Source organism: Argopecten irradians, chromosome 11 (genome assembly GCF_041381155.1).
Source record: "Argopecten irradians isolate NY chromosome 11, Ai_NY, whole genome shotgun sequence".
Classification (NCBI taxonomy): Eukaryota; Metazoa; Mollusca; class Bivalvia; order Pectinida; family Pectinidae; genus Argopecten; species Argopecten irradians.
The window spans coordinates 33,609,592-33,723,931 of NC_091144.1; the positions used below are offsets into that span (position 1 = coordinate 33,609,592).

A 114,340-nucleotide genomic window follows, 5' to 3' on the forward strand; every position below is an offset into this window, starting at 1 on the left:
CAAGTACATTCTATTTTCTCAAAAAGAAGTTTGATTTAACAGAATATGAGATATTTCGTGTGATCACAATATGATAAATTAATTATATAAGTTACCATACAATTATAAAATTATCTCACTGTAATATGTATACCTGGATTGAAAAATGTTGTAATTTATTTTGTGGAAATATATTACAAAAAAGTTTGCAACCACTTTATAACACATTATATTTAGTAATCTTCATAATTTGTAATAAAGATATTTTAATTGCAGATGTTTCCGACACCAAGCTAAGCAGATGAGGATCAGCGGACTTGTCAAAGCTGTCCTTGTCAACCTCGAGCTCCATTCATGCTTCATTAGTGGCATTCTTTGTGATACATATACAGAGTTACTGGATAATCATGGCTAAATATGTGTATACATGTATATACATTTGACAGTGAAAGTTCTTTAGTGTACTGTGATTAATGATAAAACACTCACCCGTCTATGGAATTTCTCTTTAGATCTGTTTGTGAGCATTAGCAAAAAAGTACCACAGGAGCTTGGCACATTCCTTTCTATATATATAATTGCCAAAATGAAAAAAAAAATACTCACAGGGAATTGACAAGTTTTATATGAGGCAGAAAAAAGATTGATATTAAATAAAGTCCCATCTTAGATCATGAACATATAGTGTATGTGATTGACAGCCATCTGGGCTTAAATCGGAAATTTTTGGATCACAAAATCAGGTCAAATCCCTGTGATTTAAGCTAAGTTTTGATCAGTTTATCCTTCATGAAGGTTAAGATATTTTGATTGTATCAATCCCTGTGGAATCTAGGTGTTATTTTATATTGTTCATTTGATATAATTCAATGCTATATAATATTCCGTCTTTGCATATAACAGAGTTAGCTCCCTTAAGCTAGCTAGCTTGTGGATAGGTATCAATTATGACGTCATTATATTGTGAGTGAAATCCATGTTGTTTTCTCCGAAAAGTATGATGTTTTGCTTGCAAACGTCACAATCAAAACCTACCTGCAAGGGCAGATAACTCTGTAATATGAAAATTTAGAATATACGAGGTTAGATATTAAAATAATGTGGGTAAACATTGATTATAATTATCCCCATCTTCAGGTGATTGACTTTTTTTGGTGAGTCTGTATAATGTCACATATTTAAGGTGACACTTTTCGGACTCATTATACTGAACCGAAGTCATTTATTTATACCTAATCTCCAAATTGCCATGATTAGTATTAAATATTCCTAATTATTTTTCTTTGTGTGTGGGTAAAGCTTCAGTATATACTGTTCTTTCACTATTACAATACATGTGTAAAGTAGTTGTTGGCCAGTAGATTATGATTTAGAAGTTTCTGTTGCCCTGTTGAATATTGCAGATTTGATTTAAGTCATGCAGGGAATCTCAATGTAAAGTTTTGAGGTCTCGTTATCATATTGTCATTCAAATTCACATGTGTATCTACAGCATGCACTTCATCATCAATTTAAATTAGTTTGTAGGAATTGTTTATCATTTATAATGAAATCAATTGAAAATCCCTATAAATGTGAGTTGACTCTGTCCAGTTACTTTTTTAAGATTTCTTGGTTTTACACTATTTGAATTACATATAGTGCATGCTTCATAGATAGCAAATGGAAATTTTATCAATTATTGAAATCTACAAAATTTGAATGGTAATTTTTATGAAGCTAAATTAAATGAATATCTTAATAAATAAAGCTGAATCATTGCTTATGTTTCCTTAGGCTGCACTTTGAACATTAATCATCCTCAATACTCCAGTGGTTACTATCACTGACGTTCTCTTTAGTGATAGTAAGCCCTAAAATATGGAGGATGCACATTAACCAATGAGACAAACCTAACAAGATATTTGCCTGTTTATCTACTAGCTTAATAATGGTTTTATCAGATATACAAAACGTGAATATTGAAATGAAAGATGATTAACACTATGACTTCGTGATATGTTGAATTACATGAAAGCCTTGAAAGGAACAGAGAGCTGTTGGCACGAATTAAAAAAGAATATGATATTTAAACACACGTGTACAGATAGAGCCCTTCAAGTCATTTAAATTTTATATGTGAACAGTGATTTCCACCTCCCATCTCCAAAATTACTTCAATGGGCATGCAATTATTCTGGTTCATAACCATTATTTAGTAGTTGACTTAAATTGTATGTAGACTCAAATTTCATGTTACAAATCTATTTAATTTTGAACATTTTAAATTAGAATTGTTCTGATTTTAACTAAATTTTAAAATTTTATAGTCGATCACCTCTGTATAAAAATGCCAGCATATTAAGGCCACATTGTTTATAAGGTTCCAAGTGGTCCATATCAACACAATTTGACCTGTGTATAAAGACCACTTGGTTATAAAAAAAACATCTGTTCTTGGTCCACTGGGCATGGATGTGGTCTTTATAGACCAGTTTGACTGTATATTGGATTAGAACACCATGTATCTACTTTGTCAGCTTTTTCCTCCTCATCTTAACATAAACTATGTTCCTCCTTCAGACTTAAAAGGTTCTATGATGAATTTATACGTTGTATTAAATTGGGTTTAGATTTACTTTGTGTTTTTAAGAGTAATGGATTTATAGGTTTGAATGATTTGTTTGTTTGTTTATGTAGATCAAGGTGCCAGCATTTAAAGTGCTGTTGAAAAATCATCAAGATTTGTCACAATACAGAATTAATATAGGCCTATTTTGATATCATGTTTCAAGTGCTCAAATATATTTGCCTGTAATGAATCTTTTAGAGGAATTATATATCCTTAAATAATGGCTGATGTGATATGTTTGATATATATTCAAAATGTACCTCTCTTTACATCTAGTTGAATACTGGCATGAAAATTTACAAAGAAATGAGTTTGATGTTATTGTAGTAATTACAATGCTACACAGACCACATCCTCTATACTCGAGGGGTTACTATCACTGACGTTATGTCCACCCCTGGATTATTTCCTAGTAAAACTGTAGGCAGTTCAGGAGAGAAAAAAACTGACCAATCACAGGACAGTAGAAACTTCCTTTGAAGATTACAGAGAGAGAGAGAGTGGGATACCCAACTTAAGTTTTCAACCATGATTCCTTTGATGTACAAAATTACCTGTGTCGACTTCGTTGCCTCAAGTTTAACAAAATAGTCCAGGGCCCGGCACCATAAAACTATTCTCAGACAGAATTTTTACTCAAGTATATGATTTATTTAGGCTTGAGTAAAAAATTTGTCTGAGAAAGTTTTATGGTGCCGCACCATGGGGTGGATATAACGTCAGTGATACTAACCCATTGAGTAACGAAGATGCACAGACCAGACTATTCACATGTCCTCAAGTACTAGTAGTCTAAATTAACTGTCACTTATAATTATCTGTCTTCTGTAATGTTTTTTTTTTTTAAATTTTCTTTGCATTTCTCTCGGAGTGTATGCATATTATTTGAAAAGAATTAAGTATAAGGACGTTTTACTGTTATGAGGACCATATAGTCATTATATCCTTTTGCTTATTGATCATAAAATTTTAATTAGATTGATATTACATGTTTCCGTGTTCAGATTGATCTAGTCATGTGGGAATGTAACAAAACAATACATTTTGATTGATTTGTTTCTATACCTTGTTCACTTTTTTGTTTGCTGAACACGGAATGATAGCCATTGTGTTGTAAATCTTTTAGTATCTTTCAAGGGACTATGCCTAGTTAGGGCTCTTTTTAGCCCCCAAATCAATCAAATTTTCAAACCTGTTAATAGTCATTAAATTGTTGAATATCAAATATCGAGTTCATCTGTGATAGTATAGGATGATAGTTATGTATCAGTGTGGCTGTAGTTGCTATGGTGACCATCTTAATGTGCTAAAATTATAAAAATCTAGAAATTTATTCAATTTATTCAAATTCAGTTAATTTATGCATATTTTGGATGGTCAGCATAGCAACTTATAATTAAAGCTGCAAAATTAGAAAACACTTTTATTACAATTAAATCAGGGGTGTAAATCAAATTCAATAATTTTATTTCTTAATATTTTGTTTAAAAATATGATGGATTTTGGAGCCAAAAAGTTCTCAAACCATACATAGTCCTTTCCATCACATATCCTGTAAAACCACGCTTATATCCTTTTAATTGAATAGGTTTCTTGTGATCAGCTCAATTTAAACTTTTAAGCAAAAAAAGTCATAAAATGTGATGTTTAATATCCTGGTAGATATCTGGTCATGTGTTTAGTGAGTTGTGGCAATTCCATGAATGAAATGAGCTGAGTCTATCCGAGTTGTGACAATTCTGTGGATTAATTTAGCAGAGTCTATCTGAATTATGACAATTCCGCGGTTGAATCGAGCTGAGTCTATCCGAGTTATGACAATTCCGTGGATGAATCGAGCTGAGTCTATCCAAGTTGTGACAATTCCCTGGATGAATCAAGTCTGTCGTACCATTCTCCTTGCCCTCTGTGTTCAGGTCCATTTGATGGCCAGCTGTGGTTTTGATACAGTCTTTGTTTGAAATCATAAATTGTATACATTTGAAGATAGGGCATAGTGATGTTTTTTTCATGATGTATGTGAATTTGTTGCCAAACTATTAATGGTAGATTTTCTGTACCAATTATGTTACTTTCACTCCAATACAAGGTTATAACACTCTTTCAAGCCTCGGGTTTTACAACATTTTTTGACCCTTTGGTAGAATATCCCTATCCTTCATATCCACATATGAAAGAGTATTTTTCTCTCATACCTCGACGTATTATTGCAATTTTAATACATACTATGACAATTGTGTTATATTTGCAATTTTAATACATACTATGACAATTGTGTTATATTTTCTACTCAAATCCAGTTGTTTGTATCTTTTAAAGTACAAGCCTAGTTTCTGAAAAAAAATGTCAAAATTGTACGAAAAAAATAGTAATTTTATTACGCTGTGAAGTCATAATGCTTTATAGCCATGCAATACAGCCTCAGGTGACATGAGTGTATTGCCCTAGACCAGCGAGTATTACATGTGTAGGCATGAGAGAAATATATATATATAAAGGGTTTGTTCAATTTCAATTTTCAATATGAAACTAGTTTGGTGCCTATTTTCACTTTTCTTGATCGTAATGTAGGATTAATTTCAACAAAATGTTGGAAGTGAAACAACATGTATATTGTATCAGATTGGTTATCCATCAGATTTCAAGGATGTATTCAACATGTACATATACCTACATATTTATTTTCTTGTCCTAACACATGAAATTAACATATTCATGGTTTTAAGTTATCATGATTTGATGAAACTTAGCATAAAGTAAACTAAATTTTTGTTTTCTGAACAACCTTGTTTAACATGACATCTTTTAAATAGTCTGAAAGGCATATGTCTTTATGTAAATTATTTATATACAACAGTTTTTTTATAATGCACAGAAAACAGGTAGTGATTCACCTGAACTACACATTTAGACTCTTCTAAATCAAAGACTAGAGCAGTCCATTATGATGTTTCAGGGGTGAATAAGTTAAAATAAATGTAAATCTTACTTGTTTACATGTGGTTAGGAATTCATGAATATTGACCTTTCTATGTTAAGGTCATACATTCTTAAAATTCAAAACATTTAACAAGTGTTATATTGTTTGAATGTTCATTTCCTTCATAAATATCCATTCATTTTCTTCTACATATCCTAAGTAGATAAGTTTTTAAAAGAATTGATTGAAAGCTATCTGTGTGTTATTGTTGTATGTAGAAGTGTTTGCTGGTACGATACAATTAATAATTAATTTGATACTAGGTTATAGCTAACGAAGGAAGAAGAGTTGCTGTGATACAGAGGGATTGACATCAGCTTGGTTACAATATATTGTTGTTACATTTCTGAAATCATTGTACTCGGCTTATTACAGATTGATGTCTATACATAATTGTATAAGAAATGTATATATCAGTTGAAATTAAAACCGCCTTAAGGCAGATTTGAAATTGTATTCAAGTTTTTGTTCTTGTGTAGTTATACCTGAACAAAAGGACTGCAAACCTCTTTGAGATGCTGATCTCCAACCAATATTAAATGTTAAAAGGTAAATTAATTATAGAGCCAATCAACGCAGAGAAAACAGAAGGATATTTACACCCATATGGATTGAGATATACACTTTAGTTTTCAAACAGCAATATCAAAGGACTGTGTTGAACAATTGGATGATATCTAGATATAGACTACCATACATGTATAAGTTTGTTTTCTACAAAACTTTCATTCTTATGAAGCTGAAGTGCTAGCATGCAGCAGTTTTTGACCTTTGCATTAGGACCGCAGCGTGTTTATTGAAGGATGCAGCGTGTTTATTCGTCCATGGTCCGTTGTCCGTCCGTCCTTCCGTCCGTCCGTCCGTCCGTCTGTCCGTTAACAATTCTTGTTACCGCTATTTCTCAGAAAGTGCTGAAGGGATCTTTATCAAATTTCATATGTAGGTTCCCCTAGGACCTTAGTTGTGCATATTGCATTTTGGGACTAATCGCTCAACAAGATGGCCGACCGGCGGCCATCTTGGATTTTGATAGTTAAAGATTGTTACCGCTATTTCTCAGAAGTACTGAATGGATCTTTCTCAATTTTCATATGTATGTTCCCCTAGGACCCAAGTTGTGCATATTACATTTTGGGACCGATCGCTCAACAAGATGGCCGACCGGCGGCCATCTTGGATTTTGATAGTTAAAGATTGTTACCGCTATTTCTCAGAAGTATTGAATAGATCTTTCTCAATTTTCATATGTAGGTTCCCCTAGGATCGAAGTTGTGCATAGTACATTTTGAGACCGATCAGTCAACAAGATGGCTGACCGGCGGCCATCTTGGGTTTCGATAGTTAAAGCTTGTTACCACTATTACTCAGAAAGTACTGAAGGGATCTTTCTCAAATTTCATATGTAGATTCCCCTGGGACCCTTGTTGTGCATATGTCATTTTGGGACTGATCAGTCAACAAGATGGCCGACCAGCGGCCATCTTGGATTTTGATAGTTAAAGTTTGTTACCACTATTTCTCAGAAAGTGCTAAAGGAATGTTTCTCAAATTTCATATGTAGATTCCCCTAGGACCCTAGTTGTGCATAAAACATTTTGGGACTGATTGGACAACAAGATGGCCGACTGGCGGCCATCTTGGATTTTGATAGTTAAAGTGCTGAAGGGATGTTTCTCAAATGTCATATGTAGATTCCCCTGAGGACCCTAGTTGTGCATATTGCATTTTGGGACCGATCGGTGAACAAGATGGTCAACCTGTGGCCATCTTGGAATTCATCGCTGATTCTCAGAAAGGAATAAAGTGATCTGTCTTAAATGTCATATGTTGTATATTTGAAAAAGTTTGAAAAGCAGGGAAAAGATCCTTCTTTCCATTGTCAGGCATAGATCATTCTATGGTGGGCGCCAAGATCCCTCTGGGATCTCTTGTTGACCTTTGCATTAGGACCGCAGCATGTTTATTGAAGGACGTCACAGTGTCCGAGGTGTTGAAATCTGGCAATTTTCCAATGTTTCTAGATACCTAGACTAATGAATTTTATGCAGCATTATATAAGATACATTATAAGTCTGGATTGAGAGTATTCCCATTGTCACATACAATGTATTATACGGTTGGTTGATTATCATACTTTTTTCTGAAATTAAGCAGAGTCGCATAGCCAGCAAAGTTGATGTGTCCATCGTCCTTGGTTACTCACATTATCAGCCTACACTAAGTTGTGATAGAAATGGAGCATAGTGGAGTTTAGACAGTTGTTTCCAAGGATGGGTGTCCATATATATCTAGAGTGAATACAATGTACCAGTATATCATAAGAAGAGATCCATCATCTTTTTTCAGAGTTATGGCCCTTTAAAAAGATTAAACTGCTACTCGTCCTAAACTGCTAGATTGATTTCAATGGAACTTGGTAATTGCTATTACCTTTATACAGTCACAAGCATTTGGCTCTGTAGACACTTTTCTCTTCATATATGTATCACCGACACAGTTTTACATATATATATAGACTATAGAGAGAAAAATGTCCAAAGAGCCAAAAGCCTGTGATACAGTGAAGATATGTGTAATCAATATCAGAATTATGCCCCAGTGTTTCAAAATGACTAACTGCCATTTTTTTAAAAATTGATTATTTTGAATAATTGGCATGTTTACGGCGTTGGAGACATCAGTTGCCTTCTGTACAACAGTTCTAGATATCAGGTCATAACAGTGTCATGGTAGTGAATTTGTGTTTATCACACAACAGGTGCGTCCAGCCATGTCATAGATATCATTTGACACATGTGTAATAACACTATTTTGACGTCACATATCTGTATTTGATGTCATAATCTATATATGAAGTCACATAATTTACTCAGAAGACAGAACTGTCACATCCAAACCGGATTTCTAACGTTTTATAAAAAGACAACATAAAAAGTTACACTTATACATGTATTTCAATAAAAGATGCTCCACCGCCGTCAGAGCAAAAATGATATTCATCATTTGAACATTAATTGGTGTTTAATCGTGTATGTATGTCTAATTAACACAAAAACAAGGACATAGTCATTCAGATCCCCTGCCAATGGAGATATCAAAGCTGAAGTAAGTTTGATTGTGGAGACTTATGTGTATGAAAAAAACAGGAAAAAGGAAGTTGAGCTAAAGAAAGATGGAGTATAATTCAAGTAGAGCGGGGCTGCAATTGTTGAATCAGGTATACAGCCTTGACATTTAGACTATATACACAAAGATGGGTGGAGTTTTGCAAAGTAACGTTTACCATTTACCATGATATTTTCAGCAATGTTTCCATGGTAACAGAAAAAAGCACAAAAAGTGAAAACCTAAAAATAGCAAAAGGCACTACTAGACCATAAGAACAATGTGTCTATGAAGTTTCGTGGAAATATCTCTGCTGGTTTTAGAGTTGTGCTCCGGAAACGATTCTTACACAAAAATCTGCCATTTTCAGCAATGTTTCCATGGTTACAGAAAAAAAATCAAAAAGTGAAAACCTTAAAATAGCAAAAGGCACTACTAGACCATAAGATCAATGTGTCTATGAAGTTTCGTGGAAATATCTCTTCTGGTTTTAGAGTTATGCTCCGGAAACAATTCATACGGACGGACGGACGGACGGAACCCATTTGTATATCCCCCGCCAACTTCGTTGGGCGGGGGATAAATATATAAAATAATTTATTTGCTTTTGGTGCATGCGCAATCAGTATTTCATTGCATATTAGATATGGTGACACAGAAGTTTTTCGGGACGCAATTAATTATTTTTTATATTTTTAACTAAAAGTAAAATTAGAATCTCAAACTTTTCAATGGTGGTAATAGTGTAAAGTAAATAACGTGTGTAACTGAAGAAAACTACTAAATCGTTTGCTCCAGTTTTTAAAGTGTAATAGTGAAAAAAGTACTATTTGTCAGCGGTGGAGCATCTTTAAATTAAAAATAAAGTAATGTGATGAATAGAATCTTACACTAGTGATTATGTAATATGAAATTTATCAAACTCGTGAAATAATTGATATGCCATGATCGCAAGCTTTATAAAGGCTCGTGGCATATCCATATTATTGAAATTGTTTGATACATTTCATATTACTAAGCCTATCATGTAAGATCCTCTATTTTAGCAATAAATTATACCCAAAAATAAATAACAAATCAATGAGGGCCTGTATCGCTCACCTGGTTTTTTGTTAGTAATTATCACAAGACTCTGACAATTAGAAAAATAAGCAAAATTGACTCCCAAAGTTTAATTTTGAATCACAACCATACAATGATGCTATTGATACCATACAAATATGCTATCCAATACATAGGTTCAGAGACAAAGTAATTTATATGAAAATAGTAGCCTAATTGACCTTTTGACCTCGCATCTATTGCCGTCTAAGGCCCCGGGGGGTCAGCCCTATCATTTGTACAATTTCAAATCCCAACCCTATAAGGATGCTACCATTGCACTATAAGTGCTCTTCCATTCTTAGTTGCAGAGAAGAAGTCGTTTATATGGAAATAGCTAAATTGACCCCTTTTGACCCCACCCTTCAGGCCCCCGGGGGGTCAGCCCCATCATTTGCAAAATTTTGAATCCAAACCCTATAAGGATGTAACCATTGCATTATGAGCGTAATCCCATGTTAAGTTGCAGAGAAAAAGTCATATATATATATGGAAATTGACCACTTTTGACCCCGCCCCTCAGGCCCCCGGGGGGTCAGCCCTATCATTTGCACAATTTTGAATCCCCACACTATAAGGATACTACCATTGTATTATGGGTGCTATACCGTGCTTAGTTTCAGAGAAGAAGTCGTTTAAATGGAAATAGCCAAATTGGCCACTTTCGACCCCGCCCCTCAGGCCCCCTGGGGGTCAGCCCCATCATTTGCACAATTTTGAATCCCCACCCTATAAAGATGCCACCATTGCATTATGGGTGCTATACCATGCTTAGTTTCAGAGAAGAAGTCGTTTATATGGAAATAGCCAAATTGGCCCCTTTTGACCCCGCCCCTCAGGCCCCCGGGGGTCAGCCCCATCATTTGTACAATTTTGAATCCCCAACCTATAAGATACTACCATTGCATTATGAGTGCTATCTCATGCTTAGTTTCAGAGAAGAAGTCGTTTATATGGAAATAGCCAAATTGACCCCATTTGACCCCGCCCCTCAGGCCCCCGGGGGGTCAGCCCCATCATTTGTACAATTTTGAATCCCCACCCTATAAGGATGCTACCATTGCATTATGGGTGCTATCTCATGCTTAGTTTCAGAGAAGAAGTCGTTTATATGGAAATAGCCAAATTGACCCCATTTGACCCCGCCCCTCAGGCCCCCGGGGGGTCAGCCCCATCATTTGCAAAATTTTGAATCCAAACCCTATAAGGATGTAACCATTGCATTATGATGCGTTTCAGAGAAGAAGTCGTTTATATGGAAATAGCCAAATTGACCCCTTTGCCCCCCCTCAGCCCCGGGGGTTGCAGAGAAAAAGTACCATATCCATATTTAGTCGTTATATGGAGAATTGACCACTTTTGACCCCGCCCCTCAGGCCCCCGGGGGGTCAGCCCTATCATTTGCACAATTTTGAATCCCCACACTATAAGGATACTACCATTGTATTATGGGTGCTATACCGTGCTTAGTTTCAGAGAAGAAGTCGTTTAAATGGAAATAGCCAAATTGGCCACTTTCGACCCCGCCCCTCAGGCCCCCTGGGGGTCAGCCCCATCATTTGCACAATTTTGAATCCCCACCCTATAAAGATGCCACCATTGCATTATGGGTGCTATACCATGCTTAGTTTCAGAGAAGAAGTCGTTTATATGGAAATAGCCAAATTGACCCCTTTTGACCCCGCCCCTCAGGCCCCCCGGGGGTCAGCCCCATCATTTGTACAATTTTGAATCCCCACCCTATAACGATGCTACCATTGCATTATGGGTGCTATCTCATGCTTAGTTTCAGAGAAGAAGTCGTTTATATGGAAATAGCCAAATTGACCCCATTTGACCCCGCCCCTCAGGCCCCCGGGGGGTCAGCCCCATCATTTGTACAATTTTGAATCCCCACCCTATAACGATGCTACCATTGCATTATGAGTGCTATCTCATGCTTAGTTTCAGAGAAGAAGTCGTTTATATGGAAATAGCCAAATTGACCCCATTTGACCCCGCCCCTCAGGCCCCCGGGGGGTCAGCCCCATCATTTGTACAATTTTGAATCCCCACCCTATAAGGATGCTACCATTGCATTATGGATGCTATCCCATGCTTGGTTTCAGAGAAGAAGTCGTTTATATGGAAATAGCCAAATTGACCCCTTTTGGCCCCGCCCCTCAGGCCCCCGGGGGGTCAGCCCCATCATTTGTACAATTTTGAATCCCCACCCTATAAGGATGCTACCATTGCATTATGGATGCTATCCCATGCTTGGTTTCAGAGAAGAAGTCGTTTATATGGAAATAGCCAAATTGACCCCTTTTGGCCCCGCCCCTCAGGCCCCTGGGGGGTCAGCCCCATCATTTGTACAATTTTGAATCCCCACCCTATAAGGATGCTACCATTGCATTATGGGTGCTATCCCATGCTTGGTTTCAGAGAAGAAGTCGTTTATATGGAAATAGCCAAATTGACCCCTTTTGGCCCCGCCCCTCAGGCCCCTGGGGGGTCAGCCCCATCATTTGTACAATTTTCAGTTAGTAGCCCATAAGGATGCTACCAGTCAAATTTTGTTGAAATCCGACCAGCGGTTATGGAGAAGAAGTCGATTGTTGACGGACGGACGGACGGACGACGGACGACGACGGACGACGGACGACGGACGACGGACGCCGGACGCCACGGTATGGCATAAGCTCACCTTGGTCCTTCGGACCAGGTGAGCTAATAACAAATCAATGTAATCATGTCCTCTGTGATATAATTTATTGGAAAAGACAAAATACAGCAATGCAAATGCACTCATTTTGGTGCACTTGAATTTTTGCACATAATTAAATTACTTAATGTAATGTAATACCGTATTTGACCCAATAAGTGCCAGAAGCACCCCTCCTCCTTTTTGAGACCTCAATTACAATTGCCTGGGCATAAATAAAGACCAAAACTACACAAAACTGTATAGGTTTGAAAGAATTTCGGCTCAATAAGCATCTTTTCATTTTTTCAATGCCCTGGGCGCTTATTGGGTCGAATACAGTAGCTTATTATTACAATGACCAACCATCCTTAGATATTAATTAAATACTTTGCTAATTAAAGTATTATTTAAGGAAGCATCCTGAGTTTTACTCACGCAATACATGAACCCCACAAGCTACACTGCATGACCTTAAACTTGACTAAACAAAACTCCCGACTAGTCAAAGTCCTTTGTTGGTACTAGCTGTGCAGTGAAAATCAATGAAGAAAGGAAGCAACATAAGCCCAGACAATGATTTTCTAAATTTAGAAATGGTGACCTTGACCTTTATCCTCCTCGATATTCCAGGGGTTATTATCCTCTCATTTTATCCATCTCTGGAATATTCCATATTATTATATGACTGGTGTTTTTGCTTTATTTTGATTGGCTGACACGTTTCTCAGAAGTAATCATCAACTGCCATATCAACCCGGAAATCGGCAACGAAAAGCACGCTAGGTTACTGGACTCAGTCCAGATACCTCTCGCAAGTCCAGTAACCTGTGTCAAAAACAGTTCGAGGGAAACTCCCTTTAGATGTCGTCATAATAACTTTTGATGTCGACTGGTACCCAAATATCGCGTAAAGGGAGTTTCCTTATTCAGTGACGTCGAATTAATCTATTGTGACGTCATTATTATAGTCGGCAGCATATATGGCGGAAGGCAGCAAGTTTACTGCAATCAACGGTTATCAACTGCAAACTTCAATTTACGGAAATTATATAAAACGTTCAAGAATGCCAGACGAGAAGTTGATGCAGTGATAATATATTCTGATTCTACCAGTCGTAAACATTAGCAAGAAGCATTTGGATATTTACCATATACTACATGTAATGGATAAACTACTTTTGTAAAAGGAACATTTGAAAATATCCTGTGTATTGTAGTAAAGTCTTTTTGAAGAACCAGTTTAATATCCTGTAAATGTCATATAATAAAACAGTTTTCTACCTATTTTCAGGTGGATACGTTAGTTATCAACCCTCGAAAACGATATAAACCTCGGCCTCCGGCCTCAGGATATATCACTTACTCGGGTTGATAACTCATTGTATCCACCTGGAAATAGGTCGATAATTGTATAGTAAAACTGAAGGCAATTCAGGAGAAAAATCTGACTAATTACATTCCTACCGAAATTTCCTTTGAATATTAGAGAGTGACACCTAATTTCAAAGCTGTGCAGTGTACCATTATCTAATTATTTTGTGATACATCAAAGGCCAAAACTAACTGTCTCATCTGTTGTGCACACAGAGCCTTCAGTTTTGCTATAATATATTCCAGGAGTAGATATAACAATCTACGGTAACAGTAACCCCTGGAGTATCAAGGATGGTGACAATCATCAAAACTCAAATGCAACCTAGATATTTTGATACATTTGTATATTAAAAAAAAAGAAGAACTGAAGCTGTTGAATTTGTGATCGAAAGGTCAACTACATTAAATTTATCACTTCAATATGAACATTCACACTTTACAGATAATACAGACATGTACATAGATGCATATTAAGATAAAATAAAGGGCGATATGATATTGATTTCCTAATCATAATAAAGTTGTCATTTGTTTGCATTCTGAGAGAAGTTCACGGAGTATCCACCGCTGTTTGGATCCTGGTTAAGCTGGAAGTTATCTGTTGACAAGCCAAAGAGTTTAAGTATCATGTTTCCAAGGTCCTTTAATTTACCTGTAAGTAAACAAATAAGTTTTAAGATTTTTTTCCCATCAGTGTCCATATAAGATATATCTAAAAATACAATATTTAATAATAGATGCTAATTCTGTTTAGGTTATGAGGGTATAATGATAATGGAGCACGTGTAAATTATGTAACCCCGGCGAAGTCATTCATATGTTCCCACCAAAAGTGGGGTCATGATCCCACGTTGCTACGCCATCGACTATTCACGTAACAATAGAATCTCCGCGCGTGTTGTGCTAACATTATACACTGATAATGATAATACTAGAAAGCATGGTTATTGAGTCCATGTCAGTGCAAACTGTTAATATATACATGTACTTTATGTACTTAAAGGGACAATTCATTGAGGGCTCAGGCTAATTCTATAACATAACCACAAAGCAAAATATGGCATAGATGTATTATTCTACATTCCCTATGAAACATATATATAACAAAAAATATTGAAAAATTCCACAAAATTGTTATTGGTATTTTGATTGATATCGTTTAAATTTCATCTTGTATAACATTACGATAAAGCATGGACAATATGTATGCTGTACCCATACCCGAGCCAATGTCATGTGATTACAGTCAAACCTGTCTATAAAAATCACCCAAGGGACAAGGGCAAAGTAGTCTGTATAGCCAAGTGTTCTTTATACACAGGTCAAATTGTGTTACAAATGGCCATTTTGGACCCTAAAAAGTGGTCTTATTAAGCAGGTGGTCTTTATATAGAGGTGGTCTGTAAGACAGGTTTCAGTGTAAACAAATACTCCAAAACAGCAACTTTTCGAGTGAGATTCAATTTTGCCTATTTAGATAATTGGAATTATTTTTTCGACTAATATATCCCAAAGGACACATCTGGGCACTTCTAATGTTAAGTCTAAAACAGTTTAGGACATGAATTTTGTGAAATGGTTCACTGTGAACACTTATGTTACCAGGGAATTTTACGGTAAGTGAGAGTGGAGTTTCTACGATTTATGAGGTAAGATTATAACTGGTAATCGGAGGGGTCTTTATTTTTTTACATATCTTGTGACAAAGTAAGGGAAATAACTCCGTCATGATTAAATGGAATTTGGTGCCAAAGTTGCTGACGATGCAGGTTACTGCATGTGTGGTACAGTTCTATGGAATAAATCGAGCATTTCATGAAAAACTCAGAGTCTCCGTCTTTCCCCTGTAGGTACCAAACTCTGGAGTAACACTTACCTAACATTTCTGCTTTCATTTTTTCATTTCTTTCCTTGATTTGGTCAGGTAACCTCTGAAATTAAAAAAAAAGAACTGTATTATCACCTGGTATGAAAGGATATCAAATATTCAGTTGGCTTTTATTTCATTAGGTTATACATCATGAACGGAGTGCTTACTTAAGTTATCAAGTTGTGAGCTAAGACAGGTAGATCAGGACTACTATAGTACTGTGTCCTAACATCCTATTAGTGTTTACTTGACCTTGACCTATCGGCTATTTTGAAAGATGTTGTTTTTAATAATTTTTAAAACACATGAACTTTCTGCTGTGTGTCTTTTAACGGGGGTGTAACAGTATACATTGCACTATATTTACACTTGTTAGGCTTGGTCACTATACGCTAATACTAGCCGATTTTGTTTACCATAACTGCATGGTAACATTGAACTTTGAACTTGCGTATGAAAATGTTCTATGCAACGTAAAAGGACTACTTTTTTTTTAAAGAAACACATGGCTTTGTTTACATTTTGACGCAACATTACGTGTATATTGTTGTTTTTCATAGAATTTTGGGAAAATGTAAACAATATATACATGTTTTATATTTATATATGATTCAAACAATTTTTAGATTAACAATTGTATAAAGAAACGGAAAAATATCCCGACCGGGGCAACTTGCTTTCATTTTTGTTAAAATGATGGGTGTCAAATGTAAACATTACCTCTGTGCCTATGTTCGTCCTACGATCGAGTCTTTGGAATGGACGGGCGTGAGACCCTCTGATAGAGGTCAATTAAAAACATATCCTCTTGTCTTTGTTCTTTGAGAATTTAATCATGTGTATTATAAAACATGCACCGCTAGTAATCCACGTGTTGACAGTTATGCGTCACCACAAATACATTGTATCCGTCGAACACAAGTGAATTTGTTTCATCTATCGATGGCGATGGATCTAAGCGTAGATTATATAATCACATGGCTCCCAAGGATGATATCGTCAAGTCAGACGACATCTCAAACACATTGAGCTGCTTGAAAATCGGTGTTTTGACAACTTCGGCAAACTCAAGTGTGTAAGCGTGCGTCAGCTTCGCCTCGCTGCACAATAACGGTCACCGAGTTCACACATGTGGCCGTGTACAAATTCTTTATGTTATTACGCTATATATTAACTTTTAGCAAAATTGAATATATATTTAAAGTTCTGATCTGATGAAATAAAATTTTCTCTGAAATTTACTGTGTTTGTCATGTTTATTTTACAATAAATTATTGAACTTTTTTGTCGTCGCGGATGAATAATTCTACCTTACGTGAAGAGTCATCATTCGCTGTTCAATTGAGTAAGCTCCTCCCACTTTTGACCGACTTTTATTGAATAATTACGTCACATTCAAATGACGATTTTATTGCATAAAATATAAATAAAAATGTCGTTTGAGTGTAAATATAGGGATTGGATTTCGCTTTTATGTTAACCATGCTTGTATGGAGCAATTCCTCTAAGAATATATTCAATATGGATAACGCGCCCCATAGAATATATTCTTAGAGGAATTGCTCCATACAAGCATGGTTAACATAAAAGTGCAATCCAATCCCTATATGTTGCTGGTGTATGCCTCTAAATTTGATCAATTGATAGCAAATGCAACAAGTTGATAACAATCGCTGATAGTACACCAATCTATTGATAGTTTCAATAATCAGATTTTTTCTGTAGCAGATGCATATATAAAATAGTAAGAGGTAAAGTGTTATGTAGATAGCAGATATGATCATGAGTGAATTAGATTGTGCGTCAGTGATTTTTTTTCCTTTCCCATACCATACAGGCAGCTCTCGCTGAATGTTGACCAGGATCAATTTCTAGAACTTTCTGGTAGTCTACCAAAGCCTCGTCTAGTTTATCCTCTCCTTCGTAGAGCTCGGCTCTCCGTAGTAGTGCCTTCAGGTAATGTGGGTGGAGGTTTAGGGCACGAGTACAGTCCTTGATGGCCTCGTCTTTGTGGTTCTTCAAAAAATATCAGTTTGTCTATGTTTAAGTTATATGTGCTGTACTTGTCATACTCATGAATCAAGATAAGCTTTTATGTTATTTACCACCAAAAGTTACCAACATTTTGAGAATTACTGTACTTTCAACATGGATATGGTTTTCAGTTTCAAACAACGGGGAGATAATCTACTATTTTTAAATCGAAGGGTTTTGGTCTTGCTTGTAGACAGAAGTGAGCACCGAGGGGCAGGAAACCAGGCATTTGAACTATATGGAAGATGATGCAGCATTAGATCAGCTGTAAGTGTTATATTGTATGGGTGTATATACCGGTATATTAATGAAATGAATAGAGTGTATTTTAATGATGACTCTATCTGGTAGCTTTAATTTAGAATAGTGTTATTGAAGTTATAGGAAATATTTAAGGAATAGATTTTTATTTTGTTGAGGTTATGAGGGCATAATGATAATGGAGCATGTGTAAATTATGTAACCCCGGCTAAATAAAAATATATTCCTTATATTCCCAGTTTTTCACGTAAATGAATACTATTTATTCTCGCGACAGTTGCATAATTTTTATTAAAATACCCATATTTTTTACTCTCCCGTCATCGTCAACGAATTTGATTGAACAGCTGATTGGAATCGAGTCATTCATTGTTCGCACCAAAAGTGGCTGTCATGACACCACATTGCTACGCCAGCGACTGTTCCCGTAACAATGGAATCCCCACACGTGTTGTACTATCAGTAAATACACTGATAATAATAATATTAGAAAGCATGGTTATTGAGTCCATGTCAGCGCAAACTGTAAATATATTACCAGATATCACTTATGATTGCAGCGTACAATAGGATCATTGATGATATTATTCCTCGGATTGGTTACCATATGCCAGTAAAGTTTATCAATAGTTATATATGATGCTCCACTCTGATTGTAGTGATGTTGGTTGTTTTTGTTTCTAGCACATACATGTACCAGTATATGTAATTCATATATTTTTACACTCCATGGGGTACAGAAAATGAATCTTGGGTAGGCTGCTGGGAACAAATAAACAAGAGGCCCATTAGGGTGACCTAATGATCATCTGACAATTTAACCTTGGCAACGTTATTGTAACACCTTGAATATTCATTGTTTGACATGGAACAATTAAAGCATGTACAACTTCTTACCAGTTTCATCTTACAGACGGCTCTATTGGAGAACATTATAGATCTATCTTTAGGAAAGCTGAGTGGACATATATGTAAGGCTCGAGTGTAACAGCGCATAGCATCCTTGAAGCTTTGATCCTTAAACAGTTTGTTCCCTTCATCTTTACAGCATTGTGCTTCTTTCCGTTTCTCCTATAACAGATGACAAAATGATTAAATATCAACATTTAAAACTGTAAGTGCAGTCTTCAAATATTCCATATTATTATTAATATACTGTAATGAAGTACAGAAGAAGTGTTACTTCAATCTTTCGTATGGTAGTCATCAGTTTTGAACATATTCTACATTATATGTTCAAAAATGCTATCATTAAAAACAAGCCAAGCGCATTATTGTGGAATCATCTAAAATGTATGTCTAAATGTCAGAATCATAACAATATTCATTAACAACTGAAGTGTGATAATGGTGTGATTATTTTGGATCAACAAGGGTTTCTAAACAAAATAAATGCACAATTTGTAAACGTTTCAAATCTAGTTGAATACAAAGAAGTAGATTATGATCATATGCAAATGGAAGAACATGCATCAAGGCTGATATCCTCTCAGAATCCTTTCTGCATTCCTTACATAAAATTAGAGGAATTAAGTTGAATCAAACATTAAAAAGCTGGATGAAACAAAACCAACTGGTATTGATGGAATAAGCCCAAGGGTTATAAAATTGTGTAACGTTATTATTTCTCCCTATTTGACTTACATTATAAATTTAAGTTTATCAAAGTCTCGTTTTTCATCGTCTCTTAAGGAGGCAAGAGTGACAACATTACATAAGGGTGGCGAAAAAGATTATCTTGATAATTACAGACCTATATCTATATTAGCCTATTTCATTGATAGATGGATTGATTGCATTGATAAAAACGAAATGGTAGGAGCAATATGAATAGATTTTAGGAAGGCTTTTGACTTAGTAGATCATAATATACTTCTTCACAAGTTAAAATGTTTAAATATTTCAATGTGAGGTATTAGTTGGTTTGCTTCATACTTATGTGTCAGAGTTCAAAAAGTTCAGTATAGAAATAGCTCCTCATCATCTGAATTCATAAAATCGGGAGTTCCACAAGGATCAATACTGGGTCTTTTAATGTTTATATCTTATGTAAATGATATGCCGGCCGCTATATGTGAAAAATTGTCAAATATATATATATAGATATGTATGCAGATGACAGTACTAGTACTATGCATGTAAAGGGTATTGACTATACTATTGTTACATGTCAACTCCAAGAAAATATGAATCAAATTGTAAAATGGTGTACAAATAATAACATGAAACTAAATCAACAGAAAAACAAATCTGTGTTAATTTCCAGTAAACAAAAGTCGGGTGAACATATGCCCATGGTATTGTATGCATATAATGAGGAAATACATTCTACATCATGTCAAAAGCTTTTCGATGTACACATCAATAAAAACCTCACTTGGGTAGAACAAGTAAAACAAGTTTTATCAAAACTAGCCACGGCAGTTGCTTTACTACGTAGAATGTCTAGATATTTGAATGTCAATGCCAAAAAAGTTTATAACAATGCATATATTACCCCAATAATGGACTATGCTGCTGTTGTATGGGGGAATGGCCTGACCCAGGAACAAATCAACTTTGACTCCAAGCAAAGAGCTGTTTAAAGATACTGATGCTCTTCCTTTCGAATATAGAATTATGTATCATACATGTGTACTACTGTAGTTTATAGGTCATTAAATGATCTGCCACCTGAATATATAAAAACTTGTTTTATTTCTTGCAATGAAATGTATCAATATGGGTTAAGATCAACAACACAAAATAAATTAATCCTACCTAGAGCACACTCTGAATTGTTCAAAAAACCCCGCAATTACAATCAATGGAGTTAAGCTCTGGAATAACTTACCAGCGAGTTTAAAAACTATGCCATCACTATTTGCCTTCAAAAAGAATGTTAAAACTTATTTTTTTAACAATGTATTTATCAAACTGAAATTTCTTCGCATTCTTATGTTACATGTAATTTTTATCTATATACATGTATATTATTAACACCACATAGGCTGCTGTCTCCCTATATATATATAGCTGCAGGTAGATACAATATCGTGTTTTTGTTTTTTTAAATGATTGATAGATCATTTTCATATTTCAATGCAATGGAAATACTGGGTATGTTTGGTATTAATCAACATAAGTTTATTTGTTTAAAAACAAAATCTGTGTTTGAATATGAAATTGACTGAAAAATCACAATATATTTTTTTTATTCCTGTCAATATGAATGTATTACATGTTTGTTCTTGTTTTGGTTGTATTGTTGTGAGGGCCATATGTAAGATTAGTACTGTACTAAATATGTAACCCTCGTGAAATAAAGTTTTTATTATTATTATTATTATGTGAATTTATATCATACCTAAAAACAGGATTAGATTTATAGATATTCTTGTTCTGCATGTCCATTTATAGTATGTACTATGTTATACATGTATACACGTTTCTCAAAAATTATATATATATGAGTACCCATGTACAAAAATATGCATGCCTACACTAATAATTTATGAATAAGTGAGGGTATAAAGCAACTACAACCCTAGAAATACAAGCTGATCATAATCACTTCCTTAAAGACATACACTATGCTGAAAGCTTTTATGACGAAAATATGAAAAACACAATAAGAGCATATCTCCTAATGTAATAGGATTTACAATAAATTTAATACCTGCCTCTGCCAGGGATCGAACTATGGATTACTAGTCTGACGCTCAATCGATCAAGCTAAAGAGAAGTTCTCTCTAGCTGAGTGATATATTGTGGCTAGTATTAACCAGGGTTACATAATAATTATACCTCCTTTTCTTCATCGGTCATTTTTTCTTCTAACTGCTTCAATTCCTCTTCATTTGCTTCTCCTTCTTCTGCTGATTCGTAGTCTTCCTCTTCTTCACTTTCAGAATCTTCATTTTCAAGAAGTTCATCCACATTGTTTATTTCCTTGGATGTTTTTTCATTGTCTTTTGAATATTCTTCACAAAAATCAAATTCATTATCCGTGCATTTTGGCACATTGGAGTCATTCTTAGTTTCAGAATCTGATGTTTGACTAGTTATACCATTTGAATCTTTCGCATTGATATTTGAAAAATTAGCAGCAATATCATCCATGTCGTTGTTATCTGTGACTTGAATACCACGTTTTTCGATATCGTCATTATCTTCTACCTGAACACATTTCCTATCTGTCCGAGAGTGTCTCAAGTCAACATACCTTCCCTCTGCTTCCTTCACGTCCGTGTTCTGTGATAAAGCGTGATTCTGTGATATGTTACAATCTGTTTCTTGAACACCAGATGTCACCACAGTGTCAAAAGAGTCATGGAACTGTTCCACTGTTTTTACGGTGTCAGAAAACGATTCGTCATCATCACTGCTATTTGACTCCATTTCCACTTGCCGAACCACCGTACCGACTTCTTCGACGGGATTTGACATTTCAATACACTGTAAGTTGGTAATCAATATTCACACGAACTTATTTTCAACAGCATGACACAAAAATCAGCTCATAAGAACAAATAAATAGTCGGGATTTTCATTCGACAACTTTCTGTTTTATGTGTCTGTGTCAAATAGCTGCTTGAAAATAAAAGCAATATATCTCCTTTTCTATCATGCCTCTCCACGACCATGATCAAAACGAGAAACGTGTTCTTGGTCCGTTTCCCGGTTTTGCTTGTTACGGAATTTTTATGGAAAAAATAATTTTTTAGTCATATCAATATTTTGAATTATTTGTCTAATATATTTTTCGTAAATATATTCCTATATATTTAATCAAATATTTTAGACAGCAACGTTATGCCTCTGTATTTTTTCACAATATATTATTTTGAGTTGGTTTCTTTTATTATATTCTCCGGATCCAGTATGGCTAGGACTTTGAGCAGCATCAGGAAGGCATTTATCTCAAAGCACACAAGCATTGTCAGCAGTGTTCTTAAGTGTCATTTTCATTCTTCTGGAGTAATGAGTTCCAAGGTTGCCGTGGTAATGTCTACAGCTTACTTAGTATTGTTTAGATCGTGTTGTCCTCGCGTGTCCTTGCAGATATTTTGTACTAACTCAGTAACTGTACCAGAAGCATGTAATTGTTTATGACTGTACATGTACACAGTACTTCATCGTCAGTTACCCACGTATTCAGCATACACTAGTTAGGTTGCGATGGTTTCCTAGGGTGACATATTGAAAATGTTGTGGTCCCATTTACTACACTGTGCATAGATAGAGATTTTTTATGAATATCTTGAGATGTGACAATAATTTTGAAAAGAAAGAAACATCAATAGTATTTTTCAAAGAGCATCTGAAAATGTCTAGTGCATGTACTCAAGTATATATGTATAAACTTCCTAAAATAATTTTTAGATATAAAATACATACTGTGCATGTACAAATTGTATATATAAATGGGAAAGAGTTCCTTTTTGATCCCTCTCCATAAATTATTTATTCTCGCTTTAGTCAAGTGTTTGAAAAAGTTTCTTCTGAAGGGGTACCAAGAAAATTTGGGGCATGATCTTTTTGGGGTTAAAAAGAATTTTAGAAAATTATTAAATCTAGAAGAAATATATAAAACTATTTTTTTAGCTACTTTCCTACTTGTGGCATCCATAGAACACTCTTATATATTGCTCACTATATAATGATGATAATACAAGTTATAACAAACGGAAATACTCCTTTTAGTTTTTGTTACTTTTCTCTTGGTAAGATTTGAACTCACATACTTGACACTTACGATTGTTCTAATTTTTATACAAAACTATGGCTTCAAAATTAATCCTGATTAATTGATACCATAATAGTTATGGATGTTTTTTGTGTTTGTACATTTGAGAATGAATGAAGTGGACAATTAATTTATCTTCTCACCAAAAATTTGTTTTCTCATAAAAATCTAGCGGCGGTTCAAAGGGAACTCTTTCTCAATTTATGTTATGATTTAACTTGTGTATTATCAGCTATATAGTACACACAATTGTATGCATGCCCACATCTCTCTGTGAAATGTAGCTTCTGTCGTACCGGAAATGATATCACTGTGTGATCTTTTCCACTACAACAAATACTACCAAATCTAGCAATACTTTTTTTGGTAGATTATCTCCCCTGTTGAGTTTTCTCCCCTATATGATTTTTCAGGAACATTTATCTTTAAAAAAATTGTTGTATTCTCTAACTTTATAATGTCTTTTGTATTTAGCATTTTAGCTAATATCTTGACATATTCCACTTTTGCAATTAAAAGTTTAATAACTTAGTATAGTCTGTACATATTATTGTATATTGTATATTTTATATTTGTCTTGACCATATGTAAGATGAACTGCTTATCCGAACATGTAATCAAGTTTAAATAAGTATAATTATGATTAAATTCTATTGTAGATTTTGTCTGGTTGTGGAGTGTATGATGGAACGGAAGTCCATGAAGCATCAGCGTATGTACAGTTCTTGTCATTTCAGAAATTTAATATGTACTTATATATCTATAAAGAAAAAAAAATGAAAAATAAAATAAATACAAAAAATAAATATAATATGTACTGCTTAAACACGTCAATCATAAACTTATATATTTAAGCAGGTAACAAATAGTTTAGTGTATGTTCTTAAAATATCAGGTAATGTATGATGGATTTTTCAGTATTATTGATTATTTTAGAGTAATATAATTCTTTTCTCCTTCTTCTAATGTTAACAATTAGGAACTTTGATGAGTGAATTTTGAGACATTGGAATAATTTTGTGTAGGCAAATAAATAATGTCTTTAAGAAAATAAATCAGGACATATTGCTATGTATATGAAACTGAAGATGAAATATATGATTTTTATAATATATGTATGGGATTATATTTAGGACTTTAGTCCATTTGAGTCGTGGGGGAGCTGAAGTGTCCATGTTTGCTCCAAATGTAGAACAGATGCATGTGGTGAACCATACGAAGGGGGAGCCAATGGAACCAAATAGGTAAATACACACATCAAAATACCAAGGGGGAGCCGATGGAACCAAATAGGTAAATACACACATCAAAATACCAAGGGGGAGCCAATGGAACCAAATAGGTAAATACACACATCAAAATACCAAGGGGGAGTCCATGGAACCAAATAGGTAAATACACACATCAAAATACCAAGAGGGAGTCCATGGAACCAAATAGGTAAATACAAACATCAAAATACCAAAGGGGAACCCAATTATTGGAACAAAATAGGTAAATACATACATCAAAATACCTAGGGAGGAGCTCATGGAACCAAATAGGTAAATACAGACATCAAAATACCAAGGGGGAACCGATGGAAGCAAATAGGTAAAAACACACATTAAAATACCAAGGGGGAGCCGATGGAACCAAATAGGTAAATACACACATCAAAATTCCAAGGGGGAGCCGATGGAACCAAATAGGTAAATACACACATCAAAATACCAAGGGGGAGCCAATGGAACCAAATAGGTAAATACACATATCGAAATTAAAAACACAGATCAATGAAAAATACAAATTCAAATACTGGATAACAAACATTGCAAAATACACATCAAAATACAATACACATGAATGTGTGATTTTCAATTATTTTTGTTCTTTCTCAAAGAATGATAGAACATTTTAAATCATTATTTGGATATTTGGGGAGTTAGTTATTGGTTTGGTTACCATTATTCATTTCCTGTGTTTTGTTTCTCCTGCTATTTATGGAGATAGAATGCTGGTATTAGAGATATCAGAGAAAAAGAAGGTACTTCCCTGAGTAGAATTTGTTTTCACATTTTTATCAAGCTAATATTCACTTTTTTATCAAGCTAATATTGATTTGACTTTAGCACCTTAATTAAAAAAATGTGCTGTTTTCTCCCCACAGAAATGTGCTTGTTGAATCTGCCAGGATAGCAAGAGGAAAGATTGATGCTCTTTCAAATTTAGACTCTTCCAAATTTGATGCCATCATCTTCCCGGGTGGATTTGGAGCTGCTAAAAACTTGTAAGTTTAAGTTAAGCCAGAATTTTAAGATAGGAATTATTACTGTATTTTTTAAAATTGTAAGTTGCACCTGAGTATAGGCCTCAAAGGTCTTTTATTTTTACCAATTTTTTTCAGTTTTAGTACACGGCTATAAGCTGTATTATAGTGAAAGCCGCAGCCAGTACTAATTCAAGTGTAATCTGTCAGTAATATGAAGATACCGAACAACTCGACGAATTATTAATTTCCTGTAATGCATACCTGGTATATGTAGATATTTAACTTCCTGACCCTTAACATTTAAGTCTCTGAATAAAAAATATCTGATTACTGATGGATTTATTCACCTTGAATAATTGAATGTTGGTCAATGTGTAAGAACAATAAATTGAACCTGGAAATATAGCAGAATAAATACACTTATTCATGAAATATAAAGCCCCGTGCCACTAACTGCTTTGCTAAAACTCTGTAACTGGAAGGTTTCTGACCGTTGTAAACAAATTCTGAAATGTGGTAATTGACACATAGATATTTCTGCCTGATCAATGTTGACAGTGGATGTTGTAGGTGTACATTTGCTTTAGATGGAGGTTTCTGACCGTTGTAAACAAATTCTTAAATGTGGTAATTTTCATATAGAGATATCAGCCTTATCATTGATGGATTTTGTAGGTGTACATTTGCTTTAGATGGAGGTTTCTGACCGTTGTAAACAAATTCTTAAATGTGGTAATTTTCATATAGAGATATCAGCCTTATCATTGATGGATTTTGTAGGTGTACATTTGCTGTGGATGGAGCTGAGAATATGAAAGTTGATACGGATGTGAAAAGAGTAATTGGTGACTTCCATAAAGAAAACAAACCTATCGGGTAAGATTCTCAATATGATGGAGTAACATATCAAACCATAATTAGTGAAAGGCTTGTTTTAAGTTCAAGGGCTACTAGATTTTTGTCCTAAATCTTTTTACTTTCATCCATTTGTTCATTCTTTAATTGTGAGTAATATGTAAATTGCTGTTGGTTGTAAATAAACGCGTCCAGATGTTAAAGATGCTCCATCGCCGACAGAGCATAAATGATATTCATTATTTGAACAAAAATTGGTGTTTAATCGTGTAAATATGTGTTTAATTAACGCAAAAAAAACCCTATAAGATAATTCGTTTTGCCTTTGGTGCAAGCGCAATCAGTACTTCATTCCATATAGGATATAGTGCCAAGGAATTTTTTCGGGATGCAATTAATTATTTTTCATATTTTTAACTTGAAGTAAAATTAGAAGCTCAAACTTTCCATTGGTGGTAATGGTGTAAAGTAAGTAACTTTTGTGACTGAATAAAACTACTAAATCATCTGCTCCTGTTTTTGATAGTGAAAAAATACCATTTGTCAGTGGTGGAGCATCTTTAAGACTGTATTACCAGGTTTGTACTGGCATTCAGTACTTAAGTACAACTATATGTGTTACATGTAGTTTTTGTGGAATTTTGTAGCCTACGTTACACTGTATAGTTTATATAATGATGCTTTAACAAATCTAGCATAAAATATCTAACATTGCATTTTTTAATGTCATTATTCATAAAGGTTTTTGTACAATTCACTGAATGTTTCAATATTTCTTTTCTCTTTAAATATACATTTGTACATATAACATAATTGTTTATCTCCCTTTGAACATAAATTTGGATTTGATGTTTTTGATAAAAGATTACCAAAATAGGACAAAAATGATCAAATTTTCAAATTTGCTTAATTAATTACACATATTTCAGAAGGGCAGAATGCAATGTAAGATGCAAAACTATCATTCTAATTATATCAGTAATGTACTGTACATTTATCACTAAATAACGGATTTGTGGGGGCCAAAAAGTGCCAAAACGTTAATCACATTTTTAGCCCACCATCATCAGATGGTGGGCTATTCAAATCGCCTTTCGTCCGTGGTCCGTCGTCCGTCCGTCCGTCCGTTCCGTCCGTCCGTCCGTCCGTCCGTCCGTCCGTCCGTCCGTCCGTTAACAATTCTTGTTACCGCTATTTCTCTAAAAGTACTGAAGGGATCTTTCTCAAATTTCATATGTAGGTTCCCCTAGGACCCTAGTTGTGCATATTGTATTTTGGGACTGATCGGTCAACAAGATGGCCGCCAGGCAGCCATCTTGGATTTTGATAGTTAAAGTTTGTTACCGCTATTTCTCAGAAAGTACTGAAGGGATCTTTCTCAAATTTCATATGTAGGTTCCCCTAGGACCCTAGTTGTGCATATTGAATTTTGGGACTGATCGGTCAACAAGATGGCCGACCAGCCGCCATCTTGGATTTTGATAGTTAAAGTTTGTTACGGCTAATTCTCAGAAAGTACTGAAGGGATCTTTCTCAAATTTCATATGTAGGTTCCCCTAGGACCCTAGTTGTGCATATTGTATTTTGGGACTGATCGGTCAACAAGATGGCCGCCAGGCAGCCATCTTGGATTTTGATAGTTAAAGTTTGTTACCGCTATTTCTCATAAAGTATTGAAGTGATCTTTCTCAAATTTCATATGTAGGTTCCCGTAGGACCCTAGTTGTGCATATTGCATTTTGGGACTGATCGGTCAACAAGATGGCCGACCAGCCGCCATCTTGGATTTTGATAGTTAAAGTTTGTTACCGCTAATTCTCAGAAAGTACTGAAGGGATCTTTCTCAAATTTCATATGTAGGTTCCCCTAGGACCCCAGTTGTGCATATTGCATTTTGGGACTGATCGGTCAACAAGATGGCCGACCGGTGGCCATCTTGGATTTTGATAGTTAAAGTTTGTTACCGCTATTTCTCAGAAAGTATTGAAGGGATTGTTCTCAAATTTCATATGTAGGTTCCCCTAGGACCCTAGTAGTGCATATTGCATTTTGGGACTGATCAGTCAACAAGATGGCCGCCAGGTAGCCATCTTGGATTTTGATAGTTAAAGTTTGTTACCGCTATTTCTCAGAAAGCACTGAAGGGATCTTTCTCAAATTTCATATGTAGGTTTCCCTAGGACCCCAGTTGTGCATATTGCATTTTGGGACTGATCAGTCAACAAGATGGCCGCCAGGTAGCCATCTTGGATTTTGATAGTTAAAGTTTGTTACCGCTATTTCTCAGAAAGCACTGAAGGGATCTTTCTCAAATTTCATATGTAGGTTCCCCTAGGACCCCAGTTGTGCATATTGCATTTTGGGACTGATCGGTCAACAAAATGGCCGACCGGTAGCCATCTTGGATTTTGATAGTTAAAGTTTGTTACCGCTATTTCTCAGAAAGTATTGAAGGGATTGTTCTCAAATATCATATGTAGGTTCCTCTAGGACCCTAGTTCTGCCTATTGCATTTTGCGACCACCATCTTGGATTTTGATAGTTTAAAGTTTGAAAAGCAGAAAAAAGAAGTGTAAGTTTGAAAAGCAGAGAAAAGATCCCTCTTTCATTTGTCAGACATAGATTAATCTTTGGTGGGCGCCAAGATCCCTCTGGGATCTCTTGTTTTTAAGTAAAATTAATAACATTAACAGAACTAGACAGTCATTTAGGTAAATTATATTTGAATCAATAAATAAACATGTTGTTGGGGTTGTGGAAGTGATTGAGTGGATATTTGACTTTTCAAAGATAGGTTTTGTATTAAGAGTAATAGAGAAAACAAATGTGGTGCCGAGACTTTAACTTGAATAAATACAGTAACTAGACTTAGATATCTTTTCAATCTGTTGACTTGTCACGGTGTAATGATCTGTGTTACAGTCTGTGCTGTATTGTTGATCTGTTGACTCTTCTCAGTGTAATGATCTGTATTACAGTCTGCTGTATTGTTAATCTGTTGACTCGTCTCAGTGTAATGATCTGTGTTACAGTCTGTGCTGTATTGTTGATCTGTTCACTTGTCTCAGTGTAATGATCTGTTTTACAGTCTGTGCTGTGTTGTTGATCTGTTGACTCGTCTCAGTGTAATGATCTGTATTACAGTCTGTGTTGTATTGTTGATCTGTCGACTCGTCTCAGTGTAATGATCTGTATTACAGTCTGTGCTGTATTGTTGATCTGTCGACTCGTCTCAGTGTAATGATCTGTATTACAGTCTGTGCTGTGTTGTTGATCTGTTGACTCGTCTCAGTGTAATGATCTGCTGTATTGTTGATCTGTTGACTCGTCTCAGTGTAATGATCTGTATTACAGTCTGCTGTATTGTTGATCTGTTGACTCGTCTCAGTGTAATGATCTGTATTACAGTCTGTGCTGTATTGTTGATCTGTCGACTCGTCTCAGTGTAATGATCTGTATTACAGTCTGTGCTGTATTGTTGATCTGTTGACTCGTCTCAGTGTAATGATCTGTATTACAGTCTGTGCTGTATTGTTGATCTGTTGACTCGTCTCAGTGTAATGATCTGTATTACAGTCTGTGCTGTATTGTTGATCTGTTGACTTGTCTCAGTGTAATGATCTGTATTACAGTCTGTGCTGTATTGTTGATCTGTCGACTCGTCTCAGTGTAATGATCTGTATTACAGTCTGTGCTGTATTGTTGATCTGTTGACTCGTCTCAGTGTAATGATCTGTATTACAGTCTGCTGTATTGTTGATCTGTCGACTCGTCTCAGTGTAATGATCTGTATTACAGTCTGTGCTGTATTGTTGATCTGTTGACTCGTCTCAGTGTAATGATCTGTATTACAGTCTGTGCTGTATTGTTGATCTGTTGACTTGTCTCAGTGTAATGATCTGTATTACAGTCTGTGCTGTATTGTTGATCTGTTGACTCGTCTCAGTGTAATGATCTGTATTACAGTCTGTGCTGTATTGTTAATCTGTTGACTTGTCTCAGTGTAATGATCTGTATTACAGTCTGTGCTGTATTGTTGATCTGTCGACTCGTCTCAGTGTAATGATCTGTATTACAGTCTGTGCTGTATTGTTGATCTGTTGACTTGTCTCAGTGTAATGATCTGTATTACAGTCTGTGCTGTATTGTTGATCTGTTGACTTGTCTCAGTGTAATGATCTGTATTACAGTCTGTGCTGTATTGTTGATCTGTTGACTTGTCTCAGTGTAATGATCTGTATTACAGTCTGTGCTGTATTGTTGATCTGTTGACTCGTCTCAGTGTAATGATCTGTATTACAGTCTGTGCTGTATTGTTGATCTGTTGACTCTTCTCAGTGTAATGATCTGTATTACAGTCTGTGCTGTATTGTTGATCTGTCGACTCGTCTCAGTGTAATGATCTGTATTACAGTCTGTGCTGTATTGTTGATCTGTTGACTCGTCTCAGTGTAATGATCTGTATTACAGTCTGTGCTGTATTGTTGATCTGTTGACTCGTCTCGGTGTAATGATCTGTATTACAGTCTGTGCTGTATTGTTAATCTGTTGACTCGTCTCAGTGTAATGATCTGTATTACAGTCTGCTGTATTGTTGATCTGTTGACTTGTCTCAGTGTAATGATCTGTATTACAGTCTGTGCTGTATTGTTAATCTGTTGACTTGTCTCGGTGTAATGATCTGTATTACAGTCTGTGCTGTATTGCCCCTGTTCTGGCCGCCAAGCTAGTGCCTGGTTGTGAGGTGACTGTTGGATCGGACGAGGAAGAAGGCGGTCGATGGCCGTATGCGGGCACGGCTGGTGCCATAGATTCCATGGGATCCAAGCACATCAAAAGAAATGTCACTGTATCCTTTACCTGGTACTGTAACTTCCAGCTTTATTAGCTGTTGCATGCTTTAATGAATCAAAACATTATCAGATGACTATACCTGGTACTTTGTTTTCAAGTCACCTTTTGCCTATTGCCCATTTGCATCCTTTTCTGCACTGGCTATGATAAATGACTGCCCTACTTATGTATATCAAGTAAGAAATTTTCCTTAAAATCTGTAATGCTTTCCTATGGAGTATTTTAAGTTAAGGAATCTCTTTAAGTTAAAGGAATGTTTGAAACTGAACCCCTGTTAAAAATAGAATTGACTCTTAAAATTTATATAAGCATATACATGATATTAAGGTTAACAATAGTGTCTAGATGGACAGCAGAGTGAGGATTGGAGTTTTATGATTGCTGAAGATATTATGTATAATACTCCTGGTTATTAATTGTGCATACTGCATTTTTTTTATCAAAAACATTATCTTAACTAGTGGTAGTTGCTATCTTGAACTTGACCATTAATTGAAGAGATTAAGATAGATTATAATTAATTAATAAAATCCTCTTTGGTAACTTTTAATCACAATATCTCTTTGCATGAATCTGTTGGCTCTGTTTCTCATACTCCATTTCCGTATAATTGTGAAAAAGAAAATAGCAGTATAGGAAGCGTGCTTGAATTTGGAGTTATTGATAGTTCTTATAATGTACTGAATGGATTGAAGGACAATTCACTGGCACAGGTTCTGTATACTTAATAACTTTGGTGAAAAAGCAATGTTGAACAGGTAAGATCAATGATGATTTTTTTTCAGTTACCACTTTTACTCTGTATAATGACCACTAAGTTCATTTTGACCTTGACACACTGACCAGGACATACATGTAGATGAGAAGAATAAGATCGTCACAACACCAGCTTTTATGTGTGAAACAGCTCTTCATGAAATTTTCGATGGAATTGGCAAAATGGTGGAAAATGTTTTGTCTCTGGCGAAGAAGTAGACAGTGATGTTGGGAAAAACTAACTGAACTTGTGATACGACAAGAACTCACTGATGTTGTATTGGATTGTGCTTGGTACAGAAGACAATAAAATCATGCTTACTTTACCAAATACTAATGATATTTATATGGAGAGTATACATATATATAAGATCATGAATAAGGCTTCCATGTAGATATTCCGTCTTTGCATATTACAGAGTTAGCTCCCTTGCGGGAAGGTATCGATTGTTACGTCATTATTTTGTGAGCCAATTCTCATCGTTTTCTCAGAAAAGTACATGTATGATGTTACGCACACAAACGCATGATGTCACAATCAATCCCTACCAACAAGGGCAGATAACTCTGCAATATGCAAATACAAAAATAACATCATGGTGATAAGTGTGTGGTTCTTCTCACAGGGACCTGGCACAAAATTCTAACCAACAGCAATATGTATTAAAGTAGAATCAACTGTTGGTTAGAAAATTGTGCCAGGTTCCTGTTGTCCTTCTGTCTCCTGTTCCAAACAATGAAATATTAAAAACCATGAACTGTGTGTGGATCACTATCACTATGGCTTTAGCTCCAGTTATGCGTGGTACCACATGGCAACATATGATAACACCTGATGGACAGTTTGACAGCAGGACTGCTCCCAGTATATTGGTTGTACTGTTAACATATTTCGCTCACCATTTGATATTGTCAGTTTATTAAAGAGTTTTATACCCTGGTATGGTGATCTGTATCAATTGTGACATAATTATTTTCTGAGCGAAACTCACGGTGTTTTCTGAAAATAATGACATGCTTGTAAACTTATGTCGCAATCAATATCTATATATACCCACAAGGGCAGATAACTCTGAAATAGAAAAATACAGAATATCAGGTATTCAAATTTAATTATGCAAAATGATTTATGCAAATTAGCTTCAGAACCCATTTCTAGTTTGTTCTTAATTCTTCTTATCACCCTTTGCATTGTGTATGAACGCTTTGATGTACCAGGTATCTCAAGATGTAGATCAACTGGAAAAACAAAATGATGTATGATGTAAATGGAAAATATATTTGTTTGTGGAGTAAACTCAGACTAATGCTTTGTATCAATATAAATAAACAAAAACTTTCCTCTTAATCGTACAATTGTTTATTTCATACAATAAATACATTTTAATAATGTCAATATCTTCATTTAATATTTATAAAAAAACATGCAACATTGTTAATATTAAGTAAATGTGACGTTGAAACATAAAACTGAGGGACTTTGTATCGATCACTATTTCAGTGAAATTTTCACATATCATCAATCGATCGATACAGTGGCCAAGAAATAAATTACATTGGCATGTTCACATATTATCAGTTTATCGCCATATAGGCCAACAGATAAATTCTCTGTATTTCACGTTTAGAACCAGACTCCACATACATTACCCTCGGAAATGTTTATTGTTTATTTAATGAATGGCTCAAATCTGGTTCTCAAACCTCCTCCTGCTCAGAGAGCTGAATATCCATATACAGATGAAATGTCATTTGTCTGCTGAAATATTTCATTTTACGGCGAACCTTCATCTGCTACTTTATGGACTTTGTTGATTCTGCCGATAAGAATGTTTTCTTTTTCTCGAAGTTTTGCTGCAATTTCACTCTGTAACACAAATCATTGATTTTGCACAAGAAATAGTTTTAACTGATTTAGCACAAGAAATATATAGTTTTAACTGATTTAGCACTTTTAATTTTAGCATAAGAAATAGTTTTAAATGATTTAGCACAAGAGATGGTTTTAATTGATTTAGCATAAGGAATTGTTTTAATTGAAAGTCTTTTCATAGAGTTAGAGTTGAAAGTAACATACATAGCTCAAGTAGAACCAGTTGTGTCAATGTTTTCACTAAAATGTTGTTTCTGTTTCCCAACATTATTAAAGGGCCACTACCTTTCCGAAACGGCTTTTAATTTTTAAAATAGAAATGTAAAACGAGATCAATATTTTTTTAGAGTCGCTAAAGTTATTAATTATACGTTTACTAGCACACTTATCAGCACCTTCAGAACTGTTTAATTAGAATAAATAAAATGTTAATTTTCATAACGCGGGTCGTTTTATGTTTCCCGCCGTCGTCCTAAATGCGGCGCGGTAGTTGACTATCACTGCGCCAGACGGCAAAACAGCGAAATGAATCTCCACTGTTATCGTACATTAGACAGGAAATCTTGCATATGTTTGGTGTTGTAACCTCATCTTAAGCCATCGATATATATTTTCTTTTGTTATTAATGTTTTTAAGAAACCTTTAAATTTTGCTCCGGAAAGGTAGTGGGCCTTTAAGGCATGGACATATAATCAGCAATCATTCCAATCTACCAGAGTTACTTCCCTTCTAGCTTCACTCGTTCAATACTAATTGTCATAAATTAGACTCGTCACATGAAGGAGTCTGTGATCACAGTCTCGATCATCTCCAAGACCCTGTACTGTACTAGTTACCTGTAATGGGTTGAGTAACTCCTTTGCTACACTCTCGATCACTTCTCTCACATCCTCTACGGTAAGCTCAGAGAAAATGTCCGTGTCTAACTTCGCATCCAGTTCCTCCATCCCTTTGTCTTCCTCTTCCACCTAAAATTAATAAATAAGTATGAAACCTTTAAAGATGTAGACCCTACAAAATTGTCAATCCTATTTTACATTCCCATTTAAGTTTCTATGTGCCATATTTTTTATACTCACGAATCAAGAAGTGCTTTAATTCAACATGTTATTCACTACCATATGTTACCAACATTTTAAGAATTACAATACTTACAATGGACATAAATTTAATTATACACATACAAATAAGTGCTTAAAATGATTATAATTACATTGTTAATTGAGTATTTAAGGTCAGACCATATAATTTCATTTCATATTTTTACAGTCACTGTGTTATTATTGTAATTGTAAAGTGATTTCTCCAGGAATGTTCTCATTTAAACATAAAAAAAATATACATGAAGTGTTTAAATTCTGTGTTGTAACTATAATGTTTATAAGGCATCTTACATGATTGTCCATTTGAATGATTTTCACAACTTAGTTTATCAAACATTATGGTTTTCAATAAATTACTGAAGAAAAAAAACCATGTAAAAATGTTCACCCAGTTATGGTACATACCACTTTAAACATTTTTGAGAAAGACTAGCTACCAATTAACGTCTGGGTTTTATGAATTAATATACAGGTCCTTTCATATGATGTAAACTTTATTTGTTTAACATTGATTGAGAAACAAGTACTAAAATGCAAAACCAACTTTCTTTCGCGTGATTTATTTTTGCCAATTTTATGATGAAGGTAAATTCGCAAGTAATTAACTCTGAAAAATAAATATCTTCTTGCATAATCAGGTTCAAAGGTATTTCAATTGAATTTGAAATCCACAAAACTTAATTTCCTTGAAAATGCTTTGAAAATGAAATCGTGAAGTTTAGTAGCGAAAGAAAGACTCAATGTAAGCATGCAAGAGATCTTCAATTGCCCAGAGAAAACCCACAGGATCGGGCAGGTGACCCCTGACCTTTTCCTTTTATTACAGTAGACTGTATTTGATTTATCATTCAAATTTATATTCAATTTTTAGTACTGATTGGCTAAAATTAAACTTTTCACATGATTGGCTAAAATTAAACTTTTCACATGACAGAGCCACTCTTCAGAAAAAGTTGCCACAGAATCAAAGGTAATGATAGAGTAAAATCAAGGGAAGTAACTCAGGATGTGATTTATCAGCTACAGCATCCAATCTGATATGATTACCATTCTTTGATAAACACAGATGTCACTAAAAGTGCCCACAACCCTCTCATCAAACAATGCCCAAGTTGAAATCAAGTAGGGGAGATCCAGTTCGAAATATTGATTTGTAACAAACATAATAGATCTGAAGACAGCGATCATGCATTCATTCCTTGTTGATAAAACAGTGTTAGTAAAATTAAATGATAAAAAGGGTTAAAGTTCTTATAGATTTGTAAGTATGAGAATTATTAATATAACTTAAAATTCAGTAAAAGGGAGATAACTTATAAAAAAGATAACAAAGTTGCTTTCCAATTGACAGATTGCCAGGCAGTATAGCCACGCATTAATATCGTAGCATTGGCAGCTGGAGATCCGTCGATTGTAATGCCAATAAAATGTATTTTATTTGACTACAAAGGCAGCCAGAGAGAAACTGACAGCCCATCCATATTTCATTTCAAAATGACATTATAAGGTCAACATTGTAATATTTCACGTTCTGTACTTTGAAACTTAGAAGTTTCAAAATACAGAGTAAATAAAATATTCCTAATCACAACAATATTTCATTTACATTTTCGTTTGGCTGGCTTCAATTTTTTTTTTTACAATTTTCAAAAACTAAAATGTTAATTATTAAAGATGCTCCACCTCCGACAGAGCATAAATGATATTCCTCAGTTGAACAATAATTGGTGTTTGATCGTGTATATATATGTCTAATTAACACAAAAAATAATATAAAATAATTTATTTCGCCTTTGGTGCATGCGCAATCAGTACTTCCTTCCATATAGGATATAGTGACACGGAATTTTTTCGGGATGCAATTAATTATTTGTCATATTTTTAACTTGAAGTAAAATTAGAAGCTCAAACTTTTCAATGGTGGTAATGGTGTAAAGTAAGTAACTTTTGTAACTGAAGAAAAATACTAAATCGTCTGCTCCTGTTTTTGATAGTGAAAAAATACCATTTGTCAAAAACTAAAATGTTAATTGATAGTGTTTGGAGGCAATGCAAAACGTTTTGAACGAAGTAACAAAATTGAGATTTTTTTTGTAAAAATAAAACCCAAAAATGTACCTGCACACTATACGCGGGTATGCACTATATGCACAAAAATATGGTACATAAAACCTAAATGTGACCTCGGGTGACATTACAAAAAAAAATTTGTTTTGACTGCATTTCAAGGTTTTTTTTGTTTTTTTTTAAATTATTTCATACTGTCCTTTGAATAAAAGACAATCATCTTTAAGAAATATTTAAGCAGAGATTGGCACAAAGACAGCTAAATCAATTAACATATCATAAGTGCATTTACTCCACAAATATCTAGTTCATCCAAATAACTACATGTATTTGAAAGCAGACCATTACTAAGTGTCCCAACAGAGACAACACATGTCGTGATTGACCCAATAAGTGCCCAGAGCACTTAAAATTTTTTAAAAAGTATGAATGCATACTAGAAATTCTCCAGTAGTGGTAGGCTTAGGCTATATTTGACAGCTGTGACCTTGAATGAAGGTCAAGGTCATTTGTTTGAACAAACTTGGTAGCTCTTCATCCCAGCATGTCACAGACCCGATATCAGGTCTCTAGTTATTCAAACGTCAAATTTTTTTAGCCATTTTGACCTGTGTGACCTTGAAAGTCATAAAGGTCATTCATTTGAACAAACTTGGTAGCCCTTCATGCTACAGGTCTTATATGAGTACCATGGGCCTCTTGGTTATTGAGGAGAAGTCGTTTGAATGAAAAGTTTGCGCACGGTGACTGACAATGCATGATGACAACCATATACACAGTTTTCATTTTTTTTTTTTTTTATCAAATAAACGTTTACAATCTGTGTTTTAGTCCTTACTTGCCTTTTCTTACCCTGATCTTTTATCCTGATATTAATGCATGACTTGTAGTTTTGCCCTAAATGACCTCAGTTGTCGATGGGCCGTAAAACTCAAACAAACAAACAAACAAAATCATAGTTGTAATCTGTAATAAATCAAGGTAAGAGAAATTGAGGCCTCAAAAAGAGGAAGGGGCGCTCAATACCTCAGTAGATGGAGGTGTCCTTTACAATGAAATATGGACAGGCTGATATTGTACTTCAACTGAAACAGTCTGTGTGGAGAAACATCTTACCTCTCCCACCAAACCATCTTCATTTTTATCTGCCTGCTAAGGGAACAATTACATAGAATACAACAAAAAGGTGGGGGATGGGTGACTGTTAACACATACAGTATATATCTATTTTTTGGAAATCTAATTTTCAATACTATGTTAATTGATAAAGTTCCCTTGAATTTTAAATTCTAAACAACACTTGCCCCTTCTTAAACATAACTATGCAGTTATTTTGTTAGTTAATTTGGGTGCAGTACAAGTCATTCAAAACCGTGCTGAGCTAAATAAAAATAGATTTTCATATATTTATTGTATTATAGGGACGCAGACCTTCTTGCCCAAAGGATACAAAGTGCAAAGCACTTCTAAGGTAACACACATGAAAATTCAAGAAAAAACATTCAGGCTTACACTTTGACAATTTAAGTTTTTGGGGGCCATCAGAACTCATATGGGAATATTTTGGGTAAAAAAATATATCTATATTACCAAGCGAATAAAACTCTCTTGTGATTCTGATGAAAATATAATCTTTGTCCTGCAGAGGTCTAATTTGCAAACGTTCAAGTGATTTGAAGGAGACACTGTCATTCTGTTAAGCAGCTAGTGGTGAATAAAATCAGGTTAAAACTCACGCCATTATACTGTATTACACACATGATAAATACATATAAATATAAGCTACCTCTGGTTCGGGTGTAGGGGGCGGTGTGGCGATGTATGAGGCAAACGTTTCCTGTGTTACGCCCTCGTCTAGGGGTGGCGGGAATGGTACACTGGCAGGCTTAGCCGTCTCTATCTCCAACTGTAAGCAATATATTGGTATCAAAATTAAATCTTTGTCAACAATTACATTCAATATTATTTTAAATTACAATCATTAAGGTGAATATTTTTACCTGATGACTAGTCGATAACCTAGGTATCCAAAAGGGAAGGCAAGTAGAACAGTGCAACATTTAAGGCATACATTTAAGCATTGAACATCTTCATGGAATTTTCCTCTGTCCAGTTGGCATTCACTTTGGCTATGAATGCCAACTGAAAGACGTTCAATGCTACATTTGATAACAGTTTTATGGTGAAATCTCATGAGGAAGGAACAGCCATTTGAACAGCCATATTCCGTGATCACTGGCATGACAATTGTGACATCACAATGATAATGACGTCATAACAAGCGGATGGCAGTTCATAGCTAGGCTGCTAATTGCCAACTACGCTTGGTAAGGTCACATAGTTGGATTGTAATGGAAATGTAAATAGTGTAAGAACAATGGGTGTATGATTACAAGTTAAAATATTATTTTTAAAAACACTCACATCCGTGCCGATAATTTCCTCAGCTTGCGTTTGAGTAAACATTAACTCGTACAGCTTATAATGTTGAAATAGACTGAAAAATCAAGAGGAATTTGATCATTATTTAAATTGTAACGGCAGAGGAGAAAATGTAGCGTCCAAATCGGATTCAAATCCGTGATGTTCGAACACTAGCCGATGGTCTACCTACTGAGGGACCGATGGTCTACCTACTGAGGGACCAAGTCCAATTGCGCTACAGAATAAAATACTGTAATCACTTGTATTTGCTATCTGTGATTTATTAATTTTGTCAAAATAAATTGTGGTTTACATCACTGTTGGTAAGTAACATATTACATAGTTGCCATCTTTTCAGAATTCTCTTGGGGATAATTTTATATTTTCAATCTTAGAACCTAAATATATTAGCTACTTATGTACCCCTCTATCACAAAAAAAAGTTCATTTTGGCCTCGCTTGAGTTGATCTTTCTCATGGAGGAATCATAAATCAAGAAAGGATTTAGATATTTTGAAAAGACCTAAATTGGGGGTTCAAAATCGAGAGTCTCCCTCTAAAATCGTGTATGTTGGCAAGCATGACATTAAAATATAGATATATATTTTATGCAAATTGTAATTTAAATAGCATGGTTTCAATGAAAAATAGCTAAAAATTTACAGAGAAATTACAAATATGGTAATCTTTTCTACCTACAATGTAGTTAGCATAGGAGAAGCCGTGGTAACGTATGAGACAATTTTATAAGCAAGTAACTTCTGTTTATATAGAATATTCAAAATAATTGGATGATGATCATAGAAACAAAGCCCATGTTGAATCTTACCATGAAGTTATATAGTTGGTTAAAGCCTTTGCTTGCTGTGTGTTGAAGAAATCCAGACCGGCTGACTTTATTTCTTGATATTCTGGATCTATGCCGATTAACATTTTCTTAAACTCCTTTAGATTGTCTACCATCGCCATGTGTTGTTCTGTAAAACAGATAAATCACACACATTTTAGTTACCTATATCTGACTGAAATGTAGTTAAAAGAAATTTGTAGTATAATCAATACATAAATATTGATTTTCTTGAAAATTCAATCATTTGGACAAATCTTATTTTAAGTAACACTTTAAAGTTGTATGGTCTGTGACTTGCTGTATTTTTGGCATAGAAAAAGTATTTTAAGTGTTCTACATATTTTTCACTGCCTTTTCCTATTTAACGACTTTTGTAAAGTTTGTATTTGTTAAGTTAATAAACAAGTAAGTTTAAATATTGATATTTACATGTACATGTTTAAAATAGCTCAGAAGTCTCCGAACTGTTCCTATCTATAGGGGTACCGCTGATGTTCAAGGTCATGTGATGCAACTCTGTTTTCCGATATTACTCGAAAGTTTGAAACATGACGTTGACTGTGGCGGTTCTTCCAAAACGTGTGATATTTCATGCAACATTTACCACTATGTCAAAAGTATATTGGTGCTTTTATGGATATGAACCATTATGTATAAGCATCCATAATCACACATTGTATGTTTTATGACAGTTTGTGATGGTGAAAATTACAAAAAATACAACTTTAAGGTATATATCCCCTAAGTAAACTAAATATTCTACACGCCTACATGTATATACATATTAAAGAAAAATTGTAGCATGTCTATATAACAAATATTAAAAGACTAGTAAAACAATTCAGCATTTTCCCTAGCACACAGCTAACCTGCTCTTCAGGGGAATGAAAATACAGCAATTCATAAATGTATACATGACCTCCAACCCCACCCCAATCTTAAACTCACCCCTATCCCCATGCCCAACACACACAATTTTATCATGCCCCCCTTCCCACCCCATCTTTGTTCTCACTCCCCCTAACACAACTGATCAGACCTCCCCCCCTCTGTTTTTCCTCTCTACCCCAAACACATTTTATCATATGTCCTCAACCCAACCCCATCCCCTACCTCTAACACAACTGATCAGACCTCCCCCCTCTTTTTTCTCTCTACCCCCAAACACATTTTATCATATGCCCTCTCAACCATTACCTCTAACACAACTGATCATATCCCCCCCCTCTTTTTTCTCTATCCCCAAACCTTATCAATGTCCTACCATCCCATCCCCTACCTCTAAACAACTGATCAGACCTCCCCCCCCCCCTCTTTTTCCTCTCTATCCCCAAACACATTTTATCATATGCCCCACCCCCACCCCACCTCTACACAGATCACTCCCCCCTCTTTTTTCTCTTACCCAACACATTATCATGTCCTCAACCAACCCCATCCCACTAACTCCCCCTCTCTAACACAACTATCAACCTCCCCCCCCTTTTTTCCTCTCTTCCCCAACACTTTTATCATATGCCTCAACCCCCCCCCTACCTATGCTCTCTCCCAAACACCATATGCCCTCAACCCCCATCCCCTACCTCTAACACAACTGATCAGACCTCCCCCCCCCTCTTTTTTCCTCTCTACCCCCAAACACATTTTATCATATGTCCTCAACCCAACCCCATCCCCTACCCCTAACACAACTGATCAGACCTCCCCCCCTCTTTTTTCCTCTCTACCCCCAAACACATTTTATCATATGCCCTCAACCCCACCCCATCCCCTACCTCTAACACAACTGATCAGACCTCCCCCCCCCCCTCTTTTTTCCTCTCTACCCCCAAACACATTTTATCATATGCCCTCAACCCAACCCCATCCCCTACCTCTAACACAACTGATCAGACCTCCCCCCCCTCTTTTTTCCTCTCTACCCCCAAACACATTTTATCATATGCCCTCAACCCAACCCCATCCCCTTCCCCTAACACAATTGATCAGTCCCCACCTCTTTTTCCCACTCTACCCCCAAACACATGTTTTCAATCTGATTAAAAACCATATCAACACTGAAATAAGCATGTATTTAAGATTTCATATAATAGCATATTATCATATTAGTATGAAAAGGATTGATTAAATAGTCTTAAGATGTTTCACATGAATCTTGCAAATTGTTTAAGAAAATACTCTTAATTATTTTAATTCATTGAAGTTCATATATTGTAATTTGATATTGTGTAGGTGGAAATGTTATTTGATATTATAATTTAACTAATACTAATTAGTTGACATTTAGCGGTTACTTAATCTGGACTAATGCAAATTAAACTTTGAATTGAAAATGACCCACAGTCAAAAGTAAAACCATGCTATGGTCCCCTAGTGAGATGGAAATAGATTTAGAGTAGTTATACCATTAATTATAGATATGTTTAAATGTTTCTAATTACTGCCACACAGGTATTGAATTAAACCGCTGCGACAATCCGATTGTAGATACCTGGTATCTATTACACCTGCCTATAATGAGATTATCTTGTACGGGTTCATATTGGTTCTATAATCTCAGAGTTTTAACAAATACTTGTCCTTTTTTTTTTTAAATGTTCCAAATATTATATCCACTAAATTGGAACTTGTCTTTCTATATACTTAAAAATAGAATACTAATTAAATCCTAAACTGACTAGAAAATAATATTTAAAAAGGACATTTTGAAAAAAAGAACAACAGCGCAGCACTAGATTATACAATGCAAATATTGTGGGATTATTGTTATAAATATTAATATTTTAATCATATGTCAAAAACTTCAAAGTTTGGGACAGCATCACCATCTACTCAACTATATCTATAGATAAGTACCTGAAGCCTGAGTTAAAATTTTAATTGTAAATAATAGAAATATAATTATATGCTTGTGTAACTGTATTTTGTTTAAGATCTTTCAGTGAAGTAGGCTATAATTATACAGTTAAACATCAAAAGGAACCAAAATGAAGGATGTTTAATATTTAAGTTATTAAAATTTGAATAAAATATTGAACAAAGTATAGATCTATATAGTTATACCAGTAAATGTACACTTTACTTAATAAATACTTCACTTAGATTTGATGGTGTTATTGTGCTAGAACGCAAGTACGGTACATCTAGGTCTTAGAGTGGGTGGATCTGAGTTCCCTGTGGCCTGAGGGGTAGGGCTTAAAGGGATCAATTTGGCTATTTCCATAAAAACTATGTAATTCTTCTCTGAAATTAAAGATGCTCCCCTACAGACATAACATAAACGATACTCATCATTTTTGTGTATACATGTCTAATTAACACATTTCGCTTCGGGTGCAACACATTTCGCTTCAGGTGCAAGCACAATCAGTACTTCATTCCATATAGGACACATATATATATAGTGCCAGGGAAATTTTTTTGAGATGCAATAAATTATTTTTAATATTTTTATCTTAAAGTAAAATTAGAAGCTCAAACTTTTCAATGGTGGTAATGGTGTAAAGTAAGTAACTTTTGTAACTGAAGAAAAATACTTATTTCTCTGTTCATGTTTTTGATAGAGAAAAAACCCCAATACGTCAGCGGTGGAGTTTCTTTAAATTTACATAAATCAAAGTCAAAGCAACTGTACTTCATTGTAAAAATTTAAGTAAAAAATTTACGCAAGAGAAAACTCTTGAGATCAAACCTCAATGACTCTCACCTTTTACATTATCCAACAATGTATGTACAACTGTGAAGAAGCCCGAGAGTTGCTGAGGCGTAAAACCTTGTTCTTTTCCCCACCAACAGGCCCCTGTGTAGTAGTCAAGTACTCCCGCATCCCGCAGGTCTGTCGGGTAGTTGTGTAGTTTAAATATATCACATAATGTACTAGAAAAAAATAATGAATTCTTCATTATATTTTCTCTCAAGCAAAAATCACAAAACGTTGAAGTAAATAATTAATTAATGTTTTCTCAAGCAAAAATCACAACAAAATCTATTTTCATATGAAAAATTAAAGAAAATATGAACTCTTATAGACTAGTACTCGGTTTCCACCTATCAAATCAAGCCTTAGAGTTAACGGAAAATTTGTGCAGGGTCTTATTTAATTTGTAGACAACCTTCAGAATTCTGGAAATTTGTGAAAATAAACGGGCATTATAAGGGTGTCTTAATTGTGGGAGGGGTCTAATTTGAGGAAAATATATATATAAATGATACAAATGAAATATAAGGTCATTATTTAAAATGTCATTTCACATCGAAATCCAGTCTACCAATAATGGTTGCTAAGAAATTTGTACATTATGTTGTATGTCCTGCAGATGACCAGGAATTCATTGAATATTTTTGTCACATATGAAAATAAATGAATCACTTACGATTGCATTTCAACAACATCTTGACCAAGAAGTGTTTTACACTGATCCTCAGATAGAACTTTGTATGCTAAGCTTCCTTCTTTCTCATCAGTTTCATCATCCTAAAAATAGAAAATGTCTTTATTAACAGCTTGCATGTTTTCCACATTTTAACAACATTTCTATCGGGGACGATTTATTTAGTTGCAGATATTTACTAGTTTTGACCTAATTAAACATTCAAGTTAATTAGCTTCATCAGTATACTATCTATAATATATGTTGACCTTGAAGCAGAGGCTGTTTGACCTTACAGTTATTAGTAATTTGAACTATTGGACCATCCTCGATACTTCAGGGGTTACAATCACTGACATTTTATCCACCCATTCACTATCTTATAGTAAAAGATTTCAGAGAGAGAGAGAGAGAGAGAGAGAGAGAGACGCCCAACTTCAAAGCAACACAGTCATTCACAGTGTACCGTTATACAATTCCTTTGGCATCAAAGGATGAAATTATCTTCTGTTGCCTCCACTTTTACTATGAGATAGTTCAGGGGTGGATATGATGTCAGTGATAGTAACCCATGGAGCATCGAGGATAGGCTATTGGACATGAAGCTCATACATTTTGAGTCAATCTTGTGTAGGAATTTGTTGTATCCTCTAAATTCATCAAGTTGTCAAAAATGACATGGTCAGTACTGCAGATGTAGTTCAAAAGTGTAAGTGACATAATCCTATATATTTACAAATACAACCAAACACCAAGCACATGACACAGTGAGTAGCAAACTACCCAAGTCTGTAGCTAGCCAGGGATAATAAGTGTACAACATTATCTTGACCATATTTGACCCAATAAATACCCTGGCCACAAATACAACAGAAAGCTGATGCTCAGTTTAAACAACATGTCTTTCCTTCAATACTTTTAATACACTTTTTAGTTAACAGGCTTTTTCTTTTACATTATAATTCTTCATTGCTGTTAAGTACTGATAATTTTTGTAACTTTCTTTCTAGTGCTCTCTTTTAGAGCTCTGGACATTCAAAGCATTAAGTACGGTAGGCAGTCGTGAGAAGTCATTTGTTGTATCTTTTCTTTATTTCACCAACTTTGAGATGATACTTAGCTACCAGTATTGATTAAACATCAAAACACAATATCCATTCTTCAAAAGCAAAATGAACCCTTAAATATTCATAACGTGTAAATAAGACATTACCAAGGATACACACAATAGATCAAAAGTCTTTTCAAATAGAAACAAAGCAATAGGTTCACTGATGTAAAAGAATGAAAAGCAAGGAAGAAAATACTAACAATGAGTATCGGTGAATTATTAATTTCTGAAATATTATGGCTATAGTGTATTTACTACTGTCCATGTACTGGGGAAAATAGAAAAAAAGATTAACAATGAGATTGTATAGGACCTGAAATATTTATGTGAATTTGAAGCAGTAGTCTGGACTTACTCCAACAATGTTAGAGGTATAGCACGACGAGACACTTTTGGAACATTACGTCGACAGTCAGCAAAATAACGTCCGATAAAAAAACGGCTGACCAGTCGACTCTCATGTTATGGGAGTATACTGGACTGTGCCAATTATGCCATGGCTGAACAATACTTATTGTTAAATAACCTGTCAAGGTGAATCAAAAGTCCAGAGCTGGGTAGAGGACAAGGATATTCCAGTGTTAAAGATGTTATTGATGGACCGAAAAATGGAGATTCAGACTGGACTTTAAAATACCTTTGGTCAAATAAAACTTGACTGGATAACATCTTTGGCTCTAGCTAATTGTTTGTACAGTACTAAATTGACCAAATCCATCTTGAGTGACATGGAATCTTAACAGGTGAGAGCATCAGTCTAGAAATTGGATGGTTCCAGGTATGAATACCTGTACTGTCCACTTCATTTTTCCATATGCTGTTACATTGGTAAAACCTGTGTCTTTTGGAGGCTAGTTTCAGTGTGACTGTTTGATTTTTTGTTCACACTACATATGCTGATTTTTATCTGCCTTCCAATGTATCCATACAAAATGTACCAACATATGTTTTAAATGCACTACACATTGAATGGAAGTCATAATTGTCAGGTACACAATGTTATCATGATCTGAATGTAAAGAGGTTTTATTGTATAATTTGTGTGTCTTGTCAGGTACAACAACTGTATGTACGGTTTAATGTAAAGAGTTTTTTTTTACACGTATAATTCATTACTGAAAAATTAAATGTTCTACATCTTATTATTTAACAGTCCGTTCATATAGTTTTATACTGAAGTTAACATACTAGTACAGCCGTATGATATGAAATAAAATGATATATGTACGATAGAATATCTTTGAAGAAGATAAGATATAACGTTTAGCGTCAGCATTATCATCATAATCCAGGTTATGATTAAATGAATATAACTTTTATTTCAGTATTTCAATATCATTATAAACTTCTGCTAGCTAAAATTTATAGATCATTTATATATATTTGACGGAACATATTGTACTACTCAATAAGATAGAGTGCATAAAAGATTTGTGTTTTGAACAACTTTACTTTTACAGCCAGTGTCTCAGCTCACTATTATGTTCCTCAACGTTTCATCAGATTCCATGTAATTTTTTTTTAATCCTCCTTTTTTTTTTTTAAACCAGTGTCTGATTTAATTTTTTTTCTTTTGCTTTTGAGGTAAAAAAACCTGTAGCTTATACTACAAAAAACACCTACAGTAAATGTTTGTAACTTATGTTGTAAGTGTGTACAGTATTATAAGTTGTATCTTTTCTTCTTCTTTATGTATTCGCCATCCCTCAATAGTGACGATTATAGGCGAAAACTGTCATCCAGAGTGTTTTCTTAGATAAAGATTCCACAGCTGACTTGCTATATCATACAAAACAGTGGTAAAACAGTACATACAGCTATACTATATAATTTGAAATCTATGTTAGCTCGACATCATTTACTACAGACATTGCGAAATTTGCCGGTCCAACGGACATGTCCGGCAAAATTTGACTCAGACCGCCTATTTTAAAATCTGGTCCGGACCGACCGTCTAGCTTATTGAGTACCAGAAGTAGGTAGAAATGGTGTCTCTGAAGTATGATGCAGGTGCCAAACCTGGCAAAAACATAAACTACATAAGATAATCATGAAAACAGTTGCCTGGATACTAATAGCAGGAAATTATGTTTACTTCAAAAATTCACATTAATTTTCGGTCCAGCAAAATATTGTTTGGTCCGGCTTACTCAAAGTCCTTCCAGGTCCGAATGTCCGGCAATTTTTTCAACTTTCGCGATGTCTGTTTACTAGCTTTTAATTTTTGCTTTATTCATATTTCATTCCTACGTGTCCAATGTTTGACTTTGAATCTTCATTCTTACAGGAAACTGCTGCCTTACTCTTAATATTGTTTGTTATTTTTATTATTCAATTAATGCCGAAGGTCTCGACAATCTTGTTTCTTTCCTTTTTAATTTTATCAAAATACATTATAACAGAGAGAGCGCTCTTCATAAGGATACATATCTCGTCTAATCAAGATAGATTTGTTTAGAGGACTCCCAGATACCCCTGCGGGACTTGCTCGAAGGCAGTGACATGGAAATCAAATGCAGCGTGTTATGACATCTGCAACGTTTGGTACCATGTTGACTGCCAAGGGATAAATAAATCCCAACTCAAGCACTTAGACCACAGTAGTGTAGTCTGGGACTGCCTAACCTGTGGTCTTCCTAATTTCTCCTCCACACTCTTTGATACATCCCCAACTGACATCTACAACAAATTCTCACACCTACATGACACAAGCACCCTCTCCAGTAGTGATGACCCCAAAAGTCCCGGTCCTCCCAAAGCTTCCTCCTCACCAAAATTTATAACTACAGGGCAACCATGCCATAACCAGAAAATGAACTGTAATGTAATTAACTTTTATCATTTATTTGAGTTCAGTGTAGAGAAACATAATGTGTTCCTGTATTGGAAAACTACTATACTATGTATGTATATTATTCTATAAAATCACACACCACCTCGTTGCCCTCAACCCAGAACAATACCTAAAACCTGTAGACACCCGCACTAGACACACACATCCCTATATATGCATACAGACATCACAGCCACAAAGGATACATTTAAGTATTCCTTTTTCCCATACACCATCACACACTGGAATCTTCTCCCTGTGACAACAGTACAAAACACTACACTGGATGGCTTCAATGCAAACATTACAACGTAGCCCTTGAAGCCCCCGCCCACAAATAAACACCTCATTGTTATCAACTACATGTAACAATTATCTACTTTTATCTACCCCAGCGCCAGAGAAGGACAAAAAAAAAACCCACTGTAAATAATCCCCTCCCCCACGCCACTAAGCCGTATCACCTCACCTATATAATCGTCACTATTGACGGATGGTGACAAACTAAAGAAGAAATATGACCGTGATACGATAATAAACAAGTCACGACTCTCTAGGCTAGTTGTTTATGTTTAAATTTCCATGTCGTACTGTGTCACCAAACATCAGTTATGTATAAATAAATAATTCAGTGCTTACTCCTTCAAGGGTAACCTTTTTCTTATTTTTAGGATCGCCTTTCCCCTGTGATGGGTTAGAAAGGGCGCTTTTGCTACCCTTTCCACCAACTTTCTGGCTTTTCGCCGCCATTTTGTTGCTATGTACGATTTCACTTTCGTACTCTCTAGATTGAAGAGTTCTCAAGCACTTACCTGCTTCTTTCCCTTGTCTTTCCCTCTCGACTGAAATCAAAAGAGAAAAGTATAAGTAGACTCTGTATATGATTTAATATGAAACAAAGTTAAATTAACATATATGGTTTATAAACGAATATGTCGTGGAGCTATTAACAAGTACAAATGTATAATTGTTTCCTAGTACGCCTACGGTTACACGTGCCTGAACAAAAATGTCGAAATTTTCCCTTTTCTAACTGAAAAAGACTTTCTTTCTTTTATATATGTTTATTCATTTTAAAAAGAAATATTTCCACTCGATTCCATTTTTAGTCAGAATTTTATTATCATATCAGAAATACAATGTCGAAATGGAGTGAAAAGTGGCTTCTAAAAATGCACCCAGATAAATGTAAACACATGAGGATACACAAACAGAGAACAAGAAACCAATGTGAGGAAATTATACAATACCATCTCAATGGAAAAACACTGCAACATATAGACCAAGAAAAAGATATAGGAGTAGTTGTAGATTCCACGTTAAGCTTCGACAGCCATATTCATATATCGGAGAAAGTTAAAAAAAAAAAAAAAAAAGCCAATTCCATGTTTGGACTTTTGAGAAGAACTTTTCAGTTTTTAGACATCAAATCATTTATTCCGCTATATAAATGCTTAGTTCGGTCTCATTTGGACTATGCTTGCCCCGTATGGACACCTTACCTACAGAAGCATATAGAAATGATAGAAAATGTCCAAAGAAGAGCGACAAAATGTCTACCAGGAATGTCACATCTAGCATACAGTCAAAGGCTGGAGAAACTGAAATTACCAACATTGGCATATAGAAGAATACGAGGAGACATGATAGAACTCTTCAAAATTTGAGATGGAGTATATGACTCCGAATGTTGTAACATTTTATCTTTATGGAACGGACCGCGAGAGCAGCAGGGGGCATAGGAGGAAGCTATTCCATACAAGATCTAACTATGAGATTAGGAGAAACTTTTTTTCACTAAGAGCTACTGAGATATGGAACGATCTACCAGAGAATGTAGTGATGGCGCCAAATATAAACTCCTTCAAAAATGCGTTAGACAAACATTGGAAAGAACAGGAACTCTTATACAGCTACAAAGCCTTTACACATCATTAATTTATTATTATTACCGGATAAAAATGTATTAACTGGAAACTCTATATTTTGTCTGAGTCTGGTATGGAGGACTTAACATATAGTCCTAGTTATCTTTGGTCCCTAGTTATCTTTGGTCCCGACACCAGACATATCATAGCCCTAGTTATCTTTGGTCCCGACACCAGACATATCATAGCCCTAGTTATCTTTGGTCCCGACACCAGACATATCATAGCCCTAGTTATCTTTGGTCCCGACACCAGACATATCATAGCCCTAGTTATCTTTGGTCCCGACACCAGACATATCATAGCCCTAGTTATCTTTGGTCCCGACACCAGACATATCATAGCCCTAGTTATCTTTGGTCCCGACACCAGACATATCATAGCCCTAGTTATCTTTGGTCCCGACACCAGACGTATCATAGCCCTAGTTATCTTTGGTCCCGACACCAGACATATCATAGCCCTAGTTATCTTTGGTCCCGACACCAGACATATCATAGCCCTAGTTATCTTTGGTCCCGACACCAGACATATCATAGCCCTAGTTATCTTTGGTCCCGACACCAGACATATCATAGCCCTAGTTATCTTTGGTCCCGACACCAGACATATCATAGCCCTAGTTATCTTTGGTCCCGACACCAGACATATCATAGCCCTAGTTATCTTTGGTCCCGACACCAGACATATCATAGCCCTAGTTATCTTTGGTCCCGACACCAGACATATCATAGCCCTAGTTATCTTTGGTCCCGACACCAGACATATCATAGCCCTAGTTATCTTTGGTCCCGACACCAGACATATCATAGCCCTAGTTATCTTTGGTCCCGACACCAGACATATCATAGCCCTAGTTATCTTTGGTCCCGACACCAGAAATATCATAGCCCTAGTTATCTTTGGTCCCGACACCAGACATATCATAGCCCTAGTTATCTTTGGTCCCGACACCAGACTTATCATAGCCCTAGTTATCTTTGGTCCCGACACCAGACATATCATAGCCCTAGTTATCTTTGGTCCCGACACCAGACATATCATAGCCCTAGTTATCTTTGGTCCCGACACCAGACATATCATAGCCCTAGTTATCTTTGGTCCAGACACCAGAAATATCATAGCCCTAGTTATCTTTGTTCCCGACACCAGAAATATCGTAGCCCTAGTTATCTTTGGTCCCGACACCAGACATATCATAGCTAGTTATCTTTGGTCCCGACACCAGACATATCATAGCTAGTTATCTTTGGTCCCGACACCAGACATATCATAGCCCTAGTTATCTTTGGTCCCGACACCAGACATATCATAGCCCTAGTTATCTTTGGTCCCGACACCAGACATATCATAGCCCTAGTTATCTTTGGTCCCGACACCAGACATATCATAGCCCTAGTTATCTTTGGTCCCGACACCAGAAATATCATAGTCCTAGTTATCTTTGGTCCCGACACCAGACATATCATAGTCCTAGTTATCTTTGGTCCCGACACCAGACATATCATAGTCCTAGTTATCTTTGGTCCCGACACCAGACATATCATAGCCCTAGTTATCTTTGGTCCCGACACCAGACATATCATAGCCCTAGTTATCTTTGGTCCCGACACCAGACATATCATAGCCCTAGTTATCTTTGGTCCCGACACCAGACATATCATAGTCCTAGTTATCTTTGGTCCCGACACCAGACATATCATAGTCCTAGTTATCTTTGGTCCCGACACCAGACATATCATAGTCCTAGTTATCTTTGGTCCCGACACCAGAAATATCATAGTCCTAGTTATCTTTGGTCCCGACACCAGACATATCATAGTCCTAGTTATCTTTGGTCCCGACACCAGACATATCATAGCCCTAGTTATCTTTGGTCCCGAGGACATTACACATCATAGCCCTAGTTATCTTTGGTCCCGACACCAGACATATCATAGCCCTAGTTATCTTTGGTCCCGACACCAGACATATCATAGCCCTAGTTATCTTTGGTCCCGACACCAGACATATCATAGCCCTAGTTATCTTTGGTCCCGACACCAGAAATATCATAGCCCTAGTTATCTTTGGTCCCGACACCAGACATATCATAGCCCTAGTTATCTTTGGTCCCGACACCAGACATATCATAGCCCTAGTTATCTTTGGTCCCGACACCAGACATATCATAGCCCTAGTTATCTTTGGTCCCGACACCAGACATATCGTAGCCCTTGTTAGTGTTGTCATGTGGGTTTTTTTAAGAATACTAATAAAAGAATGCTTAGTATGGTGTTGCAAAGATAAAACAACCACACAATAAATACGGTATCGTATATCCAAAGGTTAAAACCTTATAGCCGGGTATCCTGAGAATTGCTTCAAATCCGGGTACTAACAAAAACATTTATTTAGTTAACCATTTCACCAAAAAAACGTTTTAAAAAAGCAATCGTGAATTACCTTTCCACGTTTCGACATGTTCGTTGTATAACTGTAAAATCCAGGAAATCAAATGTGTAAATAATGATAAAATCCAAACAGCACGTCAATTTGAGGTCACATGTCACAAACTGCTGAAACACAAAATAGGGTACACTCTAAAAACATCCAGGTGGAAAATTTACAACAAAAAATATCCACAGAAAATCGATTTAACAAATAGCTCCGTGTGTTGTGTGTATCCAATGCACATTCATACCTGTGTATTATATAAAGTTAATCCTATATACCTGGGATTTACCTGTTAAACTACAAAGGTAATATAGTGCTTTAATCCGCTGCCTTCTAATATCAGCGGTAACCAGGCGATTCTGTATTAAAGAATTTAGACCTATCGACTTTACGATAAAGATTATTTACTTATACCAGGCCAATACGTTTTAATTTGTTTAAACCTGCTAGATATATATATCAGACTAGAAATCAGGTGTCCGCTTGGGTTAACAAGGTATTGAGTTAAATCACATCGCGGCCACAACCTGCCAAGAACTTGAATAGACTCTATCAATTGAAGATATAATACATTCACGAAATATGTATATTAAAACTTTTTCTTATTAGATTGTATTATTGGAAGTTAGAATGAAGACAAGTATTCTGTGTTGGTTTCTTACCTGTCCATATATAGTTGTGTAGTGGCATTTGTATATAGCGTGTCTGTTGCTTTACATTAGACGCAGTAGCGTGAAGAAGATAATGGTATTTTAATGAATAGATTTGTTCTGATAATATCGGATTTCTGGCGTGACAATTGAATATTTTAATACACTCATTGTTATTTATATCGACTTGTTATTAGCATACAAAATTGACGTTTCTGTATACCTACTGGTTTTATACTTATAATAGATTTAAAACAATTGAACGAAGTTTGTATACATATGTATCTATAGGTCGCTAAAGTGTAACTATTGAAAATAAAAACTGGAATATTGGATCTATAATGTATACATATGTGAATCTGGTACAAACGCATTATCGATATTACATTGTATAATCACAGGCGTTTGGCTTTATAGACATTTTTCTCTCAATATATACATGTATGTAATACTAGTACTGTGTCGACACAGTGTTACATATATATATATATATAGAAAACTGTCTATAGAGCCAAACGCCTATGGCATAATACCGTATAGACAGTAGAGTATTATGGGAACCAGTCCGAGTTACACTCCCGAGCACAGGGACCTGAGAATTAGTTACAGTTTATATCAATATATGGACCAATCATATTCAAATATAAAATGAGATATATTGTGCCCGTGTTTACTACATTCCATCACAGGCGTTTGGCTCTATAAACATTTTTCTCTCTCTATATATAATACTAGTACTGTGTCTCTATATATATGTAATACTGTGTCAATTGACACAGTATTACACTTGACACAGTATTACATTTATACTGAGAGAGAAAAAAAGTCTATAGAACCAAACGCCAGACTCTTTGGCCCGTTCCACACTATTAGCTCACCTCCCCAGCTTACCCATCCGGCATCAGCAATGATATTTCAAGCTAACTCGTCAGCTGACTCCCGACCAGTCACTCATACCATAAGAAAAACGGGATCCCCAAGGACACACTTGCTGGTTGGTAGATGTGTCCTGTGAAAAGTCGCCTAGCCATATCATATTAGGGACATCCGATCCAGCCACCAACGAAGGGAATAGACAAATGTAGATGTAAGTGTAGCATTAGTACATTGTAACACTCTGCATTTGCACCAGGACAAACATACGGGAAGGCCAATCAGGGTTTAGGGGAGCTTTGATTACACCGTGGTACATTATGTACCTGTGTTTGAAAGAAGAAAGATACATACCACCAGAATATTGAACTTCATTCTAAAATCGATCTTTCGAAATATTAATATTTTGATACATATATCTTTGCACCTCTAGACCGTCAAACATTAACGTTTAACTATTTAACAGAACACCTTGAAGTAAGTTTAGAACATTTTTAAATTAATTTGGATTCATATCGTCACTTACAAATAAGGCCGATGGGATTTTTATTTCCATTTCATTATTATTTCTCTGTGTAGGAATCCCTGTAACTCTGATTTCTTTCTATTATACATGCATTCCCTTGTGATACTAGTGATTACATCACAGGCATTTGGCTCTATAGACATTTTTCTCTCTCTATATACATGTATATAATACTGTGTTAAGGTCTATAACTCGGTCGACCATACAACACAACACAATTTCAGAAAAAGTGTGATTATTTACAAACCGTATAAGATGTGACAATGGGGATATTTCAATCGACAGCCAGATACATTACAGGTAATTTATCTTTAATTTGATATACGATACACTATTAACATGCCGTATAAATATCTAGGTATCCAGAAACATGGAAAACAGTCAGATTTCAACTGGTCGGACCACAGGCGTTTGACTCTATAGACATTTTCTCTCTGTACTGTGTACAATATTACATGTATAGAGAGAAAAATGTCTAGACACAGTATTACATATACAGAGAGAAAAATGTCTAGAGCCAAACGCCTTTGATTACATGTATTATCTTTCCAAAACGCTATGTAGGCTACGTGGAAGCTTAACCGTTTGGTTGGAAAGAATAGGGAAATTAAACAATGATACATTGTATGATACAATTTCAAATGCACGAGCTGCGGGGGATTTTCCCCGTAATTGGTAGTAAAACGTAGTAAAATCAGTCACGTGCTTGTACCTCATTGGCCGAAATATAGAAATGTATTATGGGTAACTTGTGATCACGTGACTGTGTGTTTACTTCCAAATATAGTGATAGTTTGCTTGTCATTTTTTCGGAAAATTGATTTATCTTAAAATATTAAGACACCAAAATGTTATTATATATTGCATGCATATCATTTTGACTTGCACATACTTACTGTTTTACTATAAATAGTGACCTGAAATGAGTTATAAACTGCCATTTCCACGTTTTATCTATAAATGATATAATGCGAATTGACAGATTCAATCGGTCTAACCGTCTAATCTAGGATTAGCGAAGATGGCTACTCCCGGCTAAATTCGTAGAATTCTAAATTTACATATATTTACCTACTTTAGGTTTCAGAACAGATAAATACAACACAAAGAAAATAAGATCTTCGTCAAAAATATATATATTAAATACCAGGTCAGAGAAATCACTATATTTGGAAGTAAACACACAATAATGTGATCACTAGTTACCCGTAACACAGTTCCATATATTTGACCAATGGCATGAATGAGGTATAAGCACGTGTCTTGTTTTACTACGTTTACTACAAAGAAAGCGTGTTTTTTACCATTACGGGAAGGTATTGCTAAGCAATATTATCATATGATTGTTTAATTTCCATACTATTTGCAACCGAACGGCTAAATGTAAGCTACGGGGTCCGGTGTAGGGTCAGTCATGCGGGGTCCGGAGTACGGTCAGTCACGCCATGCATGTTACATAAAGGTCCTCTGATGGCATTCGAAAAGTGAAGGCTTATTGTAAATCGCCACAGAGTAGGTTGTAGGTTTTGTTATATATATATATGTAGCTTAGGTAGGGTAATGTAGGAATAGATCATTCAATACCACGGTTATGTATGTATTTTTTTCTTATTTAATTATATTCAGAGTTTACTATTTAAATCTCTGTTATATTTTAGTTTAAGGCACAGTGATAGCGTTTCTGGCCCAACAATTTCGAACTTTTAAAATGACATTAGGCTTGTACATTGATATAGAAATGTGAAAAAATCCACAACTCTCGAATGTTGCAAAAACAATTGCATATCATTGCTTACTTTCAAAACACTACAGTTAGATTTACGACAATATAATATAACAATAAAGCTAATGTATGATATGCAATAGCATTATGGCATATCAATAATGAAGTCAATAAATAAACCAGCGGGTAATTATACACCCTGTATCCATCCTTTTGAGATATTTTGGCAATCGGCGTATGTTTTTTATGACTGTATTTGGCGTATGTTTTTTATGACTGTATTTGATTTGTTGTGTAACTAAGAACTATAATTTGCGATGCAGGTAAAAGATAATTTATTATTAATTTTGTGTATATCTGATTCAGTTCTAACATGGAATTGACGTGGATGCATGCGAGTCTTTAGTACAGCTACAGGCACCTGCCCCTCCATCCTATACACATGATGCATGCACAGGGACCTGGTAGCAGAAAATTTTAACCATCAGTATATATATTTATTATAGTATCTATAATATATTATTATATCTTACTGATACTATAATGTATATGTATACTGTTTGGTTAAAATTTTGCTTGCAGGTCCCTGTGCATGCATGTTGTACTATACCCTCTACATGTACATGTATACTCTCCACTTGTACTTTCTACTTATACCACCTACCCTCTACCCTCTACCTGTACCCTCTACTCTGTACCACAGGCGTTTGGCCCAATAGACATTTTGTTCTCTCTTTCTCCCTATACATGAAAATACTTATATATAGAGAGACAAACGCATGTCTGTACTCTTTACCATGTATTCTCTACCCTGCATCCCCTACACTTTATTCTCTACCCTGTGCCCCCTACCCTTTATTCTCTACCATGTGTCCCCTACCCTTTATTCTCTACACTGTACCCCTTACCCTTTATTCTCTACCATGTGCCCCCTACCCTTTATTCTCTACCCTGTACCCCCTATTCTTTATTCTCTTCCCTGTACCCCCTACCCTTTATTCTTTTCCCTGTACCCTCGACCCTTTATTCTTTTCCATGTACCCCCTACCCTTTATTCTCTATCCTGTACCCCATGCCCTTTTATTCTTTTCCCTGTACCCTCGACCCTTTATTCTTTTCCCTGTACCCACTACCCTTTATTCTCTACCCTGTCTCTACCCTGTACTCTCTTCCCTTTATTCCCTAAACTGTACCCCTACACTTTATTCTCTACTCTGCACCCCACCCTTTATTCTCTACCCTGTACCCCCTACCCTTTATTCTCTACACTGTACCCTACCCTTTATTCTCTACTCTGTACTCTCCCCTACTCTTTATTCTCTACCCTGTACCCCCTACCCTTTATTCTCATCTACCCTGTACCCCCTATTCTTATATTCTCTACCTACCCCTGTACCTGTACCCCTACCCTTTATTCTCTACCTGTACCCCTACCCTTTATTCTCTACCTGTACACCTCTACCCTGTACCCCTACCCTTTATTCTCTACGCCTGTACCCCCTACCCCTTTATTCTCTAAACTGTACCCCCTACCCTTTATTCTCTAAACTGTACCCCCTACCCTAATTCTCTAAACTGTACCCCCTACCCTTTATTCTCTACCCTGTACCCCTACTAACCCTTTATCTCTACCCCTTACCCTGTTCCAAAACCCTGTACCCCTACCCTTTATATTCTCTAAACTGTACCCCCTACCCTTTATTCTCTAAACTGTACCCCCTACCCTTTATTCTCTAACCCTGTACCCCCCTACCCTTTATTCTCTAAACTGTACCCCTACCCCTTTATTCTCTAAACTGTACCCCCTACCCTTATATTCTCTACCCTGTATGCCCCTACCCTGTATTCTCTAAACTGTAACCCCTACCCTTTATTCTCTAAACTGTACAACCCCTCATACCCTTTATTCTCTAAACTGTATCCCATAACCCTTTATCCCCTACACTTTATTCTCTACCCTGTACCCCCTACCCTTTATTCTCTATCCATGTACCCCCAACCCTTTATTACTCTAAACTGTAACCCCTACCCTTTATTCTCTACAACTGTGTACCCAATACCCTTTATTCCTAAACTGTATCCATCCCCAACCCTATATTCCTCTAAACTGTACCCCTACCCTATATTCCTCTAAACTGTATCCCCTACCCATTATTTCTCTAAACTGTACCCCTACCCTTTATTCTCTACCCTGTAACCCCCTACACTTTATTTCTCTAAACTGTACCCCCTACCCTTTATTCTCTAAACTGTACCCCTACCCTTTATTTCTCTAAACTGTACCCACTACCCTTTACTTTCTCTAAACTGTATCCCCTACCCTTTATTCTTGTAAACTGTACCCCTACCCTTTATGATCTGTAAACTGTACCCCTAACCCTTTATTTATCTGTAAACTGTACCCCTACCCTTTATTCTGTAAACTGTACCCCTACCCTTTTATTCTCTAAACTGTACCCCTTACCCTTTATTCCCTACTCTGTAGCCCCCTACCCTGTACTCTCTACCATGTGCCCCTACCCTTTATTTCTCTACCCAAGTACCCCCCCCTTTATCTCTCTAAACTGTTATCCACCCCTACCCTTTATTCTCTACCCTGTACCCCCTACCCTTTATTCTTCTCTAAACTGTTAACCCCTTACCCTTTATTCCCGTAACTACTGTACCCCCTACCCTTTGTACTTCTACTCTACACCCTACCCTGTACCCCCTCTACCCTATATTCTCTAAACTGTATCCCTACCCTTTAGTCTCTACTCTGTACGCCCCTACCCTTTATTCTCTACCCTGTACCCTCTACCCTTTAGTTCTCTACCATGTGGACCCTACCCTTTACTCCCCCTACTATCCTACCTGTACCCCCTACCCTTTATTCTTACCTATCTACCCTATACTCCCTTAAACTGTACCCCCTACCCTTTATTCTCTACACTGTACTCTCTACCCTGTACCCCCTACCCTGTACTCTCTACCCTGTCCCTTTATCTACCCTAAACTGTACCCCCTACCCTTTATTCTCTACCCTGTACCCCCTACCCTGTACCCTCTACCCCCTACCCTCCCTACCCTTTACTCTCTACCCTTTATTCCCTACCCTGTTACCCTCTACCCTGTACCCCCTACCCTTATTCTCTACCCTGTACCCCCTACCCTTATTTCTCTACCCTGTACCCCCTACCCTTTATCCCCCTACCCTTTATTCCTCTAACCCTGTACCCCCTACCCTTTACTCTCTACCCTGTACCCCCTACCCTTTATTCTCTACTTCTGTACCCTCTACCCTTTATTCTCTAAACTGTACCCCCTACCCTTTACTCCCTACCCTGTACCCTCTACCCTGTACCCCTACCCTTTATTCCCTAAACTGTACCCCTACCCTTTATTCTCTACCCTGTACCCCCTACCCTTTATCTCTCTACCCTGTACCCCCTATTTCTCTCTACCCTTTTATTCCTCTACCCTGTACCCCCTACTCCTACCCTTTATTCTCTACCCTGTACCCCTACCCTTTATTCTCTACCCTGTACCCCCTAACCCCTTTTCCCTAAACTGTACCCCTTACCCTTTATTCCCTCTACCCTTTATTCTCTACCCTTTAATGGTACCCCCTACCCTTTATTCTCTACCCTGTACCCCCTACCCTTTATTCCTCTACTACCCATGTAACCCCTACCTTTATTATTCTATACCCTGTACCCCCTACCCTTTATTCTCCTACCCTGTACCCCCTACCCTTTAGTCTCTACCCTGTACCCCCTACCCTTTATTCTCTACCCCTACCCCACTACCCTTTATTCTCTACCCTGTACCCCTACCCCTTTATTCTCCCCTGTACCCCCTACCCTTTATTCTCTACCCTGTACCCCCTACCCTTTATTCTCTACCCTGTACCCCCCCTACCCTCTACCCCCCTACCCTTTATTCTGTTCCCTGTAACCCCTACCCTTTATTCTCTAAACTGTACCCCCCTACCCTTTATTCTCTACTCTGTACCCCCTACCCTTTATTCTCTAACCTGTACCCTCTACCCTGTACCCCCTACCCTTTATTCAGTATAACCATGTACCCCCTACCCTGTTATTATTTATTCCCCTGTACCCCTACCCTTTATTCTCTACCCTGTACCCCCTACCCTTTATTCTCTACCCTGTACCCCCTACCCTTTATTCTCTACCCCTGTACCCCCTACCCTTTACCTCTTATTCTCTAAACTGTACCCCCTACCTTTATTCTCTACCCTGTACCCCCTACCCTTTATTCTCTCTACTCTGTACCCCCTACCCTTTATTCTCTACCCTGTACCCCCTACCCTTTATTCTCTACCCTGTACCCCCTACCCCCCTTTATACTCTCTACCCTAAACTGTACCCCTACCCTTTTTATTCTCTACCCTGTACCCCCTACCCTTTATTATCTACCCTGTACCCCTACCCTGTACCCCTCTGTACTCTCTACCCTGTACCCACTACCTTTATTCTCTAACCTGTCCCCCTACCCTTTATTCTCTACCCTGTACCCCTAACCCTTTATTACCCTCTACCTGTACCCCATACCCTTTATTCTCTACCCTGTACCCCCTACCCTTTATTCTCTACCCTGTACCCCCTACCCTTTATTCTCTCTACCCTGTACCCCCTACCCTTTATTCCTCTACCCTGTACCCCCTACCCTTTATTCTCTACCCTGTACCCCCCCCTACCCTGTACCCCTACCCTTTATTCTCTACCCTGTACCCCCTACCCTTTATTCTCTACCCTGTACCCCCTACCCTTTATTCTCTACACTGTACCCCCTACCCTTTATTCTCTACCCTGTACCCCCTACCCTTTATTCTCTACCCTGTACCCCCTACCCTTTATTTCTCTTCCCTGTAACCCCTACCCTTTATTTTCCCTGTACCCCCTACCCTTTATTCTCTACCCTGTATCCCCCTACCCTTTATTCTCTACCCTGTACCCCCTACCCTTTATTCTCTAAACTGTACCCCTACCCTTTATTCTCTACCCTGTACCCCCTACCCTTTATTCTCTACCCTGTACCCCCCCCTGTATTCTCTACTCTTTACCCCCTACCTTTATTCCTAAACTGTACCCCTACCCTTTTATTTTCTACCCCTGTACCCCTACCCTTTATTCTCTACCCTGTACCCCCCTACCCTTGTATTTCCCTTACCCTTTATTCTCTACCCTGTACCCCTACCCTTTATTCTCTACCCTGTACCCCCTACCCTGTTTATTACCCTCTACTCTGTACCCCCTACCCTTTATTCTCTACCCTTACTCTCTGATCGAACCCTGTACCCCTACCCTTTATTCTCTCTACCCTGTACCCCCTACCCTTTACTCTCTACCCTGTACCCCCTACCTTTATTCTCTACCCTGTACCCCAACCCTTTATTCTCTACCCCTGTACCATCCCTACCCTTTACCCTCTACCCTGTACTCCTACCCTTTATTCCCTAAACTGTACCCCTCTACCCTGTACTACCCTGTACCCCCTACCCTTTAGTTCTCTACCCCTTTATTACTACCTGTACCCCCTACCCTAGTACTCTCTACCCTGTACCCCCTAACCCTTTATTATACTCTCCTGTACCCCTACCCTGTATTCTCTACCCTGTACCCCTTATTCCCTCTACACCTGTACCCCCTACCCTTTAATTCTCTACCCTGTACTCTCCTTACCCTTATACTCTCTACCCTGTAGACCCCCTACCCTTTATTCTCTACCCTGTGCCTAGCCCCTCAAACTGTACAACCCCTACCCTTTATTCTACCCTTTACCTGTTACCCTACCTTTATTCTCTAAACTCTGCCCCCTACCCTTTATTCTCTAAAAACTGTACACCCTAACCCTTTATTCTCTAAACTGTGTACCCCCATACCCTTTAATCTCTAACCCTTATTCTCTAAACTGTACCCCCTAACCCTTTATTCTCTACCCGACCCCCTTACACTTAATTTCTCTAAAACTGTACCCGCTACCCTTTATTCACTAACTGTACCCCCTACCCTCTTATTCTCTTAACCCTGTACCCCCCTACCCTTTATATTCTCTACCTTGTACCCCTACCCTTTTATTCTCTACCCTGTACCCCCTACCCTTTATTCTCTACCTGTACCCCCTACCCTTTATTTCTTTACCCTACCCTTTATTCTTTCCTGTACCCCTCTACCCTTTATTCTTTCTCCTGTACCCTCTACCCTTTATTCTCTATCCTGTAACCCATACCCCTTTATTCTCTACCCTGTACCCTCGACCCTTTATTCTTTTCCCCTGTACCCACTACCCTTTATTCTCTACCCTGTACCCCTACCCTTTATTCTCCTTTACCCTGTACTGACCCCTACCCTTTATTCTCTACTCTGCACCCCTACCCTTTATTCTCTAACCCTGTACCCCCTACCCTTTATTCTCTACACTGTACCCCTCAACCCTTTATTTCTCTACTCTGTACCCTACCCTTTATTCTCTTTCACTGTACCCCCTACCCTTTATTTCTTCTATACTCTGTACCACCCTACGCCCTTACTTTGTTGATACTGTAGAAAGCATTATCCGTGGCTTACTGTATGTGAAAAGCATCCATAGTACCCGTAGTAGAGATGAAGGTGGAGACAGATAAGTTGATACTGGTTTTGGCACAAACTGTAATTTATTTGTAATCACATTACAAAAGATCTTAACTAAAACACACAACAAAACATACAACGTTACAACCGTAACAGAACATCCAAAAGACAAAATTTTCGAAATCATATTTCACAAAAATAACAATAGATTGCTTGGCCATAATAAAAAGAAAGTTAGTATTTTTAAAACAATGAAAACGTATATCTTAAACAGTTAAGGTAAAAAAGTCCCGGCCCCTCGGGAGTCCGAAGTTGATTCTATCATTTAAGGCTTCATATCTACAGAAACATAGATAATCTAAATCTCTGATATTTATTAAAACACTAGTACAAAGTGAAACCTATTTTATTTTCTTAATCATTAGTTTTTTCAGACGAGGGAAATAGCTCTTGGGAAGTGAATTGCTTTTGCGAGTTACTTCCCCTCGTTTGCAAATTGTGTACAGTACATGTACAAGCATTAGCTTCCAAAAAGGCTGAGAGGGCTACGCGGAAGCTTAATCTTTGATTGGAAAGAATATGGAAATTAAGCAATGATATGATGATATTGCTTAGCAATTTCAATTGTTCTGTTGGAAGGCATTTTATAATTTATGAGCTTACATGTATATGTAACAGCAAGGTGCATGTAGCCAGGTCAAGTACAGACGAACAGTTTTAATTATTCTTTTGTTACCAACAAATAAAAAGGAATTCATGCAGAGATTCGTATGCTCAGAAAAAAAAGACAAAGAGAATATTGAACTTTATTTCATATGTGTCTATGTTTTTCTAAGTTCCATTTTCATTCCGCTTTTTAGGATGTTCCGTTTTGCGTCAATATATGCATTATCTTATTATAATTGTTACACGCTGGTGTTCTAAATAAGAAATATAAAAGTAATATATCTAATACTATAGATATATTTGTTTCATCTGTAAATGAATCAGAGTTCATTAAAATGCATGATTATGAATCGTAATTCAGAATACTTTAACCACGAATGCTTGTTCTACACTTTAATCTGAACGGATGCAACCGCTGTATGACATTGATTTATCAGGAAGATGGCGTCCGAATCCGGACAGAGGACAGATTACTTCAACAGGCAGTGGGTGTAACACACGGATTAGCCGTTTGATTCAAGCGTTCTTGCTACATGGCTATCCTGCAAGATGGCGTGATTGCTTATGAAACTAACTGCTATGCCGCAACCGCCTCAAGCGACGTAGTAATTACATATACATATATAGAGAGAAAAATATTTATAGAGTCAAATGCCTGTGTTGTAATTTTGTTCTCTTAAAGACACCCCATCCTCGATAGTCCAGGGGCTAGTATCACTACAAAACTGAAGGCTTGGTGTTTGGCATCAAGTGAGCAGGTAGTTTACACTTTTAATATAAATCAAAATAATCGAATAAAATGACTGTGTTACTTTGAAGTTGTGAGTCATCCTCCCTGTAAAATTGAAAGGAATCTTTGCAGGTCTGTGATTGGTCAGGTTTTTTTTCTCCTGAACAGCCATCAATATTCCAGGGAAGGATATAATGATAGTGAAAATAACCCCTAGAGTATGAAAAATGACGACACCCAGAAGTGGAGCACAAATAGAGGCAGAAACAAGCAATACTCTTAACTAATTGATAATAATTAATTTTACACACAAGCGAGACAAAACAAATAGTCTTAAGAGACGAAATAACAGTACCGCCCGTCCATCTTGATATTCATGTATTCACTATTTCTACATATCATAATACGAATTGTGTGTTTGGAACGTAAAGAAAACATGTGTACATATCTTATATATTAAAACATACAAAAATAATGTCATTTTTAATATTTACAGATATCTCACCTATATGAGGAAAAGACGAGGAATGTTATAATCATATTCATAATTGACAGTGTGAATGCAAAAACGACATCTCTTTGATACACATTAAAACTGAGAAACAAAATATCAACTATCAGTCATGTACTACCGAAATCGAAAAAAAAACATACATGTAGTAAGAGTAGTTTTAAACTAGTAAAAGAAAATATATCACAAAAATTTCTGATGATATATATTTAAAATGCTTACTTTCAATGCTTTTTCAGGATTAATAGAATACATCTTAAAATGCACGTGACCTTTACGCCAGTTTAACATATTAATAATTGATTGATTCTATTTAAAATATTGATGATACCAAAAAGATTTCAAATACTTATTTTAAATTCTGCATGATTAGAATTAGGAACACTTCGTCTGATTCAGGCCTTCATTAGAGAGAATCAGCCGATGTGTCTAATTGACCACTGGTCATTTCTTTTATCTTACCTTACCCCAAGTTCTTGGAATGTTATATTATGATCATAAGCAATACAGTTAAACAAACAAAAAATAATCTGAGCGCATCTTCCCTATACGAGGCTCCATCATATCTACTACGAGGCTCATTTTTTCAGAAACGGTGTAATCTGAGGGCATCTTCTAAAAACGAGGCTCCATCAAATCTATAACGAGGATTGTTGTTTACAGAAGCAGTATAACCTTCCCAAAACGAGGTTCCATCGAATATCTATAACGAGGCTTGTTGTTTACATCCCAAAACGAGACCCCATCATAATTATAACGAGTTTTTTTTCCTACAAAATTACAATCTGAGGGCATGTTCAAAAAACTGAAGCTCCATCACATCTATAAAGCTTATATTTAAAAAAAACAAATGTTACCGTTATAGTAAATAGTGGAATAAGTCTCTCCATGTTTCAAGTAATTTTGTTTTATACCGATTGGCATCTCGAAAATTAAATTTTTCGAGAATACATGTTATAAACTGAGTAGCCTCGGATATTTCAAAAAATTGACAAAATGGATGGTAACATAGTATAAAACTACCGGTAAGTTTTGTTTCTTTTACCCAGGAAAACGAGGCTCCATCAGGGGACACTTAGTGTATATAACCTAGTACATTATACGGCTTGCTATAACAGTATCACCAAATTAAACAGTATAATCTGTCGAGTACATATTCCCCAAAACGAGGCTCCATCATACTTAATAACGAGGCTTTTTTATATTTGTTTATGGTTGGCCAGAAACAGTATAATCTGAGAACACATCTTCCCAAAACGAGGCTCCATCACACTTATAACGAGGCTCATATTTTACAGAAACAGTATAATCTGAGCACATCTTCCCAAAACGAGGCTCCATCATCACTTATAACGAGGCTCATATTTTTACAAAATTACAATCTGAGGGCATGTTCAAAAAACGAAGCTCCATCACATCTATAACAAGGCTTATATTTTGTTTTAGAAATAGTATAATCTGAGCACATCTTCCCAAACCGAGGCTCCATCATACTTATAACGAGGCTCATATTTTACAGAAACAGTATAATCTGAGTACATCTTCCCAAAACGAGGCTCCATCATACTTATAACGAGGCTCATAGTTTACAGAAACAGTATAATCTGAGCACATCTTCCCAAAACGAGGCTCCATCACACTTATAACGAGGCTCTTATTTTACAGAAACAGTATAATCTGAGTACATCTTCCCTGACACAATGTGACTGTTTTCCGTACTTATTAGTTCTGCTCACCTGCCCTAACAATTGAAACTGTTGTTTATTATCGATGAGAACTGTTGCTTCTAGAAGAGCGTTCCCGGGAATAGTTTCTATAAGTAATAGATATCTCTTTCCTTTTTGTTTCTCCGGCTCCTCAAAAAACTGACGAAATGAGAAAAACTCAACATCACCATTTGCTTTCAACCCAAGCTCAATTCTCTCGGCGTGTTTAATTTCTTTCAATGATAGTTTTTCACATAAGTCACTATGCACGCTTAAAAGTTCGTTGATTTGATCAACTACAAATAAAGACAGTTTGTTTACTATTGGCAAAGTGACGGATATCTCCTCAGATCCATAACATGCGCAGTAGTGTTCCGGAACTCCAGCTTGTGCGCATGACCTGGATTCTGGAATGGACGAAAATAGGCTGATGCCCCTTGCTGACTCCGGTATTCTTGCGTTAGAATCAAAATGGGAGTTCATAATGTCAAGTAAAGTTTCATGAAAATCAAAATGCGTCGTTAACCGTTTTGTATTGTCCTGTATATTTTTCATCATTGATGGATATCGGTCTCGGAGTTTACGTGGCACGGCTATTTGTAACAGCGGCATTCTCTCTTCTATGCGACCGATATAAGTATTCCGAATGTTATCAATTCGAGATCCGTGATCACTGAGAAATATCACAAACGAATTATTAAAATGTCCATTTTCGTTGATCCAATGGAAAAAGTTTTTAAAATCATCATCACCTAGCTCTAGGAAATTAACATAATCGTGACTAATCTCATTCAGCCACGTGAAGCTGAACCGTAACTTTTGACTATAACGCCGTATAAACTCTTTATTGTGATTCAGAGACAGTACGTGTTTCGGAGTGTTTCCGTAACACAGAGTTGACGTCTTTTTAAGATTTAATTTCTGGTCTTCGAACCCCATTAATGCAGAGTTGATGATCGTGCCGAGTAGGTCCGCCTTCTTTATTCCTCGCCAGTACGGTCGCATATAGTGGTCAGTGGGCTGTTTTTCAAATCCTCTTTTGTTTAAATTAAACATGTTAATGTCGGCGTAATCCTCTGAGAAAAGAGTTGCGTACCCTGCCTCGGCGAGGGGGTACCACACGAACGGGTACCGGTCAAACCGAACCGAACCAACGTCTTCTAAAGGAAGTTCGCTCGAGAACGCCTTTTTACCAGTCAACATCGGAACGACGTTTGGAAATGTGTTGTCGGCAACTTTCATATGTCCTTTGAACTCGAATGCGCCCATTTCATCTCGGAGATATGCGTACGTTTTTGGTAGCTTTCTTATAGCCGCTAATCGCGACACTGCATCAACTCCGAGAATCAGAATGCTGAATCTGTCATCAGTTTCGCTGCTTATGTGTCTTTTTTCTTGAACACTCTTCGCATCTATTTGATAATGAATAACATCGTAAATATGGTTGGAACTGGAATCTCTGCATTTGACCCGGAAGTAATCTCCTACCACTCTAATTGGGTCTTTGAGTAGTATTTCCGGTCCAAAGTTTACATAGTCGTCATTACCTATTTGTCGACTTACGACACTAAATACACACGTGACTCCGGCATATTTTCCATACCGAACGACTGACTCGTTGTACTGAAGAAATCCCTCGTCGTTCACAAATACTAAGGTCGGAGTGTCATCACATATAATCTTGTTCGGATGCCATTCAAACTTCTTTATAGAGTCATCAAACGGATTGAGATCTGGTATGACGCACTTTCCATAAACATTTTCATTAATAAAAGTGAACCGAGGTGTTAGCGTATACTTTGACATCATATACATTACAAAAAATGTTGAAATTGCAAGCATAACCAACTTCCGGTTCCGTTTTTGTGACTTCCGGTTCCCCATAATTAATAACCGTGTGATGTCGTAGATAAATATCCATATACTGTAGCTGGCGTGGAGAATCACATTAGGTATTTCAAGGAAAAAATATCCGTTTGATGATGGTTGCGTCATCGGGACACCGGAAGTCGTCGAGTAAAGGCAAACGGAAGAAAGTGTGGGTTTAGAAAACCGGAAGTAATCAGCATGGCACGCAAAACCAGGAACTTCTGAAAAAATAGACCACAAAATTAATTTCAACAAAATATATCATAGTATTATCGATCCTCAGTTTAATATTGAAAATATATATATTTATATATATATATATATATATAAAGGCCCACTACCTTTCCGGAGGAAAACATAAAGGTTTCTTAAAAACATTAATAACATCAGAAAATATATACCAATGGCCTAAGATGAGGTTACAACACCAAACATATGCAAGATTTCCTGCGTAATGTTTGATAACAGTGGAGAGTTATTTCGCTGTTTTGCCGTCTGTCGCAGTGATAGTCAACTACCGCGCGGTATTTAGGACGACGGCGGGAAACATAAGACGACCCGCGTTATAAAAAATAACATTTTATTTATTTTAAGAGTAAGAGTAAATATATATATATATATATATACAGTCGCGGGTCTCTGTATGTGATATTTATATAATATTTTCACAATGATGAAGCAGATGTGGAAGACTTTTTTTTGTATCATTACATAATATCATGTCTTTCAGAGATTTGACTTTAGCACCCAAAATGTAGAACATATTTTCATAAAACATAAATTGTTATGTAAAACCTAAACCTGTAACTTTTTTGAAGACGAGATTTATATCATTTTTCACTACAAGTACAGCGCTTTCTGTAGATTTCTTGAAACTATAGACCTATATAATGTAAATACAAGCCCGTCTTAAATGTAAAAATGAAATATACATTTTTTGATTGATTTATCAGCTTTTTAAAGGGACACTTCGCTCTAAGAATGCATTAAAATAATTTAATATATCGGAAAACAAGCCAGTTCTATTGGAAACCAGTTTAGATGTTGAGTTGATCTTACTGTGATATGTCAGAAAAGCCCACTGACTGTGGTGAAATGTGTGATGTAACTGATTATAGTACCCTGTACCCCGTATCCTGTACCCCGTACCCTGTACCCCGTACCCTGTACCCCATACCCTGTACCCCGTACTCTGTACCCCGTACCCTCTACCTTCCCCCTACCCCTTACATGAGTTGCCATTACGGCCTATCGGCTTGTGTATGTTCCAGTGAATTACAATACATTATAAAGGAATCGTATCAAGGAACCTCTTATTACTTGATATAAAAGCAATTTTTCAATTACTTTCATAACAATGGCAGTAGGTCATTTTATTTCGAGTCATACTTGCGTACCCTGTACCTTGTACCCCGTATCCTGTATCCTGTACCAACTAATTGTATAGGGGGTAGGATGTACAGGGTAGAGGATACAGGGTAGAGGGTACAGGGTACGGCCGGGGTACAGGGTACAGGGTGCGGGGTTCAGGGTACAGGGTACTAGAATGTCCACGGCTAACCAAACTGTAATGAGGCCTATAATTAGACATATCAAGAATTGTACAGCGCCATATTCTATTTGGAGAGCTACAATGTATTGTGACTTTATCTGTCTATTGTTACAACGCATTGTGTGGATGCTTTTTAAATTAAGCGATACATAATTTTCAAATTTGGTTACATCCATGCAGAACTCTATGAGAAGAAGTGATTTAAAAGTTGCGACAATACATAGAATTTTCTATTGGCCCTGCCCCTCCTGCCCCCCTGTTGAGTTTCTGTTTCTTCACCCCCAATCATAAACTAACAATTAGTCACTCCGTGCCCGGGGGACCAGAGCCAATTTTTACAAACTCTAGTTCTTATTCTCCCAAGGATATTTCTGGCAAATTTGGTTACAATCCTACTAGTACAATCAAAATGTAGTTCTGTTCTCTTTAAATAATCTTTCCTTTTGTTGCTTTACTAGCCTATCTCTATTTCATAATTAAATAATAATCAAATTGCAAAAAAATGGGGGATCTGGGAAACGACGTCATGAAACAATTTAACTTTGTATTTTATGCATGTAGTTTTTAGTATTTTTGTGCGTTGTTGGAGATGGTGAGGACGTTGTATTTTACTTAATACAAATATGTCTGTTTTATGCGGTTTTGGTAGTTACAATTAGTTTTTGAACAATGTAAAAATCATTGAATAACTATGCATACTATACATAGATTAAGAACTTTCCATGAATATATAGAGGGTTTTGTAACTGACTTCTACTTGGACGCTCAATACATATATTTTTTTGTAAACTTGATAATTATGTTTCGCTATCTCATGGCCACATAGCCTATTAACTTAATGACCATGATTAAGCGAAATAAGTCTGGGATACATGTATGATACACTGTAACATGTATGGTTATGACAGCGCGCCACATCTGTTCATGAGAAAGTCAATGTAGAATCTAGTCCCACAAGCTAATCGGAATTATTCATTTAACTTACTTTTATTTGAAATAATGGATGCATTCAAAATTTTCAAAAAAAACCACAGATGTAATGTATACACACAATGTCTATCAAACTAATTACAAATTGTAGGAACAAAGATAGATGTTACAAGTTTACTTAAGATAGGTAAGTGATGCTGCATAGTAGGTTAGTTCTGCATATCATTCACGGTGTTACAGTCACATTCTAAAACAACTTTAATATGTAGCAGTAAAGTTATATTTGAGTCCTGACTGTCTAAGCCGAGACACAGGGACCTGGCACGATTTAAAAAAAAACTAACAGTAGATACATATGATTGTGTTGGTTAAAAATTTTCGTGCCAGGTCCGGGAGGTCCCTGTGAGCCGAGATGGCGAGAAGTGTTAGGCCTAGATGATAGTTCTAGGCCCAAAATTAACATTTGAAGAGGTTATGGACTTTTAATTTCAGGACCCTGTGACCTTGCCATTATAAAATATTATCTTCTTTATGCCTACCTCAAATTGTCTTCGGATGTTAGCTTTTTATCATTGTTTATGTCTTCGTCAGAGGAGCTTCTTTCATGAAGTTACTTACAACAAAACATGGCATCCTTACTTGTGACGTAGACTAACTGTGACGTCACAAACGGGATCATGGGAATATACTAATTTACGGATCGGTTCGATGCGGACAACTTTTAATTAAAAGATAGATCTAGATAACTTGGTAGGCAATAAGTGTGGTTTCAAAAACAAAAGTAAAGATAAATCTTTCAAAATAAGAAATAAAAGGTTCAAATAAGTTAATTGTGAATTTGTACTTTTTGTGATTCCAATGATATTGGCGATGAATTTCATTGTTTATTTAAGTTCTCATTTTTGACCTAAGAAAGAAAACCTCATGTCAATAAGTACTAGATATTAAGTACTAGATATATCTATATATATACACGATACCAAATAGTTTTAAATTTCCAAAGCTAATGAACTCTACGAATATCAAAACATTAGAAAACAAGAGACCGATGGGCCTTAATAGTCACCTGAGTTCGTTTAGAATGAAACGAGGACATATAAACACTATTATACTGGCCTTTGAAGTCGGTCAGTGATTTTATAAATTTGACTTTTTAATCTTTAAAGAATATTTGTTTCCATCAAACCTGAGAACTCAAAAGAATTTTTGAGGGTGAAATTTTAAGTCATTTTGACCCTGTTTGGCCCCGCCCCTCTGGTCCTCCAGGGGGTCAGCGAGGACTGATATGGATGTTAAAATGCTTTATAGTTTGACTCATTTAATTTCCTATGAAAATTGAGCAAATAATGTTCATAACTGTTTTTTTTTCATATACTGTATAAACTAAGTAAACTTGACCCCCTCCCCAGGGGGAAACGTGAGATCCCAGGGTCATATAATTCACACTTATTGTAAAGGACCTTAACATCTTTAAATCTATGAAAAGGATTTAAATTAACCATTTCCAGAATTTCAGAAAAAGGTTTTTGAATTTTTAGCATATTTGACCTCTTTCGGCCCCGCCCCTCTGCCCCCAGGGGTCGGCTAGGACCAAAATGAATCATATATAGTATAATAGTAAAATGCAATCTCAGGCTAATAATTCTAGACGACTATCTCACATATAGAGTGCAGTGAAATTTTCGACAACTCGCGGATCATCACAAAGAAAGTGATCAGCTTTTAAGAGGACCAGAACAAAATCACAGGGAAATACACGTAACAACTATTTACGACTTGTATAATTTACATCTTAATACGACTGGATTTAACACTTTATAATCAACATGACGATGCGATTCTAATTATAATTCTAGATACTGCTTAATTGTTCTATTAACACTTAGCTTAATTGTCTAAATCAGGAAGCAGATCTTTATAAGGAAATATTGATGGCGTTGTCGGTTTTAGTTTGGTCTGTAGGCGAGCCTTGTTAAGCAGGACGCAAAACTAAGAGTTCGATTGACTGGTACTTGTTTCTTGTATTGTGAATATTGTAATAAGTGTTAATATAATAAATAAACGAGATATAGTGGCACATTGTCTGAAATGAAATCACTTGGGTTGTTTTATTTATCAGTTACAATGTACATTTAATATCATCCTAGATACTGCAGGGGTTACTATCACCGACCTTATAGCCATCCCTGGACTATTTCATAGTAAAACTGGAGGCGGTTCAGAAGAAGAAAAAAACACTGACCAATCACAGGCCTGAAAAGACTTCTTTTGAAGATTACAGAGTGACGCCAAACTGCAAAGCCACCCAGTCCACCACAATATCATCTATGTCCTCTGTTGCCTCCAGTTTTACTATGTGATGGTCTAGGGGTGGATATAACGTCAGTGATAGTAACCCATAGAGTATCTTGAATGACGTCATAACAACCCACCCCATATTCAAAACTTATATACTCTACTCCCATAATTTCGAGTCCAGTCTGACCAGAAGATCGTAAATTGACAAATTGACAGGGTCCATTCCAGATGCCAAGACGACATTGTTTTTACATCGATAACTAGTTCCGAGTTGGCCAAATGAGCTGTACTTTGGCAGAGGTAAGAATAAAAGTCATTAGGTGATAGTTGTGATGAAACTTGAGGCATATAAACATCAAAACATCATGTTTACATCGGTTTTTAAATCATAACTTACGTCCACAGGGACTTGTAACGTAGGTTGTGAGAAAGTCTGTTGTGTATACATGTGTACTAGGCCTATATACTATATATAGGACTTTTATATAGTATATAGGCCTAGTACACATGTATACACAACAGACTTTCTCACAACCTACGTTACAAGTCCCTGTGGTAACCTTTATATAGTATATAGGCCTAGTACACATGTATATACAACAGACTTTCTCACAACCTACGTTACAAGTCCCTGTGCTTACGTCAGCTTCAGAGTGTTACAATCATGAAAAGCAGGATAGGGAATTATGTTAAACAAACAGTTTTCTGACATATTTCTATTGCCATAATTTATTTCGGAGATTATTTCAAAGACTGGTCGCATGTTTTTGGCTTCCTCCTACATTTAATTATTGTTTACCGCATCTTAAAAATTTATTTAAGCATTAACTGCCTTCCTGTTGGATTTATGCTCCTATAATTATCCCAGGGTTGCAGACAAATTGAATAATGCGCGTCATGTTCCCCTTGTAACTCTGATTATGTCTACTTTAAAATTATTGTTTGGACGTGCCAGGTTTAGGTGGTAGTGGAAAAGCTGCACTATCAGGGAAAAAATCGTTAACAAGCGGTTACCATTGACCAACGGTCATTCCCACGTGGACGACATTGACCACTCTGCCACCGCGGGCTTTTCTACTTTGCCCAGGCTCGTGCCACACATTACTTAGTCCGCTAAACCTGCCTATATCATTAGGCTTTTAAAAAAAAATTTGCGTAATATATAGTCAGCATCACAGGGACCCGGCACGAACATTTTTAACCAAAAGTATACATATATATATTATAGTATCAAGGGTATGAACTCGGTGGTCGAGAAAAACGGACCTATTTTTTAAAACCGTGATTATTTTAATAAATTGGTTCTATACAACATTGACGGATATCTTACCTTATAGAGAAATAATTTATCTTTCCATTGAGTGCGTGATGAACAAAATTGGCCAAGTATTGACGAAGTTATGGCTTGATGAATCGGGAAATTTACGAAAAATATACTAGGTAGACATTTCCCTATATAGATGTATACTGTTAGTTTAAAAAAGTCGTGCCAGGTCCCTGTGGTCTACCTAGCATATTTTTTCGTAAATTTCCCGATTCATCAAGCCATAACTTCGTCAATACTTGGCCAATTTTGTTCATCAAGCATTCAATGGAAAGATAAATTATTTCTCTTTAAGGTAAGATATCCGTCAATGTTGTATAGAATCCATTTATTAAAATAATCAGGGTTTAAAAAAAAATAGGTCCGTTTTTCTCGACCGCCGAGTTCATACCCTTGATACTATAATATATATATATGTATACTGTTAGTTTTAAAAAATCGAGCCAGGTCCATATATGTATACTGTTAGTTTTAAAAAATCGAGCCAGGTCCCTGTGGTCAGCATTGCATGGACGTTATATAATAAATATGCCGCTGACGTAGCGTAGGCCAAATCTGTCCTACGATTTCACATTTTTAAGAGGTACAGCGAGCTGACTACAGTATATATTAGGGAAAAATGAAAAGCCTTATAATATAGGCAGGTTTAGCGGACTACACATTACTTAGTCCGTTATAAACCTGTGCATCTTATCAAAATAAACTAATAATATAGGCATGTCTAGCGCTCTACACACATTACATGGTGTCTAAGTACATGTATTGAAATCCAATTGATTTGAAGTTTATGTGACAGCATGGCTGTGTATGTGGGATACGGTAGATAACCCGTAATAGGATACTTCCTAAACTCGTAGACAAGGTCAGCAGCACGTATTCAAGGTCACGTAGTGTTTTATTTTGTTCTTATCATACAGAGTGCTAGGAAGTCCTGTACAACTTGTACATGTTTTTTTTTTCGTTATCGCGCTTCTGTGTTGGCAGGGTCTTTCTCAATAATTATTTGATTTCATGCTCAGGACGGGAAGTCAACATGAAATACCATGAACAACGCAATATGAAAGCTAATCGGCTTAAAGTGCATTAAATACAACATTCTCCAAAAATATCCTTCTTTTAAAATCTATTTATATTTTAGCAACGAATCCGTTTATCTCCGGCTATCCTCTGATCGCGTGTTTTACACGTAGGATGAGCCGGAGATAAAATCGGCGGTGGACGAAAACCGGAGTTCCCGATGAAGAAGACATCGACCTAGGTTGTCAGTTTGAAACTCGATTTTCAGAAATGTCGGACTAGTGGTTGAATGCAGGAATCCGTCAAAAATTGAAGTCAAGGCCGGAGAAAGAGTAACTAGGTCAAGGCCGGGGAAAGAGAAACTAGGTCAAGACCAGAGAATGAATAACTAGGTCAAGGATAGAGAAAGAGTAACCAGGTCAAGGACAGAAAAAGAGTAACTAGGTCAAGGCCAGAGAAACAGTAACTAGGTCAAGACCAGAGAATGAGTAACTACATGTAGGTCAAGGACAGAGCAAGAGCAACTAGGTCAAGGACAGAGAAAGAGTAACCAGGTCAAGACAAGAGAAAAAGTAATTACATGTACATGTAGTGTTTCATTTCATTCCATCAGTACTCAAACAAGTGAATCGAATCTCCTCGTCAATTTCTCTACGGAATTTCGTCACAGCGTGGGCGAAATATTCCGCATAATATGTAATACATTTGTACGAAACGAAGGGAAGTAACTCGGATTGATCGATATGACTAGACATTTGTAAATTAAGTTGTATATCCGTCACATTGACCAAGTGTAATGTTATGATGGTCATATTTCGCTACATTTCAACTTTGACCTTTCTGTGTAATTGGGAGGCAATGGCCTCATAGTTGTCCAATTGAACTTTCACACAATACACTGACCGAAGTTAACCCTATACATTTTAATGTCACGTCTAGGAAACGTACATTATCTTCATTTTTCCCCGCAAAAAAGCTCAAGCCTATGTGTTTAGTTGCAGCTCAGAACATCATAAGATATTCCCCATAGGTTCTTCCTGACAATGTTAAACAACAAACATGATAGTAACATGGTCGAGTGTCTCCCAATATATTACAATTTTACTGGTTTCAAACATTACATATGTCTTTCATGTCTAGCAGATTAACACTTATTTATAATATTTTATGCAAAATAGAAAGTGTTCGATACCGTCTCTTCTTCTGTATGGTCGTTTCCTCCGTTAATTAATCTTATAGTATATAAATATGATGTTTTGTTATGATTAAATTTTCTTTGTTTTCATACGAAATCTGACTTTCTGATTGGCCGTTTATTTTTTTCATACCACTATGAAATAAACCGAGAATGACTCGGAAACAACGGAAACAGTGACGTTGTGTACTGATTTGGAAAAACTAATCCCTTTGAAAATCAATGGAATTGTTCATGTACACGTATTTAATTTTATCAAGTAGTCTGGAAATTAATTAAAAGCATTGATGCCACTATTTTTGAATATCATCGGTTATGAAAGAAATTTTGTTTGCAAACTTTTGCGAGATTCGCACAGTTTTCAAACAGAAATCTTTCTCCTATGAAATTAAAAAAAATATAGTGATATCAATGCCTGAATGAAATAAAAATGCATTGAGAGAAATAAATAACACATCACATTGATTACCAATAACAGTTATTATATCCTAAATAAATACGTAGCCTCTGATTATTCCAGACAAATTTCAATGTATAAAAATTAACGAGTTACCTTATATTTTGTCAAATATCATGTTAATGCTTGATTTCAAAAAAAGTTAAATCAAGTCTATATTATCATTATTTATATTAATGAATTTTGTGGGGAAAAATGAAAATCTGTATGCCGAGTGTTACACAAACTTCAGTCAATTTGTCCTTCTGAAGACTAGGTGATTAAGGTGACGCTGTTTCGTCAATAATGCCAAAGGGTGTACTAGTACTATTTCTGGACACTTTAGTACCCGCCCATCCTCGATACTCCAGGGGTTACTATCACTGAAGTTATATCCACGTCAGTGAAAGTAATCCCTGGAGTATCGAGGATGGTCCCCGCAATGATGTTTTGTTTAAGGCGTTTAGTTACTAGAGTACGTCCCCCTGCACAACCCCATAGTAAGTTTTGTATATATCCTACGTCTTCACGTGTATAGAAAATAACTAAGGAACTGGCCTCGAAAACAACATGTCCACATATATCTTTTAGAGCGAACAGCCTTGACACTATATAGAGATAAATGTTAGCCCGAGGCGATTGTCCCGAAGCTAATTGCCACTGGATACACATAAAATGTAATTATATTACATATTATTCATGTGTACGACACTCACGCGTGTGTATATCAGATTTGTAAACTAAAAGGTATAAAAAGTAAAAGGTGCATAATATGGTTATCAGTAACACATACGAAACAAATATATATATTACTTACAATCAATCAGTAGGTGCTTTAAATACAGGATTCACGTGCGATTGTACAACTCCTGGAACTCCATTGGCCCTCAGAGACACACCTCATGTATATATTTCCTTGCCTACTTATTTCTCAACTTCAGGTTTGGAGGGGGCATCTCAAAACGTAATACAGAAGACTGTATAATCAAATCACAGAAGTGTTATCACTTGTAGCAGGCATACTATAAAACTTAGTCCAGTCTCGTAGATCGTTATAAACAGGATTGGTCCGGTTCGGACTCATTCATTAGTGAAAAGTGAAGGCGGATGGATACAGTGCGTTTCGGGTGGATAAAATGCTTGGCGGCCGTCGGTAAAGTAATGTGCGGTTGTTTTGGCTTAATATTCTGCTAATAATCAAGGTCATTCGGACATCATTCGGACGCTACATACAAACTACGCTATTACTGGATACTTTTTAAATATATAGAGGATCTGTCATGAGTTTTCCTTTATATTAGATTTATGATACGAGTTAAGAATTTTTCATTTAAAATTGCGAGCCTTTGGCGAGCAAAAAAATGAAAAATTCAAAATGAGTGTCATAAAACTAATATGAAGGGAAACGAATGATAGATTCTATTTATCATATGACTAATATTTGCCTTTGTTTCTTCCCGTTTAGAGTCTTGTCAGATGATCATTCAGTCGATCAGTTGAGATTCGGACCGTATCACTAAATGCCAAAAGTCGGTCAAGTACCAATGCGCCGTATAGTGAGAAAAATAACCAGTTTATTTAAAGTAGTTATCTAGTTTTTAGCACGTAGATCTATTTCATTATCAAACCTTTACCTGTAAATGATTTTAATTGAAGCGACGAATTGAATGCAATGAAAAATGTTGAAATCAATCAATTTTGTAGCGCATAAGTGACTACAGAAACGACATTTTATATGATAAATATATATATTCATATTTAAGAACAATACGAGTTCACATGGTTATTTTGATTTTTCTGTATGCTGGGTTTGACGAATTACAGCGTTATCGCAATTTATCGGTACCATTTAATTCTTAATTATTATCTAAGATAGGAACTCGTCCAAATTAAAGACCAGTCTTTAAGTCAGCGATGCCACTCTCCACATTTTTGTAATCTGATAGTCTCGATAAGTGTTAATCCGATACATTGTATTAACCGTGTCAAGGTTTATGGAGTGGAGATGGATTCATTTTGTACTGAAGCTGTAAAATGACGTCGTTCCAGTACTTTACATTGAGAAAGTTACAATTTACTGTCTATTAGTTCCGTTCTCGGCTGATTACATATATATATAACACCACAAAAATCACATCAAAAGATGACGTCATAACTAACCAACGGTAACTTTACCTTCGTCGTTTTGGGAACTCGAAACCGCCGTATAACGTCGTTCGCGTACCTTCGTCGTTTCGAGAAAGTAAAATGAGGTCGTTGGTGTACTAAACGTTCGAGATAGTGAAGTGATGTTGTTCGAGTCCGATAAATACGAGATACATTGTAGTAAAATTACGTCGTTCGAGTATGATGCATTCGAGATAGTAAGATTAGGTTTTCGAGTGTGATACATTCGAGAAAGTAAAATTAAATCGTTCGAGTATGATACATACGATCGAAAAAAAAATTACGTCGTTCGCGTACGACACATTCGAGATAGTAAAATTACGTCCGTTCACGTACGACACATTCGAGATATTAAAATTTCGTCGTTAGTGTACGATTCATTCGAGTAAGTAAAATTACGTCGTTCGCGCACGACACATTCGAGATAGTAAAATTACGTCGTTCACATACGACACATTCGAGATAGTAAAATAACGTCGTTCACATACACATTACGAAATATCGTTCGTAGCACATTCGAGTAAAATTACGTCGTTCACATTAAACGACACATTGAGTTAGTAAATACGTCCGTTACGTGAAATTCGAGATATTAAAATTACGTCCGTTCACGTCGTTCGCACGACACATTTCGGATTAAATTCGTCGTAGTAGACATTCGATATAAAAGTCGTTAACGCATCGGATATAAATTTCGTCGTTAGTGTACGATTCATTCGAGTAAGTAAAATTACGTCGTTCGCGCACGACACATTCGAGATAGTAAAATTACGTCGTTCACGTACGACACATACGAGATAGTAAAATTACGTCGTTCACATACGACACATTCGAGATAGTAAAATTACGTCGTTCGCGTATGTGTCTCTAAATTAAGAAAACTTGTAGAATAGTAAATAGTACGGAGCAACACTGAGAATACGGACTTTATAGGATAGGGAGTGTGGATACAAATTGTTACGTTACTCATTACGTACAAATGTGTATTGTCTGCACGTGTTTTCTAAGAGGTGAAATATGTGCAGGCACCTGGAAATTGGTTCCCAGTAATCTGTGTTGATGAGGATGTAAATACCGCGCTACTGTATCATATAGGAAACAAACTTCCACACGAGTTAATTCTGACTACAAGAGACAGCGACTATTCCATAGGGTGGCACGCGTTTAGATTTAGGTACAGCATGATAAAGAAGAATTCAGACCAACATCTGCTACTGATCATCAAATTCGACGAAGATTGTTATTGTTTTTGATTTTTTCTTTAACGTTGTTTTATTCCATCTCGGGGAAAATCAACAATAAGAACTGTCTTAGGTAGACAGATCTGCTGTAGGTCTTTTTAATCTTCATTGATTATCGTAATTTTATCTTAAATGATTATCGTAATTTAATCTTCATTGTTTAAACATTAATATAAGAATTCTGGGGTTTTTTTTTGCATCTGAAATAGTGCCTATATTTAATATGTGGCCTGAGATAAGGTTACAACACCAAACAAATACAAGTTTCCAAGTGTAATCTTTGTTGACAGTTTTGCAATCTGGTGCAGTGATAGGCAGCTAACGCGCGGTAATTAGGACGACGGCAGGAAACATAATACGACCCGCGTTATGAAAATTAACATCTGATTTATTTGAACCAAATTGTTCATAAGGTGATGATAAATATAGCATTATCATTAAAATAACAACTTCTGCGAATCTACAGTATAATCTATCTCGTTTTACATTCCCATTTAAAAAATCAAAAGCCGTTTTGGAAAGTTAGCGGCCCTTTAACGGTATGCGATGTTTTAGGATAGAGTTAATCGATAAAGGGTATCGGAGTTCAAAGTAGTTTTATATATGTGTACTCTGATACCCTTTTATCGATTGAGTTACATGTATTACATAACGTGGCCAGCTATTTAAAGGCCCACTACCTTTCCGGAGCAAAATTTAAAGGTTTCTAAAAATCATAGATAACATAAGAAAATATATATCGATGGCCTAAGATGAGGTTATAACATGAAGCTTATGCAAGTTTTCCTGCGTAATATATGATAACAGTTGGGTTTCATTTCACTGTTTTGCCTTCTGGCGCAGTAACAGTCAACTACCGCGCGGCATTTAGGACGACGGCGGGAAACATAAGACGACCCGCGTTATGAAAATTAACATTTTATTTATTTAAATTAAATTGTTCAGAAGGTGATGATAAGTGTAGCATTACCGGTAAGTTGATAACTTTTGCGACTTTATAAATTTATCAATCTCGTTTTACATTTCTATTTTAAAAATTAAAAGCCGTTTCGGAAAGGTAGTGGGCCTTTAAAGGAATATACTTTATTTTTGATTTATTAATATACACATGGTTCGTGTATCGTTGACGGGTCCGCGCTGGTCTAGTAAAGGTACACTATAAGACATCCACACATCCATCTCTTGGTCGTGAGTTCGAACCCCATGTGAGGAAGTTGCCTGATACTGACCGTAGGTCGGTGATTTTTCTCCTGATACTCTAGTTTTCCCTCACCTCCTAAGCCTGGCACGTCCATTGCAGGTTTGACAGAATGAAAGTTCGAGATAATTAAATATACAATTTGTCTAGGAAATACAGAATCATCAAGTACTGGTTGAAATTATTTAAATCCGATTATTGTGTTTTAAAGTCCATTTATGAATCAATGATAAAACGTATTATTGTAACCACATTAAATGTAATTGCCAAATTAGAAACCTGTTGTTATCATCAGGGTTGTGAGAGGTTTGATTTACGCATTATGTTATAATAGAAAAAAAAAAGTTTTTACATTGTTTCAAGCAACATTTGACGGATACTTTCATTCAGTCAAGAAACCAGTTTATTGAATTGTCTTTTAAATGCGTTTTGTACAGATTTTTCATTGATAGTTAATGTAACAATCAAACCCGACACAATCTGGTCCGGATATGTATCTTAGATTCATTACTAAATTACATCTCTCGTCTCAGTCTCTATGTGTAGAAGAAGGAAGATTGCGTGATCTGCCGGGAGCAGGTAGGATATGTCGTCATTGTGACGAAATATTTGGTAGAGGATGAATACGATTTCATCGTAATTTGTCCATTATATAATGATAGCAGGGAAAAAATATCATTAAACAGCATAATTGAAATCCTCCTTCGTCATATAAACTTGTCCAGTTAATATCTGTTCGAATTACGAAACAGGAAAGAACTTGTAATCTTGAAAAATATTTAAAATCTTCCTTTTCGGCAAGTTCTAGATCATGATAATAGCTTTAAGTGTTTTCTTTTCATTTTCCAGGTTAAAATGTCATGCACAATAGTCTCCCCGTCCTCGATACCCCAGGGGTTACAATCACTGGCGACAACGCCAGTGATTGTAACCCCTGGAGTATCGAGGATGCAGTATACCAATGTCTTAATAGTTCTAAATTAAACTGACGAATTTATTTGATAGAGTCCTGTTCAATTACAACATCTGGTTCTGTGGTAGTCATCATATAACACTTATAGTTCTGCTCCTCGTTATGTTGTTGCATTATTGTATCCTATGTATTGTACGCAGGTTGTAATGAATCGTCCATGATATGTCTATCTTTAGTTAAATACGATATCATTTTCATCGATTACATTACATTCTACACATGCACTTGTAAGCCGTATGTCTAACAATCAAACAGGAAATTATGATATCACTGTTTTGTCCGTCATACATTGTATCTCTTAAATATTTAACAATTTGTTGTTTTGAGACAGTCCCTCAACATTTTAATCAATATGTCGTCCTCGGAATATCTTACCTGAGAAAATTTAATCAACAGGTATCGTTAGTACGTGATGTACAATATAGACTTACAATAGAACTGAAATTATAATTACAATTTCGTCCTTGATAAGAATTTAATACTATCCTTGAACATTATACTCCTTTTTTATTGCAGTATACTATACACATTTATCCTTGCCCAAGGGCACAATCTAATTAAAATTAGACTTGCGATTCCGCTCAACTACGATACTCTACGTTACACTCCAATGCAAGCTTAGATTGCCCAAGGGCATGACTTTGACCTACAATAATGGTTCTTTGCCTCTGATCTTGAAAATGTGAAAATAAAAAATGCACGTTAAGTTATACATGTGTACGTATATAGTTAAAGTCGGCTGTATGTTTACTATTGGATAATTGGACACACAGATACTGGACAGCTATGCAATATAATAAACAGGAAAAGAATAAATGTATTAATTTGTCCATTATATAATGATAGCAGGGAAATAATATCATTAAACAGTATAATTGGAATCGTCCTTTGTCCAGTAAATGATACATTGTTAGGTTACTGGATACGTCATACTTTCGGGTGTTCTTTTCGTCTACATGTACACTCGGATCTTGGATTACAGGTAACGTTTCCTGTACAGTGCGTGTATACAATGAATATGTGAAATTTATATCATTTAACAAAGATTTAAAAGTAGACACACATAAATTTACATACAGTGTATGTTTCATGTGGGATACAAATAAGCCTATTTGCACAAATAAAAAAAACCAGGAGGATTATCTTTTTACTACCATTCCGAACAGGCTTTTAACTATTAAAATGGGAATGCAAAACGAAATTGATAATTTTATAGAGTCACAAAAGTTATTTATTCTACACATACCATCACATTTCTTCACAAATTAATTTAGATAAATTAAATGCTTATTTTCATAACGCGGGTCGTTTTATGTTTCACGGCGTCGGTTGATTATCACTGCGCCAGACGGCAAAACAGCGAAATGAAACTTCACTGAACACAGTTTACGCAGGGAATCTTGCGTTTGAATGGTGTTATTACGGTGTAACATATAACATCCTCTTAAGCCATTGGTATACATTTTCGTATATTATTAATGTTTTTAAAGAAACTTTTAATTTTTGTTTTCGCAAATAGTGAGACTTTAATATGCAAGATTCTACTAAAATTCTGTTCTGCAATTATCAGAGGAACATATAACGCATGACCATAAGGCAGCAAAAAAAAAAAAAAAAAAAAAAAAAAAACAAAAAAAAAAAAAAAACAAAAACAAAAAAAAACTGGCCCTTCAGTGAATTCGGTAAATACAATAACAACTATATGATTTATGTGTGCACGGACGAGGGGAGATAACCCTTGGTAGAAATTAGCATTAATGCACTTTCCAAGTAGGATTGTTTTATTTTTTACTATAGCACGTAACATTTTTTTTTATTTCAAAATTGTCATGATGTTTTACTTTTATCATTCTTATTTCTATATAAAAACATAAAAAAATATCTTTTTTTTTATAATTGTTTTATTTTTCAAAAGTTTTTTAACATATAATAAGATGGTACAGATATGGAATACACATACATGCAAAATAAACACACATACACATATACTCAGCCTCACACTCATACACCTTTACATACAGCCAGTTCAATTTATTTTTATTCTGAATTATCAATAACACACAGAATGTTAACCTCTGGCCTATTCTTACACCTACCATCATTGACATACATGCAATCACACACCAACTCACATTATTCTTGTCAAAATTTAGATACTCATATATATGGACATACATGGATATATAAACACATCACTGTTAAATGGAAGACAAGTATGCGCACACATATGCCAAAAACATTTTGGAAAAATATACAAGAAGGACAAATTCAGCCACAAATTAATGGCAGGTAACAATACAAAAAAAAAAAAAAAAAAAATATGAAGACCAGAGACAGATAAACAAAACAAACTACAATGTACACAACATGTATTGACACACAAACACATGGGATGGACAGGAAGTGAAAACAAAACAGAAACATGGATAAACATACAGACAGACACTGAAAACTGTAGACAGACAGGATTGAACAAACCAACAATGCACATGTAGTGTCAGAATGACAACTGATAAAATGGATGGACATAAGGACAAAAATAAACAGACAGAAGAAGAAAGATGGGGGAGACTACTATCTTTAAATATGTATACACTATATTATACAACGATTATTATACTTTAAGAAGAGGGGTTTCATAACTAATGGGAAAAAAAAGAGAAAGAAAATAATGTGTGATCAGAGACCTCCCAAAATATTCGGTGCTTTGCCAGGGTATAGATATATATAAACTATGGATATGAGGAAAAAAGAAAAAAAAAAACCTTAAAATATCATATTCCTAACAATGGTAACAATTTTTTTCAAAACATTTTCAAATTTCCTTTGAAGAGTATCGCTTTATATAAAAAAAAATATATAAAACATATCTTTGCAAATGATCTTATGTATCAAGAATATAAATGATATAGTGGACAAGTATTACTTCCCAAAACACTAAGTGGGCTACGCGGAAGCTTAACCATTTGGTTGGAAATTAGAATATGGAAATTAAACAATGATATGATAAGACTGCTTCGTAATTTCAAATATTGGAAATGAAACCACGATCCGCGGGGATTTTCCCACTGCTTCGTAATTTCAAATATTGGAAATGAAACCACGATCCGCGGGGATTTTCCCTATTATAAAACGTAGTAAAACAAGTCACGTGCTTATACCTCATTCATACCATTGGTCAAAAATATGGAATTGTGTTACGGGTAGCTAGTGATCGATCACATGATTGTGTGTTTACTTTCAAAGATAGTGATTTCTCCGACCTGATATGTAATATATATAATTTGGCCTTTTGGCGGAGATCTTATTTTCTTTGTGTTATATTTATCTGTTTTGAAACCTAAAGCAGGTAAATATATATAAATTCAGAATTCGACGCAGTTAGCCGGGAGTAGCCGATCTTCGCTGATCCTAGATAAGACGGTTAGACCGATTGAATTTGTCAATTCGCATTATATTATTTATAGACAAAACGTTGAAATGGCGGTTTTAAAGCTAGTTTCAGTCCATTATTTATAGTAAAACAGTACATATGTGCAAGTCAAAATGATATGCATACAATACATAATAACATTTTGTAGTCTAAATATTTTCAAATAAATAATTTGTTACGAAAAAATGGCAAGCAAACTATCACTATATTTGGAAGTAAACACACAATCACGTGATCACTAGTTACCCATATTACATTTCTTTATTTCGGCCACTGGCATGAATGAGGACTAAGCACGTGACTTGTCTTACTACGTTTTTACTACAAAAAATAGATGCAAATATATATTTCTGAAATTCAATGTGCTTCCCAACTTTGAAGGTGAAACCACTTTCCGAGATTATTTTTAGCCCAAACGTTGAACCTTCGTGGCAATTAAGACCGTAATGAAAATTCGTTATGCCTTTATATACATGTACGTGTATCGAGGGATGTAAATATTTATGTATATATATGGACAGGGCAAGCTAACAAATTAAGCTGGTTTCCCAATGTGTATTGTGTACCTGTATTGTGACCTTTGTATGGATCTATATTTATTTTTCGTGAGTTTTGTCCTACATGTTTGTCTTTGTTTCCTCTGTCATGATCAGTTGTGTAGTCACGGGATAAATTCATGGTAGGGATTGTATACTGGGCAGAGTGGCCTAGGCTCGGTTGTAACCGGAACAATGACGTTAAGCTTAAGCCCCATCAATCAATCAATATACTAGGCAGTCTGTCCTTCGGAAAGGACGTCAATCCAGGGTCCGGTGTACGGTCAGTCACACCATGCACGTTAAAGGTCCTCTAATGGTATTCGAAGAGAAGGCTTATTGCAAGTCGCCGCAGAGTAGGTTGTAGGTTTTGTTATACAGATTAGGTAGGGTAATGTAGGCATATGCATTTCCGTGACAGTCCAAAAATACCAAGGTTATTTATGTATTTTTTTTCTTGTTTAATTATATTTTAGTTTAGGACACAGTGATAGCGTTTCTGGCCCAACGATTTGGAAATTTTATTTAATATGAAAATAAAACAAAATTGATAACTTGTAGAGTTGCAAAAGTCATTGGCTTACCGGTAATACTAGGTTTATCATCACCTTCTGTACAACTTTATTGAAATAAACAAAGATTTCCTTTGCTAATAAATATTGCGGACACATTCAAGTATGTTTCCGTAATTCGTTTTTATATTACTTCAACAGGCAAATGCTTGTAACACACGCATCAAGCGTCTGATTCAAGCGTTCTTGCTACATGACTATCCTGCACTAAACTGCAAGATGACGTGAATTCTATGTGGTCCTAATATTGTTTATACTCTCTATCATCTCAATTGTTTGCACTTAGTTTGATGGCTTATTGTTCTTCTGTTCTCTATAACTGCAATTTATTTTTACCCAATCCTTGGTGCCGTATGCATGTTTTAATGACGGTGGCTATGTGTTTTAGGTGGATTTCTTTTTGCATATACTGTACTGTTAGCATAGCGTTTCAAATCTGTTCTTAAGTCAACACCATCATCTGTCTTGTCTTCGCCAGCTTCATCTCCGGTTTCCTCCTTCGCCAGCTTCATCTCCGGTTTCCTCCCACGCTAAGACCTCTCGCGCGCTTACATCCGGACCATCGAGAGTGATTTGCATAAGTTGTATTACTTGTTTCGTAATCGATGTAAAAGAAATATAGTTTTTTTTTAGTAACCATCTCTTGCATTTTTCAGAAACTGCAATAAATTTGTCACCGAAACGCTATATCAATTTAAGAGTGTTGCATTAAGTAACAGGCACAGTAATACATATAGATGTTTAACATTTGATACAAATGAAATAAGTTTAAATCAAACCTTCTTAGAGAAATTTTTCTAATTTACTAGATATGGTTTTAATAAGCCTTTATATTTAGAATATACCACCAAATACTAATCAAAACTCAAGAGTGGCGATACAGTTAAGAAGGATGTCGGCTTAAATATGTAAAAGGTAATTAAGGTGTGGAATAGAATAAGTAAAGTTTATTGCATGGCTTTCGAGTAATAAGGGATTTATTACACCCGAGCGAAGCTAGCGGGTAATAAGTCCCGAATGATGAGAAATCATGCAATAAGTGACTTACTGCATGCTTCTTAACCTCGAACAAAAAGACAGGTTGATTGAAAATACACACCTTTCCATCCCTTTACCCCACCTCTCCCATTGTTCTCTGTTTTGATTTACCTGTACCTATTATGCTTGTGATCACTTTTCAGTATTAGAGGTTTTTTGCTTAATGTTAATGCGTCAGTTTGTCATTGTACATCGTAAGGAGCACAAGGAGTTTTGCCATGTGAAGAGATAAGAACTTTGATTCTACAAAATGCTGCATCAAAATGTTTTTTAGGAAATATGTCCAGTATGAAACAATTGGATTATTATCAAGCTCTGTTCAGCGATTGCAAGAAAAATAAGTAAATGGAAAAAAGAAATTGTCGGAAACTTTAAATACTTTAAATGTAAGTAAATATTTGAAATAAATTCCATCCGTGCTTTCAAATGCTAAAATGCATACATTGTATATACATGTATTAATACCAATGCATTATTTATTGATATTGAGGTTCATGAAAAGTTAAAACTTTCCCTTACAATACGACGTTGCTATCATATAATAATTAATTAAAGCATTTCGATGTACATTAAAATAATTGTGATTTTCTTATTGCATTGTATTTTTTAAAATCTTGTCAGCATTGGTTAGTTGGTCTATTGATTAATCTAATCATTAGAACAAGGTGAGTAATGATTATCTCCCCTCTCTTACAGCATTTGATACCATGGTTGCTGCACACATGTCCAGTCCCTTTCGTGACCATGTAATTATGTATAATAATCCTGATTGGCCATGAATGGGGAATTCAGTCTCTTTCATGGTCCAGTAATCTTGATTGGCCATGAAAGGGGGTTATTGTGGAGTTTACTGTGGTAGCAAGACATTTATTGGTCACACTTCTTTTCTTTTGTGAGAGGTCGGACGTATGCAGTAAGGTACCGTTTTGGGAGCTTTGTTTCGAGTAACAACTAAGACTGGCCACGAATATCACTTTTGGTCTTAGAACAAATTTCAATCTCTGGCAATCGATGGCATTGTGGTATTAAGGATGAGTTGTGTTGATTGGTGGTGTAAGAAAGTAACCGTTTTGTGACACGTTTGGGTAATTATCTGAACTCTTTTAGCTTCACCGTGACACTTAGTGTACCTTTTAAATATAAATAGAAGTCTTGAGTCAAGTCCAAAGTTTATTGCTGTAGTCGAAAGAGTCATAATTTACATTAGTACTTAAAGTTGTTACCGTCCGCGTGACTGACCGCCACGTAGCTGTTGTCGACCATGTCCGCGGCGATTGTCCCTTTTGGCGACATCACATGATCGGTTTGTGGATACTGCTGTTGCGCCATATGATGTACCCGAATGTTGTCGGGTTTCTTTTTCCTCATAAAATAAAAATTAATCCGATCTTGCAGCTTTTGAATACATTCATCTTTTTCCTTAATGTGATGAGCCTGTGCAGTGACGATATTTGTTTGAAAATGAAACGTGTCCTCGAGTTTTTTACTTTCGGATTTCACCACATCAAGAGTTCTTTTATCAAGGTCGTGGATGTTTTGGAGTTCAGTGTATTTGGTAAAACAATTACGTAGTGTATCATTAAGATCTTTATTTTCTTTTTCGAGCAATGAACACCGTTTTGATATAATCAAAATTTTGGATATCATAGATTAATGAACGTCCTTATTACGATCAACTGATACACATGGGAAGTCTTCGTCTGACAAAGAGGCGAAAGGAAGAATACCTTGAAGACGATGGCGTTGTCTGTAGGTTTGAATCCTTTTCTTATCACGGCGTCGTTTGGAGCTGGACTTGGTGCGTACATGTAGTTGTTGGTTTCCGTCCTGGTTGGTGCTGGTGATGTTGTGATTAGTTTGTCCTTGGAAGCCACTGGATTTTTTACGGAAGTATATTCTTGCATAGTGACCTATGCGTCTCAAGCGTAGCAGTGGGACTGTCTGGCAGGGCACACTCAAGTGTCCCTGTGTAAAAAAAATTCCTCCACATTCTGTACACGGTCCATTCACAAAAGTTTTAACACCACTGTATTGCACAACTCCATGTATTATGTGAGCCTGATCAATTGCTGTAGATACTTGGAAAATATCTTCTTCAATCGTTTGACTTTTCGGAGAGTACGAAGATTGATCTGCAGCTAGCTATAAAGTGCAGAAAACCGGTTCTCACACCAAATTGTCACAGGGCGAATGACAATGAGGAGACGATACCGATATCCAGTTACTGAATCTTTTATTCACTTTTAATCGGCGAAATACTATAATAAATAGTAACACATAAGGCTTTATCGAGTAAGGAAGCCATTGATAAACGTTCCTTTCTTAAATTGTCCCTGTATTATATACTGTATGTTTGAGACAGAAATGAATGTAGAAATTATATTTATACTGACAGGATAGTTAATTAAAAAAATCAATATTGGACATGCTTGTTAATAGAAAATGCTGAAACCCAGCTTCATTTCACAGTTACTGCATTTTTTGATTTTCAATTCAAGTACATTCGCGGAGATAAAGTTTCTCAGATTCAAAATCAAATTGAAATGCTTTTCAAAATACACATGGATGATGACCATTCACGGCGGTTATCTTTTGCGAACTTAAATTGATCGCGGAATTCGTGAAAATAAATTGTACTCGGAAGATAGTTGGTTCACAGTATGTAGTTCTATATGTACAATATTCGTATCCAGATAGATGTAACCCACGTCAACTTCTAGTGGAAATCCGATTGAATTTCAAGAGAAATGTAGCACAAAAAGTAATACTTCAATGTTTTTTCCACGTGCTCTTCCATCTCACAACATTAATTTCATTTTTCAATTTTTTATTTTTGAGTTTATTTTTATTTTTTTTAATTTTTCATGAGTTGTCGCTTATTCTTACACATGACATCGCTAAAAACGTTAGTTCCCGACTTTAAATAAAAACATTTTTCTGACCGGCTCTGCTTTAGCGGACACTGACCATGGATGATAGATAGGTAAAATAATGAACATAGTGGATTCTTTATCAAGGATATTTATCTATGCATACTTCCCTTTTTTATATATCGCTATAACTTACTATAACCATAAAGATATTAAGACACAGCCCTAATATAATGTTTACAGTGTCAATATTACATTTTTAATGTTCATTTTTGAGTTTTTCCTTTTTGAATTTTTCATGGGTTGTCAATAAATGAGCTGTGTGCTAATGTCATATAAAGTAACTGGAAGTATTAGTCATTGAAATATTAAAACCTTTACCCATCATTTGAACAATATTTTATGTATAAACGTGCTTATACATTATATGTGTCTTATTCACACAAAAGTGCCTATAAAATAATTTGTTTAGATTAAGGTGCATGCACAAACAATACTTAATGCTATATAGGGCATATTTCTAGGGAATTTTTTCAGGACTCAATTAATTATCTTTTTAATATTTTTACCTTGAATTAAAATAAGAAGCTCAAACTTTTCAAAGATGGTAATTGTGAAAAGTAAGTAACTTTTGTAATGGAAAAAAATACTAATTCATCTGCTTCTGGTTTTGATAGAGAAAACATACCATTCGTCAGCGGTGGAGTATCTTTTAGATTATTTATTTAATTATATATAATGAAGTAAACGTTCGGGGATTACAAATAGAATGTTCACTGCTTAATGATTCAGGGTCAAATCATGACACAGTAAAATCATCTGAAATTACTGACTTCCGGGTGGTCTTAAGAGTTACCTCCCTTAATATAAGGTATCATGACATAAATCTGTAGGTTCTAGGCCTGGCTATGTATGAAAGTGGGAATGATGAATGGATCTCCTACTGTGAGAGGACGCTACATGTATAATGATTACATGCCTATTATGAATAAACTTTTATGTTAAAAAAAGTATCTGTAATATACTGTATAATTTGAAAAAAAAATTATTCGTGACTGCTTTCTTTCTTGGTTTGAAGGTGTTATTCCCAAGAGATCGTAGTCAAATCCATATAAATATTTACATTGCAATTGAACATCATAACTTGATAGTACTACTACTGTATGCTATTTCCAGCATTTACATTAGCAGTTAGGCTCTAGTGTAGTCAAACTTCCATCAGACCAATCAAATGAAGAGATACGTAAAGGTCCTCAATCACATATCATATAATCAAACGTTTCTATATATAACTATCCGACCCCTCTGTCCTCCCTCCAACCTCCTATTCCTTATCCCAGCTACCAGTGTCTACTATATCAGTAGAGAACAGCCAACTAAATAATTATACATAGACCACAGTTTTAAAGTTTGTGAACGGTTTGTAATGTATTATTTAGACGGCTTAATATTAGTTAGCTATTGTGTTCGATAATTAAAGTCTTTGTTCTGATAGTTCTTATCACTAGATTGAAAAAAATTGTCCCTTCAGCTCAACCTCCAGCCAGAGTAGAAATAAGGTGTATTTTGCACTAAAAATCATGAAATTGGTTTTACCTATTCATTATCAAAATTAATAAATTTCAAATTCGATTCCCAAATTTATCATTAATATCATTGTTATTTAGGAATATAAACCTGTCGGAAAGTACTTTGAAATTCATAGTTGATCAGTCAATCAGTGGCTAGGACAAAATTCTCTCAATCTTCTATACACAGGAACCATTTCGAAAGTCTATTTTTCATTTAGTTGGATGTTTCCTTAGGTCCCTAACGTAACGGCACCAGTGGTGAGATATTACAGATGGAATTGAATGGGAGAAATGGGTATACATGTATGTATACTTGTGATGTTGGTTCGGGAAGGCAAAGAAATATTCTTAGAAAAAAAAAATAAAATTGCTATATTTAAGCATGAAACGTCTTGCGCTTCATGTAAGACTTTATCTCTGTCCACTTGGCATTCATATTGGCTACGAATGCTAACTGAAAAACGTTCAATGCTTATATTTACATTTGGTTACAACTTTATGATGAACCGCAAGGGATTTTGCAACTATAATGAAAAAAAAACATTTTATTTGCTATCGTCAGGAAGAAAACAGCCATTTGAATAGGCATTTTTTGTGATCACTGTCACGACAATTGTTCAAGTGTTCAAGAGGCCGAGAAAAAACTGGGTTTAAGCAAATGGAATAATTTACACTTATACTAAGAAATAACTTATATTGCAATCAAAATACGTGGAATGGATTGAAGCGTTGCATTTATCTTTTAAATAGCTAATTATCAATGAGATTGCCCATGAAAATAGCCGGAAACTACTGGAAGTTCCCTCCAAATCATCAACTGTTCTATGAAATTTAATTTCCTATGCAAACATGTATATGTTATTTTCATGTTTTATTTCATATCTTATTCCCTTTTTATATCGAGAATAAAATCGAGATAAATGTAAACCATGCATCGGGTTGTAACATATTGAAACGAACTGCTTCCTCGTCTCTACTTGAGGGTTTCTCACTCAAGTCTAAAATACTGGGCTGTGATCACAGATCATCTGATTAGCCAATTATTGGAAAGAATAACTCAACGCTTCAATACAAGTTCATACATATAATTCTGGTTCTGCAGATACAGAGTCACAATGTGTAATCACACTCTCTATCACTCTAATTACTGTACAATTAGAGATTATGCCAGAATATAGAAGTTATAAATGGTAGCGAGTACAAATGTACAATTATCTAAGTTGATAGTTAAACTCCCTGTTATAATATATGACTTGTCTTTTTATAAAGAAACAACAAAGTGATAACTAAGATGCAATAGCAACAATCGCGACAACAGAATAAAGATAATAGTAACTCTGTATATTTAGTTAGTAGTTTATAGAAATTGATCAATATGCATCAATTTCTCTATTACAAGATTTCAACCCAAATATCTTGTAATAGATATACAAGAGAACCCTAGTCTCTTGTATTAACACGTGTAATTATCTACAATTATTTATGGAAATTGAGCAATGCATCAATTTCCCTATTACAAGATTCACAATTCCAAATATCTTGTAATAGAAATACTCAAGGCTTTTAAACCACTGTGTTTGTAATGAACAAAAGTATTTATAGAAATTGATCAAGTAATCAATTTCACTATTACAAGATTAACTATATCTTGTAATAGAAATACAAGAGTACACTAGACTCTTGTATTATCCTAAGTACAAATTATAGAATTTAAGAATAATTTATAGAAATTGATCAAGTAATAATCAATTTCACTATTTCAAGATTAACTATATCTTGTAATAGAAATACAAGAGTACACTAGACTCTTGTATTATCCTAAGTACAATTTATAGAATTTAAGAATAATTTATAGAAATTGATCAAGTAATAATCAATTTCACTATTTCAAGATTAACTATATCTTGTAATAGAAATACAAGAGTACACTAGACTCTTGTACCTCAGTACAAATTATTTATGGAAATTGATCAAGTTATCAATTCCTCTATTACAAGATTCATCTCTAAATATCTTGTAATAATCCCTATTGAACAATAGACGATTTGTGTTATAATTAGTTATGCCAACTTTCCTATAATCTATATAAGGGAGATAACTCCTGTAGGCCTATCTACTAATGTGTCATGGGGAGGAGACGTTAAAAATCACAGTAATCGCTCCGCCTTATATACTCCTCGGGCGTCCACATTTCCTTATATGGAAAAAGTGGAGGCAATGTGGAGGCAAAGTGGAGGCCCTCCAGACTGTTTACAACAATAACAGCCGTACATTGCCGACGTCACAATATAGTGCCAAAAATGAAAGCACAAAGAAAATGTTATACATAGCGTAAACCAACTGTTTATCGACTGAAAAATGTTCTGTAAATGATCCGAGCCGTATTTAAAAATGTACACAAAAACCAGCCGGAACGTCGGCGTCAACAGTTTCACCGTGAAAGCAGTACAACTGCTTGGACCGAATATGTCTTGAAATCGACCGTTGTACGCCACAAGTACGTATTAAACACATACATTTTGATGAATAGTATTGTTATTGTCTTAACGATCACTGAATTAAATCATAAGATTGATCATGGAGCTTACATAGACAAAATACCTAATTCAAATTCTGACCGCCTGCTTAGTCACGATCCAATATGGCGGCTATCGTAGCCAGTGACACACTACTTGCCAACAAACTATTTCACATAAAATCTATTATCACATACATTTACCATCTGATAGCATGGTCCGTTAGATAAAAACATTGCCATTTGCCATGTACTGCTAATAATATACAATTCAACCGTTATTACACGTTTATTCCATGGAAACACACCTGGGTACAGTTCAGTAACATAAACACACAACAGCTGATCGTCAGTCAGCTGATCTCAAATGAACATTCGTTACAATACGTTGGGTGTTTAAGATTATCTATCATGGTGCGCTAATACGCACTATTGTATATGCAGGAATGAGGTACAAATCATAATGCAGCGAAGCATGCAGTGGACCTACATCGATGTTTAGCAGACGCAACATGTGTTTGATTTAAAACTCATCCTAGTAGTGTGCTTCATGTTTTATGTAAGCCCAATGTACATGTCACGTCATGTTTTTTTAAATCTTTATCTCACTATGATAACATGATTTTATGTTTTATGTAAGACGTACGTAACATGTCATTTCTTATCTTGATCTCACTATGATAACATGATTTTATGTTTTATGTAAGACGTACGTAACATGTCATTGCTTTCTTCATCTCAATATGTTGACATGGTTTTATGTTTTATATAAGACGAAACATGTCATTTCTTATCTTGATCTCACTATGATGACATGATTTCATGTTTTATGTAAGACGTACGTAATATGTTATTGTTTTCTTCATCTCAATATGATGACATGGTTTTATGTTTTATATAAGACGAAACATGTCATTATTTTCTTGATCTCACTATGATGACATGATTTTATGTTTTATGTAAGACGTACGTAACATGTCATTGTTTTCTTCATCTCAATATGATGACATGGTTTTATGTTTTATATAAGACGAAACATGTCATTGTTTTCTTTTTCTTGATCTCACTTTGATAACATGATTTTATGTTTTATGTTAGACGTATAAACGTCATTTCTTATCTTGATCTCACTATGATAACATGATTTTATGTTTTATGTAAGACGTACGTAACATGTCATTTCTTATCTTGATCTCACTATGATAACATGATTTTATGTTTTATGTAAGACGTACGTAACATGTCATTGTTTCTTCATCTCAATATGATGACATGGTTTTATGTTTTATATAAGACGAAACATGTCATTGTTTTCTTGGATCTCACTATGATAACATGATTTTATGTTTTATGTAAGACGTACGTAACATGTCATTGTTTTCTTCATCTCAATATGACGACATGGTTTTATGTTTTATATAAGACGAAACATGTCATTGTTTTCTTGATCTCACTTTGATAACATGATTTCATGTTTTATGTAAGACGTACGTAACATGTTAGTGTTTTCTTCATCTCAATATGATGACATGGTTTTATGTTTTATATAAGACGAAACATGTCATTTCTTATCTTGATCTCACTATGATAACGTGATTTTATGCTCTATATATGACGCAACGCATGTTTTTGATTTTCATCAAAATATGCTTTAATCATTCATAAATATAAAAATAACAAAAAAGGACAGGACTATCTAGTTGAAGGATGATTGTCTGGTCGCTTAATAGGCTAGCCCTTCTGCAAGAAAAGAATATATATTGTTAGTTTCGGTATACACCAGAGAAGTAGACACATTTATTGTCATTTTAATACATACATTGTTCTTACCATTGTTTTATTCAAAACACCTAGTTTTGTACACGTAGTTAAACAATAATGGATAAAAGAATAAAGTATCCGAATGATGATAACTGATATACCATATAACTAATTAATCCTATTGCTAAACTTACTTCCATATCCGCTATTTCTAAGGATGTAGCCTCCCTTTCTGCCTCCGAAACCTCCCTTTCCGCCTCCGATAAAACCTCCCTTTCCATAACCTCCCCAGTTTCCTCCCTTTCCTCCCCAGCCTCCTTTTCCGTAACCTCCGTTTCCGATGATGTATCCTCCTCCCTTTCCGTAACTTCCGTAGTTTCCTCCCCAGTTTCCTCCGTTTGCTCCCCAGCCTCCTTTTCCGTAACCTCCGTTTCCGATGATGTATCCTCCTCCCTTTCCGTAACTTCCGTAGTTTCCTCCCCAGTTTCCTCCGTTTGCTCCCCAGCCTCCTTTTCCGTAACCTCCGTTTCCGATTATGTATCCTCCTCCCTTTCCGTAACTTCCGTAGTTTCCTCCCCAGTTTCCTCCCTTTCCTCCCCAGCCTCCTTTTCCTCCCCAGCCTCCTTTTCCGAAACCTCCGTTTCCGATGATGTATCCTCCTCCCTTTCCGTAACTTCCGTAGTTTCCTCCCCAGCCTCCTTTTCCTCCCCAGCCTCCTTTTCCATAGCCATCGTTGCTGATGATGACGGCGCCACCGCCATTTCCGTATCCGCCGTATCCACCATAGCCTTTACCCCCATCAATGATTACAGCGCCACCTCCATAGCCACCGTAATTACCACCGCCTCCTAAGTACATGTCACCGCCTCCATAATAATTGGCGCAAGAGACACCTACCAGGGCAAAAAGGACTGCGATTGAGGCCTTCATGATGTAGGTTACTTCTGTAAAAATATTTTTTTACATATGTTAAATCAAACAGAATTATTGGTTTGGGTTTCATGTAATAAGAACAAGATACCTAATAAATTAAATTGACGTATGACTTCTACTTATCTTAGACCCCGTTCTATGATTTGAATTAAAATCAAAATCCTTTTTCATAAGACTTACTTATCTTGATGTTAAAAGTATTCTGATGCATTGTAAAAACATGATAATTTTAAGAAAAAAATCCATATACATATATATTTGAAAAAATAAACAAATGTAATGTTCATGTCCATTATATAAATACAATGTTACTATCAATGGACATATTCTAGCGGTAATATTATCTTTAATGTGCTTTTTGCGCAAGAAATGCTGCAAATATATTATTGCACTTACGGTGCTTTCTGTATATTGGTAAAGTGGTGATGGGACTAATTAGTAATAAAGCTTATTTGTTAAAGAGAACTTATGAATCTACGTTTGATAACACCGACATATGTATGTTTACAGTATAAACAGTATATACATATTGTTAACAAAGCTATACCATCTACAGTTATCTACTTTTTTCCTTTTTATTTATAAAAGATAATATACAAAACAATTACCATGAACGTACGGTTATATGAATCCATTCTATCGAATGCAATCTACGCATATCAAACATATTAGACAAGAAGTATTTCATTATTACTAATTTAGAGATCTTATACTTCCGCTAAATTGATTAAAAACAAAACGCTCCCTTAAAGTAAATAAATGTGGTCGCCAGCATTTAATAATTAATGATTAACAATAATTTCAAATGAAAACATTTAGCGTAAATTTGAAATCATTTCAAACATCTATGTAGCAATATTATGAACGGACAGACAGAAATCAGAGCACGTATTCATGAAACACACAAACACACACAAAAAGAATGCTTAACTTAGATAAAGCAGTTCATGAAACACAAAGACAAATGTTATGTTTTATTTCCTCCGTCAAAAATATCCAATCCTAGCTAAGTATCGTACATCTCCGTAATTGAAAGAGTCGATGAATAATTTAAGAAAATAAAAAATATATTTGAGTGTAAATCATTCAGAATAAAGAATTATTCAGAAATAAAAGAGGAATGGATTTGTATAGGCTTTGCCTTTTGTCTTATCCATTTGTTGACACTTTATCATTCTATGATTTTTTTTACTCATGTTGAAATTTCGTGTATTATTAATAAAGTAGTTTGAAATTAAATAAATACATCAAAGAATATTTCCGTGTATATTGCATGCAGTTTTCATTCTCCGAAAACATATAGCTTTTTTATATTCTTGTCGTTTATTATGCATTCATACTAAATATATATTCGAAGAATGAACGATAAATATATTTTTTTCCTGAATTATTTCAAACTCTTACTGCATACAAAATTTTCTACAGTAAGTTACTTCACAGATTTGGAATCAACGCTATCACACAACATAAACAATACAGGAAACAAACCATAAAGCATAAATAAATAAATAAATAAATAAATAAATAAATAAAAAACGTTTTGCGTACAATGAAAAATAAAATGAACATATCTGAACGTATGTGATGAATTAGATAATTACTAATACCGTTAATATTTACAACGATTCGAACATGTTTCTTTAAATGTTGCCTAGGCATATATTTACTAGACAGTGCACTTACCTGCGGGAGAAGCTTCTACTGCAATCGGAATGAGGTTGCAGTGTGCAGTCCCTCCTTATATACTTATCTCTGACACTTTGATGGTACACATATCCATCAAAGTACTTCGTCCCACTGATGGCCAGAAACACTGGATCAAGGACGATGACTAACAAATGCACGACGATTAACACGAGTATATGGTAATGTAGATATGTGTGGTTGAATGTATATCAGCGAAGGGCATCACACAGAAGTTTATGAGAAATTTATGATGCTAATGTGAGATGTAGAACTCAAAAAGAAGTTTCTGTCAATCATTATCCAGGAAACGATATCGATCAGCTGTCAAACCTATCTTTACGTTATTTATTTCTGTTTTGACCGCTAGCTTGTCACGCCATTTCATAGAAAAACTCGTTATATGACCACGCAGCGGCATCATCGCCATATATATTGTTAATGATTGAAATCATACATATCTCTTATTTTTGTCAAATTCATTTTCTGTTGTACCATCGTATAGGTAACAGTACAAATTAAAAACATCTTACAAAGAAAAATGCATATACAATGTTAAGAGCCATAAATTGTTCATTAACACTCACAACTTAAAATTTTTACTCATTTTTGACATAATACTTTTTATATCATTTAAATATATAAATATTTTTATTGTAATTATTTGATGGCAAATTATATTGCGATATTTTATCAGTGGACTTTAGGGTTATAATGACTGTTTTGAAGGGTCAATAATTACTGGAAACCGGAAAAAATCACTTAAATGAAATATAGAATTTATTGAGATACAGCATGCATTTTGTCTTAGAAAATCGTTGGGAAATATAAAGGTTATAGAAGGATGACGTAGGCACATTTTATCTACTTTTTTCCCTATCTTTACAATGTTTTGAAGGGGAGGGGATTTAGGAAAAGTAGCCGTTTCTTCTTGTTATTAGCATACTTCCACACAATGAAACCACTTTTAAAATTTTCCGTTGCCATGGTAACGAAATGAGGAATTCTGTTCAGGAAAAGAAAATGTGTTTACAGTGGTTTGTACGGGTACAGTATGCAATATGGTACGACTGCGGGGACCTTTGTGAGGCTTCCGTAATGGCAAGCACTTACAATAAGTACTTGTGAAAATAACGTTTATTTTTGACAAAAAAAAAATCCATTATGCACAAAGATGGAAAAAAAAGGTTTAGATTGTTATGAAGCTGACGTTATAGTGAGAAGGTTAATAACTGGTATGTATTGGACATAGGTAAAAATTCTGCCGTTTGAAGAAAAAATGTGACTGACATTTATCTTATTTAATTTCATCTTAAGCTTAGTTCGGATACGTCATCCAATCATCATTTTGATTAATAGTTGCTGTCAGTTGTATATAACATCATTATTTTTTTACGGGAGAAGACGGATTATAAGTTTACAACTTATGTCTAATCCCTTTTGTATATAATGTGCAAATAGAATATGTTTAAATCAAATCAATTTCTCTTTACAATTTATTACGTTGCTACACCGCTGACGAATGCCATTTTTCTCAATCAAAACCAGAAGTTTAGACGAATTATATTTGCACTTCGGTTACAAAAATTACTTGTTTTACACCATAAGCACTATTGAAAAATTTGAACTTTTAATTTTTATTCAAGATAGAAATATTAAATATATTTAGATACGCCCCGAAAAAATTCCTTAGCACTATGCCATATTTGGAATGAAGTACTGATTGCGCATTCACCAAAATAAAAAGTTATTATATATATCCCTTTGTGAATTTAACATAAATTGAATGAGTAAACACCAATTATTATTCAAATGATAGGTATCGTTTATGCTCTATCGGCGGGGGAGCATCTTTTACTTCATAATACGTATATATTAAATTGTTATAATGACCTTGTAAACATTATATTAGGCCAATGGCTTTAGTTATTAGGTTAATTACTTTATGGAATGTTAGCCACAAAAAGACAAATATACATAGGTCAACATCCTTGATACCAAATCCACTATGTTCATTACTGTACATTTATTTCATCCGTGGTCAGTGTCCGCTAAAGCAGGGCAGGTCCGAACATTTCTTAAACAGTCGGGATCTGACATTTTTAGCGATGTTATGCGTTAGAATAAACGTGAATAGTTGTCCTCTGTTTTTGTTGGCGAGATTCTCAACCGGAGGACAACGCTCTACATCCATTGCATTTTTTTCTGCGATTAAATGATTATTATCGGTATGGTTACTCCTCGAAACGCGGGCATTTATTGCTCATGCGTTTTAAAAAAAAACTCCAGATTTTATACACATCTTTGTGATGAGCTATTTTGGCTGAATCAATAACTCAAAAAGAAATGTTTTAAAGATACTCCCGACAAATGACAATGGAACAAAGATCATAAGTTTAATCTTAAGACTTTCTTAAGTCTTCTTCTTAGCTAATTAAAAATGATGTAACTTTGTGAGAAGTTATTCATTATTGGCTTTGTCTAAACTTGCGGCTGTATTAGACTTGTTATATCTCTTGATTAACAGGACACGAATTACAGAATACTTTACCATATATTTGGAAGGGTAAAGGGCCTGGGGTGCTAGAAATTGTTACTTTGTGTAAAACTATCCCCCTTTTATAACCAAATTAGTTTAAGTAAAAACCATTTCTCTATTCCCTCTGTTTAATTCATATTTTGTCTTTCCTTATTATCGGCTCGACATTGTCCGCTAAAAATAAATACTGTAATTCATTATCATTTTCATGTGCGATTCATATATGTGTATTTCAACATTATTATATTATCTACATGTATGTGAAATTGTTAAAACACAGGTACAACCAAGCGATAAAAGTCTTACTTATAATAGTGTTAAAAGAGAGGAATTTTTATGAGTGGCTATGCAATATAAACTTTATTAAACGGGTTCAATAACTTGGTATGTCATGAGCCTTTAGGCTATAAGCTCTTGGTATATAAATTTACTGAACTCGTTTAATAAACTTCACACTACGTAGTCACGAATGTAATATTCTATTTATCATATGACTAATACAATGTATTTATGAATACATAGGCAAAACGCTCAATTTCATTTCTACATATGGTGGGGAAAACAGACTAGGATTTCTCATTATAGGTCGTATGTGTTTTACGATATTTATGACACGGCCGTATGATATAGCTGAACGGGTCAGTTATTTGTGTTAAAAATCATTATCAAAATATCAAGTAAGCCAATGCGAAGTTGGGTAATAGTTAAATCTGAATATCAGTCACAATGAGTATATTATTATTAATTTCATCTATTAATATTGAACTAGTGTGGATGTATGAGTTGTAAGAAAGAGAGAGAGAAAGAGAGAGAGAGGGAGGGGGAGAGGGAGGGGGAGAAAGGAAGAGAGAGACAGATGTACGCTTGTCTAAAAATAAATATACCTTTAAAGTACATGTTGTTTGGAAAAATAAGTTTATTGTGCATTGTTTTTGTAGTAATTAAGTTATTTAAATTTTTGACTTTATGGTAGTAATTACATAGTCATTCAGGAATTCAGCGATTAGCTTATAATCTGTAGGACTATAGTCCGATAATGGAGAGGATTATGGGTGACATTTTAAGTACTCAATTCTCTTCGAAGCTGGTAGTGATAAATGAATTAATAATTTTAAGTTTGAACATTAATTGTATCTGCAAGTCCACTCCGCACCTTTTGTATAAACGGCTTCAAAAGATGAAACCGTTGTACGATGCTTTTAAGCATGTGTTTCTTGCCTCTTTTTACACATCTTAAAGAGTTTTCTACCAGTCTTGATATCACATTGTCATAATAAAGACAAAGATGGAAAGTAATTGCAACATTAATCTGTAACACAAAAGTCCTTTTTTATTATTATTATAATTATTACAAGCTAACCGATACTTACATTATATATATATATCATTGGCTTCTTAGGTAAAATATGTGTTTTCGTTTAAATATCACACACAGTGTCTATAACAATAATGACAATAAAAAAGCTAACCAAGTTTTATAACATATAGGTATAATTCTTTTTCACAAAAAATAATACGGGCAGCCACTTGAAACGTCATGATATACACGTGCATATCAAAAGGTCTCCAATACTTTTAAATGACATACATGTATGTATCAAATTACTAGTAAACGTTTCTGTCATAATTTGCGTGCCCCTATGTTTTGGCTGAGATGACCAAGATTGCATTTTACGGTCTCGGAATAGCAGTTGACACTGCTTGTTTTACACGTGTTCATAGATATTTAACTGTCGAAAACAGATATATCTAGATTTAATTTCCCATGAAAAGTTACACAATATAAGACCACGATCGAGAGCATCGTGGGAAGCGATAGGCCAAGGACATCTCCTTGCAGGCGGTGTATGGGATTTGCAAATTATTTAGTCTAGATGAAATAAATGATTATTCTAATTATTGGTTTATGTAAATAATGAATGTACTTGCAATATTTCCAACGTTGGACATTTTTATTTTGCTATAATTAATATCGATGCTGCTATCGTTTGTGCGATGAGGAGGTTTTGCCGAGTCATATCTGTTTTCCCTGTCGACACCAAAATAAAACTTGTATTGTAAGATAGTGACCGGGTATTCTGTTTATCCTGTAACTTTTTCATTATACATACAGAAGATGGTATTCAAAACGAAAGCAAATTGTCTGTTATTTACACGATTTCGCTCAAAGCGAAACGCTTCTTTGATGATCAAGAAAAGTTGCATTCACTAAACCGAATGAGTGTGTACTCCTTTTTACTACCGTGGGAATTATGTAAGCGACGTCATTCCGGTGATTGTGACGTCACTGTTTGGCGGGACTGACTGCCGTTTCATTCACTCCTACTAAAAGTGACGTCACTGGAATGTTGGGGATCAAGTCAACAAATTTAGAAATTGAATCAAACGAAAGAAATTAAACATTTATTTACTGACATCGTAATATTTTCCTATTGCAACTATTACAGGAAATTCTTATTATCCGATATCGGGTTTTGTGCCCGACTAATGTCGATATTAGAGCTGAAAATGCATTGTTTCTTGATATTATTCCGCTCCTTTTGTTGATTTTAAATTCGTAAAATGAACTTAACCCGCGAAGGGCGTCAGAACGCTTGTTTTCAACATGAATAAACACCGTAGTGATAAAGACCTTCCAAGTGAAAATTTGCATCAGAGAAATAGGGACACAAAAAGACGATTTTCTCCAAAAGTAAGTAGGTTACACTACATTAATTTTGCTGGAACACTTAAAAAATCGTTCTGATTTCAGAACAATTGGAATTATGACGATATCTCTTACAGTATTTTTATTATTATTATTATATATAATGTAAGTTAATTATCTTGCATTGCGGTATACATAGTTTTTTTTTGAAATATTACTTGTAATAAATGTTTAATTTCGTAATATTTCGTGTAGTACTTTGTAACAGAGCTTTGTTGATACATTAGTTTACTGCCTGTTTTAGATTAAACATAATAGTGTTAAATATCAATATACATACATATTGCAATCTAATTGATTGAGACGGATATGATACAGGTGAAAAAAATGAGACTGCATTTAAGATGAAGACTTTAAAGTTATATTAACCACAATACTGTAATTGATAAATTATTTTCTAGCAGTCTTTTATCTCATAAGGTATTTCTTCTCTTTAAAACTCGTGTCATAAATGATCGAAATATTTTTGATTGGTCAAGTGGAAAAACTCTTATCAGTGTAATTATTGATGTTGTTTTTTCTCTTTATGTATGTTTGTTATTACTATTATATGTTTTACTTGTCAATGTTGTGTGTTTCTATATGGAAGAATAAGGAGCCAGTGCCAAGGTTTGAAAAAATCTTCATTTTTATCCAATATCAAACATTATTGAAAGTAAGAATTCAGTACTACTTGTATAAAAATGTATTTTTATCATCATGTCAGATAGAATTCACAAGACACTCACTTCACTGTAGAACAAGAGAAGAAAATCACAGAGAAATGGCGATTCCAGTGTCTTTTTAGTTCCTATGGTTCAAATGCCAGGGTTGTATGTATACTATTTCGAAATAACTTTGAATTTAAAATACATGAATCACAAAAAGATAATCAGGGTAACTTGTTAGCAGTTGATTTAACTATTGAAAAGAATAGATATACTCTTATAAATATATATGGTCCAAAAATGATGACCCTACTTTTTTAAACTCCTTACAAGAAATTCTAAGCAAATTCAATAATCCTCACAACATTATTTGTGGTGATTTTAACCTCATTGTGAACCAAGATATTGATTTTTCAAATTATATACATCTAAATAACCATAGAGCACGTAAAACACTACGTCAACTGATAGAAGACAATAATTTGAATTATGTTTTCCGTAATTCCCACCCTACACATAGAAGATACACATGGAGGAGAAAAATCCCAATAAAACAAGCTAGACTGGATTTTTTTCTCATCTCAGAACACTTACTAAATCAAACAGACAGAGCAGATGTACACACAGGATACAGAAGTGATCATTCAATTATATCTTTAGAAATAAAAACAACAAATTTGTCAAAGGAAAAGGTCTGTGGAAATTTAACTATAGTTTACTTTATGATAAAGCATACGTTAAAAAAAGATACAATCACTAGAGTTAAACAACAATACGCATCTCCAACATATAGCAACAACATGAAAAATATTTCAGATGAAGATTTATTGCTAGTAATTAATGATCAATTATTCCTTGAAACACTTTTGATGGAAATAAGAGGAACAACAATAACTTATTCATCTAACCTGAAAGAAGAGACAGCAAAGAAATTCAGTTTTTATCAGAAACAGACATTATAGAGAAAACTGACACCTGGAAATTAAATACTCAAGAATATGAAAACAATAAAAGAACTTCAAGAATTAAGAAAAGTAAAATGCATGGGGAAATGATTAGATCAAAAGCGCAATTATTAGAAGAGGGAGAAAAACCATCAAGATACTTTTGCAACTTTTTGTAAAATAGAAAAGGAAAATAGGGAAATTATCACAGAACAAAGACATATTTTAAAAGAGGTTGAAAAATTCTATACACAGCTATATAAAGATCATTCAGACACTATACATGACATCAACTTAGAAGAACTTTTACAAGGACATAATTTTTCTAGATTATCTCAAGAACAAAGCGATACTCTTGAAGGAAATATAACTGAAAAAGAAATACTTCATGCTCTTAAAAAGATGAAAACTTTTAAATCACCTGGATCCGATGGCTTTACCTGTGAATTCTTCAAATTTGTTTGGATAGATATTAATTTTTTTTAGTTCGAGGTCTAAATTACACATGAAAATGGCTAAATGTCAATTACCCTTCCAAATCCTAATGACGAAAAGTTTGATATGTTGAATAAAACTTTTTTTTAACTTTGTATGGCAATCGCCTGTTGATAAAATAAAACGTGATACACTTGTTAAAAACTATGAATAAGGGTTTTTAAAAATGACTGACCTAAGTAAATGTATGAAAAGTCAACAATTAACCTGGATGCGAAGATTGATATTGGCCGAGGAAAAAGAATGGATCTCAATATTTGAAACAGTTCGCTTTGCCCTTCAAATCTTATAGATATGGGAACAGATTATACAAAAAATTATAAAACAAACATTAGATTTGGGAAAAATGTATTTGCGGCTTGGTCAAATATGAACTTAATAACAAATTATGAAGAATTATTGAAATCTCCTATTTGGCACAACCCAGCTCTAAAAATAGACCATGTTTCCTTCTTCCAGAAAGAATTGTATCAGAAGGGAGTGAAATATGTATCTGATTATTTAGATACAGATCAAAATGTTTTCAGTTTTACAAATTTTAAGCAAAAATTCAATGTAAATTTCTTGTTTTACAGAGGGATATGTAAATAAATTAAAAGTGCCTTGAGTTAAAATAAAATTGAAAAAGAATCAAGTTACATTATCAATAGACCTTTTATTCCACATCATATACACATTCTTATAGAAAACAACAAGGGATGTAAGGATATAAATAGAAACCTGACAAAATCAACACAAAATATAAACACTGCAGAATTGAAATGGCTTTTAAATTCCAACATTCAAATAGAAAACTGAAAACAAATATACACAAATATCTTCAAGATAACACAAGACACTACAATACAATGGTTCCAATATAGGCTGCAACACAGAATTCTTCCCTATATATGTACTTAAAAAACGTTGGAGTAAAGAATTGCAACAAACGTAATTTATGTAAAATAGAAACTGATAGCATCGTACATTTCTTTTGGGAATGTGATGAAACTAAAAATTTTTGGCAACATCTAATTAGATGGATAAAAAATACATTCGAAAAAATGTAGAAATAGATCTTATGTCAATCCTATTCGGGAAAAACAACAGTTATCAAACTTACTTTCCTCTAAAATTTTTAATACTTCATACAAAATACCTTATCTATGTTTCTTCCAGAAAAGGTAATAAGCTTACTTTCAATGATATTAAAAAATATTTGATATATCGATTTAATATTGAAAAAAAAAACAATTGCACAGAAAAATATTAGTATGGATCACTTCAACAAATTATGGGAAGGCTGGCAAACCATCTTCAGTTCATGATTTCTCTATCTATTTACATGTGCGTAGTATTGACTTTACATATTGGTTGCTATATTTTGTTTTTAGTTTATTAGATATACATGTATCTAGCTTTGAAAATTAATATGCTGTCTACATATACTTATACCTATAGGTTCCTATTCATTATTGTGTAGTATGTATGACTTTTTCATTTTTTTTCTGTTTTTTTTTCGGTCTTTATAGCTGCTGAGTAAAGTGAATATGGGTTACCTCCCCTTACCAATATGCATTACTGATAGTTGTCCATAAATCAATCAAAATACACATACAAGTATATTTGTATTTCCTATAAGATTAAAAGCCGACAAAACTAATTTATCAAATAAAGTTATTTGCAAATTCATCTTACTCAGCATGCTATTTTATGTTTCTTGTTTTTTTTTCCTTCTGATAGAAATGTAATGTATATGTCAGGTCAAGTTTATGTTGATGTCCCATGTATTTGTAAATGTGTTATATGCAAAAAAAAAAAAAAAAAAAATGGGAAAATCGGGAAAATCATAAAAAAAAATTAAAATTTTTTTTTTTTTTATTTCTGGTCAAAACCTTGACATGAAATTGACCTCAAAAAAATCTTCATGCATTAAAAATTGACCTCAATTTCAGATGAATTTCATGTAAATTTCAGTTCAATTTTTATCATGTCGAATTGACCTGAAGACATTTTGCTTGTGTACATATATGTATATGAACTTTCATTCATATAATGACTTAAAATAGTAGCTCCATTAGTGTATGCGGTCTGTGAAACTCATAAATGTCCAATAGTCACCAAATACAAGGGTTGTCTTTATCCCTTAGATCACATGTTGTGGCACGTGAACGGTGTGATTGTATTTCTAGTATGGTGTCCCCATCAATCAATCACTGACCAGTGATGACCGGCCATCGCCAGGCCAACTGTATATAGTTTTATTGGATATCAAGGTTAACGGCTAACAGGAAAACGTACGAAATAAGTCGTTACTATACCAAAACGCAACGTAAATTGGTAAAACGTAATTCATGATACAACAGTCGATTCTAGTGATGCTAAATGCTTTTCCAAAGACGAAGGAAAAGCATTTAGCATCACTAGAATCGACTTTTGTATCATGAAATACGTTCACGGCGAACAAAGATTACACATAACCAATTTACGTTGCGTTTTGGTATAATAACGACTTATTCGTACCTTTTCCTGTTAGCCGTTAACCTCGATATCCATTAAAACTATTATATTTTTATGAACATGTGTATTTTCTTTTAATTCATAGACCATACTGGCGATGCTTCTACAACGTAAATACAGTTATATAAAGATGCTCCACCGCCGACAGAGCATAAGCGATACTTATCACTTGAACAATAGTAGGTGTACATGTTTACTCATGTAAATGTATGTCTAATTAACACAAAAAATATATAGAATAATATATTTTGTTTTTGTTTAATGCGCAATAGACTTTTATTCGGGACACAATGAATTATATAATATTTTTTTCTCGAAGTAGAATAAGAAGCTCAAACGTTTTAGTGGTGGTAATGGTGTAAAGAAAACTTAACCATTTGTCAGTGGTGGTAATGGTGTAAAGAAAACTTACCATTTGTCAGTGGTGTACATTGTAGGATCTGTAAAGTCCCACAACGTTTATACAATAGCAATTATAACCTCAGGAAAGTTATGTCAATGGCCTAAGATAAATTTATAAAATAAAAATCAAGACTCCATATGTCAATTCACATTAACAAATAATAGTTCATTTCTAGTCATTTACTGCGCTTTAATTAAGATGTTGCCCTGAAAAATAACCCAAGTTAGGATATTTCGCATTTATTGTATGAAATTCTTCAGGAATTAGTGATAAGTATCGTTGTCTACAAATTAAGTGAAATACCATATTACTTGTACTTTTTAAAAATCAAAAGCCGTTTCGGTTTAGGGTTTTCCGACAAAATAATTCACACTTTTTTACAATCAATAAAAATAATGGAATTGATTCAGTGATCTAAACAATAATATTCAATAATCGCATATAAAATGATCAGGTTATGACTTCATAATTAATTTGTATTTAATTCGTTCGATGTTCATTCAGACATAAGTTACATATATTCTTTTTACATTAACTAATGTGAGAGGTCCACTTGTAAAACTGTTTTTTAATAATCATATCGGGTAAAATATCTTTAAAGTTAATATGAGTTTTAATGATTAAATAGAAGTTCTAGCACAAATATTATTTAACGTAAAGAAAAAAATCGAAATGAACAAATGTTTATAACAATCTACACCATTTAAGTATGACATGGTTATATGTCCATAATGCACTCGAGCAATTTATGCATGTAAATACTAATAATGTATCAGATGGAGAAATGGACGGGAATTTTATATTTATTAAATATATTCCAAGTTAAAAGAGCCTAAAGATGTGCTTATGTTTTTTTAAAATAGAGAACAACATTAATCGTATAAAGCCTAATTTGCACATTTACAAACGGGGATTGTTAGTAAAACCTTTTATCGGTACTTTGGAAATTCTCAGTCACCAGGATATTGTGGGAATTTTATGCAAATCAAATAAACTTTATTATTGCCCTACGATATCTGAACTCTGAGACATGTATGAGCCCAGAACATCGGTATTGAACCTTGAAATGGTTACATCTGGTAGCTTAGAACCATAAAGTAGTTTAACCTATGGGTCTAGAACATATACTTTGTTTTAAATAAACGTTCCTTAAACGTGTTTTTTTACATGGCTTTAACAGTGTGGGTTTTTTTTACATGTAAAGAATGATTTCGTATCTTATAATTTTTTAAATCTATTTTCCTGTCTGTTGCTTTTAATGTTTTCGTTTTGTAAGAAATTTACAGAAGAAAGTACAGCGAAGCAACGTTGAAATTAGCGAGATCATGTTAAAGTAAAAGGAAAAAAAGGAAATAAAATAAATCTTGAAGATAGAAACAAAATAAATCATGAAGATAGAAATTAAAATTTTACAGGGTCCAACCGGATATCAATAACACAAAGTGTCCCAGCCCATATTTAAGTGTACATTTTGTACAACTGTATATGTTACCGACAATTAAAATTATAAAAAAAACTCTTCAACTTTGTCTCTTTTTGACAAATTTACATTATACGTATTTTATGATGTGTTAAACCGATCTATAAATCTTGTCATCCCAGGACGGTCCATATTAGGAATTATTGTATGACTTTTGAAAAAAATATATATAATGAAATTTATTTATGTCTCGGGATCGTTACCACTTATAAAGAAAACATCACCGTTCACTAATGATATCTCATAGTTTTGTCCTGCTTCAGTAACACACAGTAAGTGAAATGTGTGATTTGTATATGCAGCGATTCAATATCAGGATATCAAATTCCCCACAAAATATGCCAAATCCTTGCAGCACACAATTATAAGTCTGCTCTACAATATAGTGCAGAACCATTGGAATGTTCATGTATGATTATGTTTAATTGCATTTCGTGGTAGGGATCTTATAATAAAAACTAAATCAAGAATTAAATTCACGATGAAATAATGAACTTAAAACAAGACAAAACATTACATGCGGAAATCACACATAGTAGGCATTATACGATATCCATGATATCAATATATATGAAAGATTCTACTGTTATGGTTCGATCATATATACACAGATGGTTTGTAATAATTGCACTGTATATCATCATACTATTTACATATGTTGTATTCACGGTCAAATGAGTTTCCTTTATAAGAGCAAACGATGATAGAAAAAATACACCTCTATGATGTTTCGGTGCGAGAAATGACAATTCACGCACAATTCTCACCGCAAAATAGTGCAAAAAACACCGAAATTTTCTCCCGAACTTTAAGACAATCATACAGTATATACCAAAACATGTTCTCTTGAAGGACGAATGTTTAGACTAATGCCAGATTTGTCATTTCCTTCACATTGACTGTGCTATTATCCGTAGCTGATAAAAAAATAAGGTGTCGGTTCTCTGACAAGTAATGGTTGTCCTTCCTACAGGCACACTCATCCGTACTGTCACTGTTATGGCTGTCCTGCCGGACTGTGGTCATAATGGTCAGTCTTAAGTGATGGTCAAGGGAAGTTTTATGTTACATCCCTACCACCTAATAAACATAGTGGATTGCGATTAATCAGATGTCAGGGACGTAATAATAAACAAATCAGCCGCGATGTCACTTGTTTATCATAAAAATAACGACAAACTTGATATGTACCGTCGTTACCTAGGAAACATTATAGAGATAAAAGTGGAAATAATGATATAAATAAGACCAAGGACACATATTAGAAATAACTGAAACTTAAGTTGGAAGCTAATAAGTATTTATAGTAAGCATACGCTGACATGATACTTACATTGTACGATTGGAGGGAAATGCATCTCAATAAATATAGTGAGTGTCAGTGAGTGCCTTCAATTCAATACATACGATAGGGTTTATTGAAAAAGTGGAATATAAAAAAATAAACAAAAATTAAATCATTCTACCATGGCGCGTCATTGAAAATTACGTCATTCATTTTTCAACTCATTCCTTTACATTCTTTCAAAATAAATAATCTTATGATCATTTTAAATACTATCATTAATAATATTGTATAAGGATATTTTTTATTATAAAAATAAATATATTTTACTTACATATCTGATATATTTAAGTGTTATTCTTAGATGGAAGTTTTATGAAAAAGTTATTACAGATGTACAAATCAAAGTCATTAAAATCAAATTGGATAAGAAAGGATTATTATGCATGTATGTAGAGATACATTAAGATAATAGTTAAAAACTAATATTAAATATACAAACTTTGGAAGAATTTTCGTTGTTCAATAATTGCATTGTGTGTTTTTCGTAAAATAGCAGTCAATGCACATTATTCAATCCGAAGTTTATGCTAAAAACTATTACACTAAAACAAGTATGGTTTTGAATGAAGAGTTTTTTTCTTTATTTCTCTTTACTTTTTATCTATTTAACACAACTTGATATTTCATTTTTATTATCTTCATTTTAATGATTATAAATTATGTCGTTTAAAGAACTTTTTACCAATTTCATCTAGAATTAACTGTTTCATTTCACCTTATCTAGATTATTGTTCAAGTGTTTGAGGTCATTATAGCCAGCTGTACTTGG

At 35.1% G+C, this 114,340-nt stretch overlaps 6 protein-coding genes across 14 annotated transcripts in view; 2 read left to right on the top strand and 4 right to left on the bottom strand.

Moving 5' to 3' along the window:
• The window catches only part of LOC138335355 (PWWP domain-containing protein 2A-like), an 8,859-nt gene extending 5,207 nt beyond the window's left edge, over positions 1-3,652 (top strand). The window contains exon 3 of the mRNA XM_069284403.1: positions 256-3,652. The gene's annotated coding sequence lies outside the window, so the exon portion shown is untranslated. The remainder of the gene's footprint in view (positions 1-255) is intronic.
• An 8,853-nt stretch (positions 3,653-12,505) lies between these two features.
• Positions 12,506-22,521, bottom strand: LOC138335356 (tetratricopeptide repeat protein 1-like). The gene is made up of 5 exons (XM_069284404.1): positions 21,788-22,521; positions 18,899-19,072; positions 17,537-17,722; positions 15,713-15,767; positions 12,506-14,488 (listed from the first exon to the last, which is right to left on the bottom strand). Exons 1-5 carry the CDS (start codon positions 22,427-22,429, stop codon positions 14,361-14,363), a joined length of 1,185 nt encoding a protein of 394 aa, XP_069140505.1. The 5' UTR covers positions 22,430-22,521; the 3' UTR covers positions 12,506-14,360.
• Positions 22,522-22,857: 336 nt separating this feature from the next.
• On the top strand, positions 22,858-33,793 carry LOC138335360 (glutamine amidotransferase-like class 1 domain-containing protein 3, mitochondrial). Of its 2 annotated transcripts, XR_011210266.1 has the most exons (8): positions 22,858-22,984; positions 24,389-24,441; positions 24,863-24,973; positions 25,879-25,998; positions 26,761-26,856; positions 31,528-31,684; positions 32,536-33,058; positions 33,148-33,793. XR_011210266.1 is itself a non-coding variant. In XM_069284414.1 (7 exons), the coding sequence occupies exons 1-7, from the start codon at positions 22,865-22,867 to the stop codon at positions 32,662-32,664; spliced, it is 786 nt and encodes a 261-aa protein (XP_069140515.1). In that variant the 5' UTR covers positions 22,858-22,864; the 3' UTR covers positions 32,665-33,793. The 2 variants fall into 2 exon arrangements, 1 of the variants encoding a protein (XP_069140515.1); XM_069284414.1 differs by having other exon boundaries at positions 32,536-33,793.
• LOC138335358 (ciliary-associated calcium-binding coiled-coil protein 1-like) lies at positions 33,790-54,118 on the bottom strand. Of its 8 annotated transcripts, none has more exons than XM_069284411.1 (11): positions 54,104-54,118; positions 53,451-53,563; positions 49,890-49,919; positions 45,137-45,237; positions 44,470-44,639; positions 40,743-40,890; positions 39,914-39,986; positions 39,276-39,395; positions 38,606-38,641; positions 35,156-35,287; positions 33,790-34,312 (listed from the first exon to the last, which is right to left on the bottom strand). In XM_069284411.1, exons 2-11 carry the CDS (start codon positions 53,466-53,468, stop codon positions 34,220-34,222), a joined length of 921 nt encoding a protein of 306 aa, XP_069140512.1. In that variant the 5' UTR covers positions 53,469-53,563; positions 54,104-54,118; the 3' UTR covers positions 33,790-34,219. The 8 variants fall into 8 exon arrangements, with proteins under 8 accessions (XP_069140512.1, XP_069140513.1, XP_069140514.1 ...); XM_069284412.1 differs by lacking the exon at positions 54,104-54,118 and adding an exon at positions 53,731-53,746; XM_069284413.1 differs by lacking the exon at positions 54,104-54,118 and adding an exon at positions 53,689-53,707 and having other exon boundaries at positions 53,451-53,560.
• Positions 54,119-67,056: 12,938 nt separating this feature from the next.
• On the bottom strand, positions 67,057-79,043 carry LOC138335357 (uncharacterized). The gene is made up of 2 exons (XM_069284405.1): positions 78,837-79,043; positions 67,057-69,488 (listed from the first exon to the last, which is right to left on the bottom strand). Exon 2 carries the CDS (start codon positions 69,391-69,393, stop codon positions 67,333-67,335), a length of 2,061 nt encoding a protein of 686 aa, XP_069140506.1. The 5' UTR covers positions 69,394-69,488; positions 78,837-79,043; the 3' UTR covers positions 67,057-67,332.
• Positions 79,044-97,758: 18,715 nt separating this feature from the next.
• On the bottom strand, positions 97,759-100,617 carry LOC138335806 (eggshell protein 1-like). The gene is made up of 3 exons (XM_069284968.1): positions 100,510-100,617; positions 98,088-98,837; positions 97,759-97,872 (listed from the first exon to the last, which is right to left on the bottom strand). The coding sequence occupies exons 2-3, from the start codon at positions 98,821-98,823 to the stop codon at positions 97,856-97,858; spliced, it is 753 nt and encodes a 250-aa protein (XP_069141069.1). The 5' UTR covers positions 98,824-98,837; positions 100,510-100,617; the 3' UTR covers positions 97,759-97,855.
• Positions 100,618-114,340: the final 13,723 nt, after the last annotated feature.

What these genes read in the sequence shown, in the direction of transcription:
- LOC138335356 (XM_069284404.1), bottom strand. Translation starts at nt 22,429, where the DNA reads ATGTCAAATCCCGTCGAAGAAGTCGGTACGGTGGTTCGGCAAGTGGAA. An exon ending in CCGTCTGTAAGATGAAACTG is followed by an intron (nt 17,723 to 18,898) that starts GTAAGAAGTTGT and finishes TATTTTTTGAAG; the next exon opens with AACCACAAAGACGAGGCCAT. An exon ending in AATGAAAGCAGAAATGTTAG is followed by an intron (nt 14,489 to 15,712) that starts GTAAGTGTTACT and finishes GTTTACTTACAG; the next exon opens with GTAAATTAAAGGACCTTGGA.
- LOC138335360 (XM_069284414.1), top strand. Translation starts at nt 22,865, where the DNA reads ATGGCTAGGACTTTGAGCAGCATCAGGAAGGCATTTATCTCAAAGCAC. An exon ending in GAGCCAATGGAACCAAATAG is followed by an intron (nt 24,974 to 25,878) that starts GTAAATACACAC and finishes TTCTCCCCACAG; the next exon opens with AAATGTGCTTGTTGAATCTG. An exon ending in AAAGAAAACAAACCTATCGG is followed by an intron (nt 26,857 to 31,527) that starts GTAAGATTCTCA and finishes TCTGTATTACAG; the next exon opens with TCTGTGCTGTATTGCCCCTG.
- LOC138335358 (XM_069284406.1), bottom strand. Translation starts at nt 49,827, where the DNA reads ATGGCGGCGAAAAGCCAGAAAGTTGGTGGAAAGGGTAGCAAAAGCGCC. An exon ending in AAGATGGTTTGGTGGGAGAG is followed by an intron (nt 35,288 to 38,605) that starts GTAAGATGTTTC and finishes TATTAATTTTAG; the next exon opens with GTGGAAGAGGAAGACAAAGG. An exon ending in AGTTACTCAACCCATTACAG is followed by an intron (nt 34,313 to 35,155) that starts GTAACTAGTACA and finishes TTTGTGTTACAG; the next exon opens with AGTGAAATTGCAGCAAAACT.
- LOC138335357 (XM_069284405.1), bottom strand. Translation starts at nt 69,393, where the DNA reads ATGACGCAACCATCATCAAACGGATATTTTTTCCTTGAAATACCTAAT.
- LOC138335806 (XM_069284968.1), bottom strand. Translation starts at nt 98,823, where the DNA reads ATGAAGGCCTCAATCGCAGTCCTTTTTGCCCTGGTAGGTGTCTCTTGC.